The sequence below is a fragment of the Crocodylus siamensis genome, chromosome 1 (assembly GCF_052110815.1).
Source record: "Crocodylus siamensis isolate JL-2025a chromosome 1, ASM5211081v1, whole genome shotgun sequence".
Lineage (NCBI taxonomy): Eukaryota > Metazoa > Chordata > Crocodylia > Crocodylidae > Crocodylus > Crocodylus siamensis.
In genome coordinates, this window is record NC_143395.1 from 229,356,685 (window position 1) to 229,500,863 (window position 144,179).

At 42.0% G+C, this 144,179-nt stretch overlaps 3 protein-coding genes across 6 annotated transcripts; 2 read left to right on the forward strand and 1 right to left on the reverse strand.

The window, feature by feature from the left end:
* Nucleotides 1–22,891: 22,891 nt before the first annotated feature.
* On the forward strand, nucleotides 22,892–89,467 carry ARL13B (ARF like GTPase 13B). Of its 2 annotated transcripts, XM_090058794.1 has the most exons (12): nucleotides 22,892–23,090; nucleotides 26,261–26,444; nucleotides 29,700–29,770; nucleotides 33,686–33,935; nucleotides 70,800–70,905; nucleotides 76,814–77,016; nucleotides 79,961–80,075; nucleotides 81,330–81,564; nucleotides 82,328–82,441; nucleotides 83,716–83,784; nucleotides 84,408–84,451; nucleotides 88,880–89,467. In XM_090058794.1, exons 2-11 carry the CDS (start codon nucleotides 26,386–26,388, stop codon nucleotides 84,413–84,415), a joined length of 1,230 nt encoding a protein of 409 aa, XP_089914920.1. In that variant the 5' UTR covers nucleotides 22,892–23,090; nucleotides 26,261–26,385; the 3' UTR covers nucleotides 84,416–84,451; nucleotides 88,880–89,467. The 2 variants fall into 2 exon arrangements, with proteins under 2 accessions (XP_089914920.1, XP_089914910.1); XM_090058784.1 differs by lacking the exon at nucleotides 84,408–84,451.
* On the reverse strand, nucleotides 50,993–64,122 carry STX19 (syntaxin 19). Of its 2 annotated transcripts, XM_090031612.1 has the most exons (3): nucleotides 63,904–64,122; nucleotides 53,110–53,414; nucleotides 50,993–52,532 (listed from the first exon to the last, which is right to left on the reverse strand). In XM_090031612.1, the coding sequence occupies exon 3, from the start codon at nucleotides 52,455–52,457 to the stop codon at nucleotides 51,579–51,581; it is 879 nt and encodes a 292-aa protein (XP_089887738.1). In that variant the 5' UTR covers nucleotides 52,458–52,532; nucleotides 53,110–53,414; nucleotides 63,904–64,122; the 3' UTR covers nucleotides 50,993–51,578. The 2 variants fall into 2 exon arrangements, with proteins under 2 accessions (XP_089887738.1, XP_089887737.1); XM_090031611.1 differs by lacking the exon at nucleotides 53,110–53,414.
* An 8,408-nt stretch (nucleotides 89,468–97,875) lies between the features above and the next one.
* Nucleotides 97,876–132,798, forward strand: NSUN3 (NOP2/Sun RNA methyltransferase 3). 2 transcript variants are annotated; one of them, XM_090058815.1, is made up of 6 exons: nucleotides 97,876–97,938; nucleotides 105,978–106,087; nucleotides 112,471–112,814; nucleotides 113,991–114,145; nucleotides 116,174–116,295; nucleotides 132,114–132,798. In XM_090058815.1, exons 1-6 carry the CDS (start codon nucleotides 97,897–97,899, stop codon nucleotides 132,373–132,375), a joined length of 1,035 nt encoding a protein of 344 aa, XP_089914941.1. In that variant the 5' UTR covers nucleotides 97,876–97,896; the 3' UTR covers nucleotides 132,376–132,798. The 2 variants fall into 2 exon arrangements, with proteins under 2 accessions (XP_089914941.1, XP_089914932.1); XM_090058806.1 differs by lacking the exon at nucleotides 97,876–97,938 and having other exon boundaries at nucleotides 101,149–106,087.
* The last annotated feature ends 11,381 nt before the right edge of the window (nucleotides 132,799–144,179 follow it).

Genomic DNA, 144,179 nt, shown 5'->3' on the forward strand with positions numbered 1-144,179 from the left:
GCACGCTCGCTCAGTCTCACTCTCCGCCTCATTTTTGCCACCTTTGGACAGGTAATTCAGTCCTTCCCCCACACAAGCATGTACCAAGGCAGCATTTCTCAGTAGCCAAAAGGAAACTTCACAATCTTTAATATCCACATTGCAGGAAATATCAAAGTTCAGCTATATTATTGTGATCACTCTGTTCCACGTGTAGATAAAAAATGAACTATTGCTCTTAAACATGCCACAATTAAAAAAAGAAAAAACACTAAGTGCAGGAAAGATTACCTCCCCCATTCACTTTCAAAGGGTGTTGAAAATAGTTTTTGTGCTGGTGTGAAATAAGCCAATGTTTTATTCAACACCTGAGATATCTACAAGATGTTCAAGTGTACATTCTACCAAAGTCAACATATTTAACGGAATGAATCACAATAATATTTTTTTGGGGGTAGGTGTTATTTATTTGGAGTCCTCAAAGAGAAAAATATTTACATATTAAACATCTAAAGTGAAAAACACTGCAAAAAGGATGGCATTTGCAGAATAACTGCAAAATCAAAACAAAATGGAAGTGGAAAGGGATCTTGGAGTCCTAGTGGACTCCAAGATGAACATGAGTCGGCAGTGTGACGAAACCATCAGAAAAGCCAATGGCACTTTATCGTGCATCAGCAGATGCATGACAAATAGGTCCAAGGAGGTGATACTTCCCCTCTATCGGGCGCTGGTCAGACCGCAGCTGGAGTACTGCGTGCAATTCTGGGCGCCGCACTTCAAGAAGGATGCGGATAACCTGGAGAGGGTCCAGAGAAGGGCCACTCGTATGGTTAAGGGCCTGCAGGCCAAGCCCTATGAGGAGAGATTAGAGAAACTGGACCTTTTCAGCCTCCGCAAGAGAAGGTTGAGAGGCGACCTGGTGGCTGCCTATAAGTTCGTCAGGGGGGCACAGAAGGGAATTGGTGAGTATTTATTCACCAAGGCGCCCCCGGGGGTTACAAGAAATAATGGCCACAAGCTAGAAGAGAGCAGATTTAGATCGGATATTAGGAGGAACTTCTTCACAGTTCGAGTGGCCAAGGTCTGGAACGGGCTCCCAAGGGAGGTGGTGCTCTCCCCTACCCTGGGGGTATTCAAGAGAAGGTTGGATGTGTATCTAGCTGGGGTAATGTAGGCCCAGCACTCTTTCCTGCTTATGCAGGGGGTCGGACTCGATGATCTATTAAGGTCCCTTCCGACCCTAGCATCTATGAATCTATGAAATATCATTACCGTCCTCATCAGGACCATCATTGTTGTTTCTGGGTATACTTTATGTGCCTGCCTGGTCTCAAGGAGGGGCTCTCGTGCCGCCTTGGAGTATAAGTCTGGGATTAGCCTCTGTGTTTGTCCCAGTGGTCTTAGAGAATGCCCACCATCTCCCCGAGGCAAACCCAGACACTCCTGTGGCTCCACCTCTTCTACACCCCATCCATGCGCCAGCCTCTAGGATGGCTACTTGATGGTTGGATGGCTCGCCCTCGGGTGGCAACTCCCATTTTCTTCTTGCTGGCTGTGTTACAGATGACCTCTCCCAGCTCTACATCTCTTTGGGATGTTAAGCTGTCCCTGCTCTTCTGCTGCGTCTTTTGTTATAACTTGGCCGACTGCCGTACTATCCCAGCCGCTTCTAACCCAGGAACGCTGCCCATAGCTCTCACCCTTGTCTTGGGGTCCCTCTGGGCAATCCCTGAAAGTAAAAGAAAAAGAAGACATTAACAGAAAGGACAAGGGGGTAGGGCTTTGGCCTGTTTCCACTCACTGACCCGGTGTCTGTGGCTCCTGCAGTCCCTTGACACCATTCTCACTCCATCCCTTTGCTGTGGACCCCTCCAATGGGTCTGTCCCCAGATCCATTGCTGGTCGCCAGCACTGCCCGTGCCTGGTGCAGGAAGCACTGTTGCTGTGGTCTTCTTGCTGCCGGCTTTTATTTCAGCTGGGCAGCGTCCTGGGATGACGTTGTCCTCCAGTGCTGCTTTTAACCGGAAATAAGTGTGGCTTACAAACTGCGCGGGTGCTCCACGCTGGTGCGGCTTGCCTGTCTCTTCCTGGCCTGAAATAGGTAGATATTATGAACCTCATAACTTGGAAATACAGGCACAGAAAGATAAATGTCTTATCCAAATTCAGCTGAGAGTAAATGAGTAACAGTACAAGGTGAAAAACTCTCTTTCCTAGGCAGTTTTGGGAACCACTCCGCACCTTCCTGCAGAGAAACTGATGCACCATTTTGTGTCTCCACTCTTGTATCTCTGACTTGTCTAATGAAGTAAGCTGTTGCTTATGAAACATTATGCGTCTCTGACTTAGTCTATAAGGGGCTACTGTAACAAGGTGACTATCGGGCCCGGTCACCATGCTGGCCCACCTCTATATCTGGTCTGCCCACCTATACTCACCTGCCATGCCTTGATGTAAACAATAAGTTGTTTATTTTTAAAGCAGGAGGCTGCCCAGTTTAAAGCCTGATGCCAAGGGCATATTACACATCTCCAAACCATCTCTTATACTGTGTCCCATGCCTCACAGATGGCATCCAAATCTTCCATTACTCCCCAGGCCCCTTTCTGGGCCACTCTGGCCTCTGGTCCAACTAGGCCTCCGGCATCCTCAGACATGCCTGGGCCTTAACTCACACCTCTCAGTGGGGCCTCTACTCCAGCTATACCAGTTAGCTACTATGTACACGGTCTTCAAGGCCTGCTCTACACAGCCACTGGGTCCCTACAACTCTGCCCTCTCACTGGGGCCTCTGGATCTCAGGTGTCTGACAAATTACGTGGGCCCCACTAACTCAGCCTATGGCTGTTCAGGCCTCAGGCATCTGTCAACAAACCTGAACCCTTCTGGCATTATGCTCCTTTGGATTTCAGGCATCTGTCAACTACTTGGACCCCACCTTAGGCCCCATTCAGTGGGCATGGACCCCTGTGCTTTTCTATCTGGGTGTGCTCCTCTAGCCTTTCCCCTCCAGGGGTAACCCACAAGACAGCAGGGACTGAGGCTTTCTGGTGCCCCATACTCACCCTTCACTAGGGAGGCACAGGTGTGGCATTTCCTGTAAGCTGCCCTGCGAGAAGCAGCCCCACCATACCATCCAACCCCAACAGGGTGTAGTTTTAGATCATGCCTCAGGACCAGGAACCTTCTATCATCCCCATAGTTCCTATTCTGTCCTTTGGGTGTTCCTGAGCAGCAGCTCCAACTGGGCAATGTTCTGCCTCCATCTGCTTGCAGCAACTGATGCTGGCTTTACTGCTCCAGCCTGCTTTTATTCCTATCAGCTGAGCCCTCTTCCCCAATCAGGCAGTCTCCTGTTGACCAGGTGACTTCTGACTGGGGAGTGCAGCCACCTGCAGCTGCCTCTGCTGCCTACTGAGGCCCTTTGAGTGGCAGGCAGCACAGGGGTCCTGCTGCAAGCAGGCACCCAAAGGTGCTCTGCCACAGACACTCTGCCCTGCCTTCTATCTGACTTTAGATTAACACATTAATCCCATGATCACCTCTTGGCCAAACTGGCCAGTTGTGGCCCTGGCTCCACCATGATCCGCTGGCTGGGAAATTGGCTCCGTGGTCGGACCCAGAGGGTTGTAATTGATGGCAGTCACTCATCGTGGTGCCCTGTGACCAGTGGGGTCCCTCAAGGCTCTGTCCTTGGACCCATACTGTTCAACATCTTCATTAATGATGTGGACATTGGAGTCAGGAGTGGACTGGCCAAGTTCGCCGATGACACCAAACTTTGGGGCAAAGCATCCACGCCAGAAGATAGGCGGGTGATCCAGGCTGACCTGGACAAGCTCAGCAAATGGGTGGATGAGAACCTGATGGTGTTTAACACCGAAAAATGCAAGGTTCTTCACCTTGGGAGGAAAAACCTGCAGCATCCTTATAGGCTCAGCAGTGCTACGTTGGATAGCACTACAGAAGAAAGAGACTTGGGGGTCATCATTGACCACAAGATGAACATGAGCCTGCAATGTGATGCTGCGGCTAATAAAGCGACCAAAACGCTGGCTTCCATCCATAGATGCTTCTCGAGCAAATCCCGGGACGTCATTCTCCCCTTGTACTCGGCCTTGGTGAGGCCGCAGCTGGAGTACTGCGTCCAGTTTTGGGCTCCACAATTCAAAAAGGATGTGGAGAAGCTTGAGAGAGTCCAGAGGAGAGCCACGCGCATGATCAGAGGTCAGGAAAACAGATCTTATGATGATAGGCTGAGAGACATGGGACTCTTTAGCCTGGAAAAGCATAGGCTCAGGGGTGATCTGATGGCCACCTATAAGTTTATCAGGGGTGACCACCAGGATCTGGGGGAACGTTTGTTCACCAGAGCGCCCCAAGGGATGATGAGGTCGAACGGTCAGAAACTCCTGCAAGACCATTTCAGGCTGGACATGAGGAAGAATTTCTTTACTGTCCGAGCCCCCAAGGTCTGGAACAGTCTGCCAGCGGAGGTGGTTCAAGCACCTACATTGAACACCTTCAAGAGTAGATTGGATGCTTATCTTGCTGGGATCCTATGACCCCAGCTGACTTCCTGCCCTTTGGGCAGGGGGCTGGACTCGATGATCTCCTGAGGTCCCTTTCAGCCCTGATGTCTATGAAATCTATGAAACTACCTCTCTTGGTCTACTGTTGTTTGGAAGGCTCCAAATGCTAGGAATTTGCCTTGCCAGAAAAATCATATATTTCTGGAATCTGAAGAGGTTTTCAAGCCATTAGCCTCTTTTCCATTTTTATTCAACCTTAATATCAGAGCTAGCAATTACTGTATGTGTAAATCCAGCTGGTCCTCTACAAAACATTTGGTAGGATATGGGATTAATTTAAACGTGCTCAGTGGCCGCATGTACATGAGATGCTAACTGTGCAGTTATTACTGCGGAGTCATTTAAATGTTCATTTAAACGACTATGCGGTAACCAGAGTTACTGTGCAGTAGTGCTGTGGAACATCTTTTTCATGAAGCTGACTGCGCAGTAGCCTAAGACTACTGTGCAGTAGCGCTGCGTTACGCTTTCTGCTACACAGCGCTACTGCATAGTAGTCATGGCCTACTGTGCAGTCAGTGTCTCATGTAGACATGGCCACTGTGGATGTTACCTGCAAGTGTTCAATTATTGTTTGAGGCAGCTAGAAAGTCTTTACATTGCACGTTGACTTTATAAAAATAAAATTGAAAAAATGGAGAAAAATATGCACATTTCTTAGGGACAAACTTCTGTTTTCCCTTTACCATAAGCAATCATATTTCCCTTTACCATAAACAATCACATATGACTAATCATACAAGCTACTTGCAGATGTTAAAAAACAAAATCAAACCCTCCTCTTTAGTTTAAACTTGGCGTGTTCCTGCGCTAAGCCCTACACGTTCCCAGAAGAGGCAGTGTCTTAGCTGGTGCCAGCTCACCTGACATCTGCATAGATTGGGCACTTCGGTGGGGATTTTTGGGTGCTTTTATTTTATAGCTGATTGAATCAGCTATTAGATAGAAGCTCCAAAAAGCCCCACTGAAGCGCCTGATCTATACAGACACAGCAGAGCTGGGTGGAAGTAACACACTGCTTCTTTTGGAAGAGCATTTTTTTTAAAACATCTGCAAGCACCCACGTATATCACAGCCTCTTAAATCAGGAAACATCCTCTTATGGTACCTTTTCCAGGATGAATTAGCCCCAAACAGATATTTTTGCTTAGCATGGTTGTATCTTGGTCATTCGTCATTCTTCCATAAGGAGACAGCTATCTTTCAATCAAGGAAGAACTGCAATTTACCCTAAAAAGCACTTTAATTGAGAAGTTTAATAGAAAAATCTAAAATAAAGATTTCTTTGTTAAGGCAAGCTGAGTGAGAAAACCATCCTTTTCAAAAGGTGACTGGCACTTAGAAGATGGAAGTTGAGCTAGTCACTGGAGATGCGTAGGGGGTGCACATGTGTACACATGCACCCCCTGAGATGGGCTGCTGCTGCTGGCGGTGCCTGCCAGTGGTTACTGCTCACCGCCCCCCCTCACTTTTGACACTGCCAGCAGCATCTGTGGGTGGTTGCTGATCACCGGTTGGTGCTCGCCACCCCTGCCTCTCGCTGCTGACACTGCCGTGGCCTCCTGTGAGGGCTCCTTGCTTGCTGCCTCCATGCCTCCACCACCGACACTGCTGCTGCCACTGTTTGTGGGCAGTTGCCATACTCCCCCAGCCTCGGGAGGCATGTGACATTCATGGAGCTAGTGAAACTTGGCTATTTGTTCAGCATTAGCTTTAATTTTCTAGTTGAGCTGACTTACACTTTTTGAGAGGGAGAAGGCCAGTATGGGTAAACAGAGTCCATACGATGATACAGTGATACAAGAGAATCACCGTGCTATACAGATCTCAGGGGTGGGGGGAGAAACAGACATGGTTAAAACAGAGATAGAGTTCTCTCTTTTTGTTCTGTGGAATACAAAACTGATCTTCACTTTCCCTTAAAAAAAATCATGGTCCCAGGCTGCAAAAGTACCAGATACAGGATCTGTCCTTACATAGCAGCATAAGTCCTATGCAAGTGTGGTCTTCTATTAACCTGTGGCTTTCTGATTTGTGTCCTGTGGCTGCTCAACAGAGTAGTGTTTGCATAACCCAATACACCCATGATTGCTGTACAAAGCAAACTATGAAAAGTGCAATTTCACATTTTAGTTAGTGTTTTAGTTAGGAGAAATCCTCTGAAAGGGTCTCTGCTGGTCTGGAAGGGACATCTACATGCTTTTTCTTCTTTAATTTTAAAATATAGTGAGTTTCTGAATGCAGATAAATTGGTATCTGCACCAGTTAGATAATATTCAGCAACATTTTCTTTAAAGATTAATGATCTGAAAGTATATAGGACACAGACCTGAAGTCCCTGTGAGTGAAATGAGATCTCAGAGTTAATACAATAATGATCAAATTGAATTTTTATTTTTTTAAATTTGAAGAATGACTGTAACAGTAGTTGGTTTGTTACTGGTATTATAATGAACTATAATATTAACATCTTCAAATACAGGGGATGGGGAAAAGAGGAATGCAGAAATGGTTCCATGTGATAGTGCCATGCTTGCCTCATGTAACTTACGTATAATATATATGATGTGTAAAATAGTATTATTGCTCTCTACTAGCTGAAATGTAAGACCTACATATATATGTATAAGTCATAAGACCTCGTACTTTAGCTAAAAGAGAAATGGTTGTTATTACAGTAACTAGGGCCTGTGGTGGGGTTTTGGAGCAAAAGGGCAAATGTTCTATCTTTGTTTATTGCTTAGTTCAGTGGGAGTGAACCTTTTGGCAGGAATGCCGGAAAATAGCTTTGTGCCCTCCTTGAGTGCCACTCCCATACCCTTCTCCTACCTGATCTGTTGCTCTGCTTTCTGCCTTTTGCCTTATCTCTGCCAAGGTAGCAGCAGTGGCCAAAGCCACCAAGGAAGCAATGGGGCAAGCGGTGGAGGCAAGCAAATAGTGATGGGCCAGGTGGCCGTCAGTTACAGAAGTGATACTTAAAGTGTGATTAGGCCAGGGGTAGGCAATGTTTTTTGGCCGGAGTGCTGAAAAACACCATAATGCCTACCTTGAAAGGTGCCAGAGGGCCAGCATAGCAGAAAAACAAAATGAGGGCAAGGGGTACATGGCAGGATTCCCTGCTTGTGCCCCTTGCCCCCCACCCAAAGCCTCTGCCCCCCCAGTCCTGCTGCCCCTTGCCGTCCACCCAAAGTCCCTGGCCCCCAGCCCTACTGCCCCTTGTCTCCCACCCACAGCCCCTGGCCCCCAGCCCTGTTCTGGGGAAATGCTGCCAGTCGGGGTCCTGGGTTGCTCCCAGCAGGCAGCTAAGATGCTGCAAGCCCTGCTCGGAGCAGCCTGGGCTCCATTGCTGGCAGTAGCTTCCTGGAGGGGGGGCTGTCCGCAGCGTGCCAAACAAAATGGCCTTGCGTGCCATGCTTGGCACGCATGCCAGGGGTTGTTGACCCCTGGATTAGGCCAACAAAAGTGTTATATGGCCATGATGTAACAAACCTTACAGATGCAGAATGCTTGAAATACTGGGAATGTCACTTTTATCTGAAGCTGGATCAATCAGCTATTAGATTAAGGCACTCAAGGACATGGCAGGTTAATCTGCCTAGAGCATCTTAATTAACATGTGTAAAGCTCTGAATAATCCAATAACTACTTTAACAATTCCAGCCTTTTCTACCTTCCCTGGTGCATTAGGTAACCATCAGGGGTAGCTCATGGGGGAGCTGCCATCCAAATATTTCCTAGCCACTACTAGATGGCTAGTGGACCCCAGAGCAAGGGGGGAAGGGGCTGTGGCCAGAGCAGCCTCCTGACTGTGAGGTCCCAAGAGGAACAGGAACAGAGGGAATAGGTTCCCTTGGCAGCAGCTGAAGCCCAAGTGGGCATCCAGCCAGCCCCTTTCTGTGGTGGCCATAGTGTTTGTGGGGGCATGCGAGGGTGAGCTGTACCTGCCAGCAGCAAAAACCAGGTCTGGTGGGGGTGGGAGAGTGGATGAGCTGCCAGGTTGCTTTAGGGGCTGCTTAAGGGTCACTTGAGCTGCCTGGCTGCTTAAGGGTCACTTGCCCCACAGATGTCCCCCATCCCCAGGCTGCCTTCCCCAGAGCCACCAAGGGGCTCAAGGTAGCAGTGAGCTCCCTCAGAATTTATTCCCTCCCCACCGACTCACCTGACCCTGCCACCACTGCATCAGCCTAGCTGCACCCATTTCTGAAGGGCTGTTCTGGGAGTTTCTCATCCTGCCAGGTGTACCCTAGCTTTTGTTCCACTGTATTCTTCCCTCCCCTCATAAAATGGTCTCTTTATTCATGGTCCTGTAGTGTCCTTGGGGGAGAGCGGGTTGCAATGAAAGGAAAGCTACAGATAACTCATTAAGGTTATTTAGTGCATGGAAGGGTCTGCAAAGGAAAGCTACTGATAACTCATTAAGCTTATTTAATGCATGGAAGGGTGTGGCTGGCTGCTTTTTTTGTGTTGGTTATATGGGACATCATAGAATGTCATGGCTGTTGGCAGAATCGTGGCCAGGTTGCCTTAAGCCCTATTTACTGGTCCCAGCTCAGTCAGTGAAGTTCTGAGACCATGTGAAGAGCAAGTTGCAATTATACCCTTCTACTCTCATCCATTGATGTGTCTTCTGCATCGGTGCCCTCCATGACAGAGCCAGGTCAGTCTTTCTCCTTCTCCAGTAGGCAGCCCCGCAGACATAACTGGGACAGGGACTGCACAAAAAGAAGGCATCTAATTGACATTTGGAGTGAGGAAGAAATCCAGCGCAAACTAGGAAAGCATCACTGCAATCAAGATACCTTTAAGTATATTGCCCAGCGTATGTCAGCATGGGGACATAACAGAAACTAGGTGCAGTGCTGCATGAAGACTAAAGTATTGAGATCTCAGTTTTACCAGGTCCATGTGTTAAATGCTGAATTCCACCTGTTGAACACTGAATGTTTAATTAAACCAATAGGGTGGTAGTCCTTTCAGAATTCAGCACAGGGAAAGGATTCTCAAGGTGGTGGGTGACTAAGTAGGGTGTTTGCTTACAGCTCAGCACTACCCCACCGCAATAATTAGTACAAATAGACAGACTCACTTAACTGGAAACCACAAGAATGTATTAACATTAACGAACAACAGCAATAATTACAAGATTATATATAATGGTGAGTGAGAAAACAATATGAAAGAGAGAACAGAATAGAGTACACACTCTGTTCTGTATACTCAAACAATGTTGCAACTTTTACTAAGACAGCTTAGCTGTCAGGCACTATACTTTCAGGGAGAACTGTAGGAATTCCTCACCTCCCTCAGAGATTTCTCCTTTTATCAGGGGAATGGGTGATACGCTACCATACAAGTGTTGGTCCACTGGCACTGGTCCTCATCTATGGTCAAATCCTAAAGTAATCACCAGGGAGCCTTGCTCTCCCCAAGATACACACAACCCCAATTGCTCCAGACACTAGACACTCACAAAGCACCTTTCATCTCGCAGTTTCAAACTCACTAGACCCCTCCTTGAGTCACACACAAAAGACACACACCAACCCAGTCTCTCAGACACACACCCAAGTTGAACACACAGAGAGCGGAGCAGAGCTCAGGCCCTTTTTTATCTCAAAATCACCCCATATTCACAATCCCATCATATCTCTAGGGTATGTGTCACTCAATGGCTCATCCAACTGGTACATCTGTCAATCATTGCATTGAAACAAACATATCAAACTTCACACTTCAGACCACTCATCATCCACTTTACCTCAAAAGAAAAAAAGTGGTCACCTTTTTGGGACCAAAATTCCCAGTACCGGGTCTTCACTGTGCATGCTTAATGTATGTAGCCAGGTCAGCCACTTCTTAGAGAGTTCACTGGGTCTCAAACCTTCAGATCCTTGACCTACTGCGCATGTGCAAGACTCAAACTTCTTAACATTATGTCACTCTTGGATAGGCCAGGGGATGTAGCAGCACCTTGTACTCTACATGTGATGTGAACAGTGAGTCCAGGGACAAAAAGCACAACATGGCCTTCTATCAGCAGCTATCCACAATACTGACCAAAGATTGGGCTGTCTGGTCACAATATTAATTTTGCACTACAGGGGAGGGGGCCAGGAGGAGTCCGTTTCAGGGACCCTTCAGGATGAAGTAGAGGCTCAAATACAGGCAGAAGGAGAACATGGAGGACATGGGACGGTGGAGCAAATGGGTGGTCATGAGTTTCTGCTCAGAGAACACAGTGGAGGAGCAAAGGAGCTGAAGATGGCCCATGAGGAGACTGTAACAGTGATGCTAGTCATTGTGTCAAAAAGTGAGAGACAATGTGCAGCAGCAAAGAGAAATCTGTATGCAGGATAATCTCTTGTCCATGTCTGAGAATACCCAGATGGGCTTGCAGGAGAACGAGCCCATCGCGGACAACAAGGCCCAACAAGACATGCCTTTGATTCCAGGCATGATGATTCCACTACAAGGGAGGCCTCAACACCTTTGACCTCAACCCCTATTCCTGGTTCATGTCCTGACCAAGGATGTCCAGCAGCCCAAAATGATATGTGTTGCCCCATCCATGTGATCCCTTTTGTGAAACAAACAGAGGGCTGCTGAAGAGAGGCGGGGGGGGATGAGGAATTAGAGGCAGTGTGGCATCCCCCAGCCAATATTGTCCATCCTCCTCCATGCAGGTTACTCTCATCAAGCTGTGCCTGAGGGGACCATACCAAGGTTTCAGGGTTCCCTCCACCTGCTCCTTCTCTTCCCCACCTCATAGGAGAGTCATTACTGTGTATAGTGGTGGGGCTCTGCTTCCCTCCAATACCCCAAAGGCACTGCCTATGCCAATCACAGTACCAGGCTCCCCTGATGCTAGAGTATGAACAGCTACCAAAGGGACTGACTCTCATCCTGCGGTATTTATGGCTCCAGAACGGAGAACTATGTAAAGTGGCCAATCACCTTCCCCCTCATCCTCCTCTCTCAGATCCTTGCTTTTTCTTCCCTCCCTCCCTCCATCCTGGCTGTGGCAGGGGGCCGGTTTCACACAGCAGAACAAGCAGGATAAAAAGTCACTACTGTTCTGCTAGCTTCCACCCATATAGAGATCCATAGCAAATGAAACTGGGGGGAGGAAACTCCCTCCAAGGGCCCGCAGAAGCATGGAAGCATCATCTGTGCTCTACTCTTCCCTCTGGAGCTGCAAGCTCCTTTCTTCCCCAAACAGGATAGTTCCCTCTCCCTCCGAATCTGGACAGCCACAGATTTATAAGGCATTTAGGGCATTTATTGATCTCTGCCAGCAAGATGTAACTGGGATTTTTGTGTGATTGTGGGTAAGCATGTAAGGAGAAGAAAGGGACGAAGGCCAGAACAGCCAAGTCAAATATGTTTGAGTTATGCTTGCTAGCCCCAATTGTTAGCTGGCCCATGGACCTAGTTCAGGAAATTCTGAGGCAGCTTTCCTCAGATACAGAACACAACATCAAGTCATGGTGGGTGAGAAAGGGGAGAAACCCTCAGAAGACTAAACCGAGCTGGGGTTGAGCAGCCACTAAGGAGCATTGCAGTCACTGCTCCTCCCCTCCCCTAGAATAGTGCCTTGTTACACATACAAAACCTCAATCAATGCTTTAAAAAAACATCACCAAATTTTAGGGGTGTAGGTTGTAGCTGTGTTGGTCTAAGGAGATAGGCAGACAAGGTTGTTTGGGTAAATCTAATATCTTTTATTAGACCAACACAAACTATTTGCCAGACTGCTGAGCATAAGAAGCAGGAATGCTGTGTTTCCCTGAAGCACTTCCTAGTACAGTCAGAGGCAATGTAGACATGCTTTACCAGTCTTTAGCCAGGAATGCTGCCCATCACAGCAGACATATCATATGGCCATAACATGAGTCCCTGCCCCAAAGTGCTTGCATTCTAGATAGGCAAGAAAAACAAAGGCAGAAGAAAGGAATCACCAGCTCCAGTTAGTAACTAGTGAAACTGAGGCATTCATTGATTCAGCAAATATAAAACTGGAGATCAGTGGCAAAGCTGGGAATTGAACCCTAGACTATTGACACTGAATACAGTTCCTTTACTGTGTGATCATCCTCTCCTTACAATACAGATTATTTAAATAGCTATCAAGCGATGATATGTCCATGTAGTTGCACAGTTTCCATAAAACAGCATATTATTTCCCAGGGGCTCCGTAAATAACTCATCTGTGTATACTGCATCTTTTCATTGTGTTTTGTAACCTGATCTGGCATTGTAATCTTGTGCATTCAGTGAGATAACCTGCATATCAGAGTGAAGTAATTTCAGGTTATGGACTCTAGTCCACTTACTCTTTCATCCACACGTAAGACAGTTCTTTTGAATCAGCAACTTGCACGCACACAGGTCGGTCCTGGGCTGCAACAGCATATGGAGAGATAGGTCCTAAAACCATGTCAGCACAGTAAATACTGTAATTTAGTTTTAGTCCTGCCAAACATGGTTCAGTGCAAGACATGGTGCTATAGGTACTGCTTGTAATAAGCACGGAGTTGCACAGCCAGAATTGCTTTGCAGAAGAACTGGAAATCACTTGGGTGTACTTTTTTGTGTGTGGCTAGATTACATCTGGAAGAATGTTACATTCCTCCTTGTTGCTCTGTGGAAGCAATATTGTTATTTCTTGTAAAAAGGAGGCATCATCACAATGCATTTCCTTGATCCAAAAAGACAGAGTGTCTTCGCATAATGACTCTTTTGATGCATTTCTCCGACATTCACTCAGTGAATCAGATTGATCAGACATGAAGGTGAAAATCCTCTGATCCCAGTGTCTCATGAGCTTAGCCAAAAGGTTTTATTTTAGCTCATCATGCATGACACAAGTCATTTATGGCCAAGCTGGTTTTCCTGCTGATAGAAAACCTCACTGTAGATCACTGTAACAACAGATGTCTTTTAAAAAGGTTTTTCAGTTATTTATTGAAAAATGTGAATTTGTATAGAATTTTTCATTGTGAAGCAAGTAAAAAAATTATAGAATTTGGTGACAAGGTTGTTTGGGTAAATCTGGTGTCTTTTATTAGACAACTCAAATAGTTTCTTCTGCCGTTGCTTTTCTTGCCTATCTAGAATACAGGCACTTTGGGGCAGGGGCTCATGTTATGGCCATATGGCATGAGGCTTGAGAATGTGAGCTTTGAGCTTTGCGCGATGGAGCCAGCAGCCCAGCCATGTGCAGTCTTGGGGCTTGTTAGGACTACACACCACTGTGGGGCTCTGCCTGCCACAGGCTGTGAGCACCCTGAGGGCCCGCTGCCTGCTACTGCCACTGGTGGGTGGGGGCTGTATGCAATGGGGGGCATGTTTGTGGAGGAGGTACACCACGCATACCCCGTCATACACCCACCCACACCACCATACACATGCACCCACACCTCCCCATGCACACCCCACAGCCCCCAACCACCCTTTTTCTTCACACATCCTGCAACTCGCACCACAAACCCTATACCCACCCATGCCTCCATACATCCACACACACACCCACACCACCCCACAAACCCCATACCCACCCACTCACACCCACATCCTGCATACCTGTCCACCCCCATACCACCCCAAGCCTCTCACACATGCCGTCCCCCACATCCCACATACACACGCTCACATACACACACCAATAGCCCTCCATAAACCCTATACCCAGCCACCTGTACACGCCCACACCCCTCCACACCTCCACCAATATACAAAAGTAAGACTTCATTTGAGCTATTATGTAGTCACCTCTATGTACACAATGCAAACAAACACAAATCAGAACAAAAATATTTTTTGAAATAAAATTAAAATATGTTACTTGAGATTTTGATTTTTAGTATATAATTTGTTGGTTTTTTTCTGGTTCCAAGATGGCAAACCTTGCCAAAAGGAGTACTTCTGGGGGGCAAGGAGAGGCACTTGTGGTGGAAAAGATCAGGGACTAGGAGGAGGGGCTTTCAGTCCCAAAATGGCAACCAGGGGTGGGGCACCTGTTAAGGGGTGGGGCTACTCTTGCGGCCCTTGACAGCTTGCCAAACTTGTTAAGTGGCCTTCTAGCTGAAATAATTACCCACCCCTGGATTAACCCATTGTAGATCAGGTTAAAATTTTATCTTTCTAAAATAGTTCATCTCCTGAGGTGAGGTAAATTAGATCACATGCAAAAATTTTGATTTAAGGCCTGTGAACACCTGCATGTTTGAACATTTAGATCAACCCAACCAAGATTATTTTCATGTAACCCTGGTTAGATCAATCTAAGAACCAAGTGTTGCAGCTGGGCAATATTTAAACATCAAACCTTCAAGAATTCTTATGAGTACCTGCAGGCTTGTAATCTGTAAATTGGCTTGTAGTCTGTAAATTGACTCTTGATTAAATATTGTAATACAAAATGTATTCTTCTGTATATGGCATATTTCAAGTCCATTTGTTTCCATCCCCTTCACACACCCAAGATCTATACAGACATATAGATTTGTAGGGGTGATGTATCTCCAGTGGCAGATCCAGGGGGAATGCACTGGTGCATTTAACCCCTCCCCCCCAGCCTTTATTTTTATTTTTACCCTGTAGCCATTCAGTAGTAACAACTTCATTTTGGAGTTTGGTTATTTTGGGAGGTGGATTGATATGAAGAATAAAAAACCAGACACAGGTAAAGATGAGACAACTCCTCCTCCAATGCATTGGTGAAGTATTAGGGTAATTTATGCACAGATCATCACAGGAGAAAAAACATGCCTTGAACTAAATTAGAAGTGCAAAAAGTTCATGGCCCTTGTTAATCTGTCTTGAGAAAAAAAATCCTTCCTTACCCCAAATTTAACCCTCAGCACATAAGCAAGACCATCTAGCCAAGACTGAGTAGTTTGTAAGAATTGGTTGAGAAAACACTGTACTACAATAAAACTCACCTCTAGCTATAAAGCATTCACTGCGGGGAGTGAGGGCGAGGAGGGGGTGAAGGAAGGAAGAATCATACCATCCCGACCATAAATTTGCCAAGCTCTTGAAATAACTTAGGTTCTTTGACCCAGTGATTTTTTTTGGAAGCACCTTCCAAAACATCACTCCTCTCATCGTTAGAAACCTCTTCTAATTTCCAATTTGACTTTTTTGTAACTGGTTTGGAGCTAACTGAAATGAAACGGACACACTTGAATGTTCCAAAAAAGAAAAACAATTGACTCATGCACTTAGTCATTCTGCTTGTTATTCTCCAATCACAGAATATAATTCCTAAATTGAAAGACTCATTGATAAGGCACGCTGTAGTAATTGTTATTTCCTTTGTCAATATCTTCAAGAGTTCAGGAAAGTAATGTAATCACTGTAAGCAATATTCATTAGCTTTCACCTTATATGTGGGAACTTCCATAATCTTTTCCTTCATTTCCATTTGGTATCCTACCATTAACTCTATTTACTTCATCATTAGTGAAAACTGAAGTAATGTAGTCCAGAATTACCTGAACCATACCTACACTGTTCCTATTTCCACCTGACTTCCCCCACCTTTTGCCTCCAAGTGTTTTGTTTGTTTTTTTACTTTTGTTTTATTTATCTTTAATAATTTTAAAAGGGCAAATTCAAGATCTGTTTCCACATGCATTTGCGCTTTATTTCTGCGGTCTGTGACCTCTGAAATATTTCTTTCCTTTTGCCACTTCTCATAGGTCCTCTTTTTACTCTTAATATCTTGTTTATAGATATTCAAGTAGGATCATTCAAGCAGATCCATAGCTCTTCCTTACCAAGTTTTCCTCCTCCTCGGGAAGCAGCAGGTAGTACTTATACTTTTCACAAGCTAAAATCAAGTAAAAAATAGCAATGCCTCTCATTGTCTAAATAACCATTTGGTAGAGAAATTTATCTACTACCCAAAAATATCTGTGCCCTAATGTTATTAGTAGCATGTGTTATCCAATCAATATCAAGGAATTTAGTTTCCCATAATTTCATAATTTCCAGTGTTACTGAATTGTCCCATAATCTTCTAAAAAGATCTTGCCATTTGCAAAAGTCTATAACAGAGCAGTCCCTAGGGGAATCTTTACTATCCCTGTTATTTTTAACACAACAAAGTTCAATGTTGGCTATGCTTCTACATTTAATTTCATTAAATTTACAACTTAATTAATACACAGTGCCAACAAGCTGCTTTTACCCTTCCTGAACAGCTTAAAAACTTCAATATCTGTAAGTCAGTCATGATTTTTATATTGCTGTGTTTCCATTTTGGTCCAGTTTCTTGTCCAAACCCATGCTTACTGGCCAGCCTCTTTGCAATGGTGAACAACTTCAGTTGTTCATGTGATCTTAACCAATGTCCTAGTTAGAACAGCTACCATCACTGTGTTGACAGAAATCTCCACAGCATGCATCTTCATTGATGTTCACTATTTCATTTCCTGACAGTGTATCTTTTTAGTAACTTCATCCTCATTTACTCAGTTTGCCTTATGCTGTATATATTTTCCCCAGTGTGGAGACTTTATGAGGTTACCCTATCCTTATCTTCTGGTTTCCAAGTTAACAGCTCTTCTACACATTTATACCAGCCTTGATTCCAGAAATCTTTTTATCTGCTAACTCAAGAGAAGACCCTCTCTCAGACAAAAGTTGAGTTTGGATTTGTCTGCTTTTCCCAGCTATGTTTATTTTGCTGTGAAGATATAGTCTCTTAAGAGCACAGTTTACTGGGGCCAATGGTTGTAAAAATAGCTTTTCTTTTAAGACCAAAGGAGCCCCACCAGTGCCAAGGGCCAAGTGAAGGACCGCTGCTTCATTTAATGTAGCTGAGAAAACTTCAAATAATTAAAGAGGACCCCATGCTTGAATGTTGTAGTAGCACCATAATCTACATCATGGGAGTCTTTCCTTCCCCCTCCTAGCTCCCCCTCCGCCTTCGAAAGAAAACATTCAAAACCAAATCAAACCCAAAAAAGCAGCCTTAGCTTACACCAAAGCCTAAGGGATTTCTGTGTGATAGTATCCTCTGCAAGGCAAGCACTTGAAATTTTTCAGAGAGGAGCAGTAAACGGGGAAAAAAAAGAAAAAAAGAAGTGGTTGCGCTGCCAGTCTGGCCTGTCAGGCTACCAGCAGCTCAGCCAATGGCACTGCCCCATGCCTTGCTGCTACCTAGGGTGTTCATGGGTCACTCCTCTAGCAAAGCCAATTCATCGATCTCCTTCCAAACACTCCATAAAGCTCTTTTTAGTTGTAATGCTTGTCAAAAGTTTGCCTAAATTAGACTGCCATGCTGAAAATATTGCTTATCATACTAACCAGTATTTTATAACTGTTGCCTTGTTCTTTGCTGTTCTCTCTTCCTGCTCCTCTACAGTCTCATCTCTTCTTTTCTCAACAGAGTGTAACGTCCTTGGGGTGGGGGATGTTTTCTTGTTCTGTATTTGTACAGAACCTAACACAACAGGACCCTGATCCATGACTAGATCTTGTAGGCACTTTTAAAACATAGGTGACAAGCAATGGTTTTGGCTTGGCTACAATGAAAGCTAGGCACACTTAAACCATACAATGCTGTAGATAATAGGAATGATAATTAATCTAACTGCCAGTATGAAACAGGCACCTGTGTCCGCAGAGGAGGATGACAAGTCTATTGAAGCAAGATTGTTCTATTCCTGATAGACCGCCTCATTATATTTTTTCAGCATTATTTTTGTTTAGTGATCATACAAAGTATTATTGTTGTGTACCTCAAATCTACTGTGTGACAAGCTTCCATTTTTAAAAGGTTAGAAATGCTGTTGACTCATGTTCCCTCTGGAGTGCCTTGACTTCACTTCATGTTGAAAGTGGAACTGATACACAGGGTGCATCTACATATGCAGTTAACATGCAGAAATAAACTCTAGCACAGTTCACAGCAGAGTCAGCTGTTCCTGGGCACAGTGTCTGCATGTATGCCTGGGACTGCAGCATGTTGAGCTGGGGTGGAACAGCCCCATGCTTCCAAGGTGCTGACTCAGGCAGGAGGGTGCCACCGTGCAGGACCAGGCAGCAGGCAGTCCCTGCCCTATATCTTCCTTATGTCCCAGCCAGCCCCGGTCACAGTCTACACATGTGTTTCAATGCCCTTAATTACTCCACCATAAAATAGTAGTGCCCCAGTAATACTATCCTATTGCAGAGTTAATTAAGTTAGCGTGCCTTAATTCTGGCGCAGGTGTAGACTGTGATACTTCATTGCTGGGCTTTTGGTTGTAGCTGTGTTGGTCTAAGGACATAGGCAGGCAAGGTTCTTTGGGTAGATGTCATATCTTTTATTAGACCAACTGAGTAGTTAGTGAAAAGTTCTTTGCAAGCTTTCAGGAGCAAGTTGCCCATGTCTGACTTCCTATGCCTGAAGAAGTATTTTATAGTAGGTAGTGTAGAGAGTTGTCTGTTGGCTTCTTTTATGTAGTCTTTGGATAACTATAGCTCCTCCTTTATCTGCTGGTTTTATTACTATTTGGTGGTTCGATCTTAGAGATTCTACAAACCTTCTTTCTGTGAGGGAGAGGTTGTTGTAGTGGTGTTTGTTGTTGAGTATTTAATTGTTCATTCTTTCTCTGAAGCAGTCACTGTAGCAATTGAGGTTTGAATTTCATCCACTGTAAGGTGCCCAATCTGAGGGTTTTTTGGATTTTGGGTGTCAGTTTTCTTGTCAATGTTGTCACCAGATGAATTTGTGTTGGAAGCGGATTCCTTTTGGTTGTGGAAATACTCCTCCAGATGGAGGGATCAAAAAAATTCTTCTAGTTCTCCACATTGTAGTATCTTATTTGGGTGTTTTTCTGGACAGAAATTAAGGCCTTTTGGGAAAGACAGATTTTTCAGCTTTGGTATGTGTATGGAGGCATTGATAATATTATAGGGTTGATTGGTTCCTTCTGTTTCATCAGGTAAGATGTTGGAATGTTGTATGGTATTGGTGCTGTTCTTCTGAGGATTGTTTTATGGCTGGGGAAGTTGTTCCTGTAGTAATTGGTTCCATTTCTTCTTTTCATGTTGAATGGATGGTGTAATAAATCTTTGGTAGTCTTTTTGTGTATTTGTATAATGTTTGGGAAGCTATCCAGATTCATCTCTTGTAGGTGCTTGTAGCATGTGATTTTTCTTCTTGATGTGATTTCTTTTATTCCTTGGATTTTCAGAATAGCAGAGACTACCTATGCCTAAAGAAGGGTGACTGCACCCAAAATTTTGCAAAGAACTTTTTCCAACTACTCAGTTGATCTAATAAAAGATACCACAACTACACAAAGAACCTTGCTATACTTTATTGTGGAGCTAATTGTCAACTCTGCAGTAAGGCACATATGTAGAAACACTTAAAGTGTACAGCTTTACAACTAACTGTGTCAGGTCACTCCATGCCAGGGGAAGTTATCTCTTAGAAAAGTGAGGGCTAACTATACAATGGGGTGTAAATTATACTGATATACCAGTTGATTGCCAATTACTCAACATGCTTCTCTGCCACCTAGTGGCCTGATGCTATAATAATGCCTACTGCATGAACTTGGGCTAGCTCCTTGTGCATGTGTCTACTACTTACTATGGAACAAATTGAATATGGTGCAAAAGAAAAATAAATCCATGGATAATTAGCCCATAGCAATTATGTTATGTGTTCACACCCTCAAGAGGAGCAGGTTTTGCAGTGAACGAAACATATCTAAACACTCAATTCATTTGTACCAAACTCAGTTCATTTGTACTCAATTCATTTATACCAAACTCAATTCATTTGTACTGAAAGCTATAAAAAGACTGTTGTTGTAAGCATGCATAAAGCATGGTTCCTGAATTCTGTTGTTACATATAAACTTCTGGACTAATCTTATCCACACACTTCAGGACTTGTTTTAATAAACATCTGTTCAAGGTTTTCTTAATTCTGGAATACAGGAAATAAGTGTTACATTATTAACAAATTATTTTTTGAAAAGGCATGTGATGGGGGAGAGAAAGAGTATATTGCTAATGACAGCCAATGATATAAGCAACAAAAAAAAAGTTGATAATAAGCTAAAGTCAAATTATTTGGATATATCCTATTACCTAGCTATGTTTGTATCTGTGCATATTTAATAAGATCACGAGAGAATCTAAACTAGGTTCATGAAAAATAACATAATCTCTGTCTTCCAGCCCTGCCAGCAGGAACAAGCTCAGAGTTTGAGAAAGATGATGTGCAGGCAAGAGTTATTAGAGGAAAGCTAACTTGGAATGATGGGATTAGCATTGGAGTTGTGAATACTGTAAAGATAAGACACGTTCATATTTTATCCCAAAAGGAGCTCTATAGTTTTAATGCTGTAAAAGTTCTGTTCCTTGAAGATAAATCTCCCTCCAATTTGGCCACAGCTTGATGCCTCCAGTGGAGTGAAGCTGTCATGCCAGATCATTGCTACAGAGGCAGGCGTCTCAAGTAAATGCAGCTGATGGTGTTGCAGAGCTACAAAACAAATGAATAAAAATCAGCACAACAACCTTGGAACCATCCCTATGTGTAACAGGAAGGAAGAAGCAGCAAATGAGAAGAATGCATTCCAAGCAACCTCTGTTAATGAGCAGATAAATAGCTGCATCCTGCATTTCCTAAGTGCAGCTCCCACTAAAATCAGTGGGACTTTTACATGTCTTGTCTTCACTCTGAGAAGTTACAGTTTCTTTACCTGTAAAAGAAATTGCTTGTTCGTGACCTCTAGAAGAATTGTTTAATTCCAAAAGCAATTTTAGTCAGCACCATATCAAACTGTAATTAAAGATTTATGATCCTAGTAAAGGGTAATGTTATAGTTGATCCTTAATAACAAAAACACTTCATAAAAGTTCAGTGTTATACACAAAGCTGAGTGCAACTGACCAGTTCTGCCAAACATTCATTGTACATTCAAAGTGTCAGCAAAGATTGCACGGCTACTGTTCTCTTTCAAATAATGCCCTACAGAATGGTGGATTTAATTGAGCAAACTTGAGACATCATATATGTTTTATGATTTATATATCTATATAGATGTTTGAGGCATAGATCTTTCCACCTTCATTTGCAGATAGTTGTGTCTACCTTCCTAGAACTTAGTATCAATGAAAGTAGCAGAATCTGGCCCTAGATTCATTCAAGTCTTGAAATACCATTACTCACACTGAACAGTTAAGATGTATGGGCTCTGATTTTATACATGTGGATCAGGCCCCAAGTATACAGCACAAACACACACAGTTGATGCATTCCAGGAAAGCAAACTTGATGCTCAGTTCATTTATCCATTATTGCCTCAGTATGCAACATCAGCCAGTTTTTGCCCCACGGTATAAGAAGGGAATGATCACTGCTTTTTATCTGACATCTATCCTTATAGGACAGAAAGTCCAAGCATGTCAGATAAAAAGGGATGGACAGTACCATTGACATCACAAACAATATAAATAAGGCTTCTGTCTGTCTAGGAATTCAAATACTCCAATACTCATCATTTGTCATCCTTTCAGAGCCAACATAAAGCTAAAACGGGATCATAACAGCTGCTCAAAAGAAGCCACTTGAGCAGCGAAGGCCCTTGCTGACAATCTCAGCATACTCTTCCTTCTGCTCCACCAACTTCATAGCTGGAAAAATTGTTCTTTGCAAACTTTTGGGCACAAACAGCGTTCTTCAGGCGGAGGGGGAGCAAAGAACACTTTTCCAACCATTTAGCTGGTTTAATAAAAAATATCCCATCTACCCAAAGAACCGCGTCTACCTGTCTCCTTACACCGACACGTCTACGACTAACAACCCTAAAGCACGGTGTTTAGGTACACACACACAGCTACACAGGCCAGCGGCTGCCAATCAAACAGAAAGTCCCGCCTCCAGCTGCCAATCAATAGCACATCGCGCTTCCCACTGGCTCCACGAAGCCAGTGGCTACCAATCAAACAGAAGATCCCGCCTCTGGCTACCAATCTATAGCAAGTCGCGCTTCCCACTGGCTCCCCCAAGACAGCGAATACCAATCAAACAGCAGAACGTCCTGCGCCCAGCTGCCAGCACATCGCGCTTCCCATTGGCTCCCTCAGACCAGCGGCTGCCAATCAAACAGCAGAACGCCCCGCCTCCGGCTGCCGATCAATAGCATATCGCGTTTCCCATTGGTTGGCTGCCTTCCTCGGGCCCTGTCACTCCGTTGCCAGGACCCCGCTCCGTTTCCGGTAACCCTTGGTTACCAGCCTGGTGATGCGTCCTTCCCTACCCCCATGGAATTCCAGCCAATGGGCGAGCGCCAGCCGCCCCACGTGAGGGCCTTGCAGGTGACGTGCCGCCGGTATGGCGGCGCTCGGCCGCTGAGTCCTGCCTGCGGTGGGTCTTGTTTGTCCCCCGTGGCCCCGGCCTGGGACGGAGCAAGCAAGCCATGCGGGCCGAGTCCGGGGGCGGCCGCCGGTGAGCGCGGGAGACCCGCGGCCCTGGCCCCTCGGGCCCTGCGGGGGCAGGTGAGCACGGCCAGGTCGGCGGGGGCGGGTAACGGCCGCTCGGGGGCGCTAGCTGCGGGGCTGGTGGTGTTGCTGTCTCCTCCGTGCCTCCAGGTGCCCGGCCTCGCTGCTGTGCTGCTAGCGGGAAGATGTATGTGTTTTTCCCTCTTTGTGACTTTTTTCGTGGCTGTCACAAAATATGTCACTTCTGATGGCAGCTACTTATTTCTCTCATCTCCTGTCTTGTATCTGGAGGTGACCTAGAGAACAGTTTATTTGGGATGCAGCAGACAGCTCCAGTTTTCAGCTGCCACCCATCGCATAGTAGAGTGAAGCTGATGCGATGTTTGGTCCGAGTTGTGGTTAATGCTCACGTCTTGTAGGCGGCAGTAAATCCAATGAACAGTTCAGCTGCAGGCTGCTGATGCTGCTTCTGCCTGGAGAGGTTACCAGTTACGCAAAAAGTAGGTGCTGGAGTTATTTATGGGAGGAGGACATGGGCTATGGGAAGTGGCTGTTTGTTTTGGATACCTTCCTGCAGACAGAAGTATGGCAGTGGAAAGACTCACTCTTCATCCTCTGGTTATAACTTGAAAGCTCTGGGATGAGTGAGAACATCAGGTTGTCTGTCTTTTAGTGACTGAGTAATGCTTCACATCTATTTTTATTAGCCACAGCATGTGGCTCCTTTCTGTCTGAGTTTCCTGGTAGCAGTGCCAGCATGCTTTTGAGGGGTTGGCAGATCAGTTTCCTGTTATGATGTTGCTGCTGAGCCTGTTGCATTTGTGACAGCCACTATCCCCATGTCTGGGTCTGGAGAAGCTTCCTTCCCTGGATACTCCCCATGTTTAGATCCTCCCTGTATATAGGATACTCGCCGTGTTCTTGCCCACACCAAACTCTCCCCATGTTTAGGTCCTGCGACACTGGGTCAGTCTGTTCTTAATCTTCCTCTGATCTCAGTGGATCACATGGCCTCTTTCTCTGACCTTTATGGCATTCTCTGTGGACTTTGTGTTCCCTCTGCACGGAAACAGAAATTCCTAGCACCGCTGTCTTAGGCCCTTTTAACTGTGCTGCCCCTGCCTCTCCTGCCAAAGGTGCAGTCACCATGCTGCACACTTTATTGTAGCTTCCCCTGGGTGGCTTTACTGGTTATAGTTCCTCTCTTCTGGGATAATATGTGGAAGGAAACAGGCAGGTGGGAGTCTAAGGAGTCCAGAGCCAATTACTGTTTACTCCACCCAGTGTGGGAAATATAAGTTTAGACAAGTCACCGGTAACTTGGTTCCCTGTCCCGGGTTTCTTACTTCTCGTGAATGCTGTTAGGGATCTAGGGTACCGCCTTATGTATCTTGCTTTTTTTCTGAATCGCAAAGACCTTTCTTTATCTCTTCATCCTTCAACCCGTGTTCTTCTGTAGCAAGTCCTGAAGTTTTTCTGTGCTGTGATACCGTGTCCCTCCATTTTTTTTGCTGGTCAGGTTGTTCATGTCTGAAGTTTCTTAATTGTTAAGACCACAATGTCAACATTCCTTTACTGTCCTTTGTGGGGAGTTTTCTACCATCCCAACTCCCTGAAAAGAGGTCTCAGTGTGCTCCCATTTGAAAAGGAGGTATTTAGGTTGAATGACCCTTTTACTGTCCCTAGGCTGGAAGCGGAGCCATAACCCTAAAACCCTAGTGGGTCAGGGAACTATGGCTGTTGTCAGATTCAGGGAATCTGGCAGTTGGCACTTCTCACAGCAGCATCCTACCCCCAATCTTTTCTAGGTAGCCAGAAAGGCCTGAGTCTCATTCTGGCACCCTGGAGTGCAGACTGTCAGGTACATCTCTGGGGGTAGGAATCGGAGCAGCTGGGTGAGGAGTACTTAACTTGTGGCATGCCTACCAAAAAAGCTGGCCATTATTGCCTACCCGCCCCCCCCCCGGCTCTGATTCTTAACCCCAGAGATACACCTGTGAGTCTTCATTCTGGAGTGTCAGAATGAGACTCAAGCTTCTTTGGCTACCTGGAGCAGATTGGGGGTAGGATGCTGCTGCAAGTAATATCACTGCCAACACAATGGGCACTTTTTTTTTTGTTTGTTTCAAAAGAAAAAAGGATGGGGAGGGTAAAGGGGGACTTGGGCAGGGTGGAATGAGATGGTAAACCCTCCAAAAATTGTGAAGAAGTTGGGGTGCAGGGGAATGAAACATGTGGAACTATTGTTCTTTGACTCTGCACTAGTTTTTAAGTTTAATGCCCTAGTTCAAGGCTGCTCAACCTCCAGGCCCAGTGTGGCCCACAGAACCATTGCATCTGGCCCACAGGTCTCCCTACAGGTTGGGAAACTTGGCAGCAGGGGAGTGGTGGCCATTAATATGACCGCTGTTCCTTCTTCCAAATACCCAAACCCCAAGCCCTGAGTACCCATTGGAGCCAGGTCACATCCCCTTACCCCTTGCAGGGCCCTGTAAAGCCTCTGTCCCTTTTCCCCCCTCCACTGGCCAGATGGTGGCTGTGACACTGGCCTTGGGTGCTGGAGCAGAACCAGCATCTGGCCCATGGTTGGACCAGGCACTACCCACCTGGCCTGCTGGGGGAAAGAGGTTGAGCACTAGTGCCCACATTAGTTGATGTGACATTTTTCTCCTTTTATAAGAACCTAGCAAAAATGTCCTCATATTACTGCAGATAGAGCCTGTTTGTTTTACATTTTAACTGACAAAACTCATAATGAATGGCATGGAATTTAGTAGAGGTGTTTATATGTAATTTTTATGTATAAATTAAAAATACCACTCTACCTTGGGATCCTGCATTATCTTAAAATACCAGTGGAAAGATGAGCTCTTACCCAAGCTTGGAATCATTGCCTAACTAAGCTGACTGATGAAATAAGGGCTAAATTAGTCAACAGGGCAGCAATTTGCACTGGTGGAGTTTGTTTCTGCTTGAAACCAAGGTAAGTAGTATTGTACCAATTACAGATTCTGCACTAGTTTTGTGCTGTGTAGCTACAATGGTGGTGCTGCAGAGATGCATGAAATCAAGGATAACTCTCCCCTACCAGTCTTTTCTACATGGGAAGTTAAGAGACAGGCAATAGTTCTGAATAGGCTCTTAGTTGGGGAAGGGGAGGGAAGTTTATTTTGGTTACACATAGGGACTGACTGTCTGCTTGTTTTGTTTTTTGTCATTGCTACTAGTGACAAGCTGGCATCTGAGTTGCTGATCTCTTCGCCGCCTTCCTATGTCTCTCTTGCTGGATCTGTTGACCTGTCTACATATTGTTTCTGTAGCTTCCTTGGCTCTGGATGGCTGATAAAGTAGGATGTTTAGTCTGATGGCCAATTGCTGTAGCTGGTTAAAACAGTGGCAGGAGCCTGTCAGGTAAGACTGAGCAGATTGAAGTATTCTTCATTTCTATAATTATATGTGCTGAAACAGGCTTTGCAGAGTGTACTAGCTACCCCAGGTTATTCCATACTACTATCTAACTTTGGTCATCTTAATGATACTTCACTGATTTTGATTTAAAAAAAAAAAAAGAGAGAGAATTCAGGCACTAAACTTTGAAAGAAAACACAACCCAACGTTCAGTAATACTGGGTAATTTTTTTTAAATTTCTATTTTTATTTTATTTTTTTGCTGAAAGGATTCATAATGCTTGTAATACTGACTTTGGTTAGGTTGCTTAAATTGAAATTTGGGGCAGTGGGAAGTGGTGGCTAATTACTTTTTTTTAAGAACTTCTTTCAGAATTCTTCCTTTTTAATTCTAAAGTGTAGCATACCAAAATCCTTTACTGGGGTAGCCCAGATTTTCATTTAAGTCCTCAGAAATAACTTACAAACAAGTTTTGCAATCACTCTGTTTAGAGGACTGGATTCTATTTTTAATTATGGTCTTTGATTTAGGATATAACTTCTCAGAATTCCAGTCCTTCCATTAAACTTGTATCATAAGGAACTAGATTGCAGTGGTTGATTTATGATTTTCTTTAAAATATCAGTTTTCATCAATATTTTAAGTATTTTCCTGCTACAGTGAGCATTTTGGCTCACCTTTTTTACTTCTTCCCTTTATTTCTTTTCCTTCCCTGCATTCCCTACCCACATTTCTTTGAATGAGATAGTTGATGCCTCTAGACTGTCTGCTTCCAGGCTGAGGGAAAACAGTGCATTTATTTATACTTGGTTTACCTCTAAAAATATTTCTTGATAACCTTGAGTGGAAGTTAATAATATATATTTTTAAAAATTAGATTCTGTAGAACCTAAATGTGTGAAGTTTGTTAAAATATGCATCCCAGGTATGTCAGATGTATGACTGTGTTAATCTAGTATAAACAGATTATGAATACTTTTGATTATTTCATTTTATTCCTCTGGTCTTTGCTTATGATCCTGCCCTCTAGCCTTTGAACTCTCTCATCAGCCTTCTGGATTCTCTAAAAGTACTAGTACGCAGTTCTACAAATTCTGTGTCTCGTGTTGTTAACATATGTAATCTTAAGGAGGCAGAAATAACCATGCTTCTGGGGTTTTCCTGCTGGTTACTAAAGCTTCCATATTAATCCAGAGTTTTTGTGCTCAGATTATACACTACTCTGTAATATAGTGGGGGCAATTTTTTTGGCAGATGTAGTATAAATTAGTTTTGCACCCTCCCTGAATGTCCCAGTCTTCTTCCTCTGCCCAATCTCCTGCTTTACTTTCTGCTTCCTGCCCTGTACCTGATCTGCTCTGCTCTGCCTTCTGCTTCCTATACTATTGGATTCCCCCTGATCTGCTGTGCTCCACATACAGCAGGGGCGGGCAATTATTTCAGGTGGAGGGCCGCTTACTGAGTTTTGGCAAGCTGGTAAGGGCCTCATGGGTAGCCCTACCCCTGAACAGGTTCCCTGCCCTCCGGTTGCCATCTGGGGACCAGAAGTCCCTTCCCCTAACCCTTGATCTTTGCCACCGGAAGCCCCTCCCTTTGCCCCTGGAAATACTCTTTTCAGCAAGGGGTTTTGCCATCTCAGAACTAGAAAAACACCGAAATTATATTCTAAAAATCAAACATACAATGTTCATTAATTTGATTTCAAAAATTATTTTTGTCCTGATTTACCTGTGTTTGTGTAGCGTACATGGAGATGATTGCACAGTAGCTTAAAATGAAGTCTTACTCTTGTATTTTGTGGGGAGCTGTGGGTATGTGGGGGAGGGTGTGGGTGTGTGAAGGGGTTTTGTGGGGTGGACAGGTATGTGCAGTGAGGGAGCATGTGGGTGTGTGTGGATACATTGGGTGTGGTGACTATGGGGTGTGGGGGGAGGGTGGCTGGGCTGTGTGAGGGGATATGGGTGTGGGGGTCTGCATGTATAGCAGTGTGAGGGGGGGTGTAGGTGCATGGGGATGCTGGAGGGTGCTTGTGGGACTTGTCCTACGAACACATGCACATTCTTCCTCTCCCTCCCTCTTTGCGTGCACACGCGCCTGTACACACGCACTCTGCTTTGCTCATCTCTCTCTCTTTCCCCTTCCCTCATTGCTATATCTGTTTCCCTCTCCCTCATTACATAGACACCCCCCTTCCTGCCCGTTCCTGACCCTGGGGTAGCAGCACAGCTCAGTGCTCCTGCAGTCCAGTGATGCAGCTGGGGGCCATGTGGTGCTGGAGGCAGCTGTGTGCAGAAAGCAACTGCAGGCAGAGACTTCTGGGTTGGGTGTCCAGGGCCAGGGCTGGGCAGGCCTTTCTCCTGACTCCTGCTGACTTCCCCTGGGCTGTGCTGCCAGGACCAGATAAATATTAATTTTTTAAACTTCTTAGGTGCCCTGCGAGCTGGATCGAATGGCCTGGCAGGCCAGATCCAGCCCATAGGCCACATATTGCCTGCAACTGATGTACACAGAGCCTGTATGTGGCACTTATACCTCAGGTTGGTCCCTCTTGCTGCCGTACATTATCACTGTAATGAACTCCCATGGGACTGGGAGAACAGCTTATTAGAAGAGGGGTTTTGCTGTAAGAGTTAATTTGTTCTATCATAATAGTGAAAAACCTGGTTGCTGCTGTTGGGATTGGCACAGGAGGCTAGGTGATGGGGGTCTGTGGGCCATATCTTTGGCACCCCTGCAGTAGGACATATGATGCCTGTTTTGAAATTGAAGTATGACTGGCCACTTATCTTGTAGGGGCCTTTTCTATCTACACTTAAGTTGTGCATTAATAGAATAGGAACAAATCCCTAGTGATCAAGTTGGGTGTGGGCATGTGCATGTGAGAGATTCTTGCAGTTAGTTATTCAGAAGAACATGGCCATATGAAAAATGAGATGCAGACTTACAGAGCATGAAAAATAAGCTTTAGTGAGCAAAAAGAAAGTTAAAGGTATGATCATTAAGTTTTGGGTGAATCTTTTCAAGTAATGGTATAAGTGTTGAGTTTGGTTAATTTATCACTTTACTTCCTGATCAGGTGGTTTGACATGTTGAGCATCCAATACATCCATGTAATTTTCTGCTGCTTGATATTTTGAAGCTTTTAGTTTTAAGGTACTTTGTGTACCTTGGCTATGTGTGCATTCAAAGGCTTGCTAAAACAATGGTTAACTACAAGCAAAAAGCCTTGACATGTTTTTTTTTTTTTCTTTTTGAAGGAAGGTGACACTAGTGATGGTGGGACTTGATAATGCTGGCAAAACTGCTACAGTGAAAGGAATCCAAGGAGGTAAGCAAGTCAGTCTGTGTATGTTCTAAATGAAGTGTTCAGAGACCGCACCATCTGAAAACGTGCAGCATGTGATGGGGGATGTTTAAATGGCATGTCGTCAAATTCTTAACTTTTTTTAAACGGGTTTTAGGAAGGGTTTTTATGCTTTATAAGTGTATGTTCCAAGGAAGGAAATGAATGATTACACAAAGGAATGAGTGAAAGCATTATTATCAAATGCACAGAGAAGCACTAGTAGAAGAAATAGCATTGTTTTATTTATCCTGAGTGTTGTGTGTTACAAGATGTTCAGCATATCCAAGCAGAAGTGTAATTTCCTTTTGCCACCATCCCTAAAACCATTGCTATCCCTTTTAGAACTGCTTTTTACCTGAAGATATTGGGTCCCCTACCTACACATGGACAGACGCCTACATCTGTGCAGATCCCCACTGATTTTGGTGGTACTCTGCATGGATCTGTGGTGTGTAGATTATTTAGGAGGATTGATATTTCATTAGGGAATTCCTAGCCCTGAATTCGCAGTCCTAATCCAGCAATCAAAGTAACCATATAGAATTAGGTGCGCAAAACGGCCAGAAATTCAGTAGGACAGTGGTGCTCAACCTTTTTGGCTAATGGGCTGCATGCTTAGTATCGTTTCTCTGAGGACTGGATGTGGCGCCCTCCAGCAGCACTGAGGGACAGGGACAGCCTGGCCTCAATCCAGCCACATGGTGCAAGTGTATTTGGACCAGCCCCAACAGCCTGGCCCTACGGCAGGGAAGGACTGTGACCTTCCAGCCCTGTGGGGAGATGCGTTGTGGCTTGACTCTGCTGGAGAAAGGGGAAATGGCCTGCCCTGAATGTGGCTGGGTAGAGGGAAGTGGCTTGGCCTGGCTCTGAACCACCTGTGCAGGGAGAGGGGGCATAGCCCAGTCCTAGCCTGGCTGGCTGGAGGGAAGGGGGCATGGCTTGGCTCCAGTCTGGCCCATGGGGCTTGGGATTTTGGCAGCAAAGAGGGGTGGCAGTACTGCCACTGCTCTCCCACTGCCAAACTTTCCTGGCCCTTGGGGAGCCCTGTGGGCCAGATGCCAAGGATCTGTGGGCCATGTTTGGACTGTGGGCCAGAGGTTGAGTGCCTTTGCAGTTGGAAGTTAAGCATGGAGAGATATAATGCTTAGTGCTCTCCAAGTGCCATTAGAGTGTTCCAAAAGTTATTCTGGATGAAATGGGTAAAGTGCTTCCTTTTATGTAAAAGGGGAAAATGTAAAAGGGAATGTCTTGGGCTTCTTTGAAACTCCCAGCCTGAATTTTTCAACCAATGAGCACTGAAGTGTGTGGGACCTTTCTACTCATGTGCACCTCCATTGTGAATGGTATGCCTAAGAATTTGCACTACTACAGTTCACAAGCATTTGGGTGTAGGCAAATGTTTACACCATGTTGCAGGTCTTATGAGCATAAATCTGGTTTTTGATTCTGTGTTTTCTAAGCTGTATTCAGTATACTTTCTTAGTTTAGAAAGCTTTAGTTTAAGAAGTTTAGCAAGCGTTTTCATTTTTTTTGTCTTGTTTCCTTTTTGGAGACAGAGCTGGCTATCAGTTGCTAATTTGGTATGACAATACAAAACAAAATAATCTCTGTAGGTTTTCTGGCTTAAAGATGATAGTTTGACTCACAATTTTATTTGAATTATAGTGATGATGCAGAGGGTTTCTTTTGGTTAATGAGGCATTTTACGTATTAGCATAGGTTAGAGAAATGAATTGATCTAATCTTTTTGTGCAGAAATTGCTTTCTGATGAAACAGTAATGTGCATACCCCAGTAAACTTTACGTAAAATCAATGTTGCGAGTATAAGCTGCTTTTATGATATTGACCGTTGGTGTAATTAGGAAAGGACTGCAGACAAGGTGATTTTATATAAAAATAAAAAATATATACAGGTTAACTGAAAAAAGCCACCAACTTTCTAGACATTTTGTGTAGTAGGGGACCATTTCATATCTAAGGGGACTTTGTTTTGCCTTTCTCCACTGCCTGATGTGTATGTAGACCATAATGAAAATTTGGTCAGACAGTGCTCATAAACATAGGTGTTCAGTATAATTTTCTCTGAGATGCTAGGCAGCTTCTCTGCTTTATTTCTATTTCATTTAGCATCAAGAGCTGGTAGGCAACGTGTCTGCCCTTAAGTACCATTTGTTGGTCAAATATTTTCAAATAAGGGATGCAGTCACATATGCACAGAATGCTTTTCCGTCATCCTGGGCCCTTATTTGTAAAACTTCAGTAACTTCACATTTATTGTTTAATGCTGCAGTATATAATAACTATTTTAATGCCTGCTTCAGCAAAAAGCAGCTGATTTTCCTGAAAATTGCCAGAGAGAACTTCTTTTGCTATAAGCCTTTCCTAGAAAATTGGAACCACAGTGGATAAGATACTTTTCCCATGAGATTCAAAAAAAAAAAAAAAAGAGAGAGAGCAATTGTTTTGGCTCTTTTGGAGATTTCTAAATATTGTGTTGTTCAATCCAGGCTTGAAAGATACAAATGCCACTTTTTTTCCCCTCTTTCCTTCCTTGCCTCAGAGGAGGAATGCGTATAATTCAGTTTTCGGTTTGAGTACTTCAGAATGCACGTTTCTGTTGTATGCTTCTCGAGAGCTTGGCTGGCTGGCTTGATAGCCAGACACAAAGACCTGCAGCTACTAAGGTTTGTTATTATCAGACTCCTGCGTACTTTATATCACAACAAAACCAAAATATGTAACAGCAGGTTTTCAACTTTTGCGTTTGTGTTACTTTGTTCTGCAGTCATGTAAAATCCAAAGTTTTTTTTTTTTGTTCCTCTCGAATGTGAAAACACTCTTCAGCATGAAATGTGGTGGTGATTTTTCAGAGTAGGAATTTGTAGTTCAGGTGCCCTGGCTCTGTTGCTTGGGTCTTGGCTCCCGTGATGCCACAAAGTGGTCTGGCTCAATCTCCATCTTGTGGTTTGCCAAGTCCATTGTATCTGGCCTCAGTTATTAATTTTTTCCAGGTCGACAGGCCTCCCTTACCACACCATATTTTTAGGTTGCTCATTCTGCTCTTCTTTGTGTGATTGCTGCTGCCCTCCATACTGCTTGGCTAGTGACTCTTTGCTACCTGGTTCCATGGAACAGTATATAGAGATCCAGTTAACTTCTCCATATAGGGAGAGCTGAAGTGTGTGAAGCAAATGCAGGCTGGTCCCAGCAGAAAAGGGAGACAAAACCAAATACTGCTTACATGGCTTCAGCCAGAAGCAAATCCTATGGTATCCTGGATATACTGCTATAAAATCATGTTACCCCTGAGGTCTTCACTGAGACAAATAAGACCGTTTACTTACCAGAGAGCTACTGGTTCAGGCTCTTCTACAGAGTCAGTCAGGCATCTCTTTTTGCTTGATTTGTGCTTTCAAGGGTATTTCAGCACTCACGAACGCTAAAACATAATTTTAGTGAAAACTGAGATTCAGGAGCAGGAGTGTTAAAGGATGAATTTGGCAAAATAAAGAAGGCCCTGTTCTTTTTCCATAAATTTGTTGTGCCTTGTTTGATGTACTGACTTAGTTTTATGCCGCCTTAACACTGCAGAGCAATGTTCAGGCTGTACCTTCTAGAAATCATAATAAACGAGTCCCAAGCACTCTTGCTTAGAACTTAAGAAACCCCAGAAGCTTTCAACATGTGACTATCCAAACTTGAAATTCAGCTATATTTTTCTCCTGTTGAAATCTATTGCAAAGATATCTCTGAGCTACGTATTTTATGTTTAAACAGCCTCATTTGCTTCCAGTGAGGTTAGTGTTTGAAGTTTGGTACACAAATCATAGAATAAAAAAGAATTGTTGTCCTTAAATGAGCTTTTCACTAAAAAAAGTTTCTCTGTATGTTGACAGAATCTCCTGAAGATGTTGCTCCTACAGTTGGATTTTCTAAGATTGACCTTAAACAAGGAAGGTTTGAAGTCACCATCTTTGACCTTGGAGGTGGAAAGCGAATACGGGGCATCTGGAAGAATTACTATGCAGAGTCCTATGGGGTAATATTTGTTGTGGATTCCAGTGATGTAGAGAGAATGGAAGAAACTAAAGAGACCATGATTGAAGTATTAAGACATCCTAGGATATCAGGAAAACCTGTATTAGTGTAAGTAACTCTAATCAGTGTTCAGCTACTAACCTGTATTCTAATAAATGTGTTTTTAAGTGTTATATTTATGCAATATTTGTTCCTCCTTAACCATGTTGGTTTTAGTGGACTTACACAATAATACTATCATTGTGTTATGTTTTGCTGCTAGTAATATACTTATTTGCACCTGAACTTGTTCGGTCTCAGAGTCCTTTATTTATGAACTTATTTAATGATCTTTGATTTATTTTCTTTCTTTTAGTATGCTGTACACAGCAAGCCCTTTAATTACATTTGCATCATCTAGCATTTGATTCTCTCCATGTAATCCTTTTCAATGCTGTCCCTATTTTTGGTAAAAGGGGAGAAATGATTTGTTTCAGACAAAAAGCATGCATATTGTTACTGCAGTATTGAAGAGTACAGTTTTCATAGCGTAGAGTCAAGGGAGTTGCATGTCATATGTTATGTAATGCTGGATACAGGCTCGAGCAGTGACAACTCATAACAACTGTCTTGAATTTCAAGTTCACTCTGCACAACTAATTATCATTTATACTTAACACAAGGTGGTGCTGCTGATACATAAATGGAGAAAGCTTGCTTTAATAGTAGTTGGCATTTGTTTTTGTTTTGGTGCATATGTTTGTTTTAAAAGAAAAAGTTGACTGTTTCAAAAGGTCTATCAACTTCAAAAACAGCAAATGCTGCCAGAGAATAGATTCTATTAGAGAATTGTTTTGTTGTGTAAAGTTTCCTTCTTAGGGTAGGATGTTCAAAAGGAAACATTTTATTAATTCCATCCTTAGAAAAGTTTTTTTTAAAGGAAGTACTCTATTGCAGCTTTACTAAAAGAAACATGCAAATCCATAAATGATTAACCAGGATGAAACCCACGTTAGTTTTGCTCAACATTTTTATTTTTATGATTAATGGGCTATGCAAGCATAAATTAACTTACTTTATTTCTATAATATAATGTTCATTGTTAGGAGAGGACAGCCCTGTGTGTATTAAGAATTGGGTGGGTGCTAATTGGGATCTGAATGTGAAATTGACTATTTTTTAATTATTCTGTGTGAAGTGTGGAAGTGTGGACATTTCAGCCAATATTAATGATGAAAAGGATATACAATTTTTAACTTGCATTGATGTTGGCTATGGTCTTGGTGGCAAAGGAAAGAAAGTAAATCTGTTCTTTATTCAAATATTTTAACTCAGATATACTTATGAAGAATATTTCCTCTTAAGAATTTGGTGATTGACAATTGTGCAGTTTTGCTACAGAAACACACAGAGGTTTTTTTTGTTCTACTTTCCAGCCGTGTTTCTTGGGGCGGGGGGAGGGGTCCCTGTGGATAGCCTACTGTACCTGTAAGGACCTTGGTGAGTTTTGGTGCGTCTTGATCCCAGTGAATGCCCTAGCTGTAATGTAGTATGGATTAACTCAGGCCACTAATGAGGTGAAGCAAAGTTAACTGCCTTTCAATTGATTGACAGTATAGATCTCATGGTCTGTTGCCAGAATTCATATTGTTGCTTCAAGTCCTGGCCCTGAAAAAGGATTGCCTCCTGGGCATTGTGGTTTCATGGACAAGGCATGTGTTTAAGGGGTTAGTCAGTGGAGAACTGGCCTGAAAAATGGTCCTCTTTTTAATTCTTCTCTATGCTTCCAGCACAGCTACTACAAGGTTGACATGGTATGTTATAAAAAAATTTTTAATTCCCCAGAATTTAGAGGTTATTGCTCCAGGATTTACCCTCTTTTGCTGCAGAGTATGTGGCATGCTCATCATGGAACCTCAGAAAGGTTGGGAGTTGCATAGAAACATATTTTTAGGAAATAAGACAGGAACCCTTGATCTTTGTTCCGAGTCCCAGGAATGTTCCCTCACCCAAGGGTTAATATATAGGGGGAAGATCTGTTTTCACTGGTAGTCTGAAACAAGAATGTTCGTCACAGAACTCTTTCAGTGAAAATATTGTAAGACCTGAGTAACTGAGGCTGCAGATGATGTTTATTGTCTTTTGAAAATTCAGCTGTAATTTTGTATAGACTTCCCCCTTAACTTGACCTACGTGTATTATTTTTAAACTTACTTGTTGAAGACTTTTTTTTCTGTCATTCCATGCTTTCAAAGGGAAAACAACAAGTTTTTTGGAAGTCCTTTAATGAGGAATGAACACAAGTAATGGCCTTAGTAATCTGGCATCTGTTGGAGGAGGTTTAAACAGATTAGTAACACTTTAGACTGGGGTGGCCAGAGTTATTCACCCTGGGAGCCACATTCGATCCTCCACCAAAACCAGGGGGAGAGGAAATGCTGAGCAACCTGGCGTGGCTACACAGTGTGGGGGGGGGGGGGTGCTGAGTGACCCAGCACAGTGGAGAAGCCCTGGAGAGCCACATGCAGCTCACGAGCTGTGGTTTGGCCACTATTGTTTTAGGTTAGGGCTTTTCAGCCTTTTTGGGTCAGTGTACCCCCAGCCGCTGGTCAAGAAGGTGGGAGTCCCCCAGCGACCAATCAGCAACTGGGGGGCTCTCCCAGCAGCCAGTTGACAAGTAGGGGAGGGGGGTCCTTGCAGCAGATCAGCAAGCATGCGGGCGATACGGTGGTGGTGGTGGAAGTGCTGGTGGTGGGACCTGCTGCCGAGTACCCCCGAGGCCATCCCAAATACCCCCAGGGGTACGCGTACCCCTGACTGAAAACCCCTGTTTTAGGTAATTTCCTCGTGTGGTAGAGGAGCAACAGGATCTGAACGTGGAAGTCTTGAAAAGCTGCACTATAACTATGGTTAAAGCGCCAGGGTTAACTTACAAAGGAAGTTCTTTAGTATTGTACTTGCTGTTTGATTGAAACTAAAGGAAAAAATAGCTTCTGTTCTTAAAGTAATACAGTTGTGTACTTTCACATGAAACAGTGGAGTGTCCTGTTGTACTGTTTCCCAACTTCTGTAAGTTGTCTATGATGGACCATTGCTTTTCCTTGCAGTCGCTGAAAATGGACTCTGATATTTTTAGAATGATTTCTTAGCCATTTTTTTCCACTGTGCACTGTGATGATATGCTTTTTTTTTTTTTTTTTTTTCCCTAGTGGGCTATTTGTATTTAGCACTTCTGAGTGAGATGATGAGTGTTTAATAAGCATCAATGAATATGACACAACTAATGGAGGAATCCAGATTCTGGAATTGCAGCTTAATTCCATTTTATTCATTTCAGTATGTGCGTGCTGAAGAATGACAAAAGAGGTGTTGGGACTGATCATGGAACAGAACAAATAGATATTCATGCCTCTCTCTAAGCAGAAAACCTATTATAGATGGAGCTATTACTCCAGGATTTAAACAGCCTTACACTTTGAATTTTATTCAGTGTATCCATCTATCCTAATTTGTTGGCGTGGTATATGGACAAGAAATGCTTATGTTGCTCATACAATGAAATATATAATCTGTATTAGAAGTATATGCTGAACCCTTAATTTGAAGAACAGCAAGGAGAAGTGTTGCTACTGCATGTTCATGTTGTTGGTTGTCCTTCTATGCTATTTCTTATTAATCCCTGTTAGGTCTTAGAAGCCCCTTTTCTTTCAAGGAGGTGGCATTCTCTTATAATAATTCAAAGCTTATTTCAGCTGTCATGAATACATGGCTATGGCCACCTTTTTGCTCTTTTGTGGTCTCTTTGAATGCTGGCCTCCTCTGCCCCACACTTAGTCATATACCTGGTGCCTTACTTTTTCTGCTGTAAGATTTCACAGGCCTCTTACCCTGCGCCTGGTCTATAGTATTGTACTGTGTGGCACAGCCATGCCTATCAGGCAGCTACAGTAGTGTTCAGGCGCTCAGTCAGATATGACTGAATTATTTCCTGTGGGGTTCAGTAACCAGTGGTATATACCAGGCAGCCTTCCTAGCCAGAGTATAATTTAAAAGTAGTGGCAACCATTTTTAAAGGAAAAAAATTTTAAATGGTCTGTGGATCCATTTATTTTACTGTGGTGGGTTATGAAACCTTTTCCACACCAGTGTGGATTTAAGTGAAACGCTGTGTGTTGTTATAGGTATTGAACTAGGGCAGAAAGGGGTTGAAAAGGGAGAGTGACTCAAGGCATGCTGGCTGGGTGGGAAAGCAGACCTACAAATTTTACTCCCTGAGAGATGTGGCTGGGAACTGACTAGAGCAGGGGCAGCAATTATTTCAGGCGGAGGACCACTTACTGAACTTTGCCAAGCTGTCCAGGGGCTGCATGGGTATCTCTACCCCTTGACAGGTACCCCGTCCCCTGGTTGCCATCTTGGGACGAAGTCCCGCCTGCTAGCCCCTGTCTTTTGCTACCAGAAGTCCCTCTTCATGCCCCCAGAAGTTCTCCTTTCAGCAAGGGGTTTTGCCATCTTGGAACCAGAAAAATACCAAATTATAATTTAAAAAGCGAACATCTAAAACATTCGTTAATTTGATTTCAAAAAATATTTTTGTTCTGGTTTACATGCATTTATGTAGTGTGCATAGAGGTGATTGTATATCATAGCTTAAAATTAAGTCAAAAATTAATTTGTATATTGTGGGGGGGTGGATATAAGTTTGTGGGGGGCCACTGTGGGTATGGAGAAGGGTATGGGTGTGTGTGGATATTTGGGGTATGGGTGGGTATGGGGTTTGTTGGGGGCTGTGTGTGGAGGGAGGGAGGCTGGGGTACATGAAGGAGTGTGGGTGTGGGGGTATGTATGGCAGTGCAGGGGGGTGTGGGTGCCTCTGTATGGTGGGTTATGTGTGTGGGACTTGCCACGCACATGTATGCACACTTGCACACCCCCGTACCGTTGCAGCCCCATGTTCTGGGTCTGGTGATCCAACTGGAAGCCAGGTGGTGCTGGAGCAATATGGGGCAGGAAGCACAAATGCCTGGGGATGGGTGGGCTTGGACTCCTGCCTCCTGCTGCTGGCTGCCCCTGGGTCCTACTACTCCTGGTTCCTGTCATCTTTGACAAGCAGACAGGAGCAGATAAATATTTTCTAAATTTTTTAGGAGTCCTGCAGGCCGGATAGAATGGCCTGGCGGGCTGGATTCAGCCCACGGGCCAGATATTGCCCACCTCTGGACTAGAGACTGATGCTTGCCAGAGGGTAGGTAGTCCTGAGAAGCAGCTGTTGGTATGGGGTACTACCAGAGACTTGCCTGTTGCTCAGTTAAATGGTTGCAGATGCTGTGTTTGTCTGAAGGAGAAAGAGTGAAATATGTGAGTCTTTTTGTTTGACCAGAGGCTTGGTAGCAGTTTGTCACAAGCCAAGGAGTGGTCACACTTGCATAAAGTCTTACAGTTGGTAACCCAAGTGTGCCTAACTTCACAAGAATGATGTGAGGTGAGACTAAATCATGCTTACAAACGTTTTTATCCTGCGGCTTTTATCAATACAGCTATGAGTACTCAGTACTTCCAAAAATTAGATTCTGGATTTTTCAGAACTCAGTGGCACACAATCATTGAACATTTTTATAAATGTGGTTGCTAAAAGGTTGATGGACAAGAACAAGCAGATTTTTTTTAATAAGGGATTGATTAATTCCTTGGTTTCCTATAATTCAGTTGAATATGCAATTTTCCTGAATTATAAGGTTCTCTTTACGTAAACTTTTTTCACTGAGCCGGACTTTAAAAGGTAAACTAACGGGAGCATTTCTTTCATTTTAAAAAAAGAATAATTGGATTGTTTTTAGTGTAAAAATAGCATACTGCCTTCTGCTCTAGGATGCAGTCCAGGAAAGCAGATATTTCCACTGCAAGGGTTTTTAAATAAATGCTGTTGTGTGCTGACCTTTCAGGAATATTGTATAGTAGATAACATTTTAGATATATTTTACTTTACTACTGTACTGATTTGGATATATAAGCAACTAGGGAAGGGGGTGGGGAAGGAGACAGTCATGAAAAAATGATCTTCCTTCAATTGCATGTACATTGCAATGCATTTGAAGGTCCACATGAAAGACTGAAAGTATTTTCATTGGGAAGATCCTTAAATTAAATTTCTTCTCATTGGAAATTAGTCCAACTTTTTACTGTTTGCCAGACACCTTTTTCCCCCCCTCCCAAGTAATGATATTTAGATTATACCAGTAACTAGGAGAGTGGCCCTCAACATGGCATCATCCAGGTCATTGGTTACATCAGGGAGGGAATGGAGAGCTGTTCTTTAACCAAATTCTCAGCCTTATTCATATTTATAAATATTAGTATGTAATTAATACTAGTATGTATAGAGCTAAACAAGTATGTAATAGAAGCAGTTGGAAATGAGGTATTTTAATACACTGTGGAAGTTCTGAAAAGAAAAGTGAACCAAGCCTAGTGCTTGGAGGAAAGGGAGGATGTGAAAGTGTGCCTGCATTTTAAATATAATTTTGATGTATTTAGGAGAAATGTCATAAAATTTGCTAATTTGTTGGGCTGTAACACCACCTGACACGGTGATCTTGCAGGTGGAAAGGCAGAGAGAGTTTTAAAAAACCCCGGGGGTAGTGTTTTTTTTTCCTGGAAAAAAAAATCTCTTTTGAACAAAACTAGAGGAGAAGAAAAACCCTATTTGTTTGGTTGAAGGTGCTAGGTTTTGTTTTGTTTGTTGTTTTACAGTAAACTTTTTTGTTTTCCATGGAAAACGATGGAAATGGTCAACCAAAATAAACTCCCTGTTAAAAGTTTCCAGTTTTCCAGGTGCTGATTTTTGAAAACATTCAAACAACATTTTGAGCATTGTGTGAAAGTGAAATATATATTCTGGAACTATGTCATATGTCCTTCATTTTCTGTGAGATCCTGAGTCAACATTTTAGAAGCAGAACATGCCCTCCAAAATGGGGCTGGCACCAGTTATTTTTAAGAGCAAAATATCTTAAGTTATTAAAGGTGGTCTTCTATGTTTCTTTGCTGTACAGCATTCCTGTTTTATGTATTTTTGTTTTGGTAGTGTAGAGTACCTAAAAGCGTTTGAATGCTTCAACTGTTAATCAGTGTTGTACGCAGTGAAACTGAGTAACGAAAAGGAAACTTGTGAAGTCTTATGATTCATATGGGTATATTCTATCAATACTCCAGGGGTTTAAACAGGTCTCTGCTAATGGATTTTCTTCTCTTGTACATAAATCTTCCTACCCTTTAATTCAGAGAGACCTCATATTATGTAGATAAATAGCCAGCCTGCTGGCATGATTAAAAGTCTTCTCTCCTTTTAAACGTTTGGAAGCATGGAAATAAGGTAATTATAAAAATGCCAGTGATAGCACTTGGACTTGTATGTGTGGGGTTTTTGGGGTTTTTTTTAAGCAAACAGGCAGGACAAGGGTAAAACTGGCTCAGTTGCATAAAACACTTGTGGCCACTTCGTATAGTTCTTTAAAGTAAAAAAGAAAAGTTTTCCTTTGTTTAGGTTTTCTGATAACTTGGTGTCTGAGAAGACCCATGTTTGGTTCTCTTTCTTTCTGAGAGCTTTTGCAGTGAGTGTTCATGCTGTTACTAATACTGTACGTAACAGGAAACAACAACCTAAGTTAGATACTGTACTTGGTTATGGGTGAGGTGTTTTTTTCATAACTGCTCTTGAGCTTACTTCTGTGTTTTTAAAATAGAAGCCTTTTCTTATTAAATCTCCCTGCATTGTGAGCAGGAAAAGGAAGCCTGGTAATGTTCTTCTCTCATAGATAAGAATGAATCCATTAACTTTCTACCAATGGGAACTTGTGTAAATAAGTGGAGGTTGTTAAATTGTGAACTTGATTTCAATAAACCCTGTCTAAAACATTATTGTACTTATTATTTGTCTTCCTTTAAAGACAGGATAAAAAACCCTCTCTTCTTTAGCTTTGCTCCTGCCTGCCCTGTCCCTTTCCCACCCCTTGCAGCAGCGGATGGTATATTTTGGCAGCTGTTGGCTTGTTTTCACTCCACACTTGCAAAGCCAAAGTGATTTTAGGGTATGCTGTGTAAGCAGTAGAAAGTTCTGTGACACTAACAGTGACCTTTGGCAAAAGCATTTATTTGCTTGGTGCACCGGAACTTGAGGAGTGCTACTGTCTGTCTGACTAATGCATGGTAGGTGTATCTATATGTGCAATTAAGGTGAAACAATAAACTCGGGTGCAGTTTGCACTGGAGTAAATTTCTCCCAGGCGCAGTATCTTTATGTACACCTAGGACAGTAGCACTTTGAGTTGGGGCAAAGCAACCCTGGGCTGGCAGCAGGCTCGAGTCATCTCTGAGCTCTGGAGCGCTAGCGTGCAGAGCTGTGTGGCAGGCAGCCCCTGCACTTTAGCGCCCTCATGCCCCAGCCAGCCCTGTTACCATCTACATGTGCATTTTGTCATACCTGATTACTCTGCCATAAGATAGTACTTGTCCCTGATTTATTTAATTCACTGCACCCTAATACCAGTACAGGTGCAAACAGTGACACTTTACTTCAGAGTTAATCAGTTTGCTCTGCAGTAAAGCAGACATGTAGATGCACCCAGTGTGTTCTAGGTCTGTCTGAGTTTCCAGAAGTGTCCATGGGTGCTCTGACTTTTGGGTGCTCAACTTGAGACTCCCTTTTAAAGGAGCCTAGTCTTCAGTGTGTGTTTTAAACAGTTTCAGAAATCAGATCCATACAGTGTGTCCAGTTCAGCATTGAAGCTGCTAGTTGATCTTAAATTGTTATGCCAGTTCTGTTTTCTGCCATGTTTGTAACATAAAAAGAATCTTTCTGTTAAGGGTCACTTTTTGGGATTCAAACTTCTGATTTTGCTTTGGCAAAGAGAAGTCTGGAGTTAGGAGAGCCTAAGTATTTCCAAAAGCTTAAATATGAAAATGAATTGCTAGACTGTTTTGTTTTTATCTATCTATCTATCTATCTATCTATAGGTGTATTAGCATTAATAGTGAAAGAGACACGGCTGCATGTAGTTTTAATAGATCTGAATGCATCTAGATTTTGTGATTATTGCTTGGGCCCATGGGAGTTTGGAAATAATTCCGAGGTTTTTTTTTTTTTCTGACCTAACTATTTTTAACTTTTAGTTGCACTGGCATTCTCAGTTAAAGTTTTAGTTGGATGATGTACTTCAAAGTGGAGAGTAGCCCTGTGACTCCAAAAGGGTTCTGGAACAGGGACAGGGCGAGTGGCATGCACATATAAGGCTATGCATTCCAGATTCATCCAGCTCTTCCCAGCACCAAAATATATGGGCTGTGAATACAGCTTATTTCCCAGCCATGCTGTGAGAGCAGCTTAGGTGTGTACACCTACAGACAGCTAGCTACCTCCAACCATTTTTCTTATTTTGACAGTTTGGTGTACTAGTGGACACAATCACTACAACTTGAAACCCATTAAGTGAGTGGAAAGGGGACAAATGCCAAGAAGAGTAAAATGGCAGTAAAAATAGGTAGGAAAATCTGCAGACAACAAGAGATCAAAAGAGGATAGATTAAAAAGATTAGACAGGCACAGTGTTGTAGCCTTGTGGCAATGGAGCCTGGAGGGCATCCAAGGTTTGATCTCTTCCAGAGAGAACTGATAGATTTAAAATTTAAAAAATATAAAAAAACCTCAGGAATCGGCATGAGGCTCTCCTCTCATCCTTACTAATGCCTCTGGACTGGATTTTGTTGCAAGTCTGCAAATCATGAAGGTGGAACAGTTTAATAGAACAGGAGCATCCAGATTGTAGCACGAATGCCCCAAGTGGCAGGCTGTGTGTGTGGCACTGGCAGATCAGGGAGGAGGCAGGTAGCACAGCAGCCAATAGAGTGGAGCATAGAAAGCAGAGCAGCAAATTGGGCAGAAGAAGAGAATGAAAGTGGCATTTGGGGAGGGAATAGGGCTGATTTGTGGCATGCCAGCTGCAAAGGTTAGCCCTTACTGTGGCAGACTGTTTATCCACATGGATAATTTTAAAGGGCAGGTCAGTGCTATAGAATCTGCAGCTGAGGATGGTCAAGTTGTGATGCAACCTATTGTTAAAACAAAGTTTAAACAGGAAGTGTCACTTTCTGGATAGGTGGGCATGATATAGGGAGCTACTTTAAATTCACCATGATGTACTGATGTCCTACAGGCCACTCATTTTCATAGTCTTAGTGTTTATTATCACTGTAAAATTCTTGGTGTAGTTTTTATAGAGGAATATTTATGTACTTGCATATACTCAAGAATATTGGATGGCATTTCAGTTCTGTTACCCCAGCTGCATCAGTACTTTGAGTTTTTCAGCTGCAGCAGCAGAGACTGAAAAACACAACCAATTTGGCAACCCACTGACGTGTTAAATGTGAAAGGCTAACATAATGATGCCCTGGAAGGACAAGGAGTAGAGGATGGGAAAGGGAAAAGTGTTTTTCTCTAAAGACCGAATAAAGCATAGGTAATAAGGTCAGTTACTGAGTGTTGGTTGTATGTTTCTTTAAATCATATTTTTCAAAAAGTGGTGGCTGTCTGACTTGAAAGTGTCATTCCTGTAAACATTTAACTACTTACATTACTACTTGTAAACCAATAGATTTGAGGCAGATTTCAGACCATTGCTTAGTACCCCAAAGCAGAACTAGTAATACATTCATGTATAACTAAAGTAGGGGTGAACAAGCGAACTACACACCCTCACAGCATCCTGAAGAGACTTGATAAAATGCTTTGGGGCAAAAACTCTTTTCCCATTAGATTACAGTTCTTTGTTCCATTTTTTAAATCTTTGTATGAGGATAGCTTTCAATCTACAGAAGACAAACTTTCTACATTTCAAACTTTTGTTAAAGGAGAGTGAGAGAGCTCTGTTAATCTGAAGTTAGGCAAATGGCAGGGCAGGGTGTCTGTCCCTTTTATAGATTAACTGTTCAGAGGGGCAAAATCTTAGAGATGTCTGAGTTCAGGATCCCAAGAAAAGGAAGGACCAAGAACAGCAGAGTAAGGATCCTGGACTTCAGACAAGAAGGCTTTAGCTCACTTAGGGAACTGATGGGCAGGATCCCTTGAGAGGCCAGTTTGATGGGGAAAGGCGTCCAGGAGAGGTGGTTGTATTGTAAAGAAATCTTACCGAGGGCACAGGAACAAACTATTTGGATATGTAGGAAGAATAGCAAATATGGCAGGTGACCATCTTGGCTTAGCAGAGAACTCATCTGTGAGCTTAAACACCAAAAGGAAGCTTACAAGAAGTGGAAACTTGAACAAACAACCAGGGGGGAGTAAAGGAGTAATGCTCAGGCATGCAGGGAGGGATGAAATCAGGAAGGCCAAAGCACAACTGGAGCTGGAGCTAGCAAGGGATGTGAAAGGTAACAAGAAGTGTTTCTACAAGCATGTCAGCAACAGGAGGAGGATCAGGTAAAGTGTAGGTCCCTTACTAAATGGGGAGGTAAACTTTTGATAGATGCAGAAAAGGCTGAAGTACTAAGTGCATCTTTCACCTTTAGTCTTCACAGGCAAGGTCAGCTCCCAGACTACTGCACGTGACAGCACAGTTTAAGGAGAAGGTGAGCAATCACCAGTGGTGAAAAAACAAATTGGGGACTGTTTATGAAAGCCGGATGTGTACAAGTCCATGAGGCCCAATGTGACGCACTTGAGAGTGCTGAGGGAGTTGTCCAGTGTAACTGCAGAGCCTCTTTGAAAACTTGTGGCTATTGGGAGAGGTCCTGGACCATTGGAAATGGGCAAATATAGTGCCAATCTTTAAGGGGAGGAGGATGATCTGGGGAACTACAGACTGATCACCCTCATCTCACTCCCTGGAAAAATCACAGAGCAGGTCCTAAAGGAATCTTTCTAAGAACTTGGAGAAAGTAATCTGGAAAAATCAGTATGGATTCACCAAGGGCAAGTCATACCTGACTAACTTGATTCCCTTCCTTTATATGACTGGCTGGTTGGATACAGGGAGACTAGTAGAATACCTTTACTTCAGCAAGGCTTTTAGCAAAACTTTTCCGCAGCATTCTCACAGGCAAGCAAAGGAGGTACAGGGTGGATGAAAGTCTTAAAGGTGGCTAGAAAACTGGCTGGATTATCAGGCTCAAGGGGTAGTAATCAATGGCTTGATGTTTAGTTGGCAGCCCATATCAAGTGGAGTGTCTCAGGGGTCAGTCCTGAGGCTGGTTTTGTTCAGTATCTTCATCAGTGACCTGGAAAATGGGATGGAGTGCACCTTCAGCAAGTTTGCAAATGACACCGAGCTGGGGTGGAGTAGTAGATACACTGGAATGTAAGACTAGGATTCAGAAATGCTTCAAATCGGAGGATTGGACCAAAAGAAATCTCATGAGGTTCAGTAAGGACAAGTGCAAAATCCTGCACTTAAGATAGAACAATCCCATGCACCACTACAGCCTGGGGACTGACTGCCTAAGCAGCAGCTCTGCATAAAAGGACCTGGAGGTTACAGTGGACAATAAGCTAAATATAAGCCAACAGTGTGCCCTTGTTGTGAAGAAGGTTAACAGCATACTAGGCTGTGTTATTAGGAGCTTTGCCAGCAGATTGAGGGAAGTGATTTTTTCCCCTTTATTTGGCACTGGTGAGGCCACATCTGGAGTAGTACTGTGTCCAGTTTTGGCTCCCCCACTATGGAAAGGGTATGGACAAATTTGGAGAGTCCAGTGGAGGGTAGTGAAAATGGTTAGGGAGCTGGGGAACAGGACTTATGAGGACAAACTGAGGGAACTGTGCTTATTCTGGCTGGAGAAGAGGAGACCGAGAAGGGATTTAATAGCAGCCTTCAACCACCTGAAGGGGGTTCCAAAGAAGATGGAGCTAGACTTTTCTTAGTGGTGGCAGATAACAGAAAAAGGACCACTATTCTCAAGTTGTAGCAAGGGAAGCTTAAGTTAGATATTAGGAAAAACTTTCTGACTAGGAAGGTAATAAAGCACTAGAATAGTTTACCCAGAGTAGTTGTGGAATCTGTATCCTTGGAAGTTTTTAAGACCTGGCAAGACAAAGCCTTGGCTGGGTTGATATAGTTGTGGATGGTCCTTCTTTGAGCAGGAGCTTGACCTAGATGACCACCTGAGTTCCCATCCTATCCTAATGTTCTATGATTCTATGATAGTCCTTTGTAGACTATAGCCTACTTTGTCATAGCACCTGAAAACCTGAGCATTTGTTAAAAGGTTTGTGCTGTTTCATGCCAGTTTATGGGCTGAAAGTGCATATGATGCATCTTTTTATAGACTTCTGTTCTGCTTTGTGAATCGGGGAATAGGTATGTCAGTGCTCAGTGTTGCACACCAAACTTCCAGGAGCCTGGGAGTAGAATTCATAAACCCAAGTTGGGCATCTAAATGCAGTAAATGGGGAAAGTTAGGCCCCCAAGACTGCGGTTTGCCTCGTCCCCTGCTCAGTATGCTGGATACTTTAGATTAGTCAGTAGGAAATGACAGAAAAGCATGTTCAAAATTTGCAGCCCTGTGTAAGACTTTGATTTGCATTCCTAATGTCCTTCCTCAGTAAGGGAAAGCAATAGTGTAAGCCTTGGCAGTTTTCTCAGGGTGAAGATGGGATGCTTGGCTAGGTACCTGAAATGTTTATATAGCAATGCAAGAAGCAAGGGGAACAAATGGGAAGAATTGGAAGTCCTAGCATTATGGAGGTGTGGTGGGATCATTCACATGACCCGGAGTGTGGTTATGGATGGGTACAGTTTGTTCAGGAAGCATAGGCAGGGGAAAGAAGAAAGCGTTGTTCTCTGTATAAAGATTCTCCATATAGAGGTACAGTCGATAATGGAAGGAAGGCCTGTTGAGAGCCTCTGGGTAAGGTCAGTGGGAGAACAGCAGGGGAATGTCATGGTGGGTGTCTGAAACAGGCCACCAAACAAGGAGGCAGTGGTGGACAAGGGCTTCCTTAAACAACTGATGGAAACTTCTGAATCGGAGGATGTGGTTGTCAAGAGTGACTTTAATTATCAGGAAATCTGGGAGGGAAGCACTATAGTGCACAGGCAGTGCAGCAGATTCTTGGAGTGTGTTGGTGAGGACTTTTTGGTACAGGTGTTGGACTGGGGGTTAGGGGATGAAGATTCATCTTCATGATTTGACAGTTGCAACCAGGGAGGACTTGACTGAACATGTTAAGGTGGAAGGTAAGTTTACTGACAGTTGCCCAGCATTCCAGATCCTAAGGGAAGGAGAGCAGCAGAATAAGTGTACTGAACTTCAGAAAAGCAGATTTTAACAAACCTGGGGAACTGATTCGCAGGATGCCCTGGGAGGAAAGTCTGAGGTGGGGGGAGGGGAAAGGAGTCTAGCTAGGAGAGCTGTCTGTATTTTGAGGAGGCTCATTTAAGGGTCCAGGAGTGAGCTATCCCAGCATGACAGACAAATGGGAAGTGCAACAGGAGACCAACTTGGCTAGATGCCAGTCTCTTGAAGCTGCTTTAATTAAAGTGCTGCTTCCCACCCTCCACCCCTGGAGCACGTGTAAAAGTGCCCATAGTGCCTATCTTTTAAGAAAGGGCAGAATAAGGATCTGACAAAGTATGGACTGGTCAGCCTGACTGTACTACCTGGAAATATAAAGTTGATCTTCAAGGAATCCATTGTGAAGCACCTAGAGGAAAGCAAGGTAATTAATTAGGAACAGCCAACATGGGTCATTAAGAGGAAGTCATGCCTGACCAACCTGACTTCTTTCTGTGATAAGGTGATAGGCTCTATTGATGGGGGAAGAGCAGTGGATGTGAAAGCTCAACTTTAGCAGGGCTTTTGACACACTCTCCCACAATATTCTCATTACCAAGCTAAGGAAATTCAGACTAGATAAAAGTACTGTAACTTGGATACATAAATAGTTTCATCTTCATGCTTAATAAGTTGCTCAGTGCCTACTTGGGAGGAGGTGTGAAATGGGTTTCCACAGGGGTTTGTCCTGTATCTGGTATTGGTCAATATCACTAATGATTTGGATGATGGGATTGAGTGCATGGTTAGCAAATTAGGGATGACACCAGGTTGGGTGGTGTTGGAGGGCAGGGCTAGGATCCAGAATGACTTATATAGCCTGGGAAAATGGTCCACAATCAACCAGGTGAAATTCAGAAAGAGCAAGTGCAAAATCCACAAAATAACTGAATGCACAAATACAGACTAGGGAATGATTGCTTAGGACAGGGGTAGGCAAACCTCTGGTACACATGCTAGCATGTGGCACATGAAGGCATTTTGCTTGGCACTCATGCCTCAGGGAAAGGGCCAGGGCTGCGCTGCCACAATAAGAATCAGACCCCTTGCGGCTCCATCACCATCTGCTCCTGGCACGCCAACATCTTATAAGTCAAGGTTGTGGGTGTTTTTGTGACACTGCCTCAAAATGTTGCCAAGCCTGGGGCTAGGCTGAAGTACCTCAGAGAGAGACCTTGGTAACAGTAGACCATCTTAAACTGAATTGGAGCCAACACTATGATTTGTTACAAAAAAGGCCAAGAATGTACAACGCTCTATTAACAGGACTGGTGCCTCCAAATCAAGGGAAGTGTTTCTCTTGCTCTATTTACAACTAGTGAGGCCTTACCTGGAGTACTAAGTCCAGTTTAAGGCCCAACACTTCAGGAAGGATGTAGACAATTTGGAGAGAGTCCAGCACAAAGGTCTAGAACACATGACTTATGAGGAAAGGTTGAAAGAACTAGGATTGTCTAGTCTAGAGCATTCATCCTCAATCTTTTGTCCTGAGGGCCAGATCAGTGGCATGGGGCCAAACTGTGGGCCATATTGGATGGGGTGGATGGGGGTTGATACTATGTTTGGTTCTCAGCAGCCCAGTTCTGCCCCATCAAGCCATACATGTTAAGATCAGGCATCAGATCCAGTGCACAGGGCCTGGGGCTTGGTCCAGAGATTTGGCAGCAGGAGAGCAGGCCACTGTTCATCAGGCACCAAATTTCCAAATTTTTAGGGAGCCCTGCAGGCTGGATCTGACCTGAGGGCCACAGGTTTAGCACCCCTGGTCTAAAGAAGAGCAAGTTAAGTGGGAATTTGGTAAGTCTTCAACGGGTGATTATCAGGGATCCTAGTTTTCTATTTGCCATGGAAAAATATGGAAAAATGCAGAATCTACATTTTTCTGTGACCTGCTAAAAGCATGCAGTATCCCATGGTGAGCGACACCGTTTCTGCTCTCTCGTTTTTGCCATGGTTTTTGCCATTCAGGACTAGGAAAACAAAATCTCTATTCCAATATGTAGCTCAATGGAGCTCCATACCCTGAATTCAGTTGTTTCTGCCTCTGAATTCCTGGCCTCTCTGGGAGTCCCACAGACCCAATGACACAGTTACAACACACACTCAGGAAGTAACAGATCTGGGTTTTGGGCCTTCTTCAGCCTAGGAGTTTCAGATCTATATTTATCATTTCCCAGGAGAATATCCTCACAACTTGGTCATAGATAAGGCTGGTATGGTTCACTCCCAACCTGTTGAAGCTGGGCCCTTGCAGGCAAAGGTGTACATGAAACACAGATGGCACTGTAGCTCAGTAAAGTGGGCACTTCTCTGAAACACCAGTATCTAAATATTGTTTTCAGGTCTCATGATGGCATTAAGCTGTTTTTCTTTGCACTTTTTGTAAGTTGATATTGATAGGGAATCTCACTTTTCCTAATGGAATTTCTAGGATCAGGGCCAGCAGCCTATGGCCTCTGGGCTATATCTAGTCTTCAGAGGTCTAATCCAGCACCAGGGAATTAGTCTCGGGGAGCTACACCACATTGCCCCTCTGTTCCTCAGACCTTTTGTCCATTGTTCACCCTGCTGCTTTGCAGTCTCTGAGCTTCTCCCTTGCTGCAGAGGGACTGGGGAATTGGCAGCCAGCTGCTAGGGGGCTGGGATTCCAGTTCTCAGTGGCTGGTCATGTCATAAGCTCCGGCCCTCACCAGCAAAAGGCTGCCCACTCCTGATCTGATCTAAGATAATACTGTTTGTATTTTTCTGGAAGTGCTTAATCCAGTACTAATATTTTTCTGATTGTTTTAGGACTATTGTGATTTTTGTTTTTAAAACCACTGTTCCCAAAGAAAAGCGATTAGGTGAGAATCTCAGCTTTTCATGTTGAGAATGTTTATAGATCCTGAGGAAGGCATGAAAATGTGACTTCAGTACAACTTAAAGCTCAAAAAAACCCAAACAAAAATAATGCAACTTATTTTAAAAACCTTGTAAGTAAACCAGTCTTTTGGCTTTACAGTGTCTGGAGTTCACAGTATAATCAACACTTGCCAGCAGCACTGGCAAGGCATCATGCCACCATGTGTTTGTATCACAGTCTGTTTATACTTCCTGGAGAGCCGCTTGTTTTCCAAGAAGACAAGTAAAGGTGATTTTTTTTCCCTTCTCTCTTTGCTGCTCTTTTTTTGTTTTGGGGGGGTTTTTGGTCTGTGGTTTTTTGGTTTTTTTGTTGTGTTTTTTTTTTTTGGGGGGGGGGTAGCAATAATTTTCTGAAACGGTTGAGATTTCCCTTCATAATCCCGTAGCTGCTAGGAAGAGCAGATGTGACTCTTGGAGTGTGGCACGTATAACAGGCAGAGTGAAAGGGAATTCTGGGGTTGGGCAAAGTAAATGAAACTGCAGAGCTGCTTTAAAAGTCTGCTTGGCAAGATGGTAGGCATCAGTATTTCAGACACCTAACTTTTGTCATCTGCAGCATGGACAACACCAGCAACATAGAGTTTTGCAGGGGTTTCTTTTCCTATACTTGACTGCAAGTCTGAATTTTTCTTTTGAAGTTTGAACATAGTCTTGGGTATTACTTACATTCATTTCAATATTGTCTATTATTCCTCCTTGCTCCTCCACCAGAAGTGAAATCTGGATAAAGAGTTCTTTTAGGTCTTTGATCTGATTCTCTAGATTGACCAGTTCTTTGTGCCTTTGTTCAATCTCAGATAACTGAGCTCTACTGATTTTTACTTCAGTGAGCAAGTTTTCATTGAAAACCTCCCATTTTCCTTGCTGAAGCATTTCATTGACTTCTTCTTCAGATACTTCTTTGCCGGCTACTTCAAGCTGACGGATAATAAAAGTCTTGCATTTTTCCTGCTTGGCTATTATAACATCATTGTACAAATGCATGGTTTTTTGGAAATGCCGGAATAGGAAAGCGTACTGTGATGTAAGAATTCTTGCAATAGCAGAAGATGGCCCATGCTCTCTTTCAGCCGCCTTCACGGTTTTTGACAATTCCTCTAAGTTTTTATTTATTTGCTCTGCTTGAATTTTTATTTCTCTGGTAATGTTAGACTCCCTTTTAAGAACACTGAACCTTCTCATTGAAGACACAAGGCTTTTCTGTTGCTGACCAAACTTTTGAACCTCCTCTGCTAGGTTACTAATGTCATCCTGTAGCTTTTGGATTTCATGTAAGTGCCTCTCTGTTAGGGGCTCTTTCTCATAAATAACTGCTTCCTGCTCAAGCTCTCCTTGTTCCTCTTTCCCCCCAGGGACAGGGCTGTTCTCTTCATCTAGTTGCAGTTCCTTTGTTCTCAATTTAAGCTCTTGAAGACGGTCTGCCATTTTTTCCCCACCCTCTGTGACTGAGTAGTGAACAAACTCTGGTACCAGTTCTTGTCAGCTGATGTCACCGTAATCCTAACAATAAAAAAATATACATATTAATGCTGTTTTTTAGCAACTATCTGTATACAGCTTAATTATACTACATGTGGAAAGACAGGAAAATATAGAGATGCTGCTATAGTATGTGCAAACTAATGCCCCAGAATGGTGTTTCCATACACTTCTGAATGATCTCTCTGCTAACCTCCAAGGCCAGAATAAGTACCAGTAAAAGTTTTAAAATCATTCTCTTTTTTTTTGTGCAAGGTGTTTATTTGGATTACCTGCATGACCTACTTTTAGGTCTTAAGTGTTACTTGCAATTTACAGCCAAACTGGCAACATTAAAAACTTTCTATCATACCATGTCATATTTTTCTATATTGCTCTGTGGGGTTTTTTAAAGTGGGAAATGGGTTTAATTTAGCTCTAACAAAGCAATTCAGCATTTTTTTTAATTCCAAGCACAAAAACCTTTCGCTAATATTTCAGATTACTGTAATAGATCCATAAGAAAATGCACACAAGGATTATAAATATAAAAGTTATATGTGACTTAAGTGCAGTAGATCAATGAAACAAGATTTAATTGCAAATCTGAGGAACATACCTTTCAAATGGCATACAATACAACTTCAGTTAGTCCTGGGCAGATTTTGTGTGTAATCATTCTTAACTCTCAATTTTGTCTTTCAATATAGGGTATTTCATTGGAAATTCAAGGAGCTTACTTTTGTAGATTGCTCCGTTTCTAAAACTTGAAATCTGCAGTTTGTGACAGTGAATGCTCATACTGTTTATCTTGCATGGCTGACTGCTGCACTTCTATTGTCTGTCATCTTGAACTTCAGCAGTGCTCATGGAAGGAGATTTTCATTCTGTTGTATGAACAAGGCAATGGTGGAACAAACAGTCCTGAAAAATAAAAGTGTTGTAATGGCTCCCCTTTGCATTGGCAATTAAATAGCTCCTGCAGCTGGTGAGTTCTGTAGCTGATGGGACTTGCAGCTGTGGCAGCATCTTACAGCTGGGATTGAGAATCCTGCAGCTGCAGGACTCTGTCTTGGTGGTACTACACAACTGCCAGGACCAGGAGTCCAGCAGCTGCAGGACTGTGTCCCAGTGGCTGTGAGGTGCTGCCAGGAAGAGGAGTCTGTGGCTGTGGGACTTCCCAGCCCCAACTGTACAAGGGGAGCTCAGGCAGCTGATAGAGCTCCCAGTTGCAGGGGCAGACCCTGCTACATGTGTAAATTAAAGCTGGAAAGCAACCAGCTATAAGAGTTAGTACACATTTTTAAGGTCTAACTTTATAGCTGTTTCAACCGTTTTATGGAGTCATAGGTACTTTTCATGTGTAGCTGGTCTCAGTTAATAGCACAATACCTGTAATGTGTTGAGGTGGCCTCATACATGCATGCAAGGGAGGTAGCAGAGCAACAGGTTACAAGGGATGGATGGTTTTTGCTTTAAATTTGTCTATGTAAAACCTCTTTTGTTATGGTTTATTTACCTTGGATTCAGTTGGCAAAATGCTGCATGCAGTTAAGAACATGAACTTTAACACTGGAAGTCTTATGCTATAATTTATTTTTTTACTAGTGTGACTATCAAACATTTCCCATCATGTGTATTTAAAATAAAATTCTTTCTTTTTAGGGTTCTCCCAAGAACACAATTTCAGTACAAGAAATGAAGGTGCAGAATCTTGTGATACTGGTGTTTTAACAAAAAAAAAAAGCACTATTATGCAACCTCAAATACAGAGATCATGGTTGTTGGCTGTAACTTAGATTACAGCTTAGGTGTTTTCTGGTCTTTAAATACATTTTAGCTATGCACAATTCCACGCTTGTATTCTTAAAGTGTTTTGGTTGCATCCCTTTGCATCTACAAAGATGACCTGAACATTTGTAGGTAGTATTTAGGTAAGTTATCTCCATCTTTGGGGAACGGTTTTTGCTGGCAGTGAAAATGGAGGAGTTGTGGACCGGGGTACATCTCCTTTCTTATGAGCTTAAAAGAATCATAGAAAGTTTCTAAAACACATTTAAACTGGTTAATTGTGCACAGTTTTATTTAGGGACTTTGCTTACTGAGTCTGTTTTCAACAGACTTAAGTCCATTTATCCACAGGAGAATTAACAGGAAAATTAAAACTGTACATTTAAGTAAGTTTTGCCACAGGCAGTAGGAACAAAGACCTTTCCCCATGCTTTTGCTGAGTTTGCTTCTACCTTAATAAATACAGTTTTTAGTGGTTCAGTGTAGCATTTTATTCGGAAGCCAAAAAACCCAGCAACATTAGCATTTTATAGATCCATAGATTGTAAGGCTGGAAGGGACCTTGGAAGATCATCGGATCCAGCCCCCTGCACCAAGGAAATAATTTTAGTAATAAAAGCTGCCTATGCACGTGTTTGGGGGCGGGGGAGAAGAACCACTCTAATTAAAGAGTGGTTCTCAGAGAACTGCCCTAATTAAGATGTTGCAGTGTTACAGGTATTAAGCCCCTGCACATTTAAGAATGGTTGCAGGGGCACTTTAACTAAACCTTATTTGACAAAGTTAGTTAAAATGCTCCTGTGGCCATTTTAAAATGTGCCAGGGGCTTAATACACACGATTGTGCAGCAACACTGGAGTGTTCTAATTAGAACATGAAGGTGCACATATATAGGCAGCCAAAGTGATCAACTGAGACATGATTTCGTGAGTCTGAAAGTAATGGATTTTAAAACGTTACTTTACTTTCTCCTCCCTGATGCACCAAAAAAGAAAAAGGAAAAAAACCAGAAAAACATGAGCATCTTGTTTGTTTGTTTTTTACAATAATTCCTCAGCATTGCTAAATTTAGTTTGCATCTCCCCAGCAGCACAAGACATGTGATTCATAGGAGATAACATTCTTTTGCTATGTTTCAGAATTGCCAGGCACTATTTGGGCTGCTCTGGGAAAGTTCATATTGGGTATGTGAAAATAATCATGAGTGCTAAATAAGACTTCAGAGAAGTGACCTGAAAATCTGTTTTAACATAGCCTAACATGACTGTTGACCCTTAGTAATTTGGTGTGGCTTGACAAGCCCGTGGTTTAAAAAGCAAGCCGTGAGAGCATCATTAGTGTTTGTGAGGTAGGAAGATAGGTCTATGTACTGAATGAATAAAATTTATTGAAAAGTTCTTAAAAATGCAGTTACTTAGTTAAATATCTCTTATAGCAAATGGCAGAAAAATGGTTTTGGATTCTATCCTTTTATGTATCTGTAAACAGCTGATACTACCTTTTTTCTCTCTTTTTAATGGAAAATTGCTCATAGTAAATGCAGTAAAATTGAATGTTTATGGAACTATGTACAAGCATATTCAAAAAATCTTGTCTCCTGCCTCTGTCTGTCTGTCCATTCAGAGCACCTAGTGTTGATATATTAAACTCATTAAGAATTTTCTGTTAAAGTTACCCTAATGCAGCGTTAAAATAGATGCAGAAAAAAATTAAGTTTCTTTTTAATTAATGACATGGCTTACAAGGCATTCAAGGTAATTCTAGGTTTAAAAATCTTTTTGTTTGTCAAATGGTAAGTAAGAAAAATGGATCATCTTTAAAAATAAAATAAAAAACCAAGCAGTCGCTGCTTTGAGATGTTAAGTCGATAATGTCATGGGAAAAATATATTACTTCAAATTTCTCAGTTTCTGTGCCAGATTCAAACCAGTTAGATCAGTTTCTATTTTTTTTAAACACTGCTGTTTAGGGCAAGTGCTTTAGGAGCTAGCCATGGCTGTAAGGGGAGAAACTTTTGCTGGTAGTCTCTACCTCTGATTCCTTTTAGGAGAGCCTTGCTATGAGGGTCCTTGAGAGAACATAATGGAAGTACCTCGTCTGTATGCCTGTTCTGAGGCTTTGGTATGAGTTAAGAATAGGGAATGTGCATGGGGTCAAAGGTAGTATATTTGAAGAACTGAAGGTCTGTGAACTTCATGATTAGCAGAAAGTTGGCTACTGGGAAAAGGCGATAGTTATGTGTGCATGTAAAACTGAAAGCTGTATTAGGTGGAAGAAGTATGTTCTGACAGTTGTGAAAACAAGTTGGCTTTATGGAGGGGGGGGTGCTGAATGGTGAACAAGAAAAATCTTCAGAGGTAAGGAAAGGGGACTGGAAGTTTTTGAGACTGGTAAACCTGAAAGGAAACTGCAGAATGTAATAGCATCTTTGTTCTGGGGAGTGCTAGATTTATTGATGGTTTGGTGCCTGATATGGTGAATGGGCAGGGTGTCCTGGGCAGCTCAAAAAATACAGGATAGAGGACAGGCATGCTTGTAAGGTGAGAAGGGAATAATAGCTTGTTATGACTTAGCATGACCTTCCAATGCACTCCACAACAGCTGCTTCTCTCCATGTGGTCCTGTATTGAAATTTTAATACTGCTATTTATGATTGGAACTGAGATGCATACTGTGAAATGCGGGGATCTGTTGGAACCGAAGAATTCTGTGTTGTCAGCAACAGGAAGAATAAGGGAATAAATGTTAATTGAGTGATATGTAAGGCTGGAAGGGACCTTGGAAGATTGGGTCCAGCCCCCTACATCAAGCAGGAAAGATAACTGGGGGTCAGATGACCCCAGCAAGGTAATTGTCTAGTCTCTTCTTGAAGATTTCCAGGATAGATGGTTGTACCACCTCTGGAGGGAGCTTATTCCACACTCTGGACATCCTGACTGTGAAGACGTTTTTCCTAATGTTGAGCCTGAATCGGTCTTCCAGGAATTTGTGGCCATTACTCCTAGTTTTCCCCTCAGGTGCCCTGGTGAACAGTTGCTTACCGAGCCCTTGATGTACTCCCCTAGTGTAGCAGTAAGTTGCTACCAGGTCCCCTCTCAGCCGCCTTTTCCTCAGGCTGAAGGGTCCCAGGTAGCTCAGCCTTTCTTTGTATGGCTTGCTGTGTAAGACTGCGATCATACAGGTGGCTCTTCTTTGGACTCTCTCAAGCTTGTCCATGTCCTTGTTTAAAGTGTGCCCAGAACTAGACACAGTACTCTAGCTGTGGTCTCACCAGTGCTGAGTAGCGCAAGAGAATCACCTCCTTGGTTTTGCTGGAGATGCACTGATTGATGCAGGCCAGAATACTATTTGCCCTACTGGCTACAACATCACACTGTAGGCTCATATTCATACTGTTGTCTGTTATTACCCCCAGGTCCCTTTCATTCATGGTGCTAGTCAGTTTGGTGCTGCCAAGCTTGTAGGTGTGTTGGGAGTTGCTTGTCCCAAGGTGGAGCACTTTACACTTCTTAACGTTGAACTTCATCAGATTCTGATCCACCCAACTTGCTAGCCTGTCTAGGGCCACCTGTATCTGTAGCCTATCTTTAAGTGTGACCACGCTTCACCATAACTTGGTGTCATCTGTGAACTTGGCCAGTGAGCTCTTCACCCCTACATGCAAATTGTTAATAAAGCTGTTGAAAAGTACTGGACTAAGCAATGACCCCTGCAGGATGCTGCTGCCCACTTCTCACCAGGATGACTCATCCATGTACTGTGACTCTCTGGGTCCTATCCCGCAGCTATTTTCTCACCCACCTGACTGTGTCGGAGTTAAGCCTACAATCCTCCAATTTTTTTGCAAGACATGGGATATTAGATCAAAGGCCTTCTGGAAGTCAAGGTGTATACAATGTCAACCTGCTCTCTCATATCCAGGTGGCAAGTTGTCTGGTCGTAGAAGGAGATGAGGTTGGTAAGGCAAGGCCTGCCTGTGATGAAGCCATGCTGGCTGTCATTCAGAATCTTACCTTCTGCAAGCTTATCTCAGATAGACTCCTTGATGAACTTTTCTAGGATTTTCCCTGTGATGGAAGTTAGGCTGATTGGCCTATAGTTACCTGGGTTCTCCCTTCTGCCCTTTTTGTGGATGGGTGCAACATTGGCCCTCTTCCAGTCCTCAGGGACTTCTCCAGAGAGTCACGATTTGTGGAAGGGTTTCGCCAGGGGTTTTGCAGTGACTTCGGCCAGCTCTTTTTCAGCGCTCTCAGATGAAGATTATCCAGTCCCACTGACTTGTATATGTCTAATTTTTTTAATTGGTCATATACTACTATTCTACGGCAATAGTAGAAAGGCGATTATTCCTACCATGCTCATCTTTTACTCTACTTAGCATTGTTTTCCCCTTGGTCCAGTGAAAGACGGAGACGAAGCAGTCATTCAGGAATTCAGCTTTCTCCTGAGCAATGGCCCTACTCTCCCATTTGTTTTACTCCTGTTCCTTATGTACCTAAAGAAGGACTTCTTGTTGTCCTTGATTTTCCATTGCTAATCTAAGTCCAGTTGCTGCTTTAGCCTTTCTTATTTGTTCCCTGAAAATGCGGGACAATGTGGACTAGTTCTCCTTAGGGCCTGCTCCAAGCTTCCATTGTTCATAAGCCCCTTTCTTCTTTCTTAAGAGGACTGTGATTTCCCTGTTTAGCGAAGAGGGCTTCCCAGCCCTTCTGTTACCTTTTGTCCACATGGGAATGGACTTCCTTTGTGCTTCAAAGATTGTGGTTGCTCCTTAAGGACACTCTTCATGCACACCTTTCAATATGGCACTTCTTTGTGGGTATAGGAGAATCACCATTTTGCTGCACTGTACTTCCATGATTTTGGGGTTGGGAGGGATGTTTGTTCTGGCAGATGGAAATGCAGGTGGTAAGTGCATGTGCCGTGTCTTCCATAAAAGGACATTAGCACTATATGGCATTTATGCTAGGGTTCCCATATGTGCAGGTTTTCCCAGACACATCTTCTTTTTCAGTCCTCTGATCTCTGTCTGGGCAGTTTTTTAAAATATGGATAAATGTTCCGGAATTTGCTCTGCTCAGCATCAGAGTTTTTCCTGGCATTTCTTGGCTTGCTCGAGGAGGTGGGGGAAATGGGGGGAGGGCAGTTAGAGGCAGAGGGCACGCACATGAATGTGGCCAAGCAGGGTGCTGGGAGCAGCCGCGGCTGCTGAATCTACATAAGTCTGAGGAGCACGTGCTTGCTGGTACTGGGAGAAGCTGTTTAGGTACTGGGGCTGCAGAAGGACCCGGGGGGAGACGGTTGCCCCTTCAAGAGGGCAGCGGGGAGCTGCATAGCCTCACTGTCAGCATTGGGGCTGGGCCCTTGCTTGCAGGGGCAGGGCAGCTGGGAGATGCTGTAGGGCTTGGGGGGAACAGAGGGCTGCAGGTCAGTAGTGGAGGGCCCTGGGGCTGTGGGGTTTGGCTTGAGAATGAGGGGTACCAGGGTAGGTAGGGGACTGTGGGGTGGGAGTGCGGGGGCACCACAGGGATGGGGGGCCAGGGATTTGCGGGTTGAGAGTGAGGGACACCAGCATGGCCCAGGGGGGTGGGTACTGAGGGTTGGGAGTGAGGGGCATCAGCAGAGCCAGGGGTTTGTGGGTCGGGAGTGAGGGGCAGCAGCAGTTGTGGAGGGGTGGTGCTGTGGCTTTAGAGTGAGGGGCAACAGCAGGGGCAGGGCACCAGCATACCCCCTCACTCCCCCACCCTCAACAGGTGTCCTCCTCTTTGACACTGTAAACAGTAACCCTAATTTATGCTGCACTTTGGTGTCCAGTCTGACAAAACTCTAGTTTTTACTAGCTACAGGAAATTATTCTCTGTAATTGACAGAGGAGACACCTGATTTGAAAACAGAACAGAGGAGTTTTTGTTTTATTTTTAACTTTCTGGTGTTTTAATCTTACTAATATCAAAGTGTTAATGTTATCATTGTTCTTTTTACAAAGTGGGCAGAGGCTTGTTTATAAAATGAGTAACTGCGATACTGAAATATGTGAACTTCAGAAGTTTAGCTTTTATTTATTTTATTGTTAGGTACAACATGTGAGTAGTTGCACCTATACTTTATTTACTAAGGAAAATGTGCTACCACACCTACAGACCTCACAACTCCTCAAGTGAAAACAGTGGACGTGACTGATATGATAGGATTGAAAGTTTACCCACTGCTATATTACAGAGGCAGTAAATTGAGAAGAGGAAGGTGTAGGAAAAGCAAATGTATGGAAAAATCGAGTCTAAGTTGAGCAGAGTTTGAATTGTGAGGCAATAACCTTCTCGTGAGTCTGGTTGCAATATAGAGACTATGATGTTCTACCTTTCTGACTTGCTGAATTGCAGACTTAAGAGTTCATGTGGAGTGCTAGCTAGTGCTTGGTTTCGTTGCACAGGTGTCATAACAGGCTGCTAATATTTTAACTGGGAAACCAACCCTTAATAAAATGCAAGAGCTTACACACCAGTTCCAAAATGTTAGCAGCAGGCTTGTTTTACTTGATTGCACTAATCAAATGTGGGTTAACAAGCTACAGCCTGGACAATGAAGTCCTCTCTAGGTCCAGAACAGTGCAAACAGTAGGCTGATATTTTAAAATTGAATCCTGTTAAGAGTCGTACAGCAATACTTGTTACAGAATCCTTTGCCTGTCTTTCAACCAGAAGGTGAATTTGGACATCCTCACCCTGAGCTCAAATTTCTCTCTGGATCGAGCCTGTTTGATCAGCAGGAGTGATTCAAGTGATACAGGGTGGAGAGAGTATCAGGGAAACATTTTCAAGTAAATGGAAAGACTATTCAGAAATGAAACAGGAGTGGTTCACAGGTCCAGCTTGCCCGGACTGAAACAGGGTTAGCATTATTGTCATTCTCATGATTGTTTGAAGTGGTAGCCAAAGAAAGAAGCTATACTAGATTTGGCTACAAATATTACTAAGCACACAAAAAAGTAACTTTTAAAATATTTCTTCTATTCAGAGCCCCTTTAGAGGGGAAATTGGCCAGGGTAAAGCTTAAATTAGAAAAAGGGGGCCTGTCCAAAAATCTTACAAGCCTATGAATGGAAATTCTTAATGCCTGCTAAAATGGTAAGTGCTTCAGCTCCTTCCTTCAAGCAAAATCATGCTACCAGCCATGTTATATCATAACTTAGGGTCATAGAAAAGGGCTGGAAGGGACTTCATAAAGTCATGTAGTCCAGCCCTGGTTCAAGGCAGGGTCACCCCAGCCGACCAAGTCTCTCTAAACTGCTCTTGAAAATTTTCAAGGATGGGGATTCCTCAACTTCCCAAGGTAGCCTGTTCCAATACTTGGCCACCCTCAGAGTCAGAAGCTTACCATTATGCTCAGAGGGAAGTTAAGCTTTAAAAATAAAGGCACAGTTTAAAAGGGGATGTCAAATAATCCAGTGTTATTAGGAGAGATGTGAATGCCAGTTTGTTGGTAGATACGAAAGGGCAGTGAAGGAATGCAATTGTTACTTTATAACTTAATTTGACTGGGGGCTGTTACTTAGGAGTGCTGAACAAGGAAACTGTTTTGTAGATCAGTGTCCATTTCATATATAAAGTATATTTCTTATTGTAATATTTTATTTGATCATTATCTTTGCAAGAGGCAAGGAAGGAGGGGACATCAAAGGTTTGTTCTAATGCTTTACAGTGCATTAGGAAAGTCTGAAGGTATGTGTGAATTCTTGTATGTACCTGTTTCATATATTAGAAATCAAGAATATTGTCTTCAGTGATTTTTTGGGGGGGGGGGGTTACTTGAAGTGCTATAGAAGAGGGATGAAATTTTGTTCTGCCCTTAATTGGAAGAGAATGGATATAAAATTGAGGGGGGGGGGGGAAAATCTTCATAACTGGTAGGTCAGGAGGGTGTTTCCTGGTAGGAACAAGACGAACTATAAACAGAAGAAAAATCTTCTCCTGCCTTTGATTGCAGAGGCTTCAGTTTTCGGGTACCAGCCTGTCATTCTTTTTAGTAGTTGTCCATAGGACCTTTCAAAAAGAACTTGGTTGACTAGGCATGACTTTTTAATTAAATTCATGCTTTCCCTGTACACCATAAAAAAAACCCCAAACAGGACATATCCATTTTCTTTTGCTGGTAACTGAAAAGGTCAACTGCAACCGCCATCTCTTGTTTTTCCTCACAACATATGCATGAATTCTCCCCACAGAATAATTAATCACACTAGTATGAGACCCAGGTCTGTAATCTCTAGATTAAACTAATGTTGCTTATGGAAACACATTCCTTTTGAAATACTTCTGTTAATGCTCACAGTACTGGTACTGTCATTTTGACCTCCTGGACATTTATTTAATTGTTCATGAGTTTTGTATGCCACATTTATTAGAATTTTGTATAATTGTTTCTAAAGTCTTTAATGCATTAAACAAAACGGTATGATTTATCCTGTCATGTCAAATTTGGCCCAAAACTTTTAGGCTTCATAATGACGGGCTCTTCAAACTGATCCGATAGAATGTTTCTTAAATACTTTTTTTTTTTATCATTGTCAGTGGATTTTTCTTTAAGGAGCCAGTGCTCTCCTTTTGGTATTTGCATTTTGATAATATATGAGAATCAAAGAGAACCAAATTAAAACTTTGTAGATCTTCATGCAAACTGAGAGAAAAACATTAAAAAAGTGGAAATGCAGCAGGCTTACTGGAAAAGTAGAAAGCATTTGGAACAGTTCTTTACTTTTGGGTGTAAGTTAGAATAAGAGGAAATTAATGTGTAACATAAATGTCTTTTTTTTCCATGTCTAGATCAATCCACCTCATAACCTTTTGAACTTTTGCATTTTTGGCTTTTAGAAAATTTTAGCACTATGAATTGTTTTTCTCTGGCTTAAATAGCTTTATGTTCTAGAAAAAGGCAAAACCAAAAGTAAGATAAAATTAGCATTTTTAAAGGGCTTCATATTTTAACTTGAGTGCACTCCTGGCATTTAAGAGAAGTATAATTACTGGGTGGTAAACCCTCCCTTTCCTAGTACTCTTCAAATAAAGTTCAGTACTTCTCTAGCTGTAATAAAGATCTGTTCAACTTAAAAATGTTTCAGCGGTTTCACTTTTAATATAAGCAGCCGTACAGTTATCAATATGCAGTACCTGGGAGGAAGGGAACAAGTATGAAAACACAAGGAGTAACCAAGTTCTTTCATATGGTAAACTTTAATTTGATAAATCAAATAGAGCACACTTTAGGCATATCATTTCAAGTATGTTTTGCCACATACCTCCCACAGTTTTGAAATATGAACCTTGGTAAGCAGAACTTGGTAAGTTTTATTGACTTGGAAAATTAGAAGCAAGTTTTTCCTTTAAGGTAATTCTGATGTACTTCCAAAAGAAACAAGTTTTATGCATAAAACTTGTCTAGCAAATTAACATTCATATGCATGAGCAACAGAGCTCTGAGAACATATTTGCTAGTAACACTATCAAATTCAGGGCAGAAATCCATTATTTGTATCTTTACACATAGCTATTTCCATTCTAAACTTTAATGCAGCCTGTTTTCTGTATTATATGCAAGTTTTAATACAAAATAAAAGCATGCAGCTTACCTTGTAATCTTCTGATGGTGGCAGTTTCTTTAGGTCCTCCAGTGTAGAAATCCTACTTCTGAGGGCAAACTCAGTATAATCTGAAAAGTATTTTTTTGAATGCTTGCTTAAATAATTGATTGTGAGTGGCTTTCCATTAAACATTTTCTGTGTGCCTAATGCTCCTTAATCAACTGGAGGGAGCCAGGTCATTTCAGAGGGTTGTGCTCTGAGAAGGAAGCTTACTTGTTAGTACTGCAGTAAAAGAGCAAATTGATTACTTTACAGTTGGGGAATCTGGTTTTGCCTGTTGGAACCCAGCCTTGTCTGGGGGCGGATTGTTTTATTATAACAGACCAATCGCAGGGAGTGTCTGTGACTAGCTCCTTAGATACCATACTTCCAGCCTACAAATACTCTATGTTGCACATACAATAGTAAGTGCAGTACTCATTTCAAATTACTCCTTGAATGGGAGATCCGTTTTACTGCAAAAACTATGTGGAAGGAAGGATCATAAGCCTGTTTACAAAACTTACTTGGAAAAGAGGGAACCCAAGAGCAATATTCAGGTTGTATAGTCAGTTACTTAAGTCTTTAACTCTGTTCAAAAGTTCACTTGAAAGAATAATACAAAGTAAAAATGTACAGCAATGGTAGGACCTATCAACCTATTGTTTTTTACCAGTTTTCTGAGTTTTCTTCACCAGTTTAGTCCATACCCTGGCTACTTTGCCCAGTCCAGGTAAGTCATTTGCAGTGCTTTTATGACTGTATTCTCCCTAAGTATTTTGTATCTAGAGCATCAAATCTCAATTTTTCATCCACAAAAATGTGGGTCCCTATGGTTTTGGCTTGGAAGTCTAACCTTTTTTTAAATCGTAGAAAGCTCCTACTTTAGTTGTCATGATAAGGTTTTAAGACTATGGGTATCATAAGTTTTTTTCTTTTTCATATTGTTGTCCTTTGTTGACTGACCTGCACCAATTAGGAACAATTATTGTAGTTCTGCCTTGCTATGTCTTAGATTCTTCTCAAAGTGTTCATTTTAATTCTTTCAGACAGTATATATTATGACATTTGACAATATAATTTAATTTCTCTACACATGTACTCATAAGTTATATGTTCCTGGTGGGTTTTTTTGTTTTAAAATAAATCTTGATGATGTTTATGGAAACAATTCACCTCCTTTCCAGCATTTTTATAAACTTTATTTTAAACACCTCTAGCATTTATAAAAACTTTATTAACAAATCCAAATAATCAAATAACAGATTTAACATTTAAAGATATTTCCCTAAAACATACATAAAGAGAGATCTATTTTCCATTAGTTGTCATCCCTTACTCAAGTCAGTGTCCACAGAAGTCATGTTTTTTTCTTCTCTTCTTTAGAGAGTTCCTCTGTTTCTGTCCATGTTAAGCTTTTGTGTTTTTTTTCATCTCTCTACATAACCTGCTTAACTCACCCTCTCTTTTTCCTCAGAACTCTACATAATGCAAAGCTCACTGTCTCCTACTTATATCTGCTTTTCTTCTACATTTGAAACGTATTTAATTTGTTCTCAACTGTTAGCTCATAGAATTTGATCTCGCTTTCAATATTCAAAGACATTGTTCAAACTTTCTGGTTTGGAGACAGAAGATTCTTTTCAGCAAATGTAAAAAATTGTCACCAAATTTTGAAATAAGAATTTTTTCCCCTTCTCTCCTTAGAACACTGACTTGACAGGGCAATTTTTCCATTACTCAGACTGCCCAACCTTTTTTACAGCTTTTTGGATAGCATTGTGCAATAGCTTTTTGTTGTACCTGTAATGTATCGACTGTCATGCATTATCTTTCCCATCTGACTAGCCCTCCAGTTTGCCTTTTTATAGGCAGTCCACTGACACAGTTGGTTCCTGAAAAGCATGTCTTAAGTTGAAACGTAGCTTGGAACCAATTTTCCCATAGGAACAATGTTATAAATGGGGGACTGGTTCCTGAACCAAGGCCCAATACCTTATTTTCACCAGAAATAACCCAGAATTTTGTATTCAGTCAATTATAGATGAGTAATACAGCTACACTATATTGTAAATAGCAATCATATTGATTTGGAAGGACTTCTTTGAGGTGATCTTGCTGGAGTTTTTGAAGGGCTCTTGGTTGGACTTTTGAAGGGCTCTTGGGTGAGTCTTCTCAGTAGTCTTGGCTGCAGGTTTTTCTGGAGTCTTGTCTGCTTTCTTGAAGAAAGTGTCCAAGGAAGTTTGGACAGATGTTCTCCAGGGAGATGGGCGATGCAGCGAACTTGTTTGCTGGCATGGTGTGGCATCAGATCAAGCATCGTAAAGTGGAAAATGACATCAGAAAGTTGAAATGGTGTCAATTTATAAATGTCATAAGTGCTGTTTGTTGTAACTCGAAACATCTTAAGTCAAGGATTGCCTGTACTGGAAGCCAATCTATTGGGCAGTTTGCAAAAAGCTTCACAAATTACCCTTTTTAGAATGCATTTGTGCCAATACCCCTTGAGCTAAATTGTTTGCAGTATAAATGGTAGGAATGTGATGGTTGGAAAAATTCCAACTGTTAGCTAATACATGATATTTTATGGGTTTTGTTTTGGTTTTTTTGCTAGTGCTCAAAAGCTCTACTCAGGATCAGGGTTGGTTTGCTCTGGGTGATACCCAAGCACTCAGTCTCTTTGCTGAATATCTCACAGTCTAGCTAAGGTTTGCATTAGTAACTTTTGCACATTGGCCTTTCTGACTTCATCCTTGTATGCCTGAGCAATATTCTTATACTTCTCCCTAGTCATCTGTCCAAGATTCCACTTCCTGTAAGCTTCCTTTTGTATTTAAGCTGACCAAACAGTTCTCTGCTAAACCAACCTGATCACCTGCTATGTTTGCTATTTTTTCCTTCACATCAGGATGGTTTGTTCCTATCCCCTTGGTAAGGTTTCTTTAAAATGCAGCCAGCTTTCTTGGACTCCTTTCCCCTCTTAGATTGGCCTCCCAAGGGTTTCCTACCCATCTTTCCCCAAGTGGGGTCAGAGTCTACTTTTCTGAATTCCAGGGTCCATACTCTGCTGCTCTCCTTTCTTTCTTTAGTCAAGATCCTGAATTCGATTGTCTCATTGTCACTGCTGCCCAAGTTGCCATCCATGTCTACATCTCCCACCAATTCTTCCCTCTTTGTGAGCAGCAGGTCAAGAGGAACAGCCCCTAATTTGTCTCCCCAGCAAAATTGTACCAGGAAGTTGTCCCCAGCACTCTCCAGAAACTTCCTGGATTGCCTGTACATGGCTTTATTGTCCTCCCAGCAGATTTTAGGGTGATTTTGAAGTCCCCCATGAGAACCAGGGCCTATAATCAGGAAACTTCCACAAGTGGTCTATAGCAGACACTCACCATGACACCACCCTTGTTGCTTACCTCTTTAACTTTACTCCAGAGACTTTCAACTAGCCTATCTCCAGTTTCATACTGGAGCTCAGAGCAATCATACATTTTCTTTTACTTACACAACTCCTTCTCCTTTTCTCCCCTGCCTGTCCTTCCTGTACCCACCCATGACAGTGCTCCAGTCTTCTGAGCTATCCCACTAGTCCCTGCTGTTCGAAATGTGTCATAGATCTGTGAATGTGCAAGGACTTCCAATTCTTCCTGCTTGTTTCCCAAGGTCCATGCATTTATGTACAGACACCTGAGGCAACTAATTGATTGCCCTATTTTCTCAGGGAGAATAAGGAGAGCCTCCCCTGTTGCCTCCTCCTTGTGCTTCTTCCAGGTCTTGTGCTTCCCTTTTTACCTCAGGGCTTTGGACTCCATCCCCTGGTGAACCTAGTTTAAAGCCCTCCTCATTAAGTTAGCAAAGGTGCTCTTTGCCCTCTCTTCACCAGGTGGATCCCATCTCTTTCTACCATCTTTCATCTTGGAACAGCATCCCACAGTCAAAGAAGCCGAATCCCTGCTGGCAACACCACCTGAGCAGCCATACATTGATCTGCAGGATGCGTCCGCTCTTGCCAGGGCCCCTTCCTTTTGATTGGAAGGATTGAGGAGACTACCACCTCTATCCCCATCTCCTTCACCCTTGCATCCAGAGCCTTGTAGTCACTCTTGATTTGGTCAGGTCACCCCTGGCAGTATCATTTCATTGGTGCCCACATGAATTAGTAGCATAGGGTAGTAGTTCAAGGGTTGGATGAATTTCAGTAATCCTTCCATGACATCTTGGATCCTGGCTTCAGGCAAGCAGCCGACCTCCTGGAACAACAGATCAGGCTGGCAGATGGATCCCTCTGTCTCTCACAGAAGGGAGTCTCTAACCACCACCACCTTGCCTTCTCCCTGAGGGACACTACCAGAAGGCACTGCTCACATTGCAGGCACTCCCCCACCTGGTTGATACTGGAAGGAACCTGCAAGCCACAGTCTGCTCAGTGCCAAACCAGGATCTGGGTTGAAGCCCCCCCGATAGTGTGTGGTCCTGCCTGGACAGATACCTCGCAGGTGGAAGCAGAGGAAGAGCTGGAAGTGGCAGTGGCTCTGGGATTGCAACGTCCTCCATCCATGTCTCTGGGTTTTCTAACATGTTGCCTCTTGCTTTCTGCCTCTATTTCTGAGCAGACCTTCCCTAGCAAACTGCTCTGTAACTGGCCTGTTTGCTGTTCCTTGATCCTTTTTCTTTGCAAACCTCTTTCCTCTCAGCAAGCTTACAGTAAAACAATGTGAGAGTTTCCTAGCAAGCTCCCCTTTGTTCTGGTATCTAGTTAAACAAGGGATTTAAGTCTTGGTCTAGCTGCTGAGTTTTAGCTGTTGAAATAAAACATGTAGGCTAGCCAGCCCTAATCACATATTTAAAAAAAAGAATCTCACTTTACAGGCTCCTCTTCGAAGAGGGTGCAGCAAACTGACCTGCAAATTGACTTGAACAGCTTGCAAACTGTCCTGTTTGCTTACTCCCCCTCTCCCCCACCCCATGGCTTAGAGTGACCTTATAGATCTCTCTTTGGCCTGGCCTGGCTTAGGCCCTTTGTCGCACCCAGGCAGCAATCAGTCAGCAGTCGAGCCACTCAGCTGTTCAGAGCACACACCCCACCCAAGCACACAAACCCACCAAACCACCCTCAGCAAGCCAAACACAGGCAACCCTGGCTCAGTTACCGTCCCGGAACAGGATTTGGTTCCTGATTCCTCCAACACAGGTTAAATTACACTGACATTGTGCCCTTTCTTCTGTATGGCTGACCTTTTAAGAGAGTTTTACAAGTGAGTGACTTATTTCACATGGGTAGAAGTCCTTGTTTAAAGGGAATGTTTACAACTTCCAAATCATGCGTCATAAGCACAAAGTTGTATTTGTCACCATTTGTGCTCCTTATTTATTATACTTTTCTTGTCTTCAGCTCCAAAATAGTTTATTTTACTTTCAGGCACTTAATGCAGCTTTGAATGAATTTCAGATGTCTCAAGGGAACACTGATTTTATTTTAAAAACTGTTTTCACTGGCAACAGTGGGGAGTGGCGTAAGTTTTCTAGAAACAAAAACGATGGTCCAGTTTAATTTAAATTGGTTCTAAGATACTGACTCACTTTTTTTATATGAAAGTACTCTTCTTTGTTCTGGAGCAGTCCTACAGTGAATGATTGTCTGCTTGCGTTCTGCCCATACTGAGATAAATATATTACCTGCCCGGATGGCTGTTGAGTTCTGTGCCAGGTTACGTTTCTGTTAGACTTTGGGCGTAGCCTTGCATAGAACACAGCAGAGTATTCTACTCCTGAAGTCATAAAGCAGTGGATTATGGCAGCAAGATCTGCTTCCAAGAATAGTCATGCTCTCTGGGCCTGATGCAGGTGGGTGAAGAAAACTGTTTATCAACAGCGTTGTCAATGAGACCTTCTTCTATTAAGAATTGGCATCTAGCCACATGCCAGACTGAATTCAAGCAATAAATATCAGCTCTATATTCCATTGAAAATGTAATTAGTTGTAGCCATATCACCTTGCTGCTTTCCTTATCCTTCTCTCATCTGTTGTACAGATTCGGCTCCAGCCCTTTGGCTTGTTCCACAGGCTCTATCAAATACGTAAACACCATAAAAATCTTCTATATTCAAGCCCCTAACCCTGCCTTGCCCACTGCCTGCCACTCCTGCTTTTTACCACATTGCTCCTGCATAGACACAGTCTGCCTGCCACTGCCTGAGCCCCCAAATGATTCTTCCGGCCAAGGTGCTGTGGACCCATTCCTGACCACCCACTTCCCCCACAATGGTACTTGTTGAGCTCAGTGGGCTGCCAGTGGCTACCAACCCCCTTGTGCTAGTCTCAGGGACCACAAGCCTAATTCTGACTGACTACCAGTGGTATTATTTTTTGGCATGCGTTGTGGGTCAATTAAATCTCTTTGCAGGTCAGATCCGGCATGTCAGCAGTACGTTGCCAACTTCTGATGCAGAGGAATGAGGATGGGGACAATTTCTGACATGGGAATCTGCAAGTTGGCTGCTCTAAACTTAGAGGTTGTTGTAGCCTTATTATGCTGTGGCCTTGAGTACAAATCACTTAAGCACTCTGCCTCCATCCCCTCCTTTGTAAATTATAACTGCCTAAAATACTGATGCATTGTGAGGAGCAATATTTGTGTAGCTCTTTGAATATTGAAAATGGTATATGGACTAATGATTACTGTTTCTCTTTTAAGTGGGTGAGGATGTAGGTACTGTAACTGAGACAAGTGGCAATCTTTCTTTACTGTTTTTCTTTCTTTTTTCCCATCTATCTATCCTTAATTTTTATAATGCGTATATTGGGAGTTTTGCTAAAGCCTCTTCATATTGCTGACTTCAATTTTGATTCATGATGGTGGGTATCTTCTCTTGTCTTCTCACTTCTGGTCTCCTTTTTTTTTTTCTAGGCTAGCGAATAAACAAGACAGAGAAGGAGCTTTGGCAGAAGCAGATGTAATAGAGTGCTTATCTCTAGAAAAACTTGTCAATGAGCATAAATGTCTATGTCAAATTGTAAGTATATCATTGTTGCTGATTTTATTTTTGAGATATATGCCATATTATTTTAATAGTTTATTCTGGTTTTATAAGTTGTTTTGTTTCTTATTGTAAGCTGCTCTGAACCTTTTTTGCAAAAGGTGGCATATAAAACAAATACACTTGTGACAGCACGGGAACCCGTAGATCTGTAACCTCAGCAGTGATACTTTGCATGTTGTAAGTGTAGTTGTAGTGTGAGCTGTTTCAATAATCACCTTGCATTTGTGCCTTTTGGACTGTCAAAAAGGAAATGTTACTTGCAAATGGGCTCAGGCTGTAGTTGCTGCACCAGACTGTAATTATTTTTAAAAAATAGAGGTGCACCGATGCATCGTTCCTTATAATTTCAGCACCGATAAAAGGAAAATTAACATTATCAGCAGTCGACTTTTTTTGGCTGATGTGGCTGATTTAATGTCGCTGATAAATGCTATTATGTGCAAGTGCACAGCAGCAACATGCATGCATGCAGCCAGGAATACAGCCCAGCAACTTGGCGAGCAGCGTCCAGCCGGTAAACTTGGGGGGGGGAGGGGGGCAGATTGAGGCCCCCGCAGTCAGAGAGGAAGTGGGGCAGGGGTGGGTGCTGCAGAGCTCGAGTGGGGCACGGCGCAGAGCCATGGCTCTTCTGGGGGGGCGGGGAGCTGCAGGGCAGCTTCTGCTAATGTGTGCACCCCCAGGGGAGGCATGGGGGGCACATGCCCCCCAGATCTGTGTGGGGTGAGGGTGGGCTGTGCACTTGGGGCTGAAGGCTACACCAGCCTCTTCCTGGCAGGGGGGCTGGGCCTGGGCTGTGCTCAGGGTGGGCGACAGTAGTGCTGGGTGTAAGGGGAGTATAGAGGGCTACAATGAATTTTGCGGTGGCTGCAGGCCCCTCCCCCCTCAGTACCACTACCACCCATCTGCCTCGAGCCCAGCCCCCTGCCAGGAAGAGCCCAGTGCAGCCTCTGGCTCCAAGTGCCCTGCAGGCAGCCCACCCTCACCCCCCACAGATCTGGGGGGGCACATGCTCCCCATGCCTCCCCTGGGGGTATGCACAGCAGCAGGAGCTGCTCCCTGGATGAACCACAGCTCCGTCCCACATTGTGCAGCCTCAGTCTGCCCCCCACCCCACCCTAGCCCTTTCCCCTCCCCCCTCCCCAGACTTACTATCCAAATGCTCCTCTCCAAGCTGCCAGGCTTCATATAGGCAATTGGATCATCCCACATGGCTGGTTAATAATTGGTTATTGGTATCAGCCCAAAAAATCTTTATCAGTACACCTCTAAAAAAGAAAAGAATAATAAACCTAAGGCATATTAAAAACAGAGGTGGAAGTTGCCTTTTTTGGTTTGTTTAAAGCATCATATGAACCCACTCTGCCAAATACACTGTTGGCCCATTCTGTGCTCTCTAGCCTAACCATTTTCATACTGAGTTACCCTCAGACAAACTAGGCTTTTACTAAATGATTGAGGGGGAAGTCTGTCTTAGTTTACCTGCTGATTAAATGTTTAACAAAGAGCATCATCATAGCTATGTTTGAGATCTCTTGTTTTTAGTTATCTTGCATTTTAGCTTTTGCCTACTTGGGGACTCAAACTGTTTCTTTTAAAATGCTTCAATAGCTGAACAAAAGTTAGCCATTGTACTGGTGGTCACTTCCTAGCTAAAGCTGGTCACTGCCAACTATAACTGATTTTATGTAATGGCCCTGGGTACTTCTATATCCCATGATAAATCCCTGAGCCATCCATTGCCCCCTAATGGTATATTAATTGTATATATTTTTTTATGATTATTTCTAGTTGGAATAGATGGGCTGGAGGTGAGCTTGTGTCCTGTCATAGTGAATCTGAAGACTCCTTAAACATCTGAAAGTGAAATTCTCTTAATTTTAAAGATAATCTCTCTACTTGGCTTCTAGTGGAGCTGTTGGATGAAGTTGGAGGATACAAACAAGTTTCTTTTTAAAGTTAGAATTAAGATCACTTAATGTAGTAAGATTTGACCTTGAATTCCTCAACCTTGCAATACTAGCGTTTCACTTATAATGAAGTCTTTAAAAAAAAAAAAAAAAAAAAAAAAAAAGATAATTTGTAAGGCTTATTTCACTGTGGAAATTTCCTCCAGGAATGAGATCTTCATCCTTTCTCTGTCTGTATAGTAGCCCTTCAGTTAGTCATCCTATTTATGAAGTTGCTGCTTGGACACAGCATTTCTATTAGTATTTAAGCTTTGCTCTTTGTAGATCAAAAATATGAACAGGAAGCTTCACTGTCTAAAACGTGTGAGATTTTTTTACAAGGCTGTGTGTATCGAGGTGAACGCCCCGCCCCGCCCCCCTCAGAATTGTCACATACCATTGTAAAACCCTGAAAGCAATGAAGGCTAAAAGTTGATTGTGTGTTTCTTCTTCCAAGAAGTTTGAGACTTACATTTGTCATTAGTATTTGGTTCATCAGAGTTTTCCCTTACTCAAGGTTTAGAATAGTCCCGAAAGGCTCATCTTTCTCGGGTCAATTCAGTAAAGAATATATAGAGTATGTGACAGAATACAAATGCTTTGTTTCCTTAAAACGCAGGAATTTGACTTACTGGATCAGACACAGGGTTGCTCTAGTCCAGTATGCCATCTCTAACAGTTGTTTTATAGTTATTATATGTTGATTTTTCTTTTCCTGTCCCAAATACCAACCACGAGATTTAGGAATAAATGTAAAATGCCTTTTTCTGTGTGAGAGGTCTCCTGAGTATCCAAGGATGCATGACATCTCTATGTTCTTATGGAGAATTTTCCATATGTATAGAATTAACAGTATTGCAAGAAAGCAGGTTATACCTTGACTATGTTGAAGTTTAGTTTAATGTAAATTATGTAAGACGAGCCTTTGGGAAACTTCTAAGGCCATCATGAAATTTTCCTCTTCACAGGTCTATTTCAAGTGCCAAGTGACAACTTTTGGAAGAATCTTTGTCACAGATGTCCTCTCTAATTAAACATAATGGTCTGAAAAAAAATCCCATGACATTTTTCTCAATACTTTATTATTGCATATGGCAAATACCAGCAAAGCTTTCTCCTCTGTTCTCTGAAGTCCAGGTCTTTCCTGAACAAGCAGACGGCACATTCAATAGATTCTGGGCAGCTAGTTTCCCAGCTTGAGAGAGAGGAATAAAGCTTACAAATAAACATTAGAAGAGAAATATTGTCACAGTCAGAATAGTTGGAATCTCCACTTGGCTCACTCAGAGAAGACTTTGTCCCAGATTATATCAGTGCAGTGGCTACCTGACTGACTGGGGAGAATTGCATGTGGGATGTGGAAACTAAGGGCTCCTTATAGACATGCAGAGAGCCTGCTCCAATGTGCTGGATTTTCAGTGCATCAGAGCAGATTTGCTTAATCAAGTCTACTGGAGCACAGAAATTGACATGCTCTGGCAGCCTTCCATGTCATGTGTATCAGTGTCCCCGTGCTGAAAAAATGGCGGTGGGAAGCTTTGAACTAAAACACATTTGATGCCACCATTTTTCATCTTGGGAGTGATGCATATGACATGTGGGTGCTTTTAATTAGCATGGCTTGGTAATTTAAAGAGGCTGGCGCAGAGTTCCAGAGCATGTGTAAAAATGCTCTAAGAGCATGGACACACTAATGTGTACCTTAGCATATAATTTACACTACTTTTCTGTGCAAATGAAATTTTTTTTATCAGGATGAAAAAGGGACAGACATGCTAATGTTCTGGGGTATTTGATGTGGTAGATAGCTATTACTGTGTTTTACCACTGGGCAGCAGGAGTGCAGGTATATAGTCTGTTTGTCTTTAGCAAAAGGTTACCCTAGGCCAGGGGTTGGCCAGCTTTTGCCACCATGGGCTGCTGCTTCTGACCCAAACCTTGCTGCAAGCTATACCCCCACAACCTCCAGCAATCAAGAGATGCTGGGAAGGAACTAGATAGAAAAAGGAAGTGATCTGGGGATGCAGTAGAGAGAATGAAACTGAATGCAGCAGGCAGTTGGACCCTGGAAATGCTGCCTCTGCTGCTGTGTCTGGAGCATGCTGCAGATTCCCTGAGCTGCAGCAGGCTGGATCCAGTCTCTTTACAAGCTGGTTCCAGTCTTTGTGCAGTAAGTTGTCAACTCCTGTTCTAGGTAGATCACAGACAGAACTGGTGTAACTTGCATAGTAAAGTTGTGCCTGATTCTTTCAGCAATAATTCTTTACCACATTAGGTAAAGTTATTCTGATAAAGGATTTGCATTATCTATCTACTATTTTTTTTATGAGCATAATGCTGATTACAGGTGTAAACTATCACAAATGGTTTTATTCTTTCATTTACAGTCTGTTGAATTTTGGTTATCAATCTCCTGCAAAAAGGGCTGTTCTGAAAATTAGGCCTTTAAGCTGTGGACACACATTCATTAGCAGTACTGCCAGTACCAGTACACCTCCTCTCCCAACCCCTTTCAGGAGGGAAACCTGTCGGTCATAGGTAGTTCTGGGTTTAAGCACAGCTTCATCTCCCAGTCTGGGGGCAGCAGTGGGCTCTGTGATGCATAGTGCACCCACCACTCCCACTGCCCTGTGGCAGAGGGAGGGGATTGACCTCCTGCCACAAGAAGGCAGAAAGAAAAGTTGTTGTTCCTTGGGGACCAGGACAGTTGCACGCTCTGTGACAGCTCGTCACCCTTCTGCGAGAGGGTAGTGAGGAGAGTTCACTGTTGCCCCAAGAACTGGAAGATTCCACCACTGCCGTGCTCCCTGTCATCGCAGCAAGCAAAGATACAGCCCCATTAAGATGCAGGCTATAACTCTGCTACCTGGTGAGCTGTCATTGAGCCAGCTGTTCTCCCTCTGTCTTTGGAGGGATGCTGTGAGGCTCCCAGTAGTTCAGCATTTAACTGTAGACATCATCCATGGTGCTACAGAGAAAATAAAACTTAGTGCTTACGAAGAAGTTCCTGTTCAACTGGGAGCAATTTTATAGTGCTACAGGTTGGGTGCAGATTTGTACACCCACTTTTTTTTTTAGCAATGCAAAGGCATATTTAGTGCTGCAAATGTAATCTCTGTCCATGGCTTTAGTCTGCATTTATATTTCTTATTAAAGTATTTCAGTATTATGGATTCCTACAAAGAAGTGCTAACTCTAATAGACTGAGGAATCTAACATGGTTTCTTTTTTGTTTCAACTTCACTAGTATGTTTCACATTTCTGATTTGCACATTTCTGAAAAAGCAATGCCTTACCTTCTTAATGTAATGTCTGGGATACACACTAAATGCTTTCTTAGTTAAACTTCCTGAAGAAAGATTCCCTCCCTCCCCCCTGCAGAAAGCACCATAGAGATTTGTGGGGCAGATAGCTGATATTTAAGGAGACATATTGGCCAATACCAATCCAATTTCCAATACAGCTGCTTCCAGCTGGTAAATCCTGTGTGATGGGAGGAGGGGCATTAAAATTTTATACAAAGAAGGTTTAGTAGGTCCTGGCAGTCCACTGGAGAACCGATTTCATTTTGAAATTGTGATACTATATTACCCCTTCCTGGCAAATTCAAGCAATATATCATTTGAACTGCAATGTATATTAGATGGTAATTTGGATTGGAGAAGACAGAATAATTGCATGTCCATCATTCTGAACAGCTGAAGAATATTACAGTATTGCTGGCATGGGATTAAAAAACAGGAATTTGTATAAAATATATGCAACTGATATATTGGCCAAAAGTCCATTACATTTACAAAAGTCTTTAAATATAAAGTTATTCATCTATGACATTTGACGTTCTTATTCACCAGTTGCCACAACTGTGGTGTTTAGTAAATGGCTTATAATAAACTATCTGCAATATAAATATTCTTTCTCTCCCTCTATTGCAGGAGCCTTGCTCAGCTGTCATGGGTTGTGGGAAAAAAATTGACAAATCTATAAAAAAAGGTTTGTATTGGCTGCTACATATTATAGCAAAAGATTTTGATGCCTTAAATGAGCGCATCCAGAAAGACACTATTGAGCAAAAAGCCTATGAAGAACAAGAGAAACAAGAACGAGCTGAAAGGGTGAGGAAGATACGAGAAGAAAGGTATTCTTTTTCTTTCTCTGCTTGACTTTTTTTTTTTTGCATACATAGAGGTTGTGGGGGGGGAATATTCTACTAAATTAACTGTTACAAAACCAGTGCCATTATTCTACACAAAGATATGAAACTCAGTATTTAAAACTGTTCTGTTTTGCTTGGGGTTGCTTGGTATTTTCTTACACTGGTCAGTGTGTCCTGAAGTGGGGGCCATCAATAACAGATGTGGGATGGGTACAGCTTAGTCTGACAAGAGGCTCACTCCCAGCTTATTGTGATGCAAGGGGCTTACACTGGTACAACTTGTGTTAGAGTAACTCAGCTTTTAAATCCATCTATAAATAGAAAGGGTTAGTGACAATGCAGGTAGTCAGCTTGAATATTTTTGGCCAAGTGGCCCCAATGCATTCAACAACGTGCTTTAGTAACCTCCAAAATACACAAGACAAGGCCTCTATGCTTTGAGGGGATGTAGTGGAAAATGGGGCACAGCCTTCTGTGGTCATCAGCAGCCAATTGTGGCTCTTATTATTGGCGTTGTGAATTTGCAACAATGCACTTAACTTGAGCAAGGTCCTTTTTAGGAATGTTGCTTCTCCAGTCTAAAATGTATACTGGCTGTAAAAGCCTATGCATTTCACTGTATTTAGTCAAATCAGTAGCCTCATTAAATACATTGTCTATCATTAAACTGCAGTCAAAAGCAGCACAGACTCAGTAATGGAAACAATGATGTTGATCAAATGCAACACAACTGTAAAACGTGCGGTCTTTATTGGGTAAACATAGCGACTGAGACCTTTTTTGTGTGGCTCTTAAAAGAAAAAAAAAGTAAGTTGTTCCTTCAGGAGGGAATGGGCACTGGGCCTGGAGGTACTACAGTACGAGGCCACCACTCGGAGATACCAGAGCAAGCTGTGACACCCTCCCCGATGCCAAAAAGCCACAAGGATAGATTAATGCAGCCCATCTGAATAAGATATATTGCGGTGTCCATTAAGCACAGTCCCCCAGAGTGCTGACTTTTTCAAGTTATGGTAAACCAGTACATTTTATCTTTCAGCTTCCTCTTTACTCTCACAGCTGAGCTGTGCTTTTTCTTTCCCATTTCAAATTTATTCCTGTTTCTTCACCAGTGTTAAATGTCTGGCAAACATCACCAAACAGTTCACAAAGATTCCCTATGTTGCCTCCTGTCTCAGCCTCTTGCATATGCTTAATATGGCCCTACCCTCTTAAAGGTGGAACCAGATCAGGTTGCTCTGCACTTCATTTGCATATACATTTTTGGAGTATCCCAGGACTTGTGACAAGAACACCTGGTTCCAGTCATGAGTGGTTCCAGTCATGAGTGGGGGCTAATTAGCACATGTATCCTTTCTAGGAGGTATCTGGAGTACACACACATACCAAGCAATGCTAAGCTATCAGATTACCTTTGCTTGAAATGAACTCTGTGGTAAATCATGAACTTTTTTACTGTGGACTAATGGCATGTATAGTAAAATGGACGCTGAAGTGCTGCTTAAAATTGTTTTACTTGTGCTACCAATAGCAGCAGCTTCAAAAAAGGTAAAATGCATCAATTCTGTGTGAGCCAAGTCTATGGTTACTATATGCAGATGACTACTGCAATACTTATTTTACGGACAGTGTTTTCAAATTTGCTCCTTACTTCCATGTGCTTGGGGAGAGCATGGTCTACCCTCAAGGGGCTGGAGGCAGGAGGGAGTAAGGAGGAAGCAGAGGGTAGGGGAGCCACTTAACCCCCCCCCCCATTTATTTTTCCTGCTATAGCAGTGGGAGAGGACATATTCAAAGCAAACCTCCAATAATTCAGTGCTATTCTTGGGATTTGTAATAAATTGATACATTTTCCATATATTGAATCTAATTACTGGGGGAATCTACTTATAATCAGGGTCATCTTATATTTGAGTAAACATGGTAATTTAAATGGAGCACACCCTTGGGTAGCCACACTTAATTTGATTTAATTTTGTCTCGTAGCAATCTGTCTTAAATCAGCAAGCAATTGACCTCTATCACATCAACTTAAGCAAAGTTTAAATTGAACTAATTGAGCACATAGGCCCCATCACACACAATTGATGCAGAAAACCTTTAGTTAAACTGGTCATGTTATATAGGTGGCTGTGGAATGGACTTTTGACAATGTTAGCTTGCACTGTCTTGGAGAAGTAAGGAAATCCAAGGAAATTAAGTGATAATAAATCAAGCATTCCATATGGTACAGGCCTCTTGGTGACCCAAAAAACTACGACTGAACTGCCTGGTTGAATAAAGATAGGCTACTAATCTGGGACTTGTGACCTAGGATTTATCCCCAACTTTGCCAAAGGCAGATATAGCAACTTTCGCTAAGTCACTTCATTTGCTTGCAGCTCCATTTCCCCATCTGTAAAGCAAGGTTTATGTAGTTTTTCCATTGTTAAAGTCCTATTGCTGGTAATGAAACAGATGATCTCCAGACTGAGGCACTAGCCAATATGTATCCCTAAACTCTCTTCCAAGAGAGGGTGAAACAAATGCGCCTTTCAGGGAGGACGCCCTAGAGATTCACAACCTGAGTTGCTTTGGACCTGTGGCGGAACATCCTTTAGTCCTAAAGGGAAATGTTCTGCTATCAGCCGACTCCTGTCCATTGATGGGGAATCTGGTATTAGAATGTCCTTTGATCATAATTGCAATGGGGAAACGATGGGAAAAGACCATTTAGACTTTTATTGATGAAGACTCGTACTTCAAAATCTCTTTACTTTTTATTTACATTAGCTCCAGTCCTTGTGACTTTTTTGCAGTGGTGTTCAACCCCTCCCCCACATCTGAGGTAAACTGGGGGCTACCTGAGATGACTAGTGTTTTCTAGTTCTTAATATTTGTAGTACATTTTCATTGAAATGTTTCATTTTTCTTATTCTAAAAATAGAGATCAGAGGGAGAGGGAAGAAGCTGAACGTGAAGGAAGAATTATAACTGATGAGGCAGAACATGAGCCAGTTTTGGGCAACCCTTTCTTGCCTGTATCTGCTATATTCACAGAGGTATGAGAGTGTAGAGGAATAGCAATCACAATAGACTTGCAGTCAGTAAACATCAGAATGGTGATATTTATTTATACCCTATACATTTGCATATATACCTTTTGCTGTTTTTATGTCCTGACAATCTAGTGTTGTGTGTGGTGAAGCTGTACCAATATTAATGTTTTAATGTTAAGGATGTTCATCAGTATCCAAAGAGAATAATAGTATCTAAAGAGAAATCTTGTTATGATAAAAAAAGTTTATTTTGAAACATTTACTGTGGGGTTATATGAATAAACAGTTGCTTTGTTCAAGAGAGAGTAGATATTTTTATGAGCTGGTTTAATTATGATCAGTTATGTTACTTTTTTTTCTTCTTTGTGTAACAGTATACTCTTGTAGCATAATACAGTATTTTTCAATTGTCATGGAGCAGTTGAAATGGTCTGTTAGTTATGAAACTTGAAAATCTATGCATATATGTATTTTTTTTTTTTTTTTAGACATCTTTTTTTCATTTCCAGTAATCTTCAGCTTCATGTTTACTGTACCATGTTTTTCCTTCAGGTGACTTTAGACAGGCATACATAAGAAAATTTGACATTTGTGAGCCTCCCTAAATAAATAATTCAAGTCTTACTCCTTTTCTCCAATACAAGTGTCCACACTAGAGTCAATTACATGCACAATACTAGATTTTGCAAGATCATACAATATTGCACAGCTGAATATATCAGTTATGACTTGCAGATCTGTCAATTGGGTGTAATGGAAGAGAGATTCTAGTAATCTGTATTACACGATCAGAATTCTGCTAAAGCAAAATCCTGACCCTGTGGATATATTTATAAATGTGGGTTTTCGCCAAACTAAAAATGAAGTGATTTAAAAGGAAGGATTAGAAATTTGTAATCTCCTCTTACTAAGTGGTACCAATTTTGTATGCACTTTCTTGACATGACATGACTTTCTTGCATGGCATTGTTAAAAAAGAATGCAGAACACTTAGACTGTAACGCTGTGTGCAGCCAGACCTCCCTAAATCATCAACTCCAAATCTAAAAATCATTTCTTCAGCATCCTGTGTTGCTTCTAGGCTAAATCTTAAATTTGTGAATCCTAGGGCATGGTTCCCTGAAAACTCTTTAAATAACCTATGTGACCTTTCAGAAATGGTCTTAAAGAATCTTTCTTCACTTGCATTTTAGAATGTTCTTTCCATAATTTTGAGCAGGCCTTTTGTATTAAGATGTTGTTTTGATACTTTCTTAGAATGAAAAGCAGACTGCACAAGAGAAGAAGAGGCAAAGGAAGGACAGTGAAAACGATGCTATTACCTTGAAATCTAAACCCGAGCAGGAGCAAATGGACTCACACCGCCCAACCAGCAGCAGTAGCCAAAAAACAAATGATTGTAAACTGATAGAAACATACAAATCTGCACTAGTCCAGCAGCTGGAGCATGAAGAAGAGAGTGACCAGCAAACCTCTGAAAACCTTGACTCAGGTGACAGCTCCCTTTTGAATCCCACTTTGTTGTTTACTCATACTTTTACACAGCTTTTCCCTGTATCCATCCTACTTCTTTGTGCCACATGCTGATTAACATAATTGAAGCATGCTAGTGTACAGCTGGGTTAATATACTGAGAAATGCCATACTTCAACCAAGAACTAGCTTGCCAATTTTTCAGTGCTCTTGTACATATGGCCCAAGTTCCAATGATATCTATAAATTTTGAACTCCCTTAATCTAAGGGCAGAAGCTGAAACTGAAGTGAAAGCACACGATTATAATAAAACGATTATATAACAATGTAAAATTAAAGTTTATGTAGGTGCTGTGTTGTGTTAGGACCATTATTCTGTACATCTAAATATAAATTAGAGACACCACTGACCAGATTCTGTTCTACTTACTAGAGACTGAAAAGGCTTTAGGCACCTAAGTGCAATTCTACTCTGCAATGTTCCAGCCCTAAAAATCCACCATCATCTTACCCTTAATACTGAATCTCAAAAAACAGTGAGGAGAACCTACCTACCTTCTGTATTAATAGTTTTTCAAGGACTCTAGCACAGTGGTATAGAATTACAAGTAGGTGTCCAAGTTGGCTTACATACCTAACAGAACAGAATAGAATGGAATAGAATCTGACTGTCAGTGCATCCCATTCCAGCAGCTACAATAATCTAAAGATATGTCTGTATTTGTGGAGTTCATTAATGTACATATATGGTACATGGTCTGTTCTGTTCTGTTTGGCTTAGATAACAGTAAAAAGAAAAAGAAACTAAAGTTGAAAAGGAATCACAGAGTGGAACCAGTTAATATTGAGGATACTGCTCCCAAGAATCCAACCCCACCTCCACCTCTACCACCAGGTAAGTAAAACAGTCTTTAATAACTGGTGTCTTGGTTTGTGTAACTTTGACTCTTAAACCACTTACTTTCTAAAAATGCAAAGAGGACCAGCTTTTGCACAGGACTAAACCACTACAGTTTATTCTCCCTTGAGGACTGCCTATGAGGATCCTCACTTGTATGATGCGTACACACCCTCTCAGCAATATCTGTGCCAGGTAGCTTCCCATAAATATATTAGAGAGAGAGAATTTTGAAGAGTGCAGTTGTTCAGTTTCTGTTTAGGCTTTGTCTACATGAGAAAATTGACTGGCTTAGCACAGAAGGATGATTATATCTCTGTAGGTGGGATATTATAATTCCCTCATGGACGCACTAGAGTAAAAGTAAATATATTCTGGGGTAAATGGGTAAATGTATGTGTTGATGTAACATTTTAAAAGGATTTACTATGAAGTGCAGCCGGCCTTTTGTGATTTGTTGATGTTATCTCATTGTGAGTTTCTTTGGTAGGAACAGCTGGAGAGAAACAGTTTCTTTCTAGTAGACCAAAAGATCAAGTGATCTCCTTCCAAGAAAACTTAAATGTGATGAGAAGAAAAAAAAAAAAAAGACTTAATATAAAAACTGTCTGGAAAAAAAAACAAAACCCAAAAAACAACCAAACCAAAGAAAACCCAAAAATCCTGCATCATTTGCACTCATCACAGATCATGAAAATTTAAGCACCTTGTAACTTGAACATTACTGCTGGCAGAAAAAAATGCTAATATTTGCAACAGTTGATAAGCACGGACAGAAAGATTTCAGCTTATTTAGAAATCTTATCACACAGATACTCATGATTGTCATGATTGTCAAGATGATCTGCTTGCCCTCATCTACATCAAATAGTGTTTTTCAGGCCCTCTAATTGGCTTCACCTGTCTAATCTTGGTATTTGCTGATAGAATCTTTTGGAAATCTGTATGGGACATGATAATATTAGGTTGTACATATGAGGCTGGGAAAACAAGGAAGATGTTTTCTTAGTTTCTCATCAAAAGAGCATGACAGTTCAATAAATACTGCTCTCCAGAATAGTAAGGTGCTTTTCATCCCTTTTTACCACTAAATTTTAAATGCCTTGTTTTAAATGGATTCACCAGCATAGTACATATGAATATATGAAGTATTTTTCCTTCTCTAGAGCTTTCATATTTCCTAAGAAGACACATGGGCATACTGGCACTGCTTTCAAGCCAGATATTTTGACAGTAGTGATGTTTTTGAATATGTTTATTTTTTTCTTTAGTTGGCTGGGGAACCCCCAAAGTTAATAGACTTCGAAAACTAGAACCTCTTGGTGAAACCCATCGTACTGGTAATTTTTTTTTTTTTTAAAAAGCATTATTTGTTCATTCTCTCCTACATTCATTCCATTCCATACCTTTTTCTTTCTTTCATAGCTGCAGACATAAAACTAACACTTTGCATGTTGAAAGCACCTTTTTGATTTTTCAAATTCTTCTTCTGTTTTATCATAAGGGAAAACGAATATATTCTTGCTTTCTTTACTTCCCTTTTCTCAAAACAAACAGGAGGTGTTTTGCCTTTTTCTTAGTATTTGGAAGGTGTTTGCACGCACCTGTTACAGTGTGCCATATAATACTTCAGTAACAGGGACAGTACTTTATAGTGATAAAATCCAAGTATTTTATTTTGGTTCAGAGTGATATTTTTAAAACTTAAACCGTGAAAGATTTTTTTTGATACATGCTGGTATTCCAGTTTGGTCCCAGCACTGGGGGAGGTCTTCCTGGGGCATGTTGGGTTTTTTTCTTTGTTGGTAATTTTCAAATTCTAAAAATTAAAATTGGATACAAGTCAGATGAGACTTAAACAAATATGTTCTTTCCAGAAAATATAAGATATGGTAAGAGATGCTATCTGTAATTTATATTATAGTGAATCTTAATTGTGAAACCATCTTACTCTTCTTTTAAGGAGTATAGAGAGAAGAAGGCAAGAAAGAAAAAGCAGAAAAAGAGGTAGGGAGGCAAGGGGAAGGGAAGGGGCTTTATTCTTTACTTCCATTTATTTATTTCATCAGTGAGGCAGCCTGTTTTGTAGCTACAGAACAGATGGAACTGAGATAAAAGATATAAGTTCTTTTCCCAGTTCTGCCATGATTGTGTACAGCCTTGGACAAGTCATCTAAAGTTTCCATTTCCCAGTTTCCCCATCATGAGTATAGTAATTAATGTATGTTGAGATGTGGGATGTAAGTAGTACTAATGTTCTTCTTTGAGCGTGTATTCTAATAAAGGCATTCATGGGGCTGAGAAGATTTTTTGAATGGTGGTATCTTTCTGAACTGCATGTGCTTCATTGGGTTCCCATGTGAGGTCATGCAGAGCTGGGAGGCAAAGATGCACCATGGTTCCCTCTTCTCAGCAACTGTTTCGTTCATAGTGCCCTTTCTGGATTTAAACGCCATCTAACCTACAACAGAATCACCCCCCTGGCGATCACCCTGATAGGCTCTAAGATGTTCCATAGAGAAAATAAGTACCATGCATTGCTCTGGAGGAAAATAAATTACATGTCCTAATAAATCCAGTATTGAGCTATTATTACATGGCCAGGATTAAGCCATACAGACTGATCTCCAGTGTATTTCTGACTACACCTGGGCATTCTAAAAGGGAAGCATGAGCTCTAAAAGCATCATGGATGACACTGAAATGTGTTATCAGCTCGATAGCATCTCTCTCACCAAGGCTTATTCTACCAGAGCACAAGCAACATTCTGCTTCCTTCTTCGGGAATACTCCGTTGTATCAGTTGGCAAGGCTGGCTGTACAGTAGAGCTAATTTACTGCTGTTTTTTTGATTAAGAGGTGCAGTCACATGCCAAGTTTAGAAGAGCTGTACTTTAGTTGGTGTTTAATTGATATGGTGAAACTTTACCACTTCTGTTGGGAGGGTGTACTGGTTGCCAGTCCTGTGTAGTGGGATTAACACTTGTACACACTCAAGCAAGAAAGAATTGAATAGGAAGGCTACTTTACCCTTTAGAAACAAAGTAGTTCTTTGAGTTGTTCTGATCAGGCTAGGTTCTTCAACAGGGCCCCTGTCACTATTCACTAACAAGACTTCAGATTGAGGAATCTTTAGCAGACCACCTACTAAACTTGTGCACAGTGGCTACTTTCTGAAGTGTTTTGTTTCCCTGTCACAGTCAAAACGTGCATTAGGGGAAAAATTGAAAGGATATTTTAGCTCTACTGACAAACTGAAAGTGATCAACCTCTTTACAAAAGTGAATTCTGTAGCATTAGTACATTTATGTTAATAAAATACCATAATAGTAGATGTTCTTTCAGTATTCCCATTCACTTTTCTTGGAGTCTTTATGTAGAACACAACAATTCCTTGAATTATTTTTCTGTCTTTTTTTTAATGTTTGGAATTTTTACAAGTGTAGTTGAAATACAGTACTGTGCTGGTATATAACGATAGAAATATCAGAGTAATTTGCAGTAAAAGAAACTCTCAGGTCTCTGGTTGTAATGCAGCTTTAGTGTTATCAGAGACGTATGATTTTTCTTTAAAGCTCATTTTAAAATTCATATTCAGTTAATGTGAGTGTTAACAATCAGGATGTTTTTATCTTACCATTTTTGCGTGATTCAGAATGGAGGGTTTTTTTGTGCTAGATGTTTAGGCTGAACTAATAGGCAATCTGCCAATGATATAGAACTTTAATTATACAATTATTTAAATTAAAGATTGTACTTTTGCCAGCAATGCAGGTAGCTCTAGCATAAGACTTAAAAATGAGTGTTGCTTATATCTACTGAAGAATATACTTGTAAGGATGTATAAATTTCTTCAGGTACAGGGGCTAAAGTTTCCTTTGCAACTCCATGCTTTTGGAAATTATTTTATAGTTACCTGGATTATAACGGCAATATCTTAAGGTATGGGGACACATAACACACAGGCCAGATTAAATGTGGTTTTAACCTGAAATGGACAGGTGTAAAAGCGCATTAAACTTGTTTTCAAGCCATCTGGAATACTTCATAAGTGTACTTGGAAAATCAAGTACTCTACTGAATGGGTTCAGTGTTATGTGTGGACACCAAGTGTTCCTTGATATAGGTTTGGCAAATCACACTGCATCCCTCCTTACCCCCCAGCTGCTGCAACTGGCCCGTTTGGTACATAGCCAGAGCTCCACTCACTGTTCCTTTTCTTTTTTTTTTCCATTTGCACTTCTCATTGATGAGCTTCCTTGTGCTGCTTGTTCAGTAAAAGCTCTATCTAACAACCAGCTGTGTCTTCACTGCCTACTTGATTACAGCCCCTCATCATGCCCCCCTCATCTCCAGAAACCTGAAGGCATGAGTCCAAACATCCCTCCCCCAGCCATCCTGAAGCAGGCAAGCACGGTGCAGATTTCAGTCAAGTGCAGGCTATTGAAATTTATTTAACTCATGTTTAGGAGAGAAGGGCAGGCAGAAAAGTGCAGACATCCCCAGCCACAGGTCATCCAGTCCCTGAGGTCCCCAAATTATGGATGCAAGCACCTCATTCCCCCAACCTACCCAGTCTAGTGCATGCTGGGTTGTTATCTCCCTTCCCCAGTTGTTGGAGCCACAGCACTTCAACACCTAAAACAGTGGTCACCACCAATGGATCTTGATCCACCAGTAGATCTCAGAGCCTCTTGGAGTCAGTCCGAGGCTGGGGTGGGGGGCTGAGTGCTCACGTGCATGCATAGGCACGCCCCTGCCCAGCTGGTCAGTCTGTGGAGGGAAGGATTGGGGGCTAGATCGAGGTCCCTGTGCTGAATGACAGTATGGTAGAGGCAAAAGCAGGGGTAAGTAGAGTGGGGCCTCGGCCGGGTGGGACTTACCTACTGGGGAGGCATGCCCCCAAATAATTTTTTTATCCCGCTGCCTCAATCTGCCCCCTTTTCCCTCCCCACAGATTTACCTGCTAGGTGGTGATAGTGGTGTGGGGTGGCAGCAGTGGCACATGATAGATTTTGGGTTGCTTTTAAATGCTAAAGGTGATCTCCTACTTAAAGGCTGGAGACCACTGGCCTAAAAGGTAACAGCTGTATCTGGAACACCTTGAGCACTGTGCATGTGGCCACTTCTGACCTGCAGCAGTTGTGACCTGATTACCCATCAGCGACACTTGGGAACAGTTCAGTTCTGTGTGTCTGTACCCTTTGAAGTTTTCATTTACCCTATTATAATTAACAGTGGTTCTGTCAGCATTATGGGCTTGCTTCTTTTTCTCACGTTTCTATACAACTGGAGTAGCTCCATTGAAACCAATGGATTTACACCAGTGTAAAACTTAATCCAGTATTTGTTTGGGGTTTCCCACCCTCCCCAAAAGCACTACATAGCCACAAAGCATAAAATTAAGGTCTTATTCTGAAAAACATTTATTACATAACTTAAAGAAAAGTCTAATCAATATTAATTCACTTGCTGTTGTCAGTTATCGATTGCGATCACTACTTTAAAAGAAACCGTTACATCTAGAGATGAAAAAAATATGAAATGCAGTATATTTACTGTGTCCCTTGGACAGCTGTGATAAAATCTTGTGGCAGGCTATAATGTATTTAAGACTTTTAAATTTAAGTGGCATAAACAAGAAAACTGCATTTAAGGCGAAGGATTCAAAAAGTTGCTTGTACATTTTTTTTCTGTCTGTGTCCTGTTACCAACCATATTTGACATTTTTGTTTTGTTTGTGAAGTGTTTTGTGTGTGTCAGTCTGTATGCAACCTTGTATTAATAACAAGTGTTTGTCTAAGGATACCTTTCCTCTTTTCTGGCATGCTTGCTACCTTGGTTTTGGAAATGCAATTTTTCTACCTCAAACTCTGTTGTCAAGAGCAGGCATATTTTATTACTGGATAAAAATAATTAACATATCCCATTCAGAGGGCTAGCATGGTTTTTGTGAGAACTGAAATACAGGTGGTCTTAGACTCTTGGAAACTTCTTGGACTTAAGTTTACTGTTGTGAGCCTTTATTCTCATCTATTTATGTTTGCTTGTGTAACTCACTGCTGTTTCTTAGTGAGCCATTTGTACATATAGGAGCAATGCAGTCTTTACCACAGTATCTGTTCTAAGTTTGGCTACTTCTCTAATCAGATTACGAACACATTCTGAGCGTCCCGTTATCAATTTGTAAGCCCACATCTTGCTAGATGCAATATTTAATAATGAGAGTAGCCTAGCTTTGGGTCAACAGAACTGCTCCGCACTTAGAATTATATCCTTCTTACAAGATTTCACCCTAAAACTAGTCTGCCTGGCTTTTGTAAGGAGAGCAGGAATTTAGTCAGTGCAATCCAGCTTAAAGGAGGAGGAGGTACATTAACAGATGCAATAAATTCTATACTAACTTGTTTTTCTTCTCTGATGTTTCTTAAATAGATTTCTATGGGAAGCCTCTACCCCCACTGACTGTACGGCAAAGACCCAACAGTGATACCCATGATGTCATTTCTTAATCGGATCACGTGCAGCATTTTAAAAGCATAATTCTAAAATTATAATATAAGCAATTCTCGTGCTAGAAGAAAAATTGGATGTTGTTTAACAAGTTGCAGTGAGATGAGACCATAAAATTCCAGGGAGATTTCAGCTGCGAGTTAATTCTACCAGACTTAATTGACTAGAACCTCTACTTGACATATCAGTTACTGTTCACATTCTCACCAGCTTTTCTTCAGGGGTTAACATGGAGACAGATGACAGATATTTTGAGAAACTTTGCATGCATAAAGCATTTGGGATCAGTTTGGTACTCTTGAGTCTATTTGCCAGAATAGGCAGCCTTGAAGAAAAATACCTTGTAGACTAAATGCAGTTGAATTACATGTGTACATCAAGACCATTCTTCAGATGCTGTGTAGTAATCAGTATTTTTACAGCTGGTAATTTTAAAGCATTTTGTAAGATGCATGCATGTTAGGGTGGATATGGGGGAGACCTATACAATAAATATTAACTATATTTTTATATTTTTTTTATATTTCATTTTGGAATTTGAGTCAACATGAATGCCTGTTACTTACCATCACACTGGTGTCTAGAAAGTTTTGAAAATGTGATAGCTGTATATGGAGGATATGCTTTACTCTTACATTTACCTTGAGATAGCAATACATTTTGCTTGGGTTTTATATCACAAGTCCTAAATACTCATATATTGTCCTTCTGGCAGTCTACAGGGTTTTTAAGATTAATGGGTTATATCCAGAATTATGTTATGAATGAATTTGTTTAAAAGTTTTGTTACTGATTTGTTTTCCCTAGTTTTGCTATATGAGTTTGGTACACAGAGTAAATCTGATTTAAAAACTCTTACCTGAATATTTTATTCTCTGCTATAGAACATTAGAAGATTGTACACTGTAGAACTTCTTTGCACTATTTTGCACTGAGAATCCTGGTGGAATCTTTTACCACGTGTATATTCAATAAGCTTTATTTAGAAAACACTAAAATACTATTTGGGGAAAAGTTGGAGCAGAGATTTTTGAGCCATCGTAATGAGTCTAGTACATTTTTCCAAATAATGTATCCCTTGCATAATAAAGTAGTTATGTGTAAACCCTGAAAGATAGAGTTGGTTTTACTGTGGTTCACATAGTTGGTGTAAGCTTGTGGTCTGATGGAGGGGGAGCATGTGGAGGAGGGTCATTGCTATCCATTTGAGTAATTTTACCACTTAGCTGCTGTTGACTGAAGAACCTTGCTATAGTACAATGCTATAGTAAGTGTGAATGTGCTTGTGCAATGAGAGTACAGGTCGTAAATTAAAGGATTTTGGTGGTTTCTCTGTTGCAATGCCAGTTTTCCATTATGTATATTAGCAAAAAAAAATAGTCGTCAGTACAAATGAAGTGAAAATATTTATCAGCTATTTAAAATTTTGGTAGTATTGTATTTTGTTTTAGCCAAAGAATTGTGTTTAAAGTTAATGGGAGTAATGCTCTCTTAGCACCTCAAGCAGGACTTTTTTTATGTTTCTGAAATATAGTATTTTAATGAAGACAATTGCTAACATTAAAAAATAACACTGGAAAGGGACAATATTCAAATTCACTGAGTTACTGTAAGTATGAAAGAGTTTGAATGTGACTGGGAGTAATACATGTATGCTTCTCTGGTGTTCTAATTCAGTGACAGAGTTCTGTTTGGGTAAATATTACTTTGGCTTCGTTTTGCTCACTTGCAATAAGCAGGTCTTAATATTTAGAAATTTCTTAAAAGTTTACATAAAGACGATTGTACTATATTTAGCTATGTGATAATACATATGTAGTTGGCTGAGAGGGGCATCTATTGTGTGTTTTCCATTTTTCTGTCTTTTCAGCTTTCTGTCATCTTTTAGAAATTTTTCTTTTTACCCTTATGAAACAGCAATTGAATTCCTGACAGCTCTTTTCAAATAAAACCAAAAACAAAAGTTTCAAGGAAACTTAACCACAGAGAAAGTTGGTATGGTAACTAAATTGGAGCGACTTAAACTGAAAATGCTAATATTTTTTCATAATTTTTTTCAGCTATTATTGATAAATTTATATTGATATGAGACCAAAGTGCTGGAAATATTTTTTCATAAAGTTTTGTATATGAAAATGTACTGTAAGTTATCTATTACATTGTTCTCTTTCTTACTTTATATTGCACAGGCTTTCTATTTGCTAGGAATTATATTTATGTACAGAATAAAACCAATGTATAGAATCAGCGTGTTTTCATTATATTATCCAATATACTTTTCTTCAGATGTAAATACAGTAAAACCTCACAAATTCTTGGCCATGATTGAACCTGACTTCTACAGCTGAATTTTATGAATCAAAGATAAAAAAAAAAAAAAAAGCAAATAAAAAAACTATTTTGATAATTGGAGTTTTAGCTTTACTGTTTCATGTAGTACTGGTACATCCCAGACTATTATGTGAAAATACACTTTTTTTAATGATATGATAAAAGGCTTTCCTTTTGCACTAAATTTTAGAGAAGTGAGGCAGTGCTGCCAGTTTTCATTGGGTTATAATCTGTGCAAATTGGAGGCTGTACTATATTTCAGTATCTATACTCGGTGTTTTGTATTTGAACCGTATGCATTTATTCAACTGTTAAGACTACTTGCACTTAAATGCATGAATGATGCACACTTGAAAATGTCCTGTTGGAGAAAGGAGACAGGTAAGACCTGTCTATACAACATTTTAACTTTGTTATGGAAAAAGAAATTATTTTATGGAAAAAGAAACTATTTTAAAAGTAAGTGAACTAAAGCCATTTGAATGCTTCAGAGACACAGGAATAGTATGGGTGAATGTGCTGGATTCATATTTTTTTAATGCTTCAGAAATACAATATATTCTCTTTCTGCTCCCCCCCCCCACACACACACTTTGCCCAAATAAAGGACCAGCAAATGGTGAAGGAAGTTTACTGAAGTATTGAACATTTCTTGAACTTAAATAATACTTTAAATATTGTAACAATTTTAGGAGCTCCCTAATTTATGTGAGACTTTGAGAAATACTCTGCAATAAGCTGCAAAAATAGTAAGACAGCTGGCGTGAGGTTACTTAGGGTTATCATAGGTTAAAAAGAACAGAACAGTGTGAAGAAACCTTGTGCTGTTTTTCTTCTCTCTCTGTCCATCACAAACCTGTATATTCTGACTGCATTGCTTCTGGGCATAGTGGTGCCACTTAGACAACCTTGCTGGATTACATTTGAGAGTATCCTTGGGTTCCTTTTACCAGTAGCCCTGATGGGCATTTTTCTGCTGTCACTGGAAAATTTGAATATTTTAATTTAAAAGTTCCATATGGTAACTGCAGGGCACTGATTTCACAATGGCCATCTTCTTGACTGCCAGCTTTGTACTTAATTCAGCTTAGGGTGCTTTATTACCTCAAACAGGAAACACCTTTGGGTTATTTCAGTAGCAACTCTCTGTAATATGATTTCTAAGTTTTAGAAGTGAATTAAAAAAAACTAATAAAAATTTACCTTGGGACAGAGGAATGTTCAAGATCTTTCTCTGTAGTTTGGGCTCTCTCTGCTCTCTTGCTTAAGGACTGCTCTGACAATTGCTGGGGGGGGGGTAAAAAAGTCAATGTTCCACAGCAGACTTATTAAGAGAAGGTGCTGTGCAAGGAAAGTCTGTCCTACCTGCTCCTGTGTGAGTATGGGGTTCACTTCACTTCAGTGTACTTGATTTTTGCATACATACTCAGGGGAAAGACTGAATATGACTGCTTTTCAGAAATGAAGTGACACACTCCGGGTCATAATAAGCTGAGAAACTGCAGAAGGATAAGGGTTATAAAAGCTCTCAATATTGAGGACCTGATCACAATGTAGTCAGTGGGAATCTTTAATATGAGCTAGGATTAGGCAAACAAGTCACTTAAAAAAAAAATCCAAACTCTCAGAAAAGGGAATCTAGACATTCACTTAGAACCTTTTAAAAAAAATGAATAGTGGTAATGACATCTAATGCAATAAAGAGTGTTTTGTGCTCTGAATTGCTAAAGTAAGCATCTGTTTTTCAGCTTGGCATTTATTGTCTTTAGAAAGTGTTGAGTACCTTACCTATCACACTGGCTAATTTACCTGTACTCTTACATTAATTAAGTTTAATGTTTAGAATCAGATTATTCATTCTTGTGTGACTAGCTGAACAGCTTTTTATGCCAGAAAGTAATATGGTAATGAGGAGAAAAGCAGGTGCCAAAGTCCTGACTACTAATCTTTGGTTTACAAGTCCATTTCAGAATTGTCTGATTCTCCAGAATGTAGAAGGTATTGCAAGCTTTTTCTCAAATGATTATCTAGTTAATCCATCCACAGGTATTCTTTATGTACAGTAGTACACTGTATCTTAAAATGCATCTATCCCTAGCATATTCATTCTTGAGTGGGAAGGAGAAATGCCATTTTGAAGTTATAAGTTCCTATCATGTGTTCTGTCAGGATAGCAGCGATTTCAGATGACAGAACAAGAAGTAATGGTTTCCAGTTGCAGCAAGGGATGTTTAGGTTAGATATTAAGAAAAAATTTCTCACCAGGAGGGTAGTAAAACACTGGAACAGGCTACCCAGGGCGGTGGTGGAAGCTCCATCCTTGGGGGTTTTCCAAACCTGGCTAGATAAAGCTTTGGCTGGGATGATCTAATTGAGGCTGGTCCTGCTTTGAGCAGGGGTAGAACTAGATGACCACCTGTGGTCCCTTCAATCCCAAACTTTCTATGATTTTATGATTTACATAATCTTGCAGTTTTCTTTTGGGCAGCATTTTACCAGTGCTTTTAAAGTTGCTTTCCAGTGCAATCTGAATAAATTGGGTAGTAGGCAGATTTCTAGGAATATATGCCAAGTTATATGCAAAAAAGACATGTTGGAACCCATTCCCCATACATAGCACAGACCAGTTGCTATCAATGTCACAACAGATATATGGTACCCATGCATAGAAACTTTAAATTTTAAGATGGCAGACTTTTAAGATGGAACCAGTCTTGGATAACTATGACCTCTTGGTGAATGTACTACGCAAAACTCCCAAGGGTCATCTATCTCCAGGATGCGGATCTGAGTATATATCAGGGTTTACTCCCATGCTAGCAACCAAATGCAAAAAATACCAGATGTTTCAAAGAAATCCTCTCTCGGAAGACACTATTGCAGCAGGAACAGCCCTAACACTCTCCAAGAAGAAAGGCAGTGGAAATGGAAATAACTGATCAAAGGAATAGATATGACCCACACTAGCAGGAAAGCATGGTTAACCATTTGCAGGCTGAGTAATGACCTGAAGACAGTACAGCAATAGCAATACCACAACAGGTGGCTCACCAGCTTCTACTCAACGGTTGAGCTTCAAACAAACAAGCTAAAATACAAATTAGATGTCAAACTGATCTGGAGGAAAATCCATGTAGCAATCCATACACAATAGATTAACTTGATGGTGGAATAAGTCATTTGAAGAGTGGCAAAGCAGCTGGATTCAATGACATATACATGAAGCAGATCAAGCACTTTGATCCTGCAACCGAAGCGTGGTGTGGGTATGAAATCTTTTTAACACTTGCTTGTCAACTCTAAGAAAACCTAAGCTATGGCAAGAAGCCCATGTAAAGTCTGGTAAGGATGTTTCTGGCCCAGAGAACTTTAGGCCAGTGTCACGTCTCTGCTAGCTTTATAAGCTTTACAAACACCTCATTTTCAATTGTGTTGCACCTCACATCGAACAACATTTAAAACTACAAGCCAGATTTAGATCAGGCAAGTCCTGTGTGGGCCAAATACCACCCAGTATATAGAAGATGGATTTGAAGAGGGATGATGAGACTTATTAGTAGACTTATCGGCAGTATACAATAGTCAACCATCAAAACCTGCATTCCAAAGTCAACGATATGATGCACAGCTACCACCTAGTGCAGCTCATCTAATCCATTTTTGGTGAATGGACATTTTTATGCAGCACTGTGCAAGAAGTGGAGCTGCTAGAGACAACAATGAAATGGCCTCCCATAGGGTAGCATGCTAGCACTGATTCTTTTTAACATACAATGACCAACCCATACAGAGTAGTATGAAGTGCTTTATATATGCTGATGGTCTATGCATCATGTCACAAGAGAAGGACTTCATCACTGATGAGAACAGACTAACATGCACTGAGCAACCACTCAGATTACTGCAATAAAGACCCAGCTTCACGCTAAAACAACCTAGGCCCACATCACAGCTTTTTTACCTATGCCGTAGAGAATCCAAGCAAAAATTAAACATCACATGGAATGGATTCACGCTGACTAATCACCTGAACCCTGTGAAGTCGTGGGTTACACTGGACCTAACACTTAACTTCAAAATGTGTAGAGAAAAGGAAAAGGAAAGTCAGTGCACACAAAATACTTCAAAAGTTGGTCACTTCAAAGTGGAGAGGAAGCTGAGCTACATTATGAACCACTGCTATTGCCTTGTGTTACTCCACTGCACAGTATGCATGTGCAGTATGGGAATGTTCAGGTTGTGACAAGAAACCAGACCAGTTCTAAATGACAGTTGTGAAATAACAAGATATCTAAAGCCAACACTAAAGGATAACCTGTACTTACTGGCTGGTATTGCGTCTACTGATGACCATCAGAAGAAAGGTAGCAAGCCAAAAAGAAAGATCAAGGCAGATGGAAGACCTAAACATCTACTTTTGTGGTCCTACAGAAGTAACTAAATGGCTTAAAGCACATAAGAGTTTTGACCAGTGTTGTAACCTTGCATATGGCTGACAGGGCACAACTGCAGTTATGGAAAGAGAGATTACGTGCAAGCATGTACTATGAAATGGACCTGGAACCTGAAGAGGGCCTTCCCAGAAGGGCTGCGACTGGTCAACATGGTGATCCCTGAATCACCTGCACATGCAAACTGAAAGATTAGAATAGCGCCATTTGATTTGGGTTTTTTTTAATGACACGAATATATGCTAGTTCACTGAAGTGCAGACCATGGAGCACTTACGGCAAGACGTGTACAAAGCAGGACCTTGCTGCACCAGTGGGAAGAGCCATCCCTTGTGCACGATTCTAGAAAAGCATCTAGTTTATGTTGAGGGCATGAGAAGAAGAACACCAAACTCTCCACAAATCTCATCTATTAGAACAAATCAGTACAGTGCTATTTCCATGTATAACGCACCCAAGATTGACAAATCAGTCTTCAAAGTTGTATAGGAAAAATACTAAGGAAGGCCTTGGCATTTCATTTTGCTTCAAGGGGCTGAAGAAAATCATGAAGCTTGCAGCTGGACTCTAGAGATAAAGAAATGGATGACATGTTTGCACTTTTCTCTGGAGTCCTAAAGATTTGAGATGCACCTCCGTTTTAAAAAAAAAAAAAAAATCTAGCCATTGCAGGAAAAATGTTTATGTTAACAACCAAATAACCCCAAATAATTCTCTACTACAGATTGTACAACTTAAACTGTATTTTACAAGAAGTTTCTGTTGTTCTGAGAACCTGTGGCTTGAATCTTTTTTTAAAAGTGCCAATTTCAATTTTTACTGTACTCAATGGCCTACATTTTCTGATTTCTAAAAAGTCAACTTGTGATTTCAAAAAGATACCTAGCTGGTTTTGTCTTTGAAAAACAAAATCCAGCTGAGGGTCAGCTTGTACAAGTGGGACGATGCTGTGGTTAGCCTGGAAATGGCTCCTTAAAAATGTTGCATTCAGTTTCATAGTTTGTAGGGCTGGAATGGACCTGAGCAGATCATCAAGCCTGACCCCCTGCCATTTTGGTATTTGTTTTATCAGAAAGAGATTGAATTGTCTGTTAGCAGAATGGCCTGAATAGTTTGGCACTGCATTTAAATACCCCCACCCCACAAGCACACTTACAGAAGCTGGCACTTAGAAGACTGGAGACTTTTTCAAATACGGTTAACGTTTAAGAAGGTGTACATCTAAAGCTGTATTTTGACTCCGCTGGCTCTTTGGGGCTTGGCTTGAAAAATCCTTGGAGAGCTTCTAAATATGGTGACTGTTTTTATACAAAATGTTTTTTTTCATTGATTGAAAATAGTTTTAAAAACAAAACGAATACCACAGATGCATGTCAACAGTAATGAACTTCAGAGCATGCTACACTGACTTGCTAGCTCTTGTGCCAGGCCAAACGTTGCTCTCCTGAAAAGACCTAGGGCTTTTGGGATATAGCAAAAACTGTCATATCAGTGCAAGACCAGCCTTCCCGAGTCTCTTTTCCCGAAGGCCGGCTCTGCCTGTGGGCTGGTGGTTGTGGCTCTACGGCCTGCCTTGGTCCTGCGGGTTGGAGGGTTAACCCCCCCAACCTCATGTTGATCAAGAACTGCAGCCCCCCAGCACTACCTCTAAGAGACGCGCCGTTTTCTCAGCAGCCCTCAAGCTGATGGAGAAGGCAGCTCAGTGAGTAAAGAACAGACAAGGTTGTTTGGGTAAACGTGGTATCTTTTATTAATACAATTTTCCCAACTATTTAGTTGGTCTACGAGGACACTGACAGGAGCCAAGTAGGTACGGGGGGCGTATCCTCCCAGGGGTGGGCTGGGGCCATGGGGAAGGAAACCGGGCACGGTGTAAGAGTGGGTACTTGGCTGGGTGCACGCACGGACTGGGACAGAGTTCTTCACCCGGCTGTGAAGGAGGGAACTTGGCGGAGAGTGGGGGGATGGGAGCAGTCGGGCGACGGGGCTGAGGTAACTTAGATGTCAGGGTGCAGGGTCCCGCTTCCGCTCCACAGCAGTGAGGCTTCCGGGGCTCCTTCCGCCCGGGCGAAGGCGGAGCAGAGGCCGCGCCTCCTCCCCGCGGCGGGGCGGGGCGGGGCGGCGCTGCGCGGCTCTAGCCCCGCCCCGCCAGGCGCCATGCGGCTGTCGTGCTGCCTGCTTGGAGCGGCCCGGCGGCAGGTGAGACGCTGGAGGGAGGGAGGAGGTTGCAGACGTGTCCCGCGTGTGTAGGGGCAGGTGGCTGAGCCCACTCGGTCCCGGCCCCGCCGGCAGCCCTGCTCCTCGGGTTTCTGCCGCCTCCCGGCGGTAACTGTCGGCCCGGGTGTCCGCCTCGATCCCGTCTTGCTGGGATTGACTGCCTCCCTCCTTCGTTATCCCGAGCATCGACTCATTGATCAGGGCTGACGTTATAAATCCTCTGTTATTCCTTATGACGGTTAACAACTCATTAAATATTATTCGCGAATAATAATGTTGCATTAACAAGGATTATTCGGGAGTCGTTCGTTGTTATTAATGCGTTCGTGTAGTTGTTACGAATAATTTATTAACGCACTTCTTGGTGTACTTCATTATTTCTTAATTGGTATTTGTAATTATTAATTTGTTAATGCCATTATTATGAGTGATTTATCATTATCTTCATTATTCATTTGCTTCATTGTTTGTTAATCGGTATTCATAATTATTTGTTAACGTTGTTATGAATAACTTATTATTGCTATCTTCATTATTAGTTTGCTTCATTATTTGTTAATCAGTATTCATTGCCTGGAAGGGCCCCTGGAAGATCATTGGGTCCAATTTGTTATTATTAGTTTGTTAATGTTATTATTATGAATGTTTTATTGCTATCTTCATTGTTAGTTTGCTTCATTATTTATTAATCAGTATTAATAGACTGGAAGGCTGGAAGGGGCCTCGAAAGATCATCTGGTCCAATTCGTTGTTATTAATTTGTTAATGTTGTTATTATGAACATTTTATCGCTATCTTCATTATTAGTTTGCTTCATTATTTATTAATCAGTATTTGTTGTTATTAACTTTTTACTCTCGCTATTATGAATACCTTATTGCTATCTTCATTATTAGTTTGCTTCAATATTCATTAATCATTACTCATTATTAATTTGTTAATGTCCGTTATAACAAATTTCTTATCGCTGTCATCATTATTAGTTGCCTATCATGAAAATTGATGTGAATCATGGTCATAAATATGTTAGTAGCACCATTAATGATTGTCAGAATGATTCATTATTTATCATCATTGTTATGATTGGTTGATCATGCTTATTACTGATTTATTATTGGTGTTATTATTGTTGTTGTTGTTATGCCAGGTAACCCCCACAGACAGGGGGCCTGGGTGCCACCAACCCTCCCAAGGCATCACCGGGACAGGGTCCGTGGCTGCGTGCTGTGTCCTTACCATGACTGAAGATTGAAGGCTCCTCTTCTTCTGCTCTGACTTACCTTTTGCACCAATCCTACGCATGAAGTGGCCTGCAAACTGCTTCCCCTGTTGGCAGTCCCTGTTTGCTGGCTCCCTGGTCAGCGGTGCCTCCTAACCTAATTTTCTCCTGCCACAGCTTGAGGCTGTTGCTCCTAGTCCTGTCCCCGGCAGCCACAAAGAAAAGCCTATCTCCTTTCAGGTATCTGAAGACTGTTATCAATTCTCCTCTTAGTCTTCTTCTTATAGTTTCATAGTTTCATAGTAGCTAGAGTCGGAAGGGACCTAGGTAGATCATCTAGTCCGACCCCCTGCCTTAGCAGGAAAGAGCACCGGGGTCAGATGACCCCGGCAAGGTGCTCATCTAACTTCCTTTTAAAAATCCCCAGGCTAGGAGCCTGCACCACTTCCCCTGGAAGCTGGTTCCAGGCCCTAGCCGCCCTGACTGTGAAGTAGCGCCTCCTAATATCTAATCTAAACTTACCCTCCGCCAGTTTGTGACCGTTATTCCTGGTCACTCCTGGCAGCGCACGGGGGAACAGGGACTCCCCCAATACCTGCTGATCCCCCCTGACCAGTTTGTAGCAGGCCACAAGGTCCCCCCTTAACCTTCTCTTGTGGAGGCTAAACAGGTTCAGGTCCCGTAGCCTCTCCTCATAAGGCCTGCCCTGCTGACCCCTGATCATACGAGTGGCCCTCCTCTGAACTCTTTCCATATTGTCCACGTCCCTCTTGAAGTGTGGCGCCCAGAACTGGACGCAGTACTCCAGCTGTGGCCTGACCAGTGCCGCATAGAGGGGGAGGATCACCTCCCTGGACCTGCTCGAGATGCATCTGTGGATGCATGACAGGGTACGGTTGGCCTTCTTGACTGCCTCCCCACACTGCCGGCCCATGTTCATCGTGGAGTCAATGACGACTCCAAGATCCTTTTCCGTCTCCGTGCTGGCAAGAGGGGAGTTCCCCAACCTGTAAGTGTGGTGCCGGTTCTTCCTCCCCATGTGCAACACCTTGCACTTATCAGTGTTAAACCCCATCCTATTCTCATCCGCCCACCGTTGCAACCTGTCAGGGTCAGCTTGTAGCCTATTGCACCCTTCTAGTGCACCCACATCCCCCCACATCTTAGTGTCATCAGCAAACTTGAACAGGGTGCTTTCTACCCCATCATCCAAGTCACTGATGAAGATGTTGAACAGTGCGGGCCCGAGGACCGAGCCCTGCGGAACCCCACTGCCCACATCCTTCCAGGTCGAGAAGAACCCATCCACTACCACCCTCTGGGTGCGGCCCTCCAACCAGTTGGCGACCCATTTGACCGTGTGGGCATCGACACCACAGTCTCCCAGCTTTTTGATGAGGACAGGGTGAGAGACAGTGTCGAAAGCCTTCCGGAAGTCCAAAAAGACTACATCCACAGCAACCCCTGCGTCTAATGATTTGGTGACCTGATCGTAAAAGGCCACCAGGTTGGTCTGACAAGACCTGCCACTGATGAACCCATGTTGGTTGCCCCTGAGCATGCATTCCCCCGCAAGGCCCTCCTGGATGTGTGCCAGGATAATTTTTTCAAAGAGCTTACCCGGGATTGAGGCAAGACTAACTGGCCTGTAATTTCCCGGGTCCTCTTTTTTTCCCTTTTTGAAGATAGGGACCACATTGGCCCTCTTCCAGTCCTCCGGCACCTCGCCAGAGCACCACGAGTGCTCATAGAGCCGCACCAGGGGTCCCGCAATGACCTCGGCCAGTTCCTGTAGAACCCTAGGGTGAAGATCGTCCGGACCAGCGGACTTGAACACGTCCAGCCTCTCCAGAAGTACCCTAACTAACTCCTCGCTAACCCCTGGCCCAGGCGTGTCTCTCTCGGGGCCCGAGGGGGGCCCAGCAGGGAGGTGGCTGAACTGGTGCCTACTTAGGAAGACAGAGGCAAAGAAATCATTAAATATGTTAGCTTTGTCATCTGGCGTGATGACTAAGTTGCCCATCGTGTCCTGCAGGGGCCCCACATTACCCGGGACCCTCTTTTTACCCCCTATGTATTTGAAGAAGGACTTCTTATTGTCCTTAATCCGGGAAGCTAGTCCTATCTCCAACTCTGCCTTGGCCCTCCTGACTGCCCCCCTACATCCTCGGGCAACTGTAACATAGTCCTTCTTGTTCTCCCTAATTCTAGTAACCCTAGTTCTTTCAGCCATTCTTCATAAATGTTGGCTCCCAGGCCCCTGTACTGGGCTCTTTCTAAATTGTTAATATCCTTCTGGAATTGTAGGGCCCAAAACTGGACACAGTACTCCAGGTGAGGCTTCACCAGTGCTGAAGAGAGCAGAAGAATCACTTTTCTTGATTGGCCAGTGACACTCCTGCTAATACAATCTAGTATGCTGCTCATATTCAGCTTTTGGTTCACTGTAACCCCCAAGTCTTTTTCTGCAGTACTGCAACTTAGTCCTTCCCCAGCCTGTATTTGTACATGCTGTTATTCTATCCTGAGTGCAAGTCTTTGCACTTGTCCTTGTTGAATCTTATCTGATTGATTGCTGACCATTTCTCCAGCCTGTCCAGGTCATTCCAGATCCTAGCTCTGCCCTCCAGAGTGTCTGCTGTTCCACCCAACTTGGTGTCATTTGCAAGTTGGCTGAGCGTGCACTCAGTGGCATCATCCAAATCATTAATGAAGATATTAAGTAATACCAGACCTAGCACAGACCCTTGGGGAACCCCACTTGATGCCTCCTCCTGACTGGACATTGAGCTATTAAAAACTACTTGTTGAATAAGATGATCCAACCAGTTATGTATCCCTCTTACTGTCCTTTCGTTTAGTCCAGGAGTTGGCAACGATTTTGAGCAGAGTTCCAAAAACACCTGCAACCTTGGCTCGTAAAATGTTGGTGTGCTGGGGTGGATGGCAGCAGAGTTGTCAGGGGTCTGATTTTTGTTGTGGCAATGCAGCCCTGGCCCCTGAGGCACACGTGCCAAGCAAAATGCCTTTACCACACTGGCATCTGTGCCAGGGGTTGCCTACCCCTGATTTAGTTTGTATTTTCTTACCTTGCTAATAACAATGCTTTGGGAGACGGTGTCAGAATCCTGGATGAATTGAAGGTATACCATGTTCACTGTTCTACCCTCATCAACAGAGCCTGTCACTTTATCAGAAAAAAAAACAGGTTGGTCAGGCATGACTTGCTCTTGGTGAATCCACAGTGGCTGTTCCTGATCATTGTAAAGCACCTAGGAGAGAACAAGGTGGAATCCTTGAGGACCTGCTCTACGTATCCAGGTATTGAGGTCTGGCTCACTGGTCTGTAGTCCCTTAGATCTTGCTTCTTTTTCTTAAAGATGATGATTACATTTCCTCTATTCCAGTAATCAAGGAAACTTGACCTCCACGATGTCTCAGATTCCTTCAGTACCCCTGGGTGCATCCCATCTGGCCCTGCTAACCTGTTCTGCCATTACTCTATGTTGTTTGTCTCCTGTATCTGTGCTGCCACCTGCACTTGTCTGGTAGCTGCCACCATTTTGTGAAAACAAGTAAAAAAGCCATTGACTACTTCATAGTCTGTAAGTAGTTCCTTCTGCATTTCGTGGGGGACCTATGGAATCTCTGGTCTTCCTCTCGCTTTCTATATATGTAAAATCCCTTTTTATTGCTTTTTGTGCCCTTTGCCACCTGCATTTTAAATTGTGCCTTGGCCTAATTTTTTCTCTGCACACATATGGAACACTCATATATATACTCTTCCCTAGCACAGTGACCAAGTTTCCACTTTCTATAGGATTCCTTTTCGAGTTTCAACTCCTTGAAAAGATCTCTGTCTAGCTAGGCTGGTCTCCTGGTGTACTTCCCATTCTTCTGCCTCATTGTGATAGCTTGCTCCTGTACCCTTAAAAAGTTGGCCTTAAAGTACAGCCAGCCCTCCATCTCCTTTTCCTGTAAGGCTTGCCTTCCAAGGGATCCTGCCTTCCAGGTCCCCAAGTTGTTGTTTTGCTTTCCTGAAGGCCAGTGTTCTTCCCCTTTCCATAGGATATTGGAATCTAGCATTTTGTTATCACTGTCACCCACATTCTCAATCAATTCTGCCATATTTGTGAGTCAAGAAGAGAAGGAAGGGGAATCTTGGTCTCTCTCTACCATCTGAATCAATAAGGTTTCCCCAACACACTCCAGGAACATGCTGGACTGCTTGTGCACTACTGTGTTTGCCTCCCAGGAAATGTCCCAGTAATTAAAGTCCCTCATGAGAACCAAGTCCTCTAATTTGGAAACTTCTGTCACTTGTCTGTCACTTGCTTAAAGAAGGCCTCACCCACCTACTCCTCTTGGCTTGGAGGCCTGTGCTGTATGCCCACCATGACATCCCCTGCTTCTTCTCTTCCCTCTGACCCAGATGATTGATAATAGGTATAAAACTTTTAATACAAAGGCAGCATACATAACTTTTTTCCTTCCCATTCCACATCCAGACTAGTCCAGTTGCTTGGACAAAGACAAATGCCACCCATTCCTTATAATCGAATGAGTGCATTTTTATTTTTTGTGACAGGATTTCAGGATACCTACACTTAGTTATTCGTTGAGTACTTAATATATATTTCTACCCTGGAAAGTGACTTTGTTAAAGATCCCATTGTGGAGTTCTGGTTGCAGTGATTGTATTCAAAGTCAGAAGTGGTTTATGTTCCTACATGCTAGACCTGCAAATCCGTACTGTGTTCTGAGGTTGCTTTTTATAGCAAGGGAATCCCTCTGCTTTTTTTTCAGCCACAGTATAGTTATCCAATTGCTTGAATACAAGTAACATGCTTTCCAATTTAATGATGCAGTCTGAAAGTCAAACTCTCTGTTTTTTTGTACCATTACTAGTGTTCAGTACTGCTGACCTAATTTTGCCATTAGCTATACCTGTGTTGCCCTCATAGCTTCTTATTTTGCTTTCAGTGACATCGGTGCAGCCCCCATTGGCCTTCTCTGTTAAAAACAGCATCTACAAAACTTGCTCATAATGATTCTAAGGTCCTGTCGGTTTTACTGCTGAAAGGTGACCTACAAAAGTATGTGAGAAGGAAGGTGGGAAGAATAGGTTCAGTGTTCTTTTTTTTTTTTCCTTTTAAGAAACAACCAAAAAAAAGGACACAATCAACATTTTCCTTTTGAAGGTCTCTTTTAAAAACTTAATTTGGTACAGAAGTTAAAGTATCTGGTGTGACACCTGTTTTTCTTTCAGAGAAGGAGATTGTCACGGAGTCACGCAGGTGCCCCGTGACTGTGAGGGTGATTGGCAGAGCTGCCAATCACCCAGGCAGCTCAGGTGCCGGTTGCCAGGGTGACCAGCTGGGTCACGTGGCCAGAAGGGGGCAGGGCCCGGCCTTTATAAACAGCTTAGGCCGGAGCCTACCTCACAGTTCCCTTCTGGCTGCCGCAGGAGCAGGAGCTCTGCGGCTGAGCTGAGCAGCCCGAGGCAGGTGTGGCAGCCTTACCATATTAACCGGCTGCAATGATGCAGGGAACAAGATCGCCTTCAAGGGCAGGTAAATTCGGAGGACTGGGCGAGGCTGTTGGGGAGTGAGGAGGCCTCAGCGGGGCCCCCCCAACAGCTTGGGGGCGAGGCCCCAGAGGGGGCGAGTTGGGCCCCAGAGCGGGCGAGGCCCCAGAGGGGGCGAGGCGCAGGGTGCGCGGTATTGGGCCCCAGAGGGGGCGTGACGCAGAGGTGATAGCGCCGGCCCAATGGCGCCAAGACTAGGGCGGCGGTAAGGCCGGCCCAATGGCGCCGAGAGTTGGGTGGTGGTGGCGCTGTAGGCCCTGTGGGGCGCCTGGTGGCTGAGAGGCACCCTCAGTGATAGCGCCGGCCCAATGGCGCCGAGACTAGGGCGGTGGTAAGGCCGGCCCAATGGCGCCGAGAGTTGGGTGACGGGCGAGGGACAAGAAAAACGTCCCCCGGAACAGCTGCGAGGCTTGGGGCGTGCTGAAGGGGAGGTTTGGAGGCACGCGTAGCCCTTAAGGCAGGGCACAGACCCCATTGGGGAGCAGAGACAGGAACAACGATACCGTCCACCAGGGAAACAGGCAGCCTCCATACTATATATTAACCATCAAAGTCATGGCGGGCGAGATTCTGAGGGTGCGACGTTCGCCCTAACGTGACGGTGAGGGGCGCTAGGGAGTTTCACGGCCGCCCCTAGGGCCCGCTCCCTCACAGAGATGGTAGGAATTGCCTTTAGGTAAAAGTGAAAACATAAAACTATTGAATGAATTCAGCTCGTCTTTGCTGTTAGATTGAATTTGCTACTGTAACCCTTTATAGCTGTACTCCAAATCCAAGAATACAAACGAATTTTCATCTACTGGGTACATCATAGGCCATGCCGGGGTGATGGTTTTCTGGAAACATCCATCACCCTGGCAAGACTTCCATAATCATGCTTTGCTTATTTTGCTTCTGGTATTCTGGGGCCCAAGGAGCCACTTTACTTGCTTGGCATCTGGGAGGAAGGTGTGTCATAAGAATACAGTTTGGATGACTTGTTCACCAGTGGAAGAAGAGTATGCATTTGCTCTTCTTATTTTATTAATGGCATTAAAACAACTATTGCTGGTCCCATAAACATGCATAATGTGCTCCAGAAAATGAAAAGTGGGGATCCTAACATCACTGTTAATATGTACAAACGGGTTTTTAAGGTTTGTATCAATCTATGAAGATCTTTGACTAATGGTTTTTCCTGATGCACTTTTTTCCCCTTCTCTCCCTCCTCTTAAGCTGGAAAATAAATCCAAAGGGAAGCCTCAAAAGCAGATATGCCAAGTTGTTCTGGATCATTTTGAAGAGCAGTACACAAAGGAATTGGGAGATGCGTGGATCAGAATCAGGTCACTTTTTAAATATGATTTTCAGTACTTCCTAAAATAGTTATGAGAGACATGTAGAATGCAAACAAATGTAAACAAGAACCTTAATTTTCATTTTAAAACTAGTATAGCACCATGGAACGATAGATGAGTTAACGCCAGACAATTAACTAGAATGTAATGTAAGCAGTCTGTATTTAGAGATTTGATGAACCTAGCTTGAAAGTATTTAGTTTTTCACTAGCTTTAGTTCTGCATTATTCAAGTTGTGGCCATTGCAGTGCCATTTTTACTTTTAGTGCTTTACTTAAGACATTTATGCTACAGCCCTATAAAGCTGCATAGGGAGAGACAAGAAAGAGATGGGACAAAATGCATCGGACTGATTTTTGTTGGAAGAAGCTGAATTTGCATAAATAAATAGCTTGTTATGCAAAATATTTGCACTGATTCAATTTAATATTTTTTGATCCATTTTAGTTGAACTAGCACAAACCCTCATGTGGTCATGTTAATTTGTTTATTTACATTGACAATTTAGTTCATTTTAGTTGATATAGATCAGATTAAGCATTGGTTTAAAATAAACCAAATTATGTATCTCCAAATAGGTGTGTTTTGGTTGAGACCTGATTTACTGGTATTAAAAATAGTGTAGGTTTCTCATGTGGGCAAGATCCAAATCATTTATATGGCAATTGCAGATGCTACCAAAAAGGGCATCTAGGGGTATTTAGATTTGTGCAAATAATTGCTAGTCATTTGCCAGATCCTACTGATATTGATGTTAGTGTACCTGCTAATTCATATGAGAAAAACCTAGTCACAAACCATTAAGGCTTCTTAACTCAAAGTACATTGCCTCTAATAACAACCTTGAAATAAACAGGACCAAGTTGTTTTCAGGCCTGCAAATAGTGAAGCACTGACTGTAATTGTTATGGTTTAATAGCTTTAACTGCTCAATCTGCATAGTGGGCAATTTTCTGATTCCCAAATGAACTCACTGTATGTAGCTCAGCAGAGAAGTGAACTAGGTCCAAAAGAATGGCTGCTTTGAGAAGCAGAAAGAGAGAATGAAGAAAATGAAAAAAAGAAAAAAGTGTTTTGCAGGTGTGTAGAAAGTGACAGAAAATTTCTCATCAGTCTCAGACAAGTAATTTTCTTTCTGAAAAGCCTATTTCATTATTTTAAACACATGAATGTTCAGGAAAGATCGAAACAATTCAGTGTGCATGGAGAGATGCCAGGGTGACATGACTTCAGAGCATGGGCTTCTCTACTTCTGTGGGTCTGAATTCTTGTCCCATTTGACACATGTCCTAAAACAAACCCTGCTTTACTATTTTTAAGTAATAATTACTTTGTTGGTTTATTTAGGAGAGTGACTTGATGAAAGAGTAATTTCTACTTAATTAGTTCTTACAGTACTTGCCAAGAGAGTTTTAGTGGTAGCAGAAAAGGACAGAGATACTTGAGGTTCCTGTTTTGGTTTTTCTTCTATACGGATGCTAGACTTTGGATGATAAACTGAAAAATAAAAAACTTGCCTGAGGAGCTTAAGGTAAAAGCTGAATACCCTCTCCTTAACTCATTTAAGCGTTTAAGGAAACCACAGAAAGTTATGTGAATAGAAAAATGTTAGTTGTAGCCTTCAGTAGCTTGGCTTCATCAGCTTGTGTTGTCTGGGCCGTCGAAAGAAACTTCTAAGATGGAAAAAAAACTTTAAAAGGGAATATTTCTAAGAATAGCTGTTACAGTTTTTTATTTTGCGATCAAAGAAAAATATACCAAGCAAATGTCTATCTTGTATAACACTTGGGTACAAGTAGAGAAAGAGAAATATTTATTTTGCTCTCTCTTCTTCTTGATTTGCTTCCTTTGGTCCACTCTACACATGCAGGTAAAGGCGCGATTAGATACCACATGTATATGGCAGGAGGTGGAATTGTACAGTAGATTCAGTCGTGTCTTATTGTTGATGTAGAGGGAGCCTGATCCTGGGCTAGTCCTGCATCAGCAAGAAGCAGGTTCCAAAGGCTGGAGTGTGGAGCCCTCGGCTCCCGCAACCTTGGGGTGCTTCTGTCTTTTTCAGCCATGTGTGTATATATACGTATACACAAGCTATATATAGATAGATACAAAATTGTGTAGCTGTATGTTCAGCCATATATGTAGCTTAACATATTTGGATTATTAGAAATCTTACATTTTAGTATGCTGTAAAATGGTAAAATATATATTTCTTATTCACTAACTTTTTGCTCATGTTTGTATCAAGCTACATTAAGGTGGAAACTTGAATTTAATTAAACGCTTAAAAGCAGCACTTCAAACTTATTAAACAAAATAATATTTTAGATATCAAAGCTTTTTTTTAAATTAAAACATGGTGCTTATTTACAACTAACTAATTTATTAAACACTAGTATCAACTGTTACAGTATTAGAAGTATGAACTGTGGTTAGTGAATTAAACCAATTATTTCACGGTCATCGCAGGGAAAATTTTCTTTCACCTACGGATTTTAGTCATTTGAGGTTAAGTGCCTGCCTACCTAATTCCCTTTATAATGAGAGAGTCATTTTCATTTTTGTTTACCTAGGCTGTTTTGAAAATGTTTACCCCCTTTCAAGTGTTTGGAACGCATAAATATAATCTTTCTCCCCCTTTTTATTCATGGACTGGAAAATAAAAACAAGCTTTTCTGCTTTTTCAACTTCTAATCAATTTCTCAGCTCTGAGTAAACCAGTCCAAATGAAGAAAATATTTTGTTTGCACTTGCAGAAGAGGCTACTGTGGGTAAAAGCTAGCTTAGCACTACAACAGATTCTAGTTCCTGGTGCTTTACTAGTGACTTTCAGCAGTTCAGTGGTATGACTTTTTCTTTAAAACATCCACAGCAAACATGTACTGCTTGAACGGTTCTTCTCTAGCCCTGAAATTTATAATGTTTGGTATGATTGCTGGGTGATTAGTAGATGTCCATGTCATGGCAGCATTTGCAGCGTTTTCTTCTTCAGCAGGTAGGCATCTACCCTGGTACATTGTGTTAGAAATACTGGCAAGAAAATGAAGTGGAGTAAGTGTTTGATCCATCTGCCTCTTTACTGCCTGCAGTTTAGGTGTTTTTTGAAGTGTGTTCCAAATTTCAGCAGCATCCACAACACATTAGCAGTCTTTCTGTAATTTGTCCAAGGCTATGGAAATAGGCTTTAGTGTATTCAGGATATCTTCTACATTTCTCTTTAGTCTAGTGTTGATTGAGTTAGATGTGATACTTCCATCAATTTTGTCAGTTTTCACAGATGGTCATCAAAATAGAGCAGTTCTTAATAGCTTGAAGCAGTCAACCACTGAATTCCATTGTACTTCCTGGGGAAGAATTAGCTTGGATCCCCCAGCTCTCTTCTGTGAAGCTGAAGTAAACTGGTGGTTGTTATGGAAGTACCTTGCAATTTTAACATTTTCCTTTATTTCTGGAGTACTTAAACCTTTGGCAAAAAGATTCATCAAATGAGCATTGCACCCATATGTTAATAAGTTTCAGGTTTGCTTCATTGTCTTCTAAGTTTCTTTCTTCGTCTGTGACAAAACTATGCGCACAATGCTTGAATTTTTGTTCACGGTTTGTTATGTAGCTTTTACTGCTACTTCTTTTAAATACTTGGCAATATGGACATTTTCCTGTTCTATCCATTGTTTCTGTGAAAAAAAACCCAATTATGTCTTCTGTTGTCACGCAAGCACATATTACTGGATCATTGTGTACATTGTGTACATCCATCAAGACTCAAATGAATACTTTTTCCTTTGATGTTTTTTTCCCCACTGTTCAATTTCTCTGTCATACACTGGATCCAAAAGCCTTCAGCAATATCTGTTCTGCTGGGTGGAGTATAATCTGGTCATAATGATTGAAACATATCAGTGAAGTGTTTGTTGTGAACAAGATGAAAGGAAGAATTTGTTGCATAAGTGAATAGAGTGATCTTTTATGTTGTCTTGCTGGACTTTGCTGGTCCAGATTATGAATTCATCCATAGTTTTACTTGATAATGAAGAAGATCTCTTTTGGAAACAAGTAATTCACTGTCTGAGGCATAACTAGTTTCAGTACTGCTGGTGGTACCAGTATATGATTCTGAAGTTGTAGACATTTGCAGATGATTGATGTTCACAATTTCTTATATCCAAGCTGGACCCTGGAAGAAAATGCTTGAAAAGTCACTTGTGCATTACTTAAAATGCACTCAGTGCATTTACATAAAATGTGGCTGCAAATTAAAGGTCCCTCATACAGCAGATATTTTTAACCAGTGTTTAAATTATATAATTCTTCCAAACCCAGTTCTACAGGAAAACTATTAAACTTATGAAGGTTATCTTCTTTTTAAACACTTTTTTAAATTAATACGAAACTGTAGGGAAAAATGTTTACATTTTTATTTAAAATGAATACATGCATACTGAAACTTTATTTCTCACAGGATTGCTTTACCTAGGACTTGTATATTTGTTTACACTGAACAATAAAAGTCATTTCAGGAGTGCAGGTGTAATATTAAAAATGTATAATTGACAAATACTCCCACAAGCTAGCACATCCACTTGATTTGTAATAAACATTTTAAAATTCATATTATTTACTAGTATTGGTAAGCAATCCATAAGAATGTTTTCAAAATACTAAGTTCAATAACCAGTTGATCCAGGTGGCTCAGACACATTCATTGCCTTCTGAGAAGCATTTTTCATGACATTGCTTCATTCAGGCTACCAGGCCTTGCGTATCTTTGTTGCACTGTTTATGTTTGGTGCGTGGTCCTCCTTTGCCCCGTTATGCAGGAATTTCTTGAAAGTATTCCTAAATAGGGTCTTTTTTGCAAGCTACAGCTATGGCAATATTGTATTCCATTTTCCAGGTGTTGAAATCATATTGTTCTACATTCCACAGAATATTGTTCCTTTCTGTCTTGAGCCCAATGTTGGCCCTTTCTGTTGTACGCACTGGGTGCATCTACACGAGACACTAGCTGCAAAATAGTCCAGTAACACTGCATAGTAAAGAACTTTTTTTTAACCTGACAGGATAGTAAAAATACAATTCCAATATCTTTTTCTAATACGGTGTAGGTAGGACCCAACTTATGATGTGCTACTGTTGAAGAGTGTTTGAGGATAAGTCCTGGGCTGATTACCAAATGCTTTATTCTTAAACACTGTTCTAATACCCTTTTGTTCCTCTCCTCGCTGCTTAGTCAAAACCTTGAAAACAACAAAGAAGGAACACTGTGTATGTGTTTAACAGATGTAGAAGATGATGGGGGACCCAAGAAAGAAACAGACTTTTGAACATAGTTTAATCTTCAGTACTGAAAATCTCTCTGTTTTTAACTTTTTTTTTTTTTCTTTAAAAGCTTTTAAAAGGAAGGTTGTAATTGATACTGGTTTTAAATATGCTTGTTTGGAAGCACTTGTATCTGCTGTTAAATGTATTTCTGGTGCAGAAGCACTTCATAGTCTTTATGGATTACTTTCTCTGTGTGAATCAGGATAGTCAATTCTGCAGTCTAAATTCTCCCAAATTACATGCGTTTAGAAGCCCTGATTTTTAAAAAGAAAGTCTAGAGGTGAAGTCAGCAAACAGTATTTTTCAAAAAGAAAAAACACACTTATTTTAAAAAGGATATTTTAAATCCTGATTAGTATTTTGATCCTAAGCAGAGACCTTTTACTCTCTGACAAGATTTGGTTGGAATAAAATAGCTATTTATTTCTAATAGCCACCTATAAAGGAAAGTTTGTGTAACAAAAAGATTATTAATTCAGGAAATGTTGGTGTGGAAGAACCGAGTGAAAGGTTAATTTTGAATTAGATTGGATAGGTTGTTTAAAGAAAATTCATGCAACTTCTGTGTGGTTGCAACAGGTAACCTTTGGAAAATGTTGATGTAGTAGAAAGTAAAGCTACGTATTTTCCTGGTGGAAAGTTACAGGAGATGATACTCTAAGGACCTTGTGATAGAATGAGCACTACACCAGGGGCCAGGAACTGCTGCATTCTTGTATAGAAAAATGATTATGGAAAATCGAGTACTCTTACTTAGCCTTTCCTCTTGAAGCAAGAAAAAAAGGCAGGGTGTCTTATGACATTGAAAAGTAATGCATTTAAAATCAGAGGAGGCTATAGTTTATGGCACAGTATATAATTAAGCTGTGTAAGCAGACTATACCTCTAGAATGCACTTAAAATGCTGTGATTTAATGTGTGCAAAAAATCCTAGCTGTTGGCTCTTGGTTCTTTTTTACTCTTTGAAATGAGAAGTGTATCATGTTACAGAAAATTAATTTTGCCTCCCACTGTATGAAATATATATATATATATTTTTAATTCTCTAGGGACGTGGTCACATCACCACTGTTCTGGCAGTATGGTGTCCTACTGAATAAATTCAGCTATTCCTCAGAGCTGGAGAACAACTTGCATCTGAAGGGGTATTGTAATCTCTTTCAAAAAACCTTGCCCCATCTTAAGGGATCATTGAAGTGTTACATCAATAGAATTCCTGGGAGATTCCCTGCACAAAAGCACCAGACTGGTAAACTGAAGGAATATTACCTGCTGAATGCTGCTTCACTCCTGCCAGTGCTGGCACTGGACATAAAGGATGGGGAAGAGGTGTTGGATATGTGTGCTGCTCCTGGGGGTAAATCAATAGCTATGCTACAGTGTGCTTATCCAGGTAATGTATAGTATCAATATGCCAGTTACAGTTAAAATTAGGAAAAAGAGAGAGAGGGTGAAATGCTACCTGTATTTATTCAGGTCAGTGAAAGCATGTGTTTTGCATCCAATAGGGAACTAGGTTTCAGTTAAAACAACACCCCCCCCACCCCGTTTTGTGGAGCCATTTTAGCCCAGAAAGGAAGAAAACCAGAAGATATTAAAATGTAAATTTACCTGCAGGTTACTGAAAACTGAAAAAGACAGGTGCTTTTTCTTGCTCTCTAGAATGCATTTACTGTGTTAGATGCTGCTACCAAGCATACCACTTCAGCTATAAATTATTTGCAGGCTTCTTGACACAAGAAAGCAAATATTCTATGGGCTTCAAATATTTTTCCATCTTTGTGCTAATGTGGGACTTTAATTGTACTGGGTTAGCTAGATAGTGAAGCAATCTGTGTGAGGGTGAAAAACGGATCCAAACTCATTAGGTAGCAGGAGAATCCTGAGAGCATGATTTAGGATTGTTCTGTTCCTCATCTGTAAGTAGAACAGACTTTGGTTAATGGAAACGTAGAAAAATCAAGAAGAATTTTTCAATGAAGGATAGTGTGTGCTAGCATGTACCTATGTTATATGACCAAGCTCATAGGTGTCTGTGGATGGTATAAGAGACTAGAAGAGAGAAAAATGATTGGGAGCACTGAGTTGCTAGTGGCAAAGGCAAGAGGAAAATATGACCTGATAGAACAAGTCAGGGATGTATTGCTAGTAGGAATGAAAAGGATAAATGTGTTAATGCTAATACGATAGCTTGAAACCTCCAGCAGATGAGTTGAAATGCTTACAAACACAAAATGAAAACAAAGTTTATAATCAGTTAAAAGGATATATGCATCTTGTACATGACAATAGAAAGAACTTGGAAAAATACTTTCCTAGCACTGAACTTTGAATGTGGGTTATCTTTTCAGGTTCGATTTAGCGTGATAGTCGTAGGCTACTTCAGTTATTTAGTACTAAATGTTTGTGAAGCACCTTTTAGGAGCATGTTGAGATTTACTAGGACTTATAAAAATTCAGCAGTTATAGAATGCATAAGATAAGCCCAGTTACAGTATTAACATTTCTGTACTTATGTCTTGTATTTGTAAAGTTTATAAATAATTGATTTTAGATCATTTGTGTTTAGGTCATTTTCACTGTAATGAGTATGATATTTTGAGATCAAGGTGGTTGAAACAGACACTAGAATCCTTCATCCCTGAATCCTTGCTGAATATAATTACTGTCTCTGAATTGGATGGGAGACAGATTGGAGATCTCCATCCTGAAACGTATGATAAGGTAACAAGCAGATTGAATCCAGTGATGATATTTCTGTGCTCCTGTCCTTTCCTTTTCTGTTTTTCCCTAACATGCATTATAACTGTTTGTCCGTGTCCTATAAAAAGGCAGTTAAAACTAGTTACTTTTCCCACAGTTTCTGAACTAGTTGTCATGAGGAAAGAGACCGTGGAATCATTGTAGACAGTTCTCTAAAAAATTAGCTCAATGTGCAACAGTGACCGAAATAGCCAATAAAATGTTGGGATCATTTTGAAGGGAATTGAAAATTAAAACAGAGAACATCACTGTACCACTATACAAATCCCTGATCCACCCATATATTGAGTATTGTGCATCTCTGCCTCTCAAAAAGGATGTGGTAGAATTAGAAAAGATAGAAGGACAACCAAAATAATCTTGGGGTATGAAGCAGCTATCGTACCAGGAGAGACTAAAACAGCTAGGACCCTTAAGAAAGGAGAAGTTTGAGGGGCAATATGATAAGAGGCATATACAATCATGAAGAATGTGGACAGAGTGAATAGAGAACCAAGTTATTAACCAAGTCCTAGAATACCAGAACTAGGGGGCACCCACTGAAATTGGCATAAGACGGGTTTAAAACTAACAAGAGAAATTACTTTTTACTTAGTGCCCAGTTAACTTGTAAATGCATAGACAGAGGAGGTGGTAGACACAGATAGTATGGCAAGGTTCACAAAGAATCTAGACAGACTCATGGACAATAGATCTATTAATAGCTATCCAACAGAACAGTTCCAGATGTATCCTCTGGCATCTCTAAACCAACTGGTGGATGCCAGGTTAGGTAATGAACAGGATATAGATTACTCTAGATCAGGGGTGTGCAAAGTCTGTCCCACGGGTCAGATCGTGCCTGTGGTAGACTGTATGTCCCAGCAGCTCCTGCAGTGGTGGCTCCTTCTGACTCCCACTGCTGGACCCAGCCCAACTGCCTAGGTACCCCAGCCTGTCCTCCCTGCACCTGCTACCGGGGGTGGGACCTATGCGGGCAGGGCAGCTGGGATGGGGCCGTGGCCAGGACCAAGAGGGGCAAGTGGAGCCAGGCAAACCCCAGGATCTCAGGGTGGTGACAGCATGGGACCGGGATTGGGGCAGAGCTGTTATCCCCCGTCCACACACCCTGTGACATGTGTGGGTTCTGTGAGCAGGGGCGTGAAAGGAGTGGATCACAGCTCTGCCCCAGCTCCACCCTGTACTGCCACTGCCGCAAGATCCCGGGCCTGGAGCTGTTTTGTGCCCAGCCACCCACCCTGCCCATATGGCTTCCAGCCGGCTTCCATGGAGACCCTGGGATAGCAGGGCTGTGATAGCATGGGGCTGAGCTGGGCTGGGGCTGAGCCCCAGTTCTGCAGCCCAGCACTGTCACAGCCCTGTGCTTCGGGGTCTCCTTGGAAGTGCTGGGAAATGGAGTCTGGCTGCCTGCTGCATCTGCCATTTTGCCCACCCCTGCTCTAGTTATACCTGTTTCAATGCTTTCCCCCTTAACACCCATTCTTGCCACTGTTGGAAGCAGGATGCTGGGCCAGGACCATTGACCTGACCCAGTATGACACACAGCTTTTTGCATCCAGGGAGAAGACGCAAGAGTTCTGGCCATGTTATCTACATACCCTAAACTGAACCAAGGAAACTCTGGGTACCTGTGTCTATGTTCACATGTTAAATTATGTTACACATAGCCCTTTGCTGTTGAATTATGGAGAGCACACAGTGGTTACCATTCTGTTTCTGTAACATGTAAATAGGTGAATAAGAGGTAGGGGTCCAGGTGGGATGTGTTCTGCTCAATGATCATGGAACAGTAATTAATGTGTATTTTTCTAAAAAATGTACATGTTAGTAGCCCAAATTAATTGATCTTTTTGCTTCTGAAATAAAATAAAGCCACTTCACATTTTTGCTGAAATTACATTTATGTGCCGTTCTGCATAAGATATAAAAAAAGTAAGTTAGCTTCATTACATCTTGTGTTCTTCTCTGTTTTACTTGTTGGCTACACAGATATTGGTTGATGCCCCCTGCTCAAATGACAGAAATTGGTTGTTTTCATCAGATGTGCATCAGGCAAGGCTTAGACTAATTCAGAGGAAGGTGTTATCTGCTGTACAGATACAGCTGCTAAGGTGAGAAATGCAAAGGATTAATTGAAATGAAATTGTGGCAAGCCGTGTCATTGCAGCTTCTCATAATACTTGAGCTTCAACTGCAGAAAGATCCAGAGCAGCCTATTACAATACAAAAATGCATATGAAGGGAGTATTTAAAAAAATTCTTTCTGATTATTTTCTCTTTTTTTTTTTTTTCTGGTTTAAAGGTAGTATTGATTCCAGCACTGTTCCCCATTAAGTGAAGTTTTAAATCCCACTTCCCTATTGTCTTTTAAAAGCTTTTTAAAAAGTGGTCTCTAAGTCCTGTCAAATACAGGCTTTTACCATGCCTTATCCTTTTTTTACTTTGAAGCAGAAATATTATTTGCAGTTCATAGTTTAAAGCTATGTGATCACAAAGCTGTCCATCAGGGTTGGTCATCAGGCTTAAGGTAACGCGGTATGAGATCTTAACTTGTGTTGCCTTGCTGCTTATATGAACTGTTTCCAGGAAGAATTTAACGAACTTTTAGTAGGTTAGCCCATGCGTTCATGGGTTTTCAGAATCAGTTCACTAGTTTTTAATTTCACTGCTCTGCTACTGACTGCTGTTAAAACTTTGCAATCTTCAAAGCTGGACAGCTGTAAATAACAGGTTTAGCTAAAAATAAACATTAAGTTGTTGCAACACATTTGCAGTTTAATACAAATGAAACTACTAATACCTGAAATGCTCTCTTTATCCATGAAATAACCATTGAAATCCCTATGATACTTTGCAGATCTGGTTTGAGTATATTTTATTGGGATGGGTTAAAAAAGAGTACTCCTTGAGGTGTATTACTTGAATGGCTGTTTAGTTTTTGCCATCAGCCACATGAAAATTCTTATCCCCCATTACCATTGTCTAGGTTACCCTTGATAAAGCTGTTGCCCTTATATTTTTTTCACAAAACCATTTTTAAAAGATAAACTGCCAAAAAAATTAAATAATACAGTATGATGTGAAAAATGAAGATGTTTTGGGAGCTAGATTTAAGAGAGATTTTTCTTTTAAAAATACTTTCTATAGCAATCTATTGTTTCATAGTTACTGATCAAGTACTAAACTTTTAAATGTAGTGCAATGTTTCACCTCAGAAGTATATAGCTGTCAAAGCAAATTGAGAGAGAAATAAAGTAAGGTTTCAAAAAAGAGCCTGTTTTATGGAAAGTTCCATTGCAGCAGTGCAAGATAGTTTTGCCTGACTTCTGGAAGAAAAAGGCCTAACAGAAGCCTATGATTTATAACAGAAATATGAGTGTCTTATTGCAGTAATGCATCATGTCACCCGTTTTCTTTGAAGAAATCAATCACATTTAAAAGACTGACCTCTTTCAGTTTTCTCTTTTCAATATTTGACATGTAAAATCCAATTTGTGAACTTCTAGCAAAAGGAAGGATATATCATTCAGTGAAAGTTTGCAAATTTGTATAAATCATTCCAGATTATAATACTGAAAGGGAAGAACTCTTGAAAGCAAGGAGCTTGTTTTTTTAAAAAAAAAAAGCAGACCAAAAATACCTTTCATTCCAAAATGTCTTTAATTTATTTACCCTTAAATCTGGAAGAAGAGAGAGCATCTTCCGAAAGGGTACTGATCTGTCATATAGTGCAGCAGCAATAAAAACTTGGACTCATGGGTCAGTATGTGTTTGATCAGTTTTTGAGTAGAAAAATATTAATTAATTCTTCTTTCCAGCAAATTTGCTATTCAGCAAATTCAACAGTCTTAATTTTTCTCTTGCCTGGATTTTGGAATACGTAAAATAAACCCATTTTAAAGTTCCTTCTTGTCAGGGCCATCTTAAAAACTTCAAGTTTAGTTTAGTTAAGTATGGTAGCATGTACGTAGTCCCAGTGACATCAGTACTTGGTTCAGTAGTACACTGGATTTCTAAGGTATCTTTTATCTGATGACCTTAGAATGCTTTTGAATGCTTAGGGATTCCCCTACTAGCACAAGTGAGCGAGAGTAGGAAGTGATAAAACAAAGCCAGTGAGAGGCTGAGTGACTCATTCAAGTGTGCTGACCATTCATGAGCAGAGCTAATAAAACACAATCCTTCTTGCTGTGAGACATTTATGTGGATGGCCTGGGTTTGTAACTGAGAGCTGGGAATGGAGTTCAGATCTTGGTTCTAAGGTTGACTTCCCAATAATCTTGAGCAAATCAGCTAGGATGCATGTACAACTCACTTAAGTTATCTAGGATACAGGAAGAAGTATCACCATATTAACATGGTACTCCATCTTGTGTTGACCCCCAGAGGCGTTCTGGGAGCGAAGCAAGGTTTGAAGAACCCATCCCCAAAATTAAATGGTCAACATATGCAAATAATTTTTAATATCTAATTTAATAATGAAATACATATACAGTATAAACGATTAAACAATACAGGTAAGTTATAGCACGCAAATACTTAATTGATGAAATGCATGTTCATTTAAAGAAATAACAATCTTATTAATATTTGAAAGGATTAAGTTAATTAAGAATTTTCCAAGTCTTAAATTTTTGAAAACCCTCCTCTAGGTGAAACAGACGTCACCTGTTACTCCATGGGGTCAGGTACCTTCCACTCCAGTACAACAAGGATTCCCTGTTTGCAAGTTAGATTCCCTGTTTGCAGAGGTGCATCCCAAATTGGATTCCCCAGGCATGTACCTCTGCAGACAGGAGAATCCACGCAGGTGCTCCTACAGCCCAGGGCTGCTTGCTCCCCCATTTCTGCATTTGTCCCAGTGTACTCTGTTTTAAACTACTTTGCACCACTTTTTTTTCTGTGCGGGAGGTTGTTACGGGAAAATCCCAGTAGCAGACTTTGCTCCCATATTGCAAATTAGCAGTGCCACACACAGTGTAATGTGCAATGTGTGCAGTCTGTGGCTCCACAAAACACACATGCCTGCATGTGTGGACATGGTCCTCAAGTCTTTTGTTTTCCATTGTCGAGTAGAGACAGTGATGCTTTGGCCTTACATAAATTGTGAATTGAGAAGGGAACGGCTTTTTGTATTAATAATAATTTTAAAAATTGTTCAGCTTAGCCATCTAAAAGCTTGCAAAATAAGAGATGCTTCCCTGATGGTTAAATAACTAAAAGATGTTGCAAGAGGCAAGGATTTTAGTAGGCTATATATTTTATTTGACCAGCTGTATAATTGGGGAGGACATAGATGAGCTCTGTACCCTTCCTCAGATCTTTTCTTTGAGTATTTTTGTCACTGAAGGACACTGGAATGCTTCTGGCTTTTTTTTTATTACAAATAGCATTGCCGTTTGTGATGCTGACAGTGTGAACACCCAGCCTGGGTGCATGCAAGGCAATTTTAGCAATTAATATGGAAACAGAATGTTTGAATGTTGTGCAGTACTTCTGGGGAGCAGGAAGGAAAACTCACTGTCTAGTACAGACCTTCTCTGGTTCTTTATTAGCAAGATGAATTGCCTTCCTCAGAGTAAGGAAATGGCTCAGAAACATTTGCTAAGATTTTTTTTTAAAATATATATAAATTTTACTTTACTAATGGCAAGAAAGTCTGCTGGTTTTTTGAGCACTTTTGTGCAACTAGGCCTAGAAATTGGGGGGTGTATGAAAAATGCTTCCTGTTTATAGTGAACTGTGCATGTGGAAAAAAAATGGTTGCTGTATATACCAAACTCTAATGTAGCTGAAAGACTCTCTTGCATGTTGTTGTTTGGAACTGCACTGTCTCTACAACGGCAAAGCTTACTGTACACAGACAGTGACTGTGCACATTGTGCCTGGGGCACAGAGCGAATGCTTGTGCTTATGTCACGATCCCCTGTGCTGTGCTGTCACCTCTCATATAGCTCATTTTATATTAGGAAGTGTAGATACAGGAGGGATTTCCCTAGCCTTCTCAGCGTGATATTTTGCAAAAAAAAAAAAAAAAAAAGATATAAGCAGTGTGACCCTACAATGGCTCAGCAGTTTGATTTTTTTTTTTTTTTAAAGGAAAGAGGAAAATGCATGATCTAATTAATCTAAAATAAAAAAGGGATGGAGGAAGAAGGTAAATATAGGACTTGAGATGATTTGCTGCTTGACTGGCTTAGGGATTGATTGCTTTACTTCTCATCAAAACCAGTGTTGGGTATTAAAGGGAGGAAAAAAACCCTCTTTTCCAGTGGCCAAAAGATGGCACTGTTGAAGTGTTACAGTATTTTCGTAACTTGCCTTGAAACCAGTTATCTTTCTTTTAACACCAAAAATGTTTATATTAGTGATATAATTAAGGCTGACCCTTCCAACAGGATGTGGAACATATAATCATGTACAAAAAAGTGGGTTAGGGAAGTGGGATTTGCAATAAGAAATAATATCCCAATGTTGTTTTGATAGCTGTTTATTATATGCCGTTTTTAAAAGGTTGTGTTTGAAAAGTCAAGGCTTAAAAAAGGGAACCAAATGGCAACCTATCACGTTGTTTAATTTATTTCAGTGTGAAATATCCCTTTTCGGCATTTGATAACTTATAAGTTTTAGTGACATTTAAAACTATTCTGATTTTTTTTTTCCCCTAGTCATTGAAGTGCATGTATCTGAAACAGATCTTTTTTTATTTTTCTTGTAACATATTGAAATAATCCTATTTCTTGCTTTCTGCTTTTTTTTTTTTCCCCCCAATTCATTTTTTGTATCTGTTTTCTAGCCTGTTTAATTTACTGTAAATCTTGAGGCTTGCACTAAATAAAACATGGACCATTTGTTAGGATTGTTCAAAGTCTTTAAACATGTTATCCAACAATCCTGCTTTGTGGAGGGTTGGATTAAATGACCTTAACAGATCTCTTCCATCTTTGACTCCTTCAGTACAGTAATGCATGCTATCTAATTTCCTTCCTAAGAGGTACTTAGCAAAAAATGGAGTGACACTTCAGTCTTTGTAAATTTCATAGCAGAAGACTTCATAGACATTAGGGCTGGAAGGGACCTTGTAAGATCATTGGGTCCAGCCTTCTGCCCCAGGGACAGGAAGTCAGCTAGGGTTAAAGGACGCCAGCAAGATAAGCATCCAAAAGTGTCCAGAGGAGGTGCCTGTACTTCCTCTGGGGGGAGCCTTGGGGCTCAAATATAGAGTTTCTTCCTAGGAAGGAGACACAGACCTATATTCTGTTGTATTAGAGTTGTACTAGGCATTGTATACTATTTTATAAATAAATGTTTAGTAACAGGCCCCTTACACTTCAATATTGGAGAGATTTCAGGGTGAATTTAGTGATCCTAAAATTGTTACAGTTGGTAGTTTAAGCTAGGCAGTGTGGCAAGTGGGCAGGAACCACACACAAGCTTTCACGGACAGATGTGCTTGCACATCCCAGTCTAATCTGCAGTTTCCAGCTATTGCCGTTCCAGGCCTTTGGTAATTTGAAAAAGTTATTAAACTGCTCAGAGTATTTAATAGTGTAGCAGGTCCCATAAACTGCAGTTTTCTGATATCTCCTAAAGTCGCATCCCCCACCCTAGGGAAGGATTTAATTTTGCAGCTAAGCATGCTTCCCTCCCCCTGCCTGATTTTATAAAAATTTAACAGCATCTGTTGTAATTTTTCATCATATACACAAGGTGTGCTAGAAAAGAATATCTCATAACATGCCGGGAAACTGAATGAAGTATGTTAATGGATGGCGTGAGTCTTACCCACTTACCATAATACTTTCTTTAAGAACCTAATACAAATAAAATCCAACTCTAAACCATATGTAGCCTCAAAAGCTCCACATTTTCACAGTATGACTTCTGAAGTGGTGTGTGAGCATTTAGTTGGCAGACTAAAGCTTCTGTTACAGGCTGCATTATATAGGTCACCTTTCAGTAGTAGTAATTTGTTAGTCTTTCAATCTTACCTTCATCAATGGTTACAGTTTTATGTAAAACTAAAAGTGTAATTCTCTGCAGCAAAGAATAGCAGATGTCCACCCTTGCTAATGAAATCACAGTTTCCTTTTAAGGAATTTATAAACACCTGTTTTTATGTATATTTATTTATACAGTGTTATTTTAATGTTTATATCTTAATGTTTATTCTTCCAAAAATGCCCCAAAGCATTGAACTCTGGCTTCAATCTAAAGAAACCAGGGTTCCTTTCAGAGTTACTCCACTTCTGTGCTGATTGATACTTTTTGAAAAACATCCAGTTTCATGAAGAGGTGAACTTAGATTTTAATTTATGAAATTAAATTTAGTGTCACTAGATTTATGCTTTAATAAGGATTGACTTGCATTCAGTTAATCAACCTGATGAGAGGAAGCTGTCCCACTATGAGCAAATTAAAATACAGTTTAATTATTCTAAAGCAGTATACCGCAGCTTAAAAAAAAAAGTATTTGGGGGCCCTTCTGGCACAGCTCTTGTTTTAATCACGTATATTTTTTTAAAGTAGTACATGTGCAGATAAATAACATATCTATGGATTTGAAGTCAGTTCAAAAGGTACGTAGCACCTCATAACGGATACTGAGTGTCTTCAGCTTCTGTTTTATTTTGATTTGAATTTTAATCGGCCGTTGGTTTGATTGGTAGTTTCAGGTACTTGGTACTTGGGCGCACTGAATTCTTAGTGTATGAATTCACTGCTGCACCATTTTTGTAACCCTGGCAGAGTGAAGTAATCCCTTCAGACGTCTCAGTTCCTGACTAAGGCACAAAGCAAAAATAATTTTGCATTCTGCAGTCTGACTGTTGAAGAGCAGGATTCTGTCAAAACCTACAAGCTAAGCAGGCTCAGAGCTGGCTCCTTTTTGGAGCAAGATTTCAAAGATCTTCTGTGAGGAATCGTGTTGGTCATTCCAAAGGTGCTTATCTTTCATCTGAATCAGTGCTACAGCATACTGTTGTGGGGACTTTGTGCTGGAGAGGGTGACTGTTTTTTTTTTTTTTTTTTTTTTTTTGGCCAAGGTCCTGACCACTTGTAGTTACAGAAGATCTCTTGGCACTTTTCACTAACGTCATGCCAGAAGTTCTAGCATAACCCTAGTTCGGGATTCATATTTTATCTACGGAATTCTCTGTACAGTTTCAGCTGTAACTCATTTCCTAAACTGTTGCCTGGCGTTCTTTCTCTGTATGACTAAACAGTGGCTTCCACTCCTTGTTGCTGGCTGTGTTTCAGTGGTGGGTGAAGAGCTAATAAGTCACTTTGAAATCTTCCAGGAAGAAAGAAATGTAAGAAATTCTGCATGTTTAGCAACAAAATCATTACGTTTACTATTCAGTTGTAACCAACAAACAAGCCGAGATAAGGTGGTGTATAATTTTACAGATAATCCATGGTAACTGCCCATGTGCATGTTTTTACCCTGCAGTAAAAAGTAGTTTACATCTCTCTGAAAGTGGGACTAAACTACCTTTTGTACTGTAGGTGCATTTACTGTGCCTCACATTAACACCAGCAAATACTGTGGAATAACTTAAGTACAGTGAGTTGGCACCCTGGTTTGCCTTGCAGTAATTTGTTCATGTGCCCGTGCCTATCTTCATAATTCTGCTCCTCTGCATATTCATGGGTGAGGTGTCATTACCAATTAAAATTTAACCCTTTAGTTTCAAACCAACCATAATAAAGAGTGATTTTTGTGAGTAAAGCACTGAACTTGTGTTTTTGGAACCTGTGTTCGGTTTGCAGATGGGTTCTACACTCGTTACCTTGGGCAAATGACTTGATCTTTGTGCCCCAGTTTTAGGTATTAAAAAAGATCTAAGTACTTCCTTTTCCGAGACTCTTTGTACTGTCAATTGTTTGGGGTGTGGGCTGTCTTACTGTTGTGGTCAGCACAGTGTGGTCAGAATATTAGTAGAAGCCTCTAGGCACAACAAATGAAAGTACAGGCTGTCCTTGGACTTAACGACACAATTGGTTCCTGAAAACCGTGTCTTAAGTCAAAATGTTGTAACTTGGAACCAATTTTCTCATAAGAAACAATGTTATAAATGTGGGATTGGTTCCTGAACCAAGGCCCGATACCCTATTTTCACCAAAAATACCCCAGAATTTTGTACTCAATCAATTATAAATGAGTAATATAGCTAAATTAATGTATTTATATTGTAAATAGCAATCACATTGATTTGGAAACTTCTTTGAGGTGACTTTGCTGGACTTTTTGAAAGGCTCTCGGTTGGACTTTTTTAAGGGTTCTTGGCTGGAGTCTTCTCAGAGGTCTTGGCTGCAGGTTTTTCTGGAGTCTTGTCTGCTTTATAAAGAAAGTGTCTAAGGAAGTTTGGACAGATGTTCTCCAGGGAGATGGGTGGTACAGCAAACTGTTCACTGTCTTGGTGTGGCATCAGATCAAGCACTGTTAAGTCGAAACTGAGGTCAGAAAGTTTGAAACAGGGTGTCAGGTTATAAACGTTGTAACTCGAAATGTAAATCGAGGACTGCCTGTAATACATATTTAGAGACAAGTCCTCCTTAAACCACTGAACAAAGTGCAACTGTTTGTCAGTGTTTTCCCTTCATTTTCCCTGTCTTTCCTCTTTTTTTGCATAGCAGCAGAGAACTGTAGGTATGGCATTACCCCGAATATCAGCATTCCCTTCAGTCCTTTTAATCATATTGGTTAAGATACCATATATAATCCTATTTGCACTCTTTTTACATAATCCTCCCAGATGTCTGTGGGAGGGACTGCCTACCAGTGCACTGCATTCACAAATTCTTTTGTTTTCAGAGTATTTATCCAAATAGAAGTTGTTTTAGACCAAGCAATAATGTTTACCAGCGCATAGGGGTTTTCCTTTAAATTTTGCTTAGCATTATAGTATTTGTATTATATGCGAACTTGCCCCCACCCAAGCAAAAGTTCATAGTTTAACTGTGCAGTGCTGCTTCCCTCAAAATGCTGATCTGTAGTGTCAGATAATAGTCTAATTCTAAGGAGACATTTTACCACACAGTCATCTAGATTAGAAAGCCATGCTGCCAACTGAGCCCTAACAAACTAATTTTAGAAGGATAAACTACAAGTGCTGGGATGAAAACCATGAAGAACAAGCATCCAACAAAGGCATTAAAAAAAAAAAAACCAAGGAAAAAAAAACTTGATCTGGTTTGTTCTAAAAAAAGAATGTTATTTAACTTACAGCACTTCTCTGAAAGAGTCTAAAAAGCATCAGGGATTTGTGGTTGGCTGCCTGTTTTGATTTTTAGTCATTTGGCTTTAACTTATCTGCTTGCCCTTTGTTTGGTGATTTGGCTAGCCAGTAGCAGCTTTACTCCTGCCCACACCTCATTTACTTTTGCCAGCTGATAAAACCTCTGTTTGTAGAGACATACAGGCAGGTGGAGAGAAGCTGGAGAGGAAAAGGAATGTGATGAGGGAGGGGGCAGAAAAGTTATAGGGTGTGATTTGGTCCAACATTAGTACTTTCCTTATTTTCTTGCTGAGAGCTGTGTGGAGAAAAGAAAGTTTGGAAGTTAACTACCCAGACTTCTCTTGGTGATGCACTAGAATAAACCACAGCAAGCAATACATTTTTTAATTCAGAAAGATTAGTGGAGAGAAGAGAGTGAGGTGAGTGGATTCTAAATGTGAAGAATCACTTGGGTAACTACACCAAAATACGTTACTTGCTAAAACAGTTGTTACCCAAGTGCCGCCTGAACTTTGCTCCGTTAGAGCTTCCCTTTCTTTACAGGGTGTTTGGAACTGATTTACTCTGAGCCCCCTTTTGGGTTTGGATAGAAATTGCCTTTATTGAGTGTTTCCATATACATGGGGGAACATTTCCCCCCTCATCCCCCCCTGTGTTGAAGTGCCCAAAGTTTTCTTCCAAGCTTGCTTTCCTTCCCATACATATTCTGATTCTGGGTTGGCACTGCTGATCCGCTAATAATCACTACACTGAACAACTCTTTCTGGTTACCAGCTGTGGAATTTAACCTGCCATTTTAGTAATCCTTTTGAACAAAACACTCGGCTTAATACTGTTTTATAATTACTCTTCCAAGATATAAACATGACTTGGCACACTCTGTTTGGAAAAAAACAATGCCAAAAATATGTCTTGATTCTTCCAAATATTGAAGATGTTATTTAAAAAAAAAAAAAATCTTCCCCACTGTAATCTATTTTTTGAAATGCTATACAACACTTGTTCCTATTTGTATTAAACATCTTATGAATTCTTTGAATTTATTGTCCCATGAGTGTAACCTGTCCTATTACATCTTAGATGCAAAACCTGGTTTTGCAAGTTTCGTGCAAGAGAGACCTATAAGGAACACAAATGGCGCAGAAAGCAATTATATTTTTTGTGGGATTGCCCCCCTGAAACACTCTACAGCCATGCCATGGCACACCTGCATGGATACAGAGCGCTTTTTAAGTGGCCAGTTGCATGAAAAATTAACCATTATCACATGAGGTTTCAGATGAAGGCACTCTACTTCAGAGCACCTCAGGGAACGTGCGTTTCCTAGGTTTAATTTGTTGCACAATCCCCGGGGCTATCAGGGGGGAAAGGAAGGAGGACGCTAACAGCAGTGAGCTGCCAGCTGGGGTTTGCCCGCCATAGCTGGAGGGGCCAGGTGGATCAGACCCCCCGCACTCCTCATGATCTCCCCCAACCCCCACCCTTCCAGCTCAGGCCAGGCAAACCTCAGCCAACAGCTTGCTGCTGCTGGCTTCCCCCTTCTCCACCCCACCACTTTTCTGCTAACAGCCCCAGCGCTGGGGGCTCCTTGGCTAGAGAGAGGAGCTGCTCCTCAGTTGGCTGCTTGCCTGCAGGCAGGCCTGATCCACTCGACCCCGAGACCCAACAAGCAAGCGTCTTTCGGGTCAGGGAGGCACTCAAACTCATGGCGCTTTATGTAAACTGTCATGAGTTAGAGCAGAGGCTGGAATATCTTTAACGCCCTACGGTGCCAGCACTGATGGCGTTCTTCACTGAGTTCCTAGGTCAGCAGACATCAGTGTCTCTGCAGGTGACATCTTCCAGAAGAGAAAGAGAACTGGAGCTCAGTTCCTTCCCTCCACCCCCTTTTTTTTAATACGCATGTGCTCAGGTATAACAATGCTGAGCAACAGCACTGAATGAGGTCTTTACATTGCTCTCTTCTGTGTTACCAGCTTCAAGTTTCTCTCATCCTTAAATCTTTTTTGTTTAGGTCATTTTTAGCTGTGACCACTTAGTGCATTCTCCAGCTTCCTTTTGTTTAGTTTTGTTATTTGCCTTATACATACACTTTTCAGGTCTTTTTTGATGCTTGGCCCAACTGTCGCAATGGTCTTTCTTAAATCTTCTGTAACAATGGCTAAGCACAGGTGTTAAAAAATATATATAAATAAATGTGCTTTACCAGAAGTAGAAGTGAATTACTTCTACCTGACTCCACAGTATCTCTCTAGATTGGGTGCTTCAGTGGGGTTTTAAATAAAAACGCCAAGGAAGCCCCACTAAAGCTCCCAATCTATACAGACCTCATGCAAGCTAGGTCCACCTAACACAATGTCTCTTGGCATGTGCTGGGCTCAGTGCAGAAGTGTGCAGAATTTTAAAGTAAAGCACTGTTTTTTTAACATCTGCAACAGCCAATGTTATTTCCCATCCTAGTTGCTTTCTGTCTCATCACTTATTTTCTGCAGTCTTGAAATTCAGTATTCTCTTCTTCCAGCTCACTTCTTCTGTCAACATCTTTTGTTCACTGGTTTCTCTTACGCTTAAGCATTCCAACCCCTTCAAACTATATCAGTGTGACACATGTCTTGCATCTGCTCCTTGCTTGTTTTGTAGCATTTTTCATTTTTTTTTGTCAGTCATTGTCATAATTCCAACTCTTCCTATTAATTCTTTCAGGTATGCACATTTTTCCACTTGTTCTAGTTTTTTGTCTCTAATTCTGATCTCTGCCTCTGCATCTGTTCTGCCAGTAGCTATAATTTTTGTCTTCCCTGTCCCAGTCTTCAGTCAGTCAAAATTTTCTGATTTCCTGTTCTTTTTTTTAGTTATTTTCTGTATATCCTCCTTGGTCAGTGCTTTGGAGTTAATCTGATCTTCAAATCTTCTTTGTATTTCCTACACGTCACAGTGCTTTTTGTTCCATGTTTCAGTTTTGGAATCGTCACTGCTTCTCAATTGACCTGACCACTTGCACCTATCAAAATTCCGTGGTACATTTACAAATGCTGGGGTGTTTACCTTGGCACGTGTGTCCTATTCCAAGTTGAGTGACTACATTGCAATTCCTGAGACTCCATTGTCCTTTTTTAAGCAGGAGAGGGGTTCTTTAGTAATCTCTGATTGACCTTATGCACACTTGAGTATTTGTCCCATTTCAGCCCCAGGAAGCAACTGAAGTGATGCATTTACATAATACTTCATAAATTAGTCTGTGGAGCTTTCAGGGTGGAAATGGCTAGAGGAGATGATCAAGCAAAATTGTTTTAACCAGCCATTAGTTTAACCAGCCAGAATACCTTTACCTAAAGGTTACCTTTGCTTTCAACTCCTTTAAGCATTTTAGTAATGCCAGGTTTAAAGCATGCTGTTAAAAATAGATTGATTTGTGCCATATTTTTTCTATATTCGCATAGCACTTAGGCTGTGGCAGTTAAATATGCCATACATATGTCATTTCAACACTCTAATGTAGTACATTTTACCCCATATAGTAAGACAGAACGTTGCTTTAAGGAAGGTAAACAGCTCCCATTTCTTAGGTTTGGTCACTGAGTTGTGTAACTTAGGGAGTACATATAATTACTTTGTTTTTTATTTTAAAAATGCACATGTATGTATTAATGATTTTAATTTTCAGGCAATTAGATAAGTTTGATTACATTTTTTAAAAGTTGCTGTTCAAGCAATCCGATCCTGTAACTATTAAATGCATGAAAAAGCTGTAGGTTTGGATCTTAAATATGTGTTGTTATTAAATACGTAAGTTTTTCATCCACAGTAGGGACATTGCAAGGGGAGGCAACAGGGGTATAGCTTGCAAGTGAAGCGACGAGTTTGGTTTGCAGAAATGTTTACAAAACTTCACACCTAATCGTTTCATCCTGGTTATTGCAATCACTGGTTCCTTTTTCTTTCCTTTAAAAAAGGGTATTTGAGCCCCCAAATGACCCACTAAATATTTACTCAACAAATCTGCTGTGATGTTAACTAGTTTGCGTATGTAGCTGCAACACTTCCACATGCAAATTAGACATTTGCCTCTTCCTGATCATATTTGAAAACCAGGATCCTTAGGCTAAGTAAGTACAGCCAGTCAAAAACCCTGAAGTTGAACCAATTCAGTCGTCTCAGGTTAGTCTAAACCGGGGTGGGCAATTATTTTGGCTGGAGGGCCGCTTACTGAGGCTTGGCAAGCTGTTGAGAGCTGCATGGGTAGCCCCACCCCTTGACAGATGCCCCACGCCTTGGCTGCCATCTTGGGACCACAAATCCCACCCCCTAACTCCTAACATTTGCCACCAGAAGTGCCTCCCCTTGTCCCCACAAGTACTCCTTTTGGCAAGGGGGTTTGCCATCTTGGAACCAGAAAAATACCAAATCATATTCTAAAAATCAAACATCTACTACAACATTCATTAATTTGGTTTCAAAAAATATTTTTGTCCTGATTTACATGTGTTTGTGTAGTGTACATAGAGGTGATTGTATAATAGTTTAAAATGAAGTCTTACTTTTGTATATTGTGGGGGGGAGTGTGGGAGGTGTGGGTGGGTATTGGTTTGTGGGGGGTTATGGGTGTTTGAGTATGTGCGTATGATGGGTGTGGCGGAGGGTATGAGTAGGATTTTTCAGGGAGCTGGATAGGTGTGAGTGTGTGTATGTGGGGTGGGGGAGTGTGTGTGTGTTTGGGGATATATGGGGTGTGGGTGGGTATGGAGTTTGTGGGGGACTGTGTGTGTAGGGAGGGTAGCTGGGGAGGGTTTTGGCATGTGTGGAGGGGGATGGTATCTGGGGTGTACATATGTGGTGTGGGTGCCCACAGTCCGTCACCAGTGGCAGCAGCATGCTGTGATGCCTCAGGGCCCATGGCAGGTGGAGCTCCTACCAGCACTTCTGCCAGCCTGGGCTCAGCACTCCTGCCGCCCCTCACCCTGGGGCCCTGTGCTTCTGCCTACCCAGTCACTGCCACTTTCCACCCCCCAGCCCGCTGGCTGCTCCAGCACTACGCGGTTCCTGGTTGCACAGCAATGCAGCCAGGAACTATGTGGTGCCAGTGGCCAGTGGGGGTGGGGAGAAACGGCAGGGGCAGGTGAGAAAGTGGGGAAATGGCGGATGCAGCAGCAGTGGGGGGAGGGGGAGGCGGGTGGCAGCGGTCTGGAGCACAGGGCCCATTCTGGTCCCCTGGGGCCAGGGCCCAGGGCAGGGCAGCAGGAGCACGGGGCATGGGCTGGCAGGGGCTCTGTGGGGCTGGGCCCAGATGTGCCAGCAAGGAGAGGGGCAGAGCCAGCCCAAGCCCCGTGCTGCTGCTGCCTTACTCTGGGTCCCCACCAGCCCTGACCCTGTGCTTCCATCCAACTGTCACTGCGCTTTTGCCCACTGCCACTCCCCGCCTGTCTGCAACTGCCATTTCCCCGCTTTACCACCCACCACTGCCGGTTCTCCCCACCCCTTTGACCACCTGCTGGCCACTCCGGCACTACATGGTTTCTGGCTGCATTGCCAGACCACAGGATGCAACAGGAACCAGCCCAGCTCCAAAGACTAGGATGATCACCTGTGGTCCTCCCCTTACCCCTGTCCATTTTTAGATGAGGTGCACGAGGGCAGGGGAACAGCACCAGGGTCCCCAGGCCACAAGTTTCTGCCTAGCAGAGGGGATGCTAGGCAGAGGCTTCTGGTTGGGGGCTAGGTGGGAGGGGGGGGCTGGACAGGCCTTGCTGCTGTGACTGCTGGGTCCTGCTGCCCCTAGGTTCTGCCATCAGCTCCCTTGGGGTCCTGCTGCTGCTGGTGCCTTGTCATTTTGGACAAGGAGCAAGGGGCAGATAATAATTAATTTTCTAAATTTTTTAGGGGCCCTGTGGGCCAGATGGAATGGCTTGGCAGGCTGGACTCAGCCCAAGAGCCAGATTTTTGCCTGCCCCTGGTCTAAGTGTATAGATTTGAACCAGTAAGCAAGTGAATAAACAGTCACTTTTGATTCCAGAAATGCAGCCATATGCCTGCAGTGGCTCAGGCTAGGGGGTTGCTAGAGCATTCCTCCCTGCTTGGCTGTAGTAGACAGCTTGGACCAAAGCTAAACTACCTGCCCTGTGAGGTAGGGTTTGCAGGGGAGGTTCAAAGCATTGTGGCATGGTGATAGGATTGTGAGTTAAGTTGAATCTGAGCAGATCTTGGACAGAATTTCAGTAAACTGATTTAAAATAAATTAGTGAAACCTGATGCTGCATCCATCCACGTTTATCTTAAACTGGATTTGACCATTGTGATGGCAGTCTCCATTCACTGAACTTCTGCTGTGTTACATATTTGAACTGATTTCTTATCACTTATACTGGCTAATATGTAATTTCTGTCCTTAGCTGTAGAGTCCTGTTTAAACGTTAGTACAATAATGATTATAAAGGTTACGTGGCATCACAGAGTACATCTACCTTTTCCAAGTTGTGTTATTCCTGGAAAAATATTGCAGGAGAATGGGAAATGCATAAGCAAATATGAAAGCAGAACACATCACAAGTAACTTTCTGAATTCTTCCTAAAATGGTCAGTTTACACCACATGATGAAAGTCTGTTTTCTGCAGTTTGTGTTTTGAATTAACCCAGCCACTTGTTCAGTTGAATATGACTAAGTAACATGAGCCTGTTTTTTGATTGCTTACAGGTCCGCTGTTAAAGCCTTGCGTCCTGGAGGAACACTGGTCTATTCTACATGCACCCTCTCAAAGGCAGAAAACAGTGATGTCACAACCCAAATCCTAAACTCCTGCAGCAATATTCTGCCTGTAGACATAAGAGAAATGGCCAGCAACATTTCCCAGGAGTTCCTTCTTGCCAGCAATGTCCAGCAATATGAACTCTTAGTCCTCCCAGAACGGGGGAAAGCGTGGGGACCAATGTATATAGCTAAACTAAAGAAAACTTAGTGTGTGTGCTTTGTATGAGCCTTTTTGTAAGTCACATTGACAACTTTTTTTAAACACATACGATTGTATGTATATGAACTGTATCAAATGTTAACAAGGCAGCGTGGGCTAAGTAGCTTAGATTTAGAGTTGTGAAAGAATACCCTAGACATTCTGAAATGTGAAATTTGAGATTTAATTGGGGAATGAGCCAATACTCAGATATGGTCTGAGCTGCAACTGGTTCTGTCCAGCAGAGACTGCTGGAATTATGTGAGGTCTTACAAGGTGGTTGCAAGACTTTGTTTTATGAGGTATAATTGTAAAATGGAGTCCTTTCTTAAGTGTTTCCTAAAGTACTATAGTTGATAGGATTTCTTCCTTTTCCCCTGAACCCCGCCCTTTAAATGCAACACATTTTCAAAATAAATTGCTATGAAAAATGCTCTGCATAAGAATTGCTGGCTTGAATGACCATTTCCTAAGCATCTCAACTTTAGCGGGTTTTTTATTATTTCCAAATATGCCTACATAGCTCTGATTATCTATAAGAGCTCATTTGTATGCAGAACCTGGCTTTTTAAGCAGGGGCTATTCTAAGCTCCAGCAAAACAGGTTTCTTATTTGCCAAGTTGTTTACTGGTAAGAACTGTCTTCTATTTACTGCAAAGGTCAGCAACTACATTGACATGAGCTTTCTTCTCTCTCTTTTTTTGCAGATTATCAAAATATAAATTGAAAGGGTAAATTATGTTGAAAAGCCCTTAAAACAGTAGATTTGCAGACATGTGTTTAGCTTTGACATTAAGTTTGTGGAATAATACATCTATTGAGCAAGCTACAGAGCAAGGACTCGAAACAAAACCTAAATGATTAATAACTGCATTGTATTCAGAGAGTTTTGTTACATAATTGCGGTCATAATGAGCAATACAGACGATCCTGAGAAACGGCTTATTCACTGGGTCATGAAATATGAGAATTGGTGATGTCATAGCTGTAGTGTACAAGGAAAGAAAATTCCAATGAGATCATATAGTAATGTTGATGTGCCAAAGCTCCAGCTCTGTCAGGTGCTCTCCTATTCCACATCCATATACACAGGATGCCATCTTCTGTAGTGGGGACATGGCCCTCTTCCTTGGATCTCTCAGGTTCACTGGCAGAAGCAGACACTGACAGCCCTCATCCCCCTCCTTTACCTGTGGCAGGTTAAGGTGGTTTTGATATCTTGCAGCATACCTTGTAGCTGCACGACAGGGTTGATGGCATAGTTTTAAGAATGGGTTAAACCAGGACTTATATGGGATGCCTTGAGCAGGGGATTGGACTAGTTGACCTCTAGAGGTCCTTTTCAACCGTGTTTTTCCAAGATTCTATGATTCTAATCCAGCCCTTTTGACAATTCTGATTATAAAGGGTCAGAGGCAAGTTGCTGTTTAAAAATTACTTTAAAATACTATTTAGGCCTCTGACACCATTGAACCCATTAGTTGCTGTGAGCTTATTCACAATCTTTCCATTTTTAAGTGGGTTTTTTTCTTTCCAATTTTGCAATCTGAAAAGGCCCCCACAAACAGGGGAGATCAAGTGATTATTCTGGGAGAAGACTAGAACTGGAAAATGGAGAAAAAGCATCCCCAAATCATTTAGTAATTGTGAAGTGCCAGCTGTTGGAGTAGCAGGTAAAAATCAGATTTTCTCTGAAAAAATAATTTGTTCTGCTTAGTTTCTTACTGGTGTTATTCTGCTGGTTACTGACAATGCCAACTTCTTGTCTCATCTGCTCTGTCAGTTTTATAAACTACCCGTCAAATGCTTTAGTTTTGCCTGTACTGCACATGGTGGCTGCTTGGAACTTTACAATACCAGCAGGAATAGATTCAGGCCTTGCTGCTCAAAAGGCCAGCATTTGAGCTAAAGAACATCTTGGTTAACAGTACAAAGCATATGACAATTTGTGCAGTTCTGATTTCTATCTAGTGTAGGGTAATATACATCCAGCAGCCAGTTCAATATTCTGTATTATACCACTGGGTTTTTGTAGCTGTTTCATAGTGTGGGCTATGCTGCAATACAGAGATTTGTCCTGTGGACACTTTTCAGAATTCGCTGACGCCTTTTCTATCGTCTCCTCTGCAATCCCAAAACATTCCTGTGGCAACAAAAGGAATTTATTACATGGAAGAGTAAGTTGTCAGTGTGTTTTTTAACTTTTTTAATGTAATGTAGTGCCCAGGCCATCTCCTTAAAGAGGGAGCTGTGACCTGACCAGCATGGATGCTCATCCTGGCCTCCCACCCTACAGCTGGGCACCCAGGCTGGTCACAGCTGTATTGAAACCTCCAGCGAGGCCTAGCCCTCTGACCATTCATTGGCACTACGGTGGTTGGCTGGGTTCAGTAAAACTTCTACTTCCCCTATATAAAACCCTGACCCAGAACAGGAAGTGGGCAGCAGGGTTCATTTTGACTGCTTTGCTATTCCCCCCACCTTGTGCTCTAGCTCTCCTCTCTGCTCAGTTTCCTGGCTTACTAACGTAGCTTGCTCTCTGTCTGCTCTCTGCCTGATCTCCAGATATCCAACTCAGCTTTTCCTAGGACCTGTACTCAGCTCCATCTCTTCCTGGTTTCTCAAGCCAGCTTAGTCTGATTCAGCTCTCTGCCTGATCCCCCTAGCTTCCTGCCTCAGGATATGCCTAAACTTGTTCTCAGATTGACCTCCTGGCTTGCTGGTGCAGCTTGTCCCTGGAAACTGCTCATTCCTCCCAACCCTGGTTGACACCTCAGTCCCCAAGTGAACCCAGGCCTGGCTGCTTATGACCGAGTATGGCATATAGTAGCTTAAAACTAGGAAGGTCAGCATCATGTATTCAGCCAGTTCTTTATAGGCTGCAATTTAAGACTTCTTACACTAAGAAAATGTTAAATTTTAAAAAAAATTATATACGTGCAAAAAAGCCGCGTGCGTGCACAAGCACACACGCGCACACACACAGTGTTTAAATGTATGAGTCCCTGGATATTGTGTGTATGCTGTCAGTTTTATTTTTTAAATTCATAGTTTTTAATCACAGTTGGAATCTCCAGCGTAAGAATGTTGTACAAGTCTTTCACACCTGCTTCTTAAGATGGAGTCTTGCCTTCAGGCTTTCCTATTGAGGCAGAATGGGATTAATATACCATCATTCCCTACCATGTCCCATTGCCTGAAACAGACTCTCGACTGCCTGCAGTCAAGCTGCCTTGATTCTACTGCTTCTCTAAATTTCTGTTGCTATAGATAGGGTGAGAGCAGTTTGCCCTGAAAACATTCAAGGTTACCTGCCATAGAGCTTATTGACTGCCTTTGCCCAGTGAATTCCCAGCCTTCATGGGCTGAACTTGATGCAGTTCCATAGTCACACATTAGGAAGAAGAAATAATCAATATTGTCTGCTTCAATGGGGAGTTATTTTGAAATAGCCCAAAAGCCATTTGGGTTATGTGGTTTATAACAGCAGGGGAAGAAAAGGCAAATAATAAGGCAAAAATAATACAATTATAAAGACTGCTCTAAAATTAGTCATTTTTTTTATTTAGTCATTTCAAGATATATGTATTAAATTTATAATCTGTGTGTGTGTGTGTGTGTGTGTGATACGCACATGCACACATTCATATTGCTGCTAGTTACTGATCCATAAGTCTGCTGCTAGTTCCAAAGCTCTTTTATATGCATTGAGCAGCAGGCTGCTTGACAACCCTTCATTCATACATTGTAAGGCCAACAAGGTCTTTTATGGTCATGCAGTCCAGTCTCCTGTGTAACCCAGATGATAGCACTTCCTGTGCTGAAAACATTTACAGAATTCATTGCAACAGCTGAGCAACATCTAAATCAATGATTCTCAAGTAGGGTTATGCAGACTTTGAAGGGTGCCGCAGGCCAAGTAGGGTGCCTTGAAATCCATTGACGGGTACTGCAGGGTCTAAGGAGGGAAGCACACATTCCTTCTGCCTGGCCCTGTGTAAGGAAGTAAGCCCTGCAGTAAATTAGTTGTAGAATTGGGGTGTTGCTCTGTTCACAAAAGTTATGGAGGTGCCTTTTGTCAAAAAAGGTTGAGAGCCCCTGATCTGAATGCTAGGGAGCCATTTATACTGCCCAACAAAATAATCTCAGAATCTGTTTCCAGGAAGATTTCACATACAGCATGCATGAGTGAAATAACCTCAGGAGGTTAATTGGACCTCATGGGAGATGAGAATTAGAGGCAGTGGCAATAATTTTTATAGAAGCCAAACAGGTATTTAGCTTTCATTTAATAGGAATTTACTAAGCTATTCATCAGGTAAGTTTGGCTTTGGAGATGAATATAAGTAGTTTGAACTGTTGATGTGTCAGTCTGAACTTGCCAAACCATGGTTTTAGCCCTTCACCCCTCCTTCCCTCACTACTGCATTGGGGTGCTTTTATTGTACACATTAGGTTATGCACAAAGCAGTTCTAGATTGGTGGACAGAAAAGAAACTCTCAGCCTTACATAGTCTCTGAGTTCCCCAGAAGGCAGTCCAGAGGTAGTTTCTAGAGTGGGTGAGTCCTTGGCTCCTGGTACTCTTAAGACCAGGGTTTTGGGTCCATGAACCTTTGCACCCAAGTTTTTTTATGCTTCTGTCAGAGGGCTATCTTCTGGAAAAACTGGAGGGGGACTTCAGTTCTTCCAGGGAATTATGTGCACCTTAAGTCACATAGAGCAAAGGCAGGCTTCTCAAGCAAAAAACCAACCTTTTTCAATCAACTAGAATACAGCATGCAGAATCTTTGCCCATTGCTTAGCCTAGCTCCCCAGGCAGTCTCTGACAGGTAAAAGAGCCCTTGCTGTTCTCTCTTCCCACAAAATGCTCAGGATCCTCTTTCTCTGGACTCTCTCTCTCTCTCTCAAGATACCTCTCTCAGGATACCACCCAGCTCCTCTCCCAGCTCTGCTAAGGTACTTCCGAAAATCATAAAAGTAGGGTTGGAAGGGACCTTGTAGATCTTCAAGTCTGACCCCCCACCTGGGCGGGAGAAAAGACTGGACTCATCTGAGTCCAGCCAGGTAGTCACCAAGCCTCTTCTTAAAGATCCCCAGGGTAGGAGCCAGCACCACTTCCCTTGGAAGTTGGTTCCAGCTCCTAGCCGCCCTGACTGTGAAGTAATTCTTGCAGATGTCTAATCTAAATCTACTCTCTATTAACTTTTTGTCCGTTGTTCCTTGTCATGCCAGGGGGCGCTAGGGGAAACAGTGTCTCCCCTAAACACTTCTGGTCCCCCCTAGTGAGTTTATAGATGGTCACCAGGTCCCCCCTCAGCCTTCTCTTGTGAAGGCTGAACAGGTTCAGGTCCCACAGTCTCTCATTGTAGGGTCTGCCCTGTTGTCCCCGGATCATGCAGGTGGCCCTCCTCTGGACCCTGTCAATGCTGTCCACATCCCTCCTGAAGTGGGGCACACAGAACCGGACACAGTACTCCAGCTGTGGCCTGACCAGTGCTGCATAGAGGGGGAGGATCACCTCCCTGACTCTACTTGAGATGCACCTGTGAATGCACGACAAGGTCTGGTTAGCCCTGCCAACCGAGACCTCGCATTGTCGGTCCATGTTCATCTTGGAGTCGATAATGACTCCAAGATCCCCTTCTGCCTCCGTGCTCTCAAGAAGGGAGTTTCCCATCTTATAAGTGTGCTGCTGGTTTCTGCTGCTTAAGTGCAGCAGCCTGCACTTGTCAGTATTGAAATGCATCCTGTTTATGTCAGCCCACCCCTGTAACCTATCCAAGTCTTGCTGCAGTCTTTCCCTCCCTACTAGTGTTCTCACCTCACCCCAAATTTTGGTATCATCAGCGAATTTAAACAGGTTGCGTTTCACCCCCTTGTCCAAATCGCTGATGAAGAAATTGAACAGCGCAGGCCCCAGGACTGAGCCCTGGGGCACTCTGCTGCCCACTGCCCCCCAGGTTGAATATGACCCGTCCACCACCACCCTCTGAGTACGACCCTTGAGCCAATCTGCAATCCATCTGACTGTAGGCATCAATGCCACAGTCGCCTATTTTTTTAATGAGGATGGGGTGGGAGACAGTGTCAGAGGCCTTGCTGAAGTCTAGAAAGACTATGTCCACGGCAACACCTGCATCCATTGCCTTTGTGACCTGATCATAAAAGGCAATCAGGTTGGTCTGACAAGACCTGTCCCTAATGAAACTGTGCTGGTTGCCCTTGAGCATCATCCCTGAAGCCGGCCCATCGCAGATGTGCTCCTTGAGGATCTTCTCAAAGAGTTTCCCAAGGATAGAAGTAAGACTGGGCCTATAGTTGCCCGGGTCCTCTCTCTTCCCTTTTTTGAAGATGGGGACCACATTAGCTATCTTCCAGTCATCCGGCACCTGGCTGGAGCACCACGAGCGCTTGTATAGCCATGCCAAGGGCCCTGCAATAACCCCAGCTAGCTCCTTCAACACCCTCTCTGCTGCCCCTCGCCCTTGTGCCTGCCCTGCCAGCTTTGGGTTCCCATGCCCCCTTTCCCCATCTCCCCCTGCCAAAGTCTTTATCTGCTGCTTGCCCCTCTACCTACCCCTTATTTTTGCTGTGACAACGATGGGCTCCATGCATGCTGCAACCTGGAGCACTGACCACAGCTCCAGCTCCAGCCCCACCCTGTAGCAGCAGAATGGAGATAGCACAGCCGTTACAGGGTCAGGCTGAGGCTGTGCTCCATGCTCCAGGTGGCAGCAAGGACAGAGCCTGCTGGCACAGGTAAGGGGGAGTGTGGTGGTGGGAGGTGGAGGGAGAAGTGGCAGAGTGGAGAGATGGGGTACAGCAAGGGCCTGAGGCTGCAACTTTGGCTCCAGCCTGAAGCCATGGTTGGTGCTAGAGCTGGAGCCTTGGCCACAGCAGCCGTCTGTCCCCCGTGACCTCGTACTTGGTTTTAAGATGAGGAGCTTTCCCTCTATGATAAAGGTGAGGTGGGGGAAATGTCATCTTTTACTCAAGTAAATATGGTAACAACACCCAATAAAGCGCGGGAGACGGTATGCTCAAACTCAAGCCTCCTTACAAGAGTGTCCAGAGGCAATCTGGTTCTTTTTAAACAGAGAAAAAGCATGCAGAACAAAAGATCACTGGCCACCTTAAAACCTTACGGGGATCAAGTGTTCAGGGGTCCTTCTGAGATCTGAGAGTGTGCTTTTACATGAAGTGGTTTGCAGACAAGCCTGCCTGCCCAGAGCCATTCAGCACCTGCATGAGGGCCTCCCCAAGCTTTCAGTGTCTGAGGCAGACAAACTCAAACAGGAACTTGGCAGAACTGACCACTGCTATTGAGGCCCTGCCACAGGGAAGGTGCCAGGCTTCGATTGATTGTCCAAATTCTACAAGATTTTCTGGCCTGTCCCCAGGCTGGACATCTTGCGCATTTCCCAGGAGAGCCTTGAAGATGGGCTCCTACTGGTCAGCTCCTTGCGAGCAGCCCTTCTGCTGCCAAAGAAAGGGGATATCGGTGACATTAATAACTGGTATATCAGCTCAAAACAGTCATGGCTTCAGCTGTAGACCCTGAGCAAGAGCCACTAAATGGCTGGTAGAGTTATCCAAGATAACCTGTTTCTGCTGCCTGACCTGCTGGCAGCCCCAGAACTCTGACCTGATCATTGGCCTTGAATCAAGAAAATACCTTTGACTGAGTCAATCTTGACTTCTTATTCCAGACTCTGGAAATGGCATTGCTTTCTTGTTCCGGTCATACACCATCAAGCTGACTCAAGCTAGTCTACCTGGCTCTTAGCAAAAGCTGTGGCCAACTGGCTGAGCCTGCACTTTGTTTGCTTTGCTTTGTGCCTCTTGGCTGCAGTGAGAGCTGCTCTTCCTGTGGATGTTCTTGCTGCCCTGGAGGACCACCCCCACATATGACAAGGCCTCCTGGATGGCAGCTTGCTACACAGACCCTCCCTCCCTCCTGCATCACTGCCTATTTCTGACACAGAAAGTCTGTCACAGAGGAATGCAGTGATTGATGACTTCATGTAGTAAGGGACCTCAGTCCCAAAAGTGGGGATGTATAAGGCGCCCCTGTAAGGCTGGGTTCCATGCCATGGGTGGTGATGCTGTTCTGTTGTCCCTCTGCTGTGTGAGCTTCCACAACCCTGTTCTCTCTCTTGGGGTGGGGGGCAGGAAGCTATGCCACAATTAAATATGCTAGGTGTGCTCCACTGGTATTGCCAGCAGCATCTGAGAACCTAGGAGGATAATGGAGGCAAGCAGTGTATGCAGATGTTTTGCTCTGATGGAAAGGCCCAATAACATCTGGTCCCAGAAACATTTAAGGTAATATGCAAATTGGAGTCATCTCAGGCTACAAAGTCAACTGGATGAGGTAACAATAGCCTTGGCATAATGCTTTCCATCAATGTAATTGCCCTGTGGAAATTTAAAAAGGAAAACCAAAAGCATAGCTTGTTTGGGAATCAAATTAGGCATGTTTTTCAACTGAAGTTCCCACAGGCCAGGTAATTCACAACAGAGGAATTCTGTGGGGAAACAAATGGAGGCAGGCAAGCTAATAGCATGGAAATGGCCATTTTCACAGCTTTGTCATATGTACTGAGATTTACATAGCTTTTTACTGAAGTGATATTTGTGTCCTCACACATAATCACATTATACCTAGTGCATCCTGGGTCCCACATATGGGAAAGGAAGTGGAAATGAGAGGTATCTGGAGCTTAATTATCATTGTACCTTGTGTCATTTTTAAATGCTACGACTAAGCAATGCTGCTATTTTATATAGAATAAGAACTCCTGTAAAATTTAGATGCAAGTACTATGTAAAGGAAGCTTTACTGTTTGCTAAATGTGAAGCTTTACCTAATGGCATATGACACAGCTCAATTAAACTCAGTACAGCTTGTCAAAATAATTTTCCACTGTAGGTTAGAGTGGAAAAATGTATTACATACACAAATGACTATAGACTATTAAACTCAGCTCAGGGACTAAAAGCTCTTAGCTTTCTTGGTAAGGTTTGAAGTGAGAGAAAGAAGTATGTTGGAAGATGCCTAAAATAGCTAACATGATCAAGACAGAAGCAGTACAATAAAAGCTTTAGAGTACAGCAAGTGCTCTGGGAGATGTACTGGAATGGTTAGTCCCAACTAAACAAATTAACTTCAGATCCCATCCCAAAACTTTTCTGGAAAGCCTGGAACTGTGGGAGGACTATTCTAGTCTTAAAAGGATTTAAAAACAATGATGAAGTGATATATTCTTGGTCAGTGCTACTGCTTTTGCTGCTGTTAGTTATGATGGAGCTGTAGTGATGATAGAGCAGCCATAGGACAAAACCTGTAAGCAGCTGCTTTAGAGCAGGATGAGAATAAAGGTAGAAGAATGCCTTTGGAAATAAGGTTGAGTTCTGGGATAATATAACTATGGAAACCTGGGTTAGTGGGGGATACTTTTGCCTTCTGAGTACAAATGTATCTTGAAAGAGAGACTTTGTGCATGGGCAGTGCAAGCTAATTAATCTTTTCCTTTTACAAAGAAATTCAGTCAATTATTGGCATAATAAAAAAATTCAGGAAGGAAAATGGACACCATTGGCTCTACTTTGAAATGAGACTATAGTTGATATTACAATAGTGAGATAAAAGCTCCGAGGGTCATGTCTGGTTTAAGTAGATAGGTCTGTTTTGGGACAGAATGTGACCCTTTAAGAAGTTTACTTAACTTTTTGAAATATTATTCATCAGGTACTTGTTCTCTTTCTCACAGCAAGAAAGTTTGAGGCAGACTCTGACAGCCACCGACTACTAAACAGAAAAACAAGTAAATAAGAGACTTATTTACATTTTCAAGGATCACTTTGTCGAAGTGGGCCACTAAGCATGGAGAATACACACACACTAGTCCCATCTTTTAAATGGCATCAACGTGTTCCTAATACATGATTTCCGACTGGAGTTGATTTTGTATATGAGCCATGTTAACAGTAACGAGACATCTGTCAAAAAGTGCTTTCATCGGCTGGTCTTCCTGGCTGCCTGTGGAGCCCTGAGGGGGCCTACTGGGTTTGGCGGGATTTTTTTTCTTAGCAGTATAGTCTGTCTCACGCAGACAGAGTCAGCCATCCCAGAGCTCCCATGGCCTTATTTAAAATTCATTGCAGGTAGTAACTAAAATAAAATTACTTCCTTCTTCAGCAAAAATGTCATAACTCTCTTTCATGGATGAGTAGGTGTGAAGCCACTTTTGAGAGGAGGGACTGGAATATAAAGCCAAATTTGGTGTGGTTTTCCTTTTTATATATGTCTACGTAATTATTTGACAATGTTCCTTTTCCTATGATTATGTTTAAGGCAATCACTTACATGTTTCCTTCTCATTGTTGTGTTACTCATAAAACCACTTTGCCTCTCATAATTAGGTGGACACAGGAGCTTTGTGGTACCAAAGTCAACCAAGTAACATAGCCAAGTGGTAATGCTGGGGTCCAGAACTGAAGACCCATTGCTCCAAGGACATGGGCCTGGAAAGCTTCTGTTACCCGAGGGTCCTGAATAGCTGTTTGAGTGTTTGGGATTTAACTTCTTTATGAAAACTGTTGGAAGACAAGGTAACTCGGACTTAAGCAAGACTGACTTTCCTTCCACTAGAGGGAAGCCCAATGCAGGCAATCCTTCTGCCACTCATAGAGGGATAGAACAATTTATACATAAATAAAGGATGTATATAGTGGACAGCTTAGAAAGATGGCTTGTTGACTTTTGATGGACATAACATTTGTTGGCATGACCCTGCTTCTCAAAAAACCTAGACAAACCAATGACAGAGAATGATGACAAGCCGTTGGAGATTTATTAGCATGCAGTACCTGAGTAGCGTTCTCAGAGATCCCAGAGAGACTAGCATGGGCTGTATTTGCTTCTAAACCATTTTTTATACTTTGCTTGTATCATATTTATACACCAGCATCGATCAATGTTGGGCCCTAAATCCCCATAGCACAGCTCATTTTCATCCTGTCTCTGTTTCAAGTAACATACTTCCCCACTTGAGAAAATATGAGATGTGTGTTTGGTTCCAAGAGAGCTTGAGGTAGAGATACCTTTCATACAATCTTATGCTTCAGAACCGTAAAAGCAGAGTAACAGAGCAAGGCTCATACCTTTATGAGTTTTAACATAGGAAATGAAAATGCTTAGAGTGTCATTTCCTTTGTACTTGCCTCTTTACCTGTTAGATATGCATTTTATTCGTTGAGGTGCTCGGACGTAGGTTAAGAGTGAAAGAAGCCTTCCTTCTGTCTTGTGCATTTTGCAGACTATCTTAAACATTTTTTAATGCTGGTAAATAAAGACATAGGAAGTAATAGGGAAAGAAAATAGGGTTGATAATAATTGGATAGCGATCACTCAACAAACGATTGTATGCAGCCAGGTGGAGTGCAAGAGGCACGTGTATTTATGATGTAGAGTAAGTGGATGATATCGACATGGGTTTCATAGTTATAGTTTCATAGTTAGTAGGGTCGGAAGGGATCTGAGCAGATCATTGAGTCCAGCCCCCTGCCATGGCAGGAAAGAGTACTGGGGTCAAATGACCCCAGCAAGGTGATGTCTAGCCTTGTCTTAAAGACCCCCAGGGTAGGAGCCAGTACCACCTCGCTTGGAAGTGGGTTCCAGATCCTACCCTGAAAGTGAAGTAGCGCATCCTGATATCTAGCCTGAATCTACCCTCTGCCAGCTTGTGACCATTATTTCTAGTCACTCCTGGTAGTGCTCGGGGGAACAGGGACTCCCACAATGCCTGCT

Excerpts from the sequence above, each read along its gene's own strand:
- STX19 (XM_090031611.1), bottom strand. The coding sequence starts at position 52,457 with ATGGCAGACCGTCTTCAAGAGCTTAAATTGAGAACAAAGGAACTGCAA.
- NSUN3 (XM_090058806.1), top strand. The coding sequence starts at position 105,930 with ATGGTTTTTCCTGATGCACTTTTTTCCCCTTCTCTCCCTCCTCTTAAG. Across the intron at positions 114,146-116,173 it reads ATCCTGAAACGTATGATAAG|ATATTGGTTGATGCCCCCTG; the intron begins GTAACAAGCAGA and ends TTGGCTACACAG. Across the intron at positions 116,296-132,113 it reads GTACAGATACAGCTGCTAAG|GTCCGCTGTTAAAGCCTTGC; the intron begins GTGAGAAATGCA and ends GATTGCTTACAG.
- ARL13B (XM_090058784.1), top strand. The coding sequence starts at position 26,386 with ATGTTTAGTCTGATGGCCAATTGCTGTAGCTGGTTAAAACAGTGGCAG. Across the intron at positions 77,017-79,960 it reads AGGAAGATACGAGAAGAAAG|AGATCAGAGGGAGAGGGAAG; the intron begins GTATTCTTTTTC and ends TTCTAAAAATAG. Across the intron at positions 81,565-82,327 it reads CTCTGAAAACCTTGACTCAG|ATAACAGTAAAAAGAAAAAG; the intron begins GTGACAGCTCCC and ends TGTTTGGCTTAG.